We start from the raw sequence: 144,179 nt of genomic DNA on the forward strand, positions 1-144,179 counted from the left end.
TAACCCCATAATACACTAAAATTAAAAAAATTAAAAAAATTAAAAAGACCTTGAGGAAAATCTAATTAGCTTTAGAGACAATCTTAACTTTTGCTAAGACAAAGCTTGAACAATCTGGCTTCTGAATATCTTTCCAGCTTCCCCATCGTGTTCATTATCATTTAACCACAATGGCCTTTCTATTCCTTAAGAGCTATTAGCCCTTTGCACCCGTGAGCCTGTGCAGACATGCACAATGCCTGGCATGGTCTTTTTTAGTGCTTTCAGAACTGGCTCATGCATATCCCTCAATCATCACCTCTTCTGTTCGTCTGTGGCAACTTCCTATTTTATTTTATTATTTTTTATTTTGATGAGGTTATGATATTTACCAAATAAAAATATGGTGTAATCTGCAAATTGGAATTTCAGATAAAAATGCATATTTTAGTATAAGTATTGCTATGGTTTGGATGTCCCCACCAAATCATATATTAAAACATAACTATCATTGCTACAGTATTAAAATGTAGGGCCTTTAGGAGATGTTTAGGCCACCAAGGCTTCACCCTTAAGAATGGATTAAGGCCATTATCATGAGAGTGGGTTAGTTATGAAAGAAAAGAGTTTGACCCCCATTTTTTCTGTCTTGTGTGCTTGCTTCTGCCTCCTGCCCTTCTGTCATGGGATGACCTTCAGCAGATGCTCTTGGACTTCCTAGCTTCCAGAGCTGTAAGAAATAAACCTCTTTTCTTTATAAATGACACAGTCTGTGTGGTATTCTGTTATAGCACAGAAAACAGACTAAGACTAAAAATTAGGCCCAAGAAAGGGGGCTTTTGCTATAACAAACAACCTGAAAATGTGGAAGTGGCTTTTGAACTGGGCAATGGGCAGAGTCTGGAAGAATGTGGGGGAGCAGGCTAGGAAAAAGACCTATACTGCCAAGAATAAAGCACTAAAGAAGATTCTGGTGAGGGCTCAGAAGAGGAGAGCTGTAGGGAAAGCCTGAATCTTAGCGGTTTCTTAAGTGGTTAACCCAGAATGTTGGTAGGAAAATGGTCTCTGATGGAAATGAGGAACAATAAATACATTGAAAACTAGAGTAAAGACCATTCTTGTCATACAGTATCAAAGACCTTGGCTGAATTGTTTGTGCCCCACAACTTTAGGAAATGCAGAACTTAAAAGTGAAAAATGAATCTATCAGGTGGAAGAATATCTCACCAGCAAAGCATTCAGGCTGCTACTTGGCTTCTTTTAACTGCATATTGTGAACTGTGAGAGGAAAGAAATGACTTAAAGATAGAATTTATAATTAAAAGAGAAGCAGAGTAGAAAATTTTGGAAAATTTGCAGCCTGGCCAAGTAAAAATGGAAAAAAACCAAAAAAGCATGCTTAGGGTAGCAAACTAAGGGTGTGACCAAGAGACTCTTCGCTAAGGGGATTACGATGGATAGAAGGGAGCCAGGTGCTCATTCTATCAAGACATTGACAAAAAGACACAGAAGGCATTTCAAAGTTATTACAGGATGCTGCTCCTATTACAGGCTGGGAGATCTAGGAGGACAGAATGATTTTGGAAAGCAGGCCGCAGGTGCTCTCCACAGGCTCCCTGCTTAGTGCTGCCTCAGTACTCTGCTCCCTGCTTTCCAGCCCAGCACTCCTCAGCCATGCTAGCTGTGGCTCAAGAGGCTTTAGGTGCAGCTCAACACATCCATTGCTCCATAAGATACAAGCCGCCAGCCTTGGTGGTATCCATGTGGTATTAAGTCTTTAGGTATGCAGAATTCGAGATCTACGGGGACATAGCTTCCTCCCCTTACATTTCAAGGAATGTTATAGATAACTAGGGGCCTAGGAAGAGACTTATTGCAGGGGTGGAGCCACCACATAAAGTCCTCATTATGGTAATGCCTAGTGGTATGGCAGGAGCAGGACTGCCACTGAGAAGCACTGTGGAACTACCTGTGTCCAACGCTAACCCAAGAGGACTGAAGCATGGGAACAGGGCCACCCAGGCTTTGATGGCTCAATCTCCACAGCAGTGTGCTCGTGATACAGGATGTGTAGTGTAGTCAAAAGAGATTACTCTTCAGTTTCATTTTATTTATTTATTTTTGTTTTGTTTTTCAAACTTTATTTTGATACATGGATAAATAGCTTTGCTTTGATTCCTGGATAAATTAAATTTTTATTTATTTATTTATTTATTTATTTATTTATTTATTTATTTATTTTTAATTCAGGATATTATGGGGGTACAGACATTTTGGTTACAGGAAATGCATGCCACGCTCAAGCCAGGGCCACAAGCATGCCCTTCCTCCATACAGTGTGCCCAGTCTCCACTAGTTGCGGATTTAGCCACCCCACACCCTCTCCCCCCAAACCCCTCCACCTGAACAGCACCCAGTGAGTATTTTTACCATGTGAGCACCTTGGTGTTGGTCGGTTAGTACCAATTTGATGGTGAGTACATGTGGTACATGTTTTTCCATCCTTGTGATACCTCACTTTGAAGGATGGGTTCAGTCTCTATCCAGAATAACACAAGAGGTGCAGTCCTAGCACAGAGTTCTGGGGAATTCACAATGCCTCCCACTATCATCCTCACCACAGAGCCCAACGTCTCCTGTGCAATTTTGCACGGACCTCAGGCAGGTCCCTGTCTGAGTGGGTGTGGAGGTCAGTGGGGACGCAGGACATTCTCCTGTGGGTCTGATCCCACTGTACTCATTGGCAGGTGGGCACAGCCACCCTACACTCTATTCTCTTATTATTTATCTCGCACTCTCCAGACTTTGTGATCCTATCTTCCACTCCATTCACCTTTATTTTTTTTCCCAGTGTGTGTGTCCCAAGCTGTTTCTCCACAGTCTCACAACACTGTTCTTGTGGGGGAGTGATCCACCTGTGTGTAGCAGACTTAATTCTACACCTCTTTCTCCGGGAGCAGGAAGCCAGGAGGTCACTTTTACTCCGCCATTTTTTCTGCCTCCTACTTTCCAGTTTTAAGACTTAATATTTTTTTCCCTATTGGCTTTTGGATTTACTTGAGGCCTGTTACTCCTTTCTTCTTGCCTGTTTTGCTCTTTGCAATGGGAATGTTTATTCTATGTCTGTGTCATCACTTTATTTTGGACGTAGATAACTAGTTTTTATTTCACAGGCTCACAGCTGAAGAGAAATATGCCACAAGGTGAGTTGTGCCTTGAGCATCAGCTATATCTGATTGAGGTGAGACCTTGGACCAGGGGTGGGGAACCTGTGGCCTTAAGTCCACATGTGGCCTTCTAGGTCCTTAAATGTGGCCTTTCGACTGAATCCAAATTTTACGGAACAAATCCTTTTACTTTTACTAATACATATTTTTTGTCTTTTATATTTTCATTTTTAAAATGAATGATTTTGAAATATCAAAGAACAAAATAAGTTTCAACAAAAGTATCCTCCCTGATTTATTGGTACAATTAGAACATTAGTGAGCCCTAAGTGTTAAATTGATGGCTGCTACACTCGTGATTTAGTTCTTACTTCACCTGCCACTTCACTGGCACCACTACCACACAAGGCTGGTTGGAGAGAGTTTGTGGAGTATGCCAATCTGTTATCAGCTTTTGGCAATACTGTACTGTGTTTCTGTTTGAAGTGGAATCTGTGAATAGTTGCACAGCTTGAAAATATTTTTTAATTCTGTCTGCTTAACAGCCCATCATGTCAAAGGACACCAAGAAAAGGCTTAAAAAAAAGAAAACAGATTTTTTAATGAGGATTGGGAATTGAAGTATTATCTTGTTTGTGCTAAAGATAGACGATTTGCTTGCTTTGCGATACTGCAATATTAACATTAAATTCAATCAATGATCATTAGTATTGTAACACTCATAAGGACCACAAATATTTTAAAAGAAAGGGAGATGTGTGAAAGCTTGTATTGCAGAAATTAAAAAATGAAATGCAAAATAAACACAATTCTTTCAAGCAGCCATAAGTTCTGGAAAACATACCACTAAACAACTTATAAGGTAGCTTATATATCGAGTAAAAAAGGAAGCCATTCAGCCATTCAGCCATTCAGATGTAGAAATTGTGAAAAAAATGCATTATCCAAGTTATAAGATCCTTTGACCCTGATAACATTTCATAGTACAAACAACTGCCTCTTTAAAGAAGAACCATAACTGGTTGGTAGCAGCAATTAGCCTTCAACTTAACAGAACAACTTCATGCAATACTTCAAAAGGACAATATATATTAATCAATTACTTTTGGCGAATCAACTGATACTACTGACTTGGTGTAGGCTTTATACTTCATTTGGGTCATAACAGAAGATTTTCTTTGCTACGAAGAGTTAGTCACTTTAAGCACTCTTGCAAACAGAACACAAAGAATAGATACCTCCCGCAACTTTCAAGATAAATGTGAAGTTGGACTGACTTTGGTAAATTTAGCGAGTGTATGTACAGACAATGCAACTTCCATGATAGGAAAATATGAAGCGTTTACTGCGCAAATAAAAAAAGTATTAACAAATCCAGGTGCTCTCATTTCTTTTCGTTGTAATCTTGCATCAGCAAAATCTCTGTGCTAAACCTACTATTTTAAGTGACACTTTACAACAAGTTATAAGTATTGGTAATTATATCTGTGCAAATGCAACATGGCATCAGCAGTTTCCTAACATGCTATAGTTGAACAATGAGGTATTCAGTGTGAATTTGTCATATCATCCTAAAGTGTGTTGGCTATCACAGGGACAGGTGCTAGCCAAAATTTTATCTCTGCGAGAACAGATAGTTAAATTTTATGAGAATAGAATCAGCAATGTGAATTATTTGAAAGAAGTTTTTATGGGATTGCAGCATTTCTGTGTGATATCATGTCACAACGGTGACAAAGGTCTTTGATGAGCAGGACGATATATACAAATTATTTGAAGAATATGCAGCTATTATAGATTTATTAATTGAAGAATACAATGAAAGGTTCACCAACTTTGAGAATCATGACATCACACTCAAATTAGCATTTCAGCCTTACCTCCTTGATATCACCAAAGCACCTAAAGAACTGCTGATGGAATTGAATGAGTTTTTAGTAGATGACATTTTAAAGTCATTGTTTGAGGCTAAGAAAGAGCCAATTGAAATAAGGAATAATGCAGAGTAACCAAGCCTTTAGCAACATGCCCGAAAAATGCTTTCTTGATTTTCAACCCCTTTATTGCTTCGAATCTACATTCTCCCACCTGATCCAAATCAAGATCCACAGACAACTGATACCCATCTAGAGGATCAGCTGAACCTCCATGCTTCAATCAAATATTCAAATGCTTTTCAACAAATAGCAGACACAAGAAAGTCATTAAAATGTTAGTTAACTTTAAAGTTCACAAATAGTTTTCATTTTTTTGAAATTATTAAGTATATAGTAATTAGATTTTTACAAAGTAGTGTGAAATTTTAAGTACATCTAATTGAAGTTCCATGAACGCAGCCTTATTTGAGTACAGCTAAATTAATTCAGCCTTCCAACATGAAAAGTTTCCCCCACCACTGCTCTAGACTTTAGACCAGGCATCCTCAAACTACGGCCTGTGGGCCACATGCGGGCTGGTGTTGTTGCTGCCTGTCCTGCTTAGCAGCCAAATCTTTCCTGGCCCACAGTGCACACTCTCCAATGGTCTGAGGGACAGTGAACTGGTCCCCTGTTTAAAAAGTTTGAGGATTCTTAAACTTTTGAGTTGATATCAGAACAGGTTAAGAGTTTTGAAGCTACTGAGATGGAATAAATGTATTTCTTATGTAAGAAGGACATTAGTTTGGAGGGAAGAGGTGGAATGGTATGGTTTGAATATCCCTGCCAAAACTCACATTGAAATTTAATTGTCATTGTAATAGTGTTAACAGGTGGAGCTTTTAGAAGGGCATTAGGCCATAAGGGCTCTCCATCCTAAATGGATTAAGGCTGTTATCCCGAGAGACTAGGTTAATTATTGCGGAAGTGAGTTCAGCTGCTATTTCCTCTTTGTTTCACATGCTGACTTCTGCCTGTCTGCCATGCAATGACCTCAGCAGATGCCAACACCATACCCTTGGACTTTTCAGCCTCCAGAACTGTAAGAAATACATTTCCCTTCTTTACAATTTACCTAATCTCTGGTGTTCTGTTGTAAAAACATAAAATGGACTAAGACAAGTGTGTGCCATGCAAAACTTGGGTAATACTTACATGAAATGTTTTATAAAACATATTCAAAAAATTTAAAAACCAAAACCTATTCATTGTTTACCTGAAATTCAAAATTTAGTGGGTGACCTTTATTTATATGGCAACCCTATCTTTTGAAAAGAGCACTTTTTTCAATCTACAATGATATCATTTATTATATCAATATTTATGTATTGTGTATTTTTCCTACTAAGATGTAAATTTCCTAAAGACTTGATCAATATAACGTGGGCCTAGCACAAGATAAACTTAGTAAATATTTGTTGGATAAGTAAAATAAGGCTTCACCTATTTCCACCACTTTTTAACACTGCTCTGTAATTTTTAGTCAATATAATAAGACAATATAACAGAAGAAAATGAAAAAATATTGAAAGATGATATTCATATTCTGTAAGAAAAAATACAACTGAAGATGACATTATTTATATAGAAATCAAGGCCTTCAAAAATATCCAAAAGTTAGTATGCCATTTACATTGATCACTGGCAAAGGGACAGTTAACATTTATCTGATATTTAGTCATCTTTTGATTTACTTCAATGTACCTCCTTCCCAAGTTTCTTGATTTTCAAAATGCATTCAAATACTTCTATTAAGGATTTCAATAACATTTTCCCCTCAGTGTTTCTCCTCTATTTCCTATTTCTATTAGGTATTTTCTGTAGTAAGATGTCTAAAAGTATTTCTATAAAATTTGGTGAGGATTGTTTTGGGAAATTTTAATTATTTTATTTTATTTAAAATATCATTTATTTAAAATATCAGTTATTTAAAAATAATACTAACTGAATATTCTAAATGGAATAATATTAATGCATGGGTTAAATGAAGAAAATGATTTATTCCTCTTTTCAGGCTATTAAAAGAACCACCCTTATTAAATTCTATTTGAAATTATATGCGTCAATGAAAATTATACAGAGTTATCATCTGTTTATCTTTGCCAATGTTTATCTTTTCCATCATTTTATTTCAATTTACTTTATGTCAATACAATAAAGTTCAACTGAATAGAAAGCTACATTGTGGTCACGTTTTAGAAGAAAATTACCACAAAGATATACATTTATCTTAATTTTGTATATTAAGTTGATATAATTTCCCTAAAAATCCAAGTGACTCTTTATTCAACTTGAGCAAATATTTTAAAAATCCATCTGAAATAACAAACACATAACAATGGCAAAGTAATTTAAGCAGCAGAGTAATGAGAGTACCAGAACAGTAAGCTTTACCAAACATTTGTAAAGATACAATAATATGAAATTCTACAGGTTCAGAGTAAATAGATCAATGGAAAGAATAAAAATCTCAGGAAGCAATGTTAGCAATTATATAAAACAACTAAAATATGTTTTTATTGATGATGATTTTTAGAAAAAACATTTTTGAGAGCAAGTAATGATTTATATTTTCTAGTAGGCCCTCTGTGCTTCCCCTGACAAAAACAGAAGGAAGATGGAGTGTTTAGAAACGGTCATTAGGCAGATAAGTGATGTTCTAAAAAGAGGCAGAATGATGTGTATTGGGGATGAAGAGGAGAGAATGATGGGAAATATGAGAAAGTTACTTTAACATCTGCCTTGAGGGGAAACACTTAAGAATGAGAGAACTGAGTAAATAGGATGTTGAATGCAATTCCATGAGAAAAGTCTCTTTAAGGAGATTTAGAGTAAAGCTCTGCATTGTTCATTAAGCTTTCTAGTTTTGATTATAATATCTTTGAAACAACATAGAGATTTGATCATGAGGACCCCGAGATTCTATTTATATTACATGCATTTTAAATATTATTATTTAAAAAGGTGATATTTCAAATAATTGCATAAAACCAAATATTACTCAGGTGGCTCGACATTGGGAAAGTTTGCACTGGTTATATTAATAGAAGAAACATACCTTAACACAATAAAAGCCAGATATGATAGTCCCACAGCTGGTATTACAGTTAATGGTAAAAAAATAAACCAAGTAGACACTGAAAGTTCTTTTGAACATACGCTTTTGAAAGAGAAGACTATAATTTTTCCATCTAGTTTTCTAAAAAGATAATTCTCTAGATAAGGAAGTTCCTTAACTTGCACTTAAAAAATAGGAAAGCAACTGCTTACAATGTACCCTTTTGCTGCATACCAGTTATGCCTTAACAGCTATTTAATAACTTGAATCTTTTACCTCTTCTTTAAAAAGAACTCATGGGAAACCTCTGAGCCTCAGAGCACCAAATTGTTTTTACCTCAAGGCATTTTGTTGTAATGCTATTTCCATTTATACTCTTAATACCTCTCAATGTCACTACCTCAGGGTGTTCTTCCCTGATTATTATAAAAAAGACACCCAACTGTCACTTACTGTTCCTTTACCTTGCCTCTTTCCCTTCTACATCCCATCTAGCAGTATGATATGTATTTATGGATTTAGTGTCTGCCTTTCCTTCTAGAAGTGAGCTCCATGCTGAAAGCAGAGCCCAGCACTTTGTGGGAAAACATCTGTTCTGCAAATCAATAAGCTACGTACTCAGCAACTTCTTCATATCATTCACATGAGGGGATCGGCACATACTTACATGCAGTCTTATCTAAGGATCACAATAAACATAAATATTCTGCATTTCTCCGGGTTCAACATCAGTCTTAGAAAAGGAAAATATTTTTAGATTAGTATTCATGCACTAGGTAGCTACCCATAATCTTATAAGTCTTACGGAAAACCTTTTATTTCTTTTTTTTAGGGAGTAGATTTCTCTGGGTGTCCCAACCCATAATGGCAGATACAAGACAAAATCAAGACACACAATAAAGCCAACTCTAAGGAAACACTGATTTTTGTTTTCTCTGTAGTAGATTCAATGTTTGCTTGGTATTTTATGTTGTTTCAGGATGCAGATGTCTAATAGTATTATGTGCAGAGATATATAATAAAAGTAAATATTCTGGAAATATTATACAAAGTCATGAATTTTTTGAAAACTGAAACATCTATAAAGATTATCTCAATATTTTTTATCATATTTTCATTCATTTACTTTTATTTAGTAAGCAACTATCTTTACATACTACCTTTGATAAAGTAATCAGTTCTTATTGCCTTTTATTTACAAAGGTTTATAAGTTGCTATTTCATAAATCTTAAAGAAATCAAGTATGAATATTTTTTAGTATCAGATAGCTATGAAAGGTCAATGTTATTAGTTTAAAGTAATTCAATATTCACTTATAACTCTTATAGCTCTGTATGAGAAAATTATAATTTATTTTCAGTTCACATAAGAGTATTGCAAGCCCACGTCTCATCCTAGTTTTTGTATTACAGACAGATATGTATTATATAATATTTACTATATATAATATATATCAAACATTTGTTATTGATAATATATCTTATCAATAATATATATAACTTATCCATATAATAGAATTGTCATCTAATAGTATGTTAATGCAATAGAACTTGTCATACAAACTCTGAAATTTTATAGTATATCATTTGAGAAAAACAGACTTCATGCATTTCATTCATGTATGTAGTTTCTCAGATACCAAGAGGTTTGTGATTTTTTTATGGTAAGATTCCCTGACTCTCATTCAATGTAAAGAGTTCAGTGAACTGTGCCAAAAAACTGTCTCAAGTTGATAAAGAGAGAGCAATTGACTAGATTAGAAAAGGCCCCAGAAAGATTAGGACAATAGAAGTAGAACCAGCTAGTAAGGAATATGTTAAGAGCTATTCCAAAAGCTTTGTGCTAGCTTGCCATTTCTTTTATATTGCTGTCTTTTCATTAGTAGTCTAGTAAATACCCTGGAAGTTTATATATCTCTTAATTATAACAATGATCACTTGGCATGCAGTATTTTTAGTTGTATACATGACCTATATCTCCCATTATATTGTAATTTCTTGACAACAGGAAACACACAACATTATCATTTTCTTTTTACTTTGAACAGTGAGCAGAATATTGCCTTATAAATAATGGATGATCAATAAGTGTTTCTTTAGTTAGGCAAGTGTTATGTACAAATCTTAAAGACATGAGGTAAATTTATCTATTTTGATAATTGCTAAGTAATTTATATCTTTATAAATATCACTCAAAGTTCATATGGGTATTATAAAAAGCTCAGAAAGCTATGTTTTCCTTGGATAAAATGTGCCCCTGTCCCTTTCATTACTCTATGCTAGGTGACAATTCCTACTTCTTGTACATTCACCTGTACAAATGACTGGTCAAAGGAGATATTTATGAAAGATTAGCAAAGTAGGTATTGTGGTTGTTGCTTTAAAAAAATTATAGAATTTTCTAAATCAATGCTCTGTTGTTGCTACTGGATAAGGAATATAGCATTTGAAAAATTTGGGATTATCTTATTCACTTGATGTTTCTGAGAGCTTCATGGGGCATATAGGTATTTTTAACTCATTTATGTGACTATATTCCTTTCTAAATTCACTTTTTTTTCTTTTGCATAAACATGAAATGTGCCTTTCAATCCGTATTGTGTATCTTCTGCTTATACGAAGGCAATTGTCAGTGTGAGGAAAGACAGATAAGCTAGACAGTTATTTTTCAAAGAAAGAAGTGACAGTCTTTTGTTCTGGAATGCTTTTTTCATTTATGAGATATTTTCTGATGCGTCTATCAGAGCTGGTTAGCAGTACAGTGCTCAATATTTCAGAATATGCCTGCATTCCCCATCCCTGATGACCTTTTGACATGCCATTTAATATGACTTAACAGAAAGGCTCTCAACCTCTCTATCATCCAAGTGGCTGGTATTTATAAATATATGGAAACATAGAAGATATAAAAGTGAAAATTGAGCATTTGTGCATTGAATTTAGGAAGAGGAAGACAATATGAATGAATAAGATTTAATTGCTTTCAATTAAGAACTGAACGTTGATTAGGAAACTTGTAAAATGTTAACAATAACACAATAGTCGCCTGAAATATGGAGATTACCCACCTCCAAATTCACTAGATTTTTAACTTTTAACATTAAGTACACTATATAGATTGAGCAAGATTTAATTTCACTGCCTTTATTTGATTAGTGAATTTTTTTTTATGTTTCTAACATTTTTTCTTATGGTAAGTGATGCAATAAATAAATACACACACACACACAAAGAAAGAGAGAGAGATTTTCTTTTTCTCACTTTGGAAAACTATTTCCCACCAAGGTGATAGAAAAATACATAGACCTTTTTATTTTTTTATTTTTTTACTTTATAACCAAGTTTAACCTTTCAATTTTTGGTAGCTTTATTACTGGGAAAAAATTTTGCTTACTAATTCTTTGTTTTCAAGCAGACACACTTCAAAAAAGCCACAGGAGTAGTTTTCACCCTCTGTACATGATGTAGGTACTGTTTCTTTGGGGACTGCATGACTTGGAATATCCATATTTGGAATGGTTTCTTTATCTCCCATTTTTAGGAAAACTATATAATTCTAAGGGTTATTTTATACTGTACAATGTGGCTTTCCATTAGTTCATTTCCTGCTTTCATGAAGGATAAAGTTCTAATTCTCTTCTTCCAGGATAAAATTCACACATCCTAATTTCAAATCTAAGCATGTTTGTTTTACTACAAAAAATGATTTCAAATATTTAGGATAAAACTAATCATTACACAGTGAAGCGGAATGAGCCCTAGGTAGATTTTGAAGATTTGGGTCATGTCTTAGTTTAATATTTTTTTCCTCTAAGTATTTATTTTATTTCCAACAATCAATGGTCACACATCATCCACTAATATCATCCAGCCACCTTGCAAGTGCATTCCATTGTCCAAAACTAAGCTCAATATAATCAAACTAGTCAAAACATCTACATATTAAATCCACAGAGTTATCACTACAAATAAATAAAAGCACATACATATTGTATCTCCTCTAAATTGTATATAAACAACATATATCAGGGTTTGATAATTTTTAATTTGATTAAAAATTCCTACATTTATCTGCTCTTATTTGAAAAAACTAATTATGTGACATGTGACTAATGAACTCTACCCTTCATTATTACACATTACTTTAACAAAAGCAGTAAAGCCAATATAGCCAAAAGCCATCACAGTGTGCTTCACACCACCCTGTTTTAAATGTATAAATGGTTGAAGAGGGTCATCACATAAAACTGTATATATGATTGATGAGAAATATCATATAAAAGTTTTATTATATGGATATTTGAATTTCACCTTGGATTTCAGTCTCAAGTTATTTATTAAATTTATTTTATTATATATATTTAAATTATGCAACATGATGTTTTGAAATACATGTATACACACTCACTGACATGATTTTTAAAGTAAAGCAAGTTAACATAACATATTCATCAGATCATATAGTTCTTTTTTGTGTGTGGCAAAAGTACTTAAAATCTATTTTCTTGCTAAATTTCCAGTATCCAACACGCTACCATTAACTATATTCTTTATGCTGTACGTTAGATCTCTACATTTATTTATCCTACATAATGGAAACTTTGTACCATTTGACCTCTGAGGTCAGAATAGCACTTCAGACAAAGCAGTAAAATAGCCTGCAATTGCTTTTGCTACTAAAATTATCTATCTCTTTTTTAAACTCTCTTTTAAACTAAAAAAATTAACACATTGAAATATTTAAATGCACCATAAATAATTCCTAATTTTCATACTACTATGATTGAAAAGGAATATACCATTTTGTAAGAAACATTCTAAATTCCCAAGAGATCAAATTTTCCATGCTGTATAAATGCTATATATAATTGAAACTTTTCACATCATGGCACCTTTGTTTGTAATGCTGTTTTAAAAGAATGAAAGTTAGCCTGTGGAACATTGCTTATAAAATTAGCTTTTCACACTAATTATATATGACTCTACATATATCCATATTTTTTTACTTAGATAATACTTGAACAATAAAAAGACATTGTTTGGAAGGCTTATTACCAAGTATAGTTTATGAAGTTTGCCCTTTGATTAATGAATAGATAAAGCATTTTAAGTCTTGTTGATATTTGTGACTGCCCCTTCACTTATAAGCTGGTTGACACAGTTCAATTATAGCTACCTTATTTCTAATTGCTACATGTCACATTGATCGATTGTTGTCAATTACTAGCAGTCAGCAGCAATGCTTCATTGCTTTATGTCAGGAATATGTATATATTTATTTGATTTCTTCTGTCCACCATAAAGCAGCTGCTTGGAAATTTTGATATTATGGGCCACCCATTATCTAGTTCAATTGATCTGAGATTGAATAATAATCACTATTAGGTTAGTGTGCTGGCCTTGATCTAAAGTGAGGAGCTTTAGAATTCAGACTTTCAAAGCTAACTATGAAATGGATAGTTAGTAAACTTTTGTTGAATGGATAAAACATACTCTGACAAGAGTGTATTTCTGTGTCTTTATGTTGAGTCTCTTGCTCTTCCTGTGTACTTTTGCCAGGCTCTAGCTAGAGCTCAGCAGAGTCTTTGCACATCCGTGAGTGATAACTGTCCAGTGGATAGATGAAGGATTGTTTATACTACATAAACACAGGACTGAGTCATAGAAATAACATGTAATTTGAAAGCCTTAAGACTTGCGTTGCAATCTTTGCTCCATCATTTAGTAGCTGCATTCTTTTCCAATATTCCCTATGAGCTTCTACAGCCTCATTTATTACATATGTCTCTGTAGGAGTTTTCTTAAAATTTAATGAGATTGTAAATGCAATAGGCTTAACATATTGTTGCCATACATTGGGTTCTTAGTAATACCTATTTTCTTAGTTTCTTTCACCAGCTATCTGATAATGGGCAGGTTGAATAATTGCAAGACAGAAATTTGATATTGAAATTCAGTATCTAAAGCAAAGTTAGTTGTAGTAGTACCACAAAGCTGACTTAGAAGTTTATCATAACACCTTCTTTCAAAGAGAGTTATAGCACTTTCAAGAGCAAGAGGCCACTACTATTTATTTTAAAGAACACAAATTATTCAATATACCCAGTAAGCCATGAAACACATTGCTTACACATATTCGAATCCAACTCTGGGTGAAATGTAGTTTATAATTTCAAAAGAAGAAAATTTAAAATTAGGATGAACAATAAAATCAAATGCCATTGGGCCACTGGAAGACACATACAACTCTAATGCAGGAATTTTAGATCCCCTGCCACTGAAAAAAGCATATATATCAAAAGAAATATTAAGTGGAAAAACACCTGAAATGCTTCAACTATACTAAAAAAAAAATCCTACAAAACTGTAACTAAAAATAGTCCTACTTTATCAGTACATACAATTATTAGGTAATCACTGGAGTTATTGATTGGGAGAAACAAGACAGAGGAAGTGCTTTTTGCAACATGACACTTAGATATCCCATTAATTTGATTTTCAATGGCAATACTGAGTTGTGGGAAAGGGGATAATGCCTTTTCATTTTATTTTTCTCCCAGTTGATCAAGGTTCTCAACATTAACAAATGTCTAATGAGTAAATGTAGTTCTTCTCTTATTCATGTCCTAATACAAAATATCATTATTAGCTTTTGGTAATAAAGTCAGGAAGCATATATAGCAAGATTATTATTTTTTTGATTATGGTATCATCTATTAGAAAAAAATGATTTTTTTAAAAGCAAGTTGCCTTTAGTGCTCTTTTAAATGTAGAATTTCATAAATCATGTGTCTTAACTGTTTGGAAAGCATCCACTATACACATATTAGCTTAAACATTGTATGAATAAATGGAAAGATTATTTAGACTAGTGGAATGGGAACAGAAATGGATTCTGTCACATATGGGCCCAAATCCTGGTTCTGTCCCTGATTAGCTGTCTAATTTTGGAAATGTTTGTAATAACACAAAAGCCACAAAGTATTTGAGGATTAGAGAGAGAAATAAAATGTATTTTGCATAGTAGGTATCAATAAAGGCTTATTTCTTCATTACTTTAGAAGGTCAGGGGATTAGTGGTTGAAATTCTAGTTAGGTTTGCCTTAAAGTCCATTATAGAAAGAATGTAGGCTTGAACAAAGAACATATAATTCAGAGATAAAAATATAAAGAGCTATTGAGCTATTTTCAGGCAGAGAATTGTTGTGCGTTGATGGCTGATTGGAAGTTGCACAAAAGCAAGAACAAGGAAAGAAAAAGAACTGCAGGGTTTTGAACTCTTTTGACTTTAAGGATAGTGGTTTTAGATTAGCACAAATGAAAAGCAGGTTGGAATAAATAATGGTAATTAAAGTTTGGAAATTCTAGTTAAGAATGCTGTTTGAAACTCTGTCCCAGAATTTGACTTTCCTAATACTCAATGACAGCAGCTGAAGGTAGTAGGATCAAACTAAAACAATTTAAGTGGCAATCAAAGAAAGGTGAATACTCTAATGTCTTATACTTTCTAACACTGAATGTCGTTAGTTGGAAAAGATTCTTGAGTAGAGAAGTAGAAGCAGAGTATTCCACTACTTGGTCCCACACAGTTGAGTTCACAGCACCCTAAGAATCTTTATTAATATTCTCAAATCTGAGGAGAGGCATATCATGTTTTTCCACTTTTGGTTAAGAATTATTGGAAAGAGCTGCAGGGAATAAGTAGGTAGGCTGGGGAAAACAAATGAAGGAGATGATTCTGGCTGAACAAAATAAATCCTCCAGGGCTATTTTTAAACAGGTTAAATAATTGGGATCACATAAAAGTTGTTCTTTCTTCTCTGCCCTTGATACTTATGGGAATTAAATTCTGTATAGATATTTTTAAAACTCTCAGAAGAAAAAGCATAGCCCATTTATTCTAAAATAGACTGTAGTTTTATGTACTCAGCTAAGATTTTCACCTCCTCTCATCATCCGTTCCAGGGCATACTCAGCCCTAAAACTATAGCTTAGAGGAGAAAACAAATGTTCTCAGATACAGTGGGAAGGATGACAAGAATTCTCACACAGTCATCAAAGCAAATTCCAGTGTCAGACAGAATTTGAAATTTATAGTTAGAACAAGAAAGAAAAGATAAACCACTAAAAATCAAATCACTGTCACAGTGGAAAGGCTTGAGATGATCAGAGTTGTTGCAAATAACATTTAAAACAAAACATTTAGAGCAAACAAAGAGATATCATATTTCTAGAATGCAGAGATCCAAAATGGAAAATAAAATTTATTTTCTTAAAGTGAAGAAAGAACTGAATCTAAATATCAAAGTTTCCTGTGTTCTAAGGAATTTAATAAAACTGAGGCATATTCCAGTACAGCAATAGTTTTCAAAGATGGAAGAAAGAAAAAAAGGGGGGAGAATTATTTGTTAATCCAGGAAATAAAGCAAATTGTTACACAGGAGAAAATTATCAGGTTAAGTCTCAAATCTCTTTTAAAAAACAGATAGACAAATAGACATTCTGACATTCAAAGTCTACAAAGTCGGAGGGAGAAAATACCTTGAGAAGTTTAGAATCAGCATATGAGATATTCAGGAACAGAATCCATTGAAATACTTGATCAAACATGACAAAATTAATAAATATAGCACCTTTAAGCTCTTCTACTGAATGGAATGGGAGATTATCTAACTGACCACTATATATATTCAGATAAAAAATGAATTTAAATATTGAACTTGGCAACACTGTGGCTGATTTGGGTCACCAATGTTCCTAATTTGGGTCAGGAGATTTGGTCTGATATTTCACCTTAAGTATGGGTACTTTTTGAAATATTTGAAATTTTTATAATAGGAATATACCATTTTTACAAAATAATTAAGTAATTTTGTTTGAACTTAAAAGAAATGGTAGCAACTATACCACAATATTTATAGAATGAAATAGGTGATGGGAAAACGGGTACTAAACTTTTCCTGTATTTTATTTTTAAGAACATCTAAAAATTAAGAAAAACTTTCAAAAATTAGTGAAAAATATGTTAAGATTGAGGTCACTTTAGGATACTTTGGTATAGATGCTTATAACTCAATTGGGAAGGTAAACTGAAGATCAAGGTTTGAGAAACATATTTGATAAACATTTAACCAAAAGTAATAAATGGAACTGAGGGGGCAGACATTGTTTCAGAAAGCATCAGCAAATGACAATACAAATTTTGAGGACAAAGACCTGAGGCCATGACTACATTTAAGAAGCAGATGATGCAATAAAATCAGAAAATATCAGATTCATTGCTCACTTATCCCTTTTAATTTGTGGAGAGGCTGAAAAATCATGAACGAAAAAGGCAGCAGAATTAAGTTTCTTTTTCTGATTGTGTTGCATTTCCTACACCAACGAAATGTATTTCTTCTTTATTAATTAACAATGTCTTACTGATGATTAGTTTAATCTATTAAGGTTCAATAGGTCTACTTCCCTTTTCTGCAAATGTTTTACTGTTTAGTATCAGTTTTAATTCATTAGATATAATTTCTTTCTGGATGTCATTATTTGCTAAAATAATTATTAGAGTATTAAATTTAACCCACAGAGCTTCTATAGATTTCTGATTCCTCAAATTAGGGATTTCAGTTTCTGTCCTTCAATTTAATCCTAATCTGTCATACTGGGTGCTCAGCAAATTTATTCAGCTCCCTCTCAATCCAGTTCCTAGGAGAAATTTGATAGAACACAAAGAAGGATCGATTTCTCAGGGTTTTTTTCCCCCAAAACAAATATAATTGCTATTTTCATTGACTATATTATAAAAATGAAGATGAAACAGATTGTTTTATATAAATTCAGTTCATATTTTATAGCTCATTTAAACTTTAGTCAACATCCTCTATTTTAGTTATCTAAACATTATAATATGCCACAATTTTACTATAATTTTATTTTAAAAATGATACCTTTAAATACTCACTTTGGTTTTTTAGATGAAAGGCCTCATTAGATTTGAATACATCTAGGATTATATTTGTAATTATATACTCTGTCACATTCACTTTGAAATAAAGCCATTTTATTATTGAAATAATCTGTTTCCTTATCCAAGTTCTTATATAACAGGTAAATGTTTGTAACTGACCATTATGTTGGGATCAATTTGTTTTATTGTTTTGCAAATCAGACTATCTTATTTCATTTAGCTTTTATTGGAAAACTAGCACTAAACTATGGGCTTCACTTACGAAGAATGAGTTTTAAACTCATATTGTTACCCAGGTGATTAGCATTAAAATCAGATAATTAAAAGAAAGAAAAATATCTCTCTTATTTTAATATAAAAAACTCTTAAATTATAATTTGAATCTTATATTTAAGTTTCTAGTAACTTTTACATTATTGAAATTATTTATCAACGAAAGACATGTAATGGCTCAAATAGAAAAAGTAGTTGTTTTCTTTCAATGTAACATTTAAATTAAAAATTGAGAAAATTATCTCTTTTACATTGTTAAGTAAATACTACCTTTTTATATAAAATTCAATTTGACAACTTTAATAAAAAACACAATCCTTAAACCATCAATGACCTAGTCCTAGCCAGAATAAATACTAAAATTTTTAATGGGGAAAAATTGCAAATTGGAATTTTCATTCAATGATGATTTTTAAAAAACTAAACAGAAGTAAGACTGGTGTGACATAAATTCAGTAAGAGACATATAAATGCATCTGACAACAAAGTATCCCTTAGGACCTGTTTAATTGGCATAGAAAGTAGCACCAAATCTTGAGGAGGACAGTAATTCAAAGTGTCAGATAAAGATCCAGATACTTAATCTGGAGATTCAAGAAATATTCAAAAAGACTGTGATAGGTAAGGATGTTGATTCTACTCCAATCTTTGCAGAACCAGACATTGAGACTTGGCCTTGTGGCCTCATGGTCACAGATACTGAATTCAAGATTCTCACATTTGTGCCCAGGGGGCATACCTAATTCAACCCCCAAATACACCAACTTGGTTGTAGAAGGAAAAATTTAGTATTTGTTGGAAATAACCTAAATTATACATGGGAGAATGTGACGATATGATATTTGTAGATAGCTCGATGATATGAGGCTGAACATATGGGACTGTCACATTATTCTCTCTCTTTTTCTCTTGCTCTCTCTCCTGTATGTGTGCATATGTATGTAGAAAGTACAATGATAATTTTTTTTATTATTTACTTATTAAATAATATAAGGCCTACAAATATCAAATATTTTCAACATTTGGGGCTTTATGTTGAGGAATCTACTCAAATGCCACCAAATCCTAGTGGCCTGAAAATAATCTATTTCCTGAGGTGCTGGACCCTGCAACCCCAGAGGATGTGTGTTTTGCTCAATGTGCATTTAAAATAAGTAATAGCTCTATATGTGGGTACATGTACATGGGTGTGTGAATTAACATTATAATGCAACAGCTTTTTAGAGTAGCAAATAAGTGTCTTTATCAATCTAGCTGTTAATTTTAAACCCTGTGATTTTTCTGATTTTGAGGGGGAGCAGTACCCAAGATTTAGTTCTTTTATTGATGTATATATTAAAGGCACATTTTGTATATGATTGTTAGAATGACATTAGATATGTATTCACATATTTAAAAGCAATATTTATATTTGAATTTTAATAAAATATTTTGGCTGCTGATATATCAACATGGCTAATTTTTTTTTTTTGCTTCATGTAATAATAATCTATTTAATTGATTAACTTCCACTACAAACAACAACATCCCTATGTAGCTTCTTAAACCAGACCACAATTTATAGCAAAATGTACATCCAGGAATTTTGAATGTAAACTTCCACAAAGACTAGAATACATATTATCATTTTAAGAGGAGAAAGTTGCTAATTTTTGAAGGAAAAATGTATAAAAGCACAAGCAAGCAAGTTACTACATAAAATGAGATGGAGTATCTAGGTTCAATATAGAACTTTTGGTTTTTCCATCAAGGTTTCTTTTTTTCTTTTGTAAGTATTTTCCCTTTATGTAGGAAAAATATACAATCTGAATCTGAATATTTTATAATTGTGCAATATTTATTTCAAAATCTCTATTTTTTGCTTAGAGATATATTTTAACACTTTAGGGTTAATACAGGTTGTACCCTTTAGTCTTCCTACTACTATGTCCTGTGTGCACAGAAGATTAATACATGAACAGATGACCTGTGTGGTCTTCAATAACATATATTATGATATTATAGTAGGGATGACACAATATGAATTATTTGGAACACTTTTAATGCTTTGCACTCTTGAGAAAGAGAAAAGCAACTGGCCTAGTAGTTATCCATGAGGCACTGGTCTTGCTGGGAGATGGCTTGGTGCTCACAGCTGGGTCTTTGTAGTCTCCTATTGAATATATGAAATTTTACAAAATGCCAGACTCTGACCAGGCCACTCTGCGAACATGATAGATCAAGGTAAGAGCAGAGTTCTCCACACTTATGACTGCACTTACATAAGGGAAAGAACATTGTCCAAATCACAAACATAACCAAACATCATCTTTTTCTGGAAGAGTGACTGCTGCCTGTGTATTGTGGAAGTCAAACAAAATGTAGAGACACTTCTCTAAATTTAAAATATTTTATTTGCGAAGCAAAAATTGCAGTTTGGGGTATACACCATACACTGTGTGGTCTTCAGTACATCTAAAAAAACAAGGAGAGGGTTAGAGATTTTTATAAAAAGGAGAAATGTCACATATTGTTTACAGGAAAGTTCATTGGCACTAGTAAAGTTTTGGGAAGCTGGTAAGTTCTGGTTGGTAAATGATGGTGAGGGGTAAAACTAGTTTTAGAGTCTCAGCAGGTTGTTTCAGTAGCTATTAGATGAAACTGATTTCAAGTTATAGCAGGCAGTTTCAGCAGCCAGGCTTGCAGAGAATTACATTCCTAGCAATATTATGTGCCCTGAGTGTTTTCGTCCCCCCACCCCCAGCCTCTTCACACAGTTTTAATTGGGTATAGCAAGACTGACCCAATTCATACCATCAACTTTCACAGTACTTACTACAGCTTTGGCTTCACTATACTCCCTCCCACAATTTCAATAAGATGTAGTAACATAGCCAATCATAGAATTACCTCTGATTTCTGATGGCCTCCAATTCAGAGCAAATTATCACTTCTTTAAACTCTCTCCATAAATTACATAGAGTAAGACCAAATCATAGAAGTAGGTTTGAACACTTTTTACTGAGATATTCTATGATTCCCATTAATATGTGCTCTCCCTCAATGTTGGCAACAAGCCAACAAATCCAACATTTTTCAATTGCAGGTCTATGTCTGGTAGTCTTTGGCTAGAGATCATTGATATCTCTTTTGAAACTTTTTGGGTTTTTTTTTTTTAAAGAACTATCAAATTTTAAAAATGCTCACATCTGAGATTTCTTCCAAATCTTCTTCTTAGGCATTAAAAATTTTTTTTTCATATTAAATGTTTAAAACAATGTTGGCCAGGCTTTCTTCACATGTCAAATGATGTTACAATGGATTCTCTCTCACTCTCTCTCCCTCTGTCTCTTCACTTTTGAATTGGTATGCTAGTTTGCAAAACTTATCTGTATTGATTGATAGTGAGGTTAAGTATTTACTGGCACTCAGAAATTCTACTCCAAGATACAATATCAACCAAAGTACATGTATTTATATATGTACTAGACTACACGTAAAAGAATGGCCCAAGCACTATTCAAAACATTCCAGATTCAAACATTACTATCAGTGTTTGAATTAATTAAATGGCCATCAAGGTTAGAATGGATTAAAAATGTGATCTATTCAGTCAGAGTGCAGCAATGAAAATTCACAAAATTCTGCTATTAATACAACTAGATGACTGTATCTTCCAAACATAATAAACGTTAAGAGAAGGAAACAAAACATAAAAGAGGACACTCTATATGACATCATTTAAATAATATTTCTTAAAAATATAAAGACTAAAACTAGTCTCTTGTAATAGAAGTCAGAGAAGTGAATATATTTAGGGGAGCACAGTGAGGACGACAGGGCATATGGGTGATTTCTGAGTACTTGGTGATGTTTGATGTATTGATTGGGATGATGCTTGCTAGGTATATTTGCAGGGTACCAATTCATTAATCTGTAAGTGTAAGATTTGTGCACTTTTCTTCTTTATATTTTGATATAAAAATTTACATAAAAATAAACTGGTGTAATATTGTGAGTAAACCACTCATCTTAATATGCCTCACTTAAATGTTTTATAAAAATAAGACATTATTCTCTCACCCTTCTTGTAACATCCTTCCTCACAACCTGAAAGACACTATTCTTTTGAAAATATTTGAATAATCGGAAATAATTATGTTAGGCCAATGTATAAAAAATAATGTGAAAGAAAAGAAGAACATGTCTATTTCTACTTTAAAAGTCATTAAAATTATGTTAGTTTGTATTCAGGAAACTTATGCATTAAATGTAGCTCTTCTTTTAAATTTCTGTGTGATATTGTGTAATATTGGGAAACCAATCACTGTCACTTGCCTTTAATCTGTAAGATTCAGAATGTTACTATAAAATCACTCAGTTCCCCTCCTGCTCTAAAACATGTAACAACTTACATGTAATTATGTGGTAATACTTGTTTAAAAGGCATATAATATGCCAAATTTCATAAACAGATACTGGAGAATTCAAGCAGATATTTCACCGAAGGAAAAATAGTGTCACTACCTAGAGATTAATAACTCATCATTAATAAGAACTATTGCATTTATATAGTATACCTTAATTATGAGGAGTTTAAACCATTTTAGGAAAAAAACATGCTATAAAACAACAAACTATAATCATATCGTTTTGAGACACAAGTAATTTACTTTGTAAAATTTTCTTGAACCATTTTGCGCCAGTCTGCATTTAAGTTGATGAATCATATTACGACACACAAGAGACAGCCACATTCTTTTAAAAGCAGATGGTAATTGTCAATTACTAATAGAGAACTTTCCAGTCCACTGAAGCAAAGTAGGGAATACACTTTTCAAATGGAAGATAGAAGTTAAGGAAGTAAAGAACAAAGAGACAGCCCTCTGTGAATTCTAATGCCAACAGATGCAATCCAGCTGCAGATAAATCAAAATGTAAAACATTAGCAATAAGGGAAAATTTATTTTTTTCCTATTTATTTGAAAATCTTGGTCAAATAATATGTATATATATATATATATATATATATATATATATTTAATTTAGCTATTTAAATGTTGCCCTAGATTGTCACTAACTCCTATCATGACTTTCTACTATCATAAAAATACCATTTAGAAAATTACATTTTAAATCAGTTAATTTCTCATTAATCAAATAGGCAATAGGCAGCCTATACAGCCATGAAAATGGGGTGTTCTATACAACAGATCTGAAAAAATATAAAATTCAACTGAGATCATTGTCGAATTGTTCCTTGACTTTCCAAGGTAAGTTGAAGCATCTTTGACAGGAACTGTGCAAAGTCTTGAATTTTAACCTACTTGCAAACTAACAAGTCAGACTGTCACTGTGTCATGGGTGCTGGCAGAGGGCAGGGTTGGAGACAGAGGACTTTATTACTCATATTAAAGAGTAAGTAGCATAAGCATCATGTTGTTGGCACCATCTTCCTTAGGCCTTCTAAGTCCCCACAGGGCAACACAAGTTGGAGTAGATTAATACCATACATGCAGTGGGCTGTATTATAGGATGCAGACATTGAGCTTAGAGTGTTTTATGGAGAGCTAAAGCAAACCTGCTTTTATTTGTAGGAGAGTCATTATTTCATCCCTGATCTTTGCTAGCTGCAAACCCTATCCTAGAAAATGCACTTCTGGCATATGCAGCAAGAATGTGAAGAAATGCTCAGGGCCTATTGCCTCTCATTGCAATCCTCTGGGCTTTCCATAGTATAATGTGTTTATTTCTGTTGTTGAACTGTTTACATGGTATTATCATTTCTGATAGATTTAGTCTATTCCTTTCAACTAGATTGTGAAAATGTTGGTTGTAAAAGCCATTTATATTTGTAGCCTTAGCATCTATGAACACTGACAAATTAGTGTTTCGCCTGTTTCTTTGTATGATGAATCACCCCAAATTTAGTAGCTTAAAACAACAAGGATTATATTAACTCTCATAGTTTCTATGGTCAGGACATCAAAAGGGGCTTGTCTGCGCAGTTCTGGCTCAGGCTCTCTTGCGTGGTTCCAGTCACTTGGTTGCTACAGCTAGAACTCTGGGAGCTTGGAGAAGACAGGAGCTGCCTGCGTATTTTTCTCATTCCATGTAGCATCACGGCTTTCTCATGAGCAAGCGTGTGGTTTTGGCTGCCTAGACTGCAGAGGTGATTGCCACAGAGAGTAAGACTGAGTAATGCTTTTTCTCTGTTAGGTAGGTTTAAAAATCATTTCCTTCACGGTAGCAACCTCCTCAGACACAAGAGGGAGAATTCAGGACTCCTCTGTCAAGATTACATTTTAAATGAGAGCATGGAATGAGAGATATTGTCATGGTTCTGTTTTGAGAATGCAAATGCCACATTGTTTTATAGATTGTTAGGAATGGAAGATAGAAGAAAGGAAGAGTAGAAGCAAGGAAGAAAAAAAGAGAGAAAGAGGGAAACAAGGAAAACAGAACAATAGTAACAACCAAAATAACAAATATAATTATAGGAACAAGGTAAAACTATAATATAAAACATACAGAGATCTTACTGTGAATACATATATTTAATTATATTATTCAAATTTGGATTACAATTGTCAAATATGTTTATGTCAAAGGAAGGAACTAATAGATGAATAGAAGATTAGAAAACTATTGAAATCTGTTTGGGTAGTTTAAACATAAAAATAAGATATGAACTTCTTCATTCTAAAATAAATTTATACATCTTAATATTGTTACTATGTTTTCTTTCCATTGTTAGTAGTATTATTTTGTTCTTAACATTGATTGATACCAAATAGCTAGAGTAAAACAAAAATTGCTGCTTTATTATGAGCACGAATAGAAATAAATAGTCCCACATATTCTTAAATTTCGGTTGGTCAACAGGTTAGGCTTTTTCTCCTACACTAGAGAGATTTAAGTGACTCCAATTGCCTTTCATTCTGAACAAAGGGGTTTGTGGATTTTCTAATACATTTTTGAGTACTTGAAAAACATCAAAGAGCTATAACTTAAAGTAGATACTATGTCTTGTAGCATAGTCAGTCAGTGGGCTTTTTATTACTTTTCTTTTGACCTTTTCATCATTTCTTGAAGGGTTTCTACTGTTGCAGACTGATGGGCAATTTACTTACATGTAATGTGACTCTTCCACTTGGCCCTATAATTGTAAACTTCTTTGAACACTACTCGGCACCTTCCTGAGTGGGTGTGAATGACAGGTCTGCAGATAATGGAGGTCACGACATGTGGAGATGATGGGTTCCTTCTTTGCTGTCCTTGAGGCACCTTCTGCCTATTAATTGTTCTTCCTGTCTTTATTTCTGAGTGTGGAACCCTTTGTATATGAGCAGATAATCCACTAATGCTACAATTATACATTTATTTTTCAAATAGAGTATGTTCCCTTTCCTCGGCAAGTATTTTTAATCCATTTAATTAGTTTTCAGCCATCACCATTATCTTTTTAAAAATCTAATCAGGGAAAACCTTCTTTTATAGAAATAACATTTACTTAATTCTATAAAAATGCCATTTCCCCTTCTTCTTCAAGTGAGTTTCATATTCGCTATATTCACAGATATGATAATAATAGGAAATATTATTCTAATTCAGATATTCTTTCTTAAGGTGGAGTTTTGCTTTAAAGTGCATCTCGGTGTCACTATGTGATTCTTAAGGCAGTATTCTTCATGCAGTACCACAATATTAAATTTGACATTCTTGACAGCAATGACTCTCTATTTCTTGCTCCACTATGTGTTTTCCAGCTAAACTCAACTTTATTCTTGGAAGGTGGCATTTTCTCTTCTGCATCAGGACATTCAAGAAAGTCTTTCCTTTATTGTAGAAAAATTTTAATCCCCCCACCCTCAGTGGTACCTGAATAAACTCTTGTATTCTAGATCTCCCTCAAAACATACTCTGTGAAGGCTGACACTAATTACCTAGTTATAAATTAGGATCCTATTCTATGATCCCATAGAAATTCAAAGTCTCTCTCAAAGTCTCTTTCTCTCTCTCTTTTTCATCTGCCTCTCATCCACTCATTCTCCCTCTGTATACATGCATATATGTGTGCATGTGTGCACTTCTTTAATTGACTGTCTTGCATGGTAGACCTCAAGCTAAATGAGGACAGAAAGCAAGTTTGCCTCATCACCATGTGATCACGAGGACCTTACACAGTACCTGGTCCATCCATTATAACTGCACAATAAATATTGAATAAATACAATTTGAACTCTGAAGTATCACATTAATCTCTATTCCTAAAATGTGTTTTCCAGGAAAGGAAAGAAAAAGAGAAGCTGAGTAAATACAAAGGAAAGTGAAGAAAGAAAGGAGATGTCAGTGTCAGCCATGGAAAGGGACAGTAGAAATGAGAAGCGTTAAGGGGGAGTACACAGTGGTCCATTCCCAAAATAAAGAAAACGAGCTATAATCCAGGTGACTGAAAGGAATGTTCAGTGCCTAATATCCAGGTATTTAACTGTTTCCTCTCTAAAATTGTATGAGATAAATACATTTTAATGTTTTCATAACAAAAGGATGGATATTAACTGCACTATAAAAGGCAAAGTGGAAATTTTATTTTAAGAAGTCTAAGCTTTAATAAGATTAATAGCAAAAATATTTATACATTTTTAATTCTGTAAAGTGCTTTGACACATCTTAAATAAATTGTCATACCACAAAAGTTTGAATGAGATGCACATTTTTAAACCTGTGTGATCATTGTAAAAAGAGTCTCTGAACATGTCCCCAGTGTGTGCTTTGAAGGGCCACTCCGGGTGCTCTCCAGAATCCATTCTCTCCTTATCACCATTTCCTCCTGCTTACCTCAGCTATTTACCCTGTTCAAACAGACATTTAAAATAGCTTCCACATATCCCTCCACTTGCTTCTTGCCACTCCATGTCCTCCAAAGTGCTTCCAAAGTGTTCTTCTGAAATTTATCATAACACCCAGATTTAAATCTTTCTGTGGCTTACCGTCACACTTAGCGAAAGGTTGAGTATAATTTGTTGCCTGTCTTATTTATATTCCTTTTTCCATTATGCCACCCTCTTCTCGCTCCACTTTTGATTATTTATAGATGCTTGAAAATGACCTTCTCTCTCACTCCTCTGGGACTTTATACAGGTTTCTACTGTCTAGCATGACTTTTTCCCACATTTTGCACTTGGTTAAATGCCAGTTATGTTCAAACACACAGTTTAAGCATCAGCTCTGGACTTTTTTTTGTAATCCCTTTTAGCTGAATGTGTTTCCTCTGTTTCTTAAATTTTTCAAAATATGTTTACTATATCCTGCATTATAATACAAACATATATTGCTTAATGAAGGGAATATATTCTGAGAAATGCTTATTAGGTGATTTTGTCATTGTGGAAACATCATGAAGTGGACTTATTCAAACATGGATGGTATAGCCCAGTACACACCTAAGCTGTATGGGATATCTTATTCCTCCTAGGCTACACACCTGTACAGCATGTTAATGTGCTGGATACCATGGGAAATTAGAATACATGATAAGTATTCGTGTATCTAAACATAGAAATGGTGCGGTAAAAATATGGCATAAAAGATGAAAAATTGCATACCTCTACAGGGCACTTACTATATAAATGGAGCTTGTAGGGCTGGAAGTTGTTCTCGGTGAGTCAGTGAGTGTTGAGTGAATGTGAACACCTACGACATTACTGCACACTACTGTAGACTTGACAAACATTGTACACTTAGGCTACACTTAATTTATATAAAAAATATCTTTCTTCAGTAATAAATTAATATTTTCTTATAGTAACTGATTTGTATACATTGATTTTTGTAACTGGAGACTTTGTTGAATTTATTTATTAATTCCAGGAGTCTTTTGTTGGAGTCTTTAGAATTTTCTAGATATAAGATCATATCATCAGCAAACAGGACTTTAACTATTCTTTCTTCTTTTCTAATGAACATAATCAATGTATATATTTTTTTCTTCTAAGTACAGATTTCACTGTGTCACCATTTTATATGAAATGGTAATTTTTATTACTTCTTGCATAACTTGGTATTTCATTTTTTATTTTCTTTTTGTTTATCCTTGTTCCATAATTCCCAGTTACAATTTTCTGGTTATCTTTTGTTAATATTATTAAATACTATAGAAATTTGGATTATAAAATCTTTGATTTAAGGCCAGGTACAGTAGCTCATGTCTGTAATCCTAGCAGTTTGAGAGGCTGAGACTGGAAGATTGCTTGGGGCCAGGAGTTCAAGAACAGCCTGAGTAACATAGCAAGATCCTGTCTACACAAAAAAATAAAACAAATTAGCCAGGTATGGTTGTGTGCACCTGTAGTCCCAGCTACTCAAGATGCCAAGGCAGGAGGATAACTTAAATCCAGGTGTTTGAGGTTGCAGTGAGCTATGATGATGCCAATCAAGCCTGGGTGACACAGTGAGATTCTGTCTCCAAAAAAATCCTTGATTTAAAATTTATATCAAGATTTTCTTTGTGGTCAATATATTAGTCAAGGTTCACCAGAGAAACAGAACAAATAGGGTATGTGTATGTGCGTTGGATGCTTTTGTCTTCTCCAATATTCATATTGAAATTTAATCCCAATGAAAAATGATTGATAGTTGTACTCTTTGGGAGATGATTGAGTCCTGAGGACTCTGCTCTAATGAATGGGATTCAGTGCCTAGGGCTTGACAGAAGGAGTTCCCCCTTCCCCTTTTTTCCCATGTGAGGAAACAGCATTTCTGCTCTTGAAGGATGCAGCATTCAAGGCACCATCTTGGAAGCAGAAACCAGACTCTCATCAGACAACTGAATCTACTGGTACTTTGATTTTAGACTTCTAGAAGTGTGAGAAAAAAAAAATTCTATTCTTCACAAATTATCCAGTCACAGGTATTTTGTTGTGCCAGCATAAATGGACTAAGTCTCTCTCTCTCTCTCACTCTCATTCTCTGTGTGTGTGTGTGTGTGTGTGTATACACATATATATATATATGTACACACACATATATGTATGTGTGTGTATATATATATTTATATGTAGTTAGCCTTCCATATCCTTGTGTTCCTCATTCATGGATTCAACCAACTGTGGATCAGAAATATTTGAGAAATAAAATTACAGTTGTACTGAATATGTGCAGACTTTTTTTACTCATTATTCACTAATCACCACAGTATAACAATTCTTTACATAGCATCTATATTATATTAGGCATTATAATGTAATATAATTACATTAAGAAATGATTTAAAGTTCAGAAAGATGTGCATAGTTTATATGTAAATACTAGGCAATTATATCAAGGTCTTGAACATCTGTGAATTTTGTTACCTGAGGGAAGTCCTGGAACCGCCATGGATATAAATACACAAACACATACACACACGTACACAAGGTCTGTCTGGAAAGTATCCAGCCATTGTTAATATAATGAAAACTGTCTGTGTGACATCAATGTAACCGGGCAAACAAGGAGAGTGGATTGAGATGCGCATGCGTGAGCAATGAATGACGCCTTCACTGTACTAGTGAGTGGAGCTGCTAGATGCCATTGAGGGATCATGTGTACTGTGTGGCCATCACATTCAAAGTGGGTGAACAGAACAACAAATCTGCATCAAATTTTGCTTGAAGTCTGAACATTCCTCCGTGGAAACTATTTGGATGATTCAGAAGGCTTTCAGGGATGATGCAATGAGTGCAGTGCAAATAAAATGTGGCACCAACACTTCAAAGGTGGTTGAGAATCTGTTGAAAGCGTTCCGTGTTCTGGAAGGCCTGCAACAAGCAGAACACCTAAGAAGGTTTAACATGTAAAGGTTAGGTTAAGAGATGCTTGGAGAACTGTCTGGGATACCAAGGTGCCTACTTTGAAAGGGACTGAGGTTTCATTGTCATATGTACGTTTCTTTTACTTTTTCAATAAATGCCTCTACTTTTCAGTTACATATCTGGATACTTTTTGAACAGACCTCCTGTATGTGGGGTGTGTGTGTGTGTGTGTGTGTGTGTGTGTATGAAGAGAGAGAGAGGGACAGAGATTTATTTTATTTCAAAGAATTGGATTCTACAAGGCTGCACGGCTGCAGACCCAGGGAAGGGATAATGTTGCAGTCGCAAGTCCCAAGGCAGTCTGGAGGCAGAATTCCTTCTTTCTTGGGTGACCCTGGTCTTCTTTTATAAGGCTTTTGACTGGATGAGGCCCATCCACATTGTAGAGGATAAACTGCTTTACTCAAATTCTAGGGATTTAAATGGTAACCACATCTAAAAAATACCTTCCTAATAACATCTAGACTGATGTTTGACCAAAACTGGGTATTATGGCCTAGCCAAGTTGACATAAAAATATAATCATCACAATCAAATATTTGTTGTTAATAAATATATATAACATGTAAATAAATGAGACATGAGGTTCTCTTTATCTACACATATATATCATTTTCAATGCATTGATTATATTACTTTGTTCCTCTATGGTTTCACTACAGTGTTTCAAATCTAAAAGAATTACATAAAAACTTTGCACTATATTTATTTTTTAATTCTCATATTTAAAAAATATTCTTATTTGCATATTGTTTCTATGTTCATATTGTTTATACCTTTTTATATTTTTCTTATAACATGATCCTATTTGTTCTTTTATTTTTAAATTTTACTTTATCTGTTGTTCATATTCTAGTATATTTTGCTTTATTTTCTTTCATTCTTTCACTGGCTAGGTTTCATTTCTTATTCTAATTTGGAAGTAAGCTTTTATGGGAGAATTCAGTAATTTCACATTTAGTATTAAAACTATTAAATATAATTTTTCTTCCATCTTTATTATGTTTAAATTTTCATTTTTTTCTTATTCTTACTTTGTGTTTTAATCAGAATGTATTCAATAAATTTGATGATCTTATCTTTGCATTCTGTTCCAAATAGAAGCAATGACTATACTTTTAAACCCATGGTGCCTCTAATTTTTACCTGGCATTTTATAGAAACATTTCCATTATTTCCTTTAATTAAACCAGCTTGAAATAAATTCCAACTTAATATTTTATTATCTATGAATAAAAGTGTTTATTAAGCAAATTAATAAGGTAAATATAATATTAGGATTCTTATATGAGTAAGAAAATATTAAAATATTAATCATAGTTTCCTAGCTTTGGAAGGATCCTTATAGAACGAGTATCTACTTACTTTATTTTATAGATGAAGAAACAATGGTAAAATGATCTTTCCAAAATTGTTTTCCTATATCATTCTTATGTATTTATGAATTTTGTATGACTGTAGGTAAATCTCTTTAGCTCTCTGAGATAGAAAGGGAAAAAAAGTTAAATTAAAGACTGTGTTGAGGATCAAAAAATGACACAATATTTGAATATGCTTTAAAAAATTTAAGCTGTAAAATGAATATGTTATTATCAATATATAATATGTTTCCCTACTAGGTAAATTCTCCACTTAGTTTAGTAGGCTAAGCTACTTACTTAGACTTGAAAGAAGCATTGCTGAATCTTTGCCAATGCTCTATATACCCACTATATAAATAGGTTAAAAATGGCTCCTATACATTTGCCCTATATAATTGTCCCCTGTATGTTGGCGGATCATAGGAAAAGTCCAACGATGACAGTGTAAAAAAAGGAGGCAATCTCCTACTCAAACTTCTAAATAAAGCCTACATTTTTTGAGTTTCAGAAAGAATCAGACTAAAAAAGAAGTTGTATAAATTTCTTCTTATTGCATAAGTCTCATCACACATGTTACTTCCCTCAGAAATCTTCCTTGATTCACTTTCTTACCCCTTAGCCTTAATTAAGTTCCTTTCTTATGTCTTCCATTGATTATAGCAGTTATTAAATTTTTAAAATAACCTATTTCATGCTTTTATTTCTCACTAATTGTTAAATTCAACAAAGTCTTTTATCTCTTTATTCCTCTGATCTGTTACATTTCCGTTTATTGTTTCTGGTATAAAGTACTCCACTTTTCTCTTTCTCTCATTCTTTCTTTTTGCTTTCTTTTTTAGTGTATGCATTAATGAACTAGTTTCCTTCACTTTTCCCTTTTCCAAATTAATTTTAGTTCCTTTCATTAGAGTAATTCTATATGAATATTCAATTATCAGGTAATTGGGAAAGTGCACTATGCATCATAGTGAGGGTGAGTAGAAATAATTTCAGACATTCTAATTTTTTAAGAAAATTAAACTTAAATAGAAATTGCAAAGCTTGATCAATCATGGCTTTCAGTAGAGATTTTTGATACCAAGCTATGAGTTAATAATGATAATATTGATTATGATACAATAGGAGGAATGAGTTAGCTAAGGAATATATCTAAAGAAACAACAGGATAGGAATAATATGACTTTAAAGAGTAATGGAATCATTATCTAAAAAATGTAAAAGCAGGAAAACATAAAGAAGATTATGTTCTTTCTTCTGGATTTTTATAGCTATCTTTTGACAAGTCTTTTTCCTATCGAATTATTTAAAAGCCTCCTCAACATTTTCTCTAAAGTTAACTTTTCAAAACATAGGTCACATAATATTCCTTCCCAGTAGCCTTTTATGACTCACCAGTGATTACAGAATAAAGTCCTCTAAAAACTTTCTATAACCTGTCTTTCTGGTTTTAACTTATTATGTCTTTTACCCAAGTGTTATCGTCCTTTTTCAGTACTTTGCCAATAAGGAAGTCCAATTCATTCTAGAAACATTTATCCCACTTTGTTTTCAAGATGTGTGTTTGTATATAAAGAACACATAGTTATTTAAATATTTTAAATATAAATTTATATGCAAATCCAAGCCTTTTCCATTTAAAAAAAAGTCAACATTTCATAAAGAGAAAGCATCTTTGGAATCTGGGATATTTCAGTTTTATTGGTCTGTTACAAAATAATTAACCATATATACAGCAAATAATTGAAAATTTTAATATTAATACACCTATTATTTTTTTTCCTTTATTTTTAATTTTTTTTTTATTTCAGCATAGCATGGGGTGACAAATGTTTAGGTTATGTATATTGCCTTTGCCTCACCTGAGTCAGAGTTTCAAGGGTGTCCAGCCCCCAGATGGTGCTCACTGCACCCATTAGGTGTAAATATACCCATCCCCACCACTCCCCTGCCATCTCCCCGACACCGGATGAATGTTACACCTATTATTTTAAAATTTTATTTTAGGATGTTTATCACTTGTTTTGTGATATAGTCGGGGATATTTCAAACGCGTAACCAAATCCATTTCAGGATTTCAAATCTTGGACTATTTTTTTTTAAAGAAAAAACTTTATTTGCCATAGAGATATATTTTTAAATTGAAGTGTGTACATCTCTGTAAGTTGGAAATATCTTTTTTAATATGTAAAGAGAAGTGTTCCAGAATATGATATTATTTGCATTTGATTTTCACTAACGACCTCATTTTTCACTCCTGCAGGTAAACTCTAAAATAGTCCTGTCAGTGTGATTCATTGATAGAGACCTACTTAATCACATGGTTGTATTATTAATTTTTGTTACACTTTATACTTTAGTGATTTTAAGAGGTCAACATTTATCATTCTGTATCTTGTTGGGGCAGCACTTCTCTGAGAAAAGCTCAAAATTGAATTGATTTCTCAACTTTATCAAGACATGAGCACACTGGTGATGTGTAATTGGTCATGCCTGTCCCCAATTTGCATTTACCTCTCAGTGTTTTCTTCTATGCAGTAGACATTTGCTGTAGATATTTTGTGTAGTAGATATTTTACAATTTGCTTTAGATATTAGATATTAGAAATCATGTAAAATAAAATGGCTGAGGTTTGAAGATGTCTGGAAAACATTGTGTTTAATATAAGAGAAGTGGTTGAAGGCACTAAAGAATTTTGAGCAGAGAAGATAATTATTAAAGGGACATGATAAGATTTTCAAATATTTGAGAAGGAGGAATTTAGAGCAGGTGGCATATCTTTGGTGTGTGATCACAGATACTGTAACCAGGTAGAGTTTAACAGACCTGGGAGAGGTGCTAACTGATACTGAGTTTCAGATAATCATACTATTACTTCAAAGATTAGAGATTTCTAAACTTAAATGTGTATATGAACCACTTGGGTGTCTTATAAAAGTGAGGATTCTGATTTAGGTGTTGGGTGGGACCAGAGATTCTTAATTTTTAACAAGCTCTTAGATTGTACCAATACTGCTGCTCCAGAGAGAACACTGAGATGACTGCCAAAGAGTTTATATCATTAAATTATCTGGAAATCCTATAACATGAGAACTAGATCACTTAAAACCTCAACAAAAATGTTTAACTGATTGTTTGAATTTTTCCATAATTGGTTGTTAAACTATATTTCTTACATAAGTGATGTCCAGATTAGAAAACCAAACCAATCTCTCTTCCATTGAGTTAGAGCTTTGCTAACTGCCTAGACATTATTATTACCTGTGGAACTTTTTAAACATTGTAATTTTGAGGTTATGCATCCAGATATTCTGATTTAGTTGTTCTGGATGTATCATGAACATTAGTATTTTTTGAAAATGTCCTAGCTGATTCTTATAGTCAGCCAAAGTAAAAACCTCTGCTCTATAAATGGATTTTTAGTTCTATACGTTCTTTGTAAGCTCAGTTAAGGTAGCAACTTATAACATCATTGCATCATTTTATTTACCTTAAAGATCATTTGGCTTCATCATATCTTAAGTAAAAAAAAATGTATTTTGCAAAAAATCATGCGGAGATTTGGGGACTATTGAATGACATAAAAATTATTATTTTTTTTAACTATGGAGCTAATGATAGTGTTTGCAAATTTATGTGCAGAGGTCTGGGGAGTTTAGAGATACATTGGGACAAGAGGGATGGCATTACTTAGTATTTGCAGGTACAATAAAATTATTCAGGTGACATTAGATTTGTATGAGCTGAATCATATTTGAAATAAATTAAAATGGAGCTTTTGAGGAATGGAGTATTTTTAATTCTGTAAAATGAAAAAAAAAGCTAGTCTTGGTACAAATGTTGACATATTCTGAGTTAAAGCACAGGTTGAATGAAACATATACAATTTTGTGTATAACCTGAAATCACACGGGAATTGAAAGGATACTCTATTTTTAGCTATGATAGAAACCTTACCATATACTTATTTGGGACAGGATTTATGGCCTTGTTTCATATTTTATCCACATATATAGAGAATAAATGACACTATTGTAGTTCCACCAATCAATCTGAATACTCAAATGACTGAAAGCTGCCACAAAAGAGGTTACTGCTGCTTTTCCTTTTCCCGACTTGATTGGTTGTTAATTCCCAGAGCTGTATAAAAAGAAAAATCTGCCTATAATAAGAAATTGACAGTTTTGGGCTTTGTGAGAGTATTTTCTTTTTATTGAAAAAAGATGGAGAAGATTCAGTTTCTCTATACAATTTTCAATTTTTCCTATTCAAGTAAAATACTCATGACATCTTCAAATAAACCCAAGGCTTCTTACAAAAATACAAAGTCTTTCATCAATCAGAAATTGTGATGTTTGGAAGCAGAATTTGGGACAAATTTATCAAATGCAAAAGAAAAATTCCTGGCCTGAACTGTGTTAATTTCTTAAATGAAAAATCAAAGTAGGATCAAATCCAAGTAATCTTTGATATTAAGTTTGTTGTGTAATGCATTACTTCAAAATGTAAATACTGATTATCACACAGAAGAGGCACAGTATTACACAGTTAAGTTAAATACTTTCGTATATTTATACCTGGATAACTCAATTTTTGGAATCCAAAATATATTAATAAAGAAGAATATTAAATTATAGTTAGCAACTTTACTAATTATTAAATAAAATCTGTTACAAAATTACTTATGCAGGTTTTTAGATTTGCAAAATATAGACATTCCCAAGCTGATCCAATATGTCAGATGTTCTTAGATTTTTATTGTTTCCTTCCAATAATTTTGATTTTGGCAGGAAATACATATTTTCCTTAGAAGACAAAAGATTGATTAAAGGAAATGTATAACTAAAAGTAATATTTTATGTCTTCATTTTGGTTATAAATAAACTTCCACTTAAGGCTCTATCATATGTTTATTCCTTCCTTAGATGATTGCTTGATATAATTTAGATATCCCTCAGAGAAAATATCCTCCAGAGAATAATTTGAACTGTAATTTGCTGGTCTGACATTATAAGTAGTGTCACATTTGGCTTTGTTTTGAAATAAACATTTACCTTTTATTGATCACCAAATGGCATGAGATGTTTGAGCAAGGTGCCTAGCACTGTACAATCTAGAGTAAAATTTGGTATGTTTGAAGGTGCATTTGGAAATAGTAAAAACTATTTTCTTTTTTCCTCAGCAATTTTATGAAAACAGAATAAGTACATGTGCATCTAGGCTGCATTATCATATTCATGCCTTCAGTACAAACACTGTATTATCTTCCAAATATGACACTTTCAGGTGTGGTTAGCAAATGTCTGAAATCAACTTTTCCATTTATAGAAGTGATACAAACAAAAGATAAGGGTTTGGGTTAATCAAATCTTAAATTTATATAAAGGAAATGATGTGCTATTTAGTTTATGAATTTAAATGGGTGTGTCCTGAATACTTAAAAGTTTTGTATTTATAAAAATTCAATTTTCAGAAAAGGTGCAGCTTCTGTTCTTAATTCAATCAGAATGAATTTGTATTTAAAAGGAAGAGATGGACTGTAATTATAAAGTTGTTTGATGCTCTCAACCCAATTCATGTGCTGATGCTTGGAGTTACAGCCACATTATTAAAATGTAGTGTCTGGTTCTTGAATTTTCCAAAGCAATAAAGGAGATCTCTGAAGGACAACAAAGGAATGGGAAAGGAGCGAGTTTGCTGCTGCTGCAATGAATGCAAATGGCATCTCCATTCATTTCATTCACAGCAATCTGTCACCTTTTAGTTTCTCTTTCCAGACAGAAATAGGGGATAATACTGGAAATAGTAATGCATAAGTGGACAGGGCCTGACCATTAAAATGTTTACCATTTCCAGAATGATGCCTGCAGATGTTACAAAATTGAAACTGGATAGGTGTTAGAATTGCTGCCGGTTTCTATTCATTTGAATGGCAGCAACCCAGAACTCTGTTTTACGGTTTCTTGCGGAGGGGCAATCCATTATCTTTTTTCCCCTCCCTAGGATCAAATAGTATTTTTGTGAGGATTACATCCCTGTAGTAAGCAGCAGTGGAACCAATGCTATGAGGTTTGAATGTCAAGCTTATTTCTAAATTCAACTCCTTTACAATTGCAGAGTCGACTTAGAAATTGAAATCCCAGTTATGTAATTGATTTTTAAAAGTTTTGAATAGAAAATTCTTCTTTCAAAATAAGCATTAAAAAGACTCATGGGAAATAAAAAGTAGCAGAAGAAAAAATATGCTTTTTTTATCATCAGGAATTCTTGAAAGATTGTATAGATGCCAAATAACCCATATTTACATACTAGTTTTGTGCAAGTAATTTTGTCAACAGTTTTTAGTAAATGAGGAAAATGAAGCATAGAAAGGTTAAGTATGTTTTTTTCCAAAATTCTCACACTTACCCTGCGGTTATAAAGCTTAGGGATTTTTGGAGGCAATAGTCTATCTGGCTTTGAATGATGCACTTAGAATAAAACCTGTATAAAACAGTCATATTTGTTTTAGAAAGAAATCATTTTTTCTATAATAAAGGACACAGTGAGTTCTATCATAAAAACATTGCAGAATATTCTTCCCAGATATGTTTAAAAATATTATATAATATTAAGTCTAGGAAACAATTCTTATTAACTCTCATTTGCAGAGTAAAATCAGATTGTGTATAAATGGCTTCCCTGATGTTCCCAACCCCTCTTTTAGCATAACATTCTGGAAAGAATTGTCTAGACTTGCTGGCTTCAAGTTTCTCTTTCTTCTTTCCAAACTTCACTTTAATCAGGCTTTTATTCCTAGGCATATATAAATATTCTCCTCAAGGTTATCAAAAAGCTCCATATTGTGAACTCCCATGATCAGTTCTCAGTTCTCACCTTCCTTGACTTAGCAGTATTTGACACAGATCTTCTTTTTTCCTGACACAAATTCTTCACTTGGCTTTAACGACATCATAATCTCCTGGTAGTTGATATTCCTATCACTATAACCATTTTTTAAATCATTCTCCTTGTGCTAGTTTCTCTTTATTTCTTCACCCTCTAAACAGGTAGTCTGACCACCATTTCTGTCTGCATTCTCTCCTTAGTGGTCCTCTTTCATAACTAAATGCCATCCATATATTCATAAGACCTCACTAACTTTAGGTTACCTAAAACCTGGACATCGCCTATTAGATTTGTCATATAGCTAACTGCTTGACAATTCCATTTGCAATCCTAAATAGTAACTCATATGTTTAATATGTTTAAAATCCAACCCAAAGTTTAATTTCTCCCTCTTTGCCACCAATCTTTATGCTGTTTTCTCTGTCACAGATCATAGTTAAAGTAAAAAAATTACAGAATATTACTCCCAAGTATATTTTAAAATATTATATCCAGAAAGGTATTAACTTCTATTTGCAGAGGAAAATCAGATTGTGTATAAATCAGCAAATCATATTAATGTTATGCTTGTTGATAAATTTCTGTAATCAGTATTACACTATATTTAATAAAATGTTTCTGGTGCTATTACCTTGACACTAGGCAAATATATTTAAAGTTAAAGGCAAGTCCCCTAGCCTTCTGTCCAAGGAAATTGCTATTTTTAAATTTCCTTATACATAAGCATGGGACATGTAAGACTGCTGTAAGTATTAAGAGTCTCAGACTTTAATGAATATCTATTTTTTTCCAGATCTTAAAGAAGAATCAGAAATGAATAACATCATTTAAAATAATTAAATGCATTTCTGAACCTCTTCCTGTCAGACAGAAACTGAACAAGAAGTAGGTCTAGCTATTGTTTGTTGTCAGGATTTGTGATGGCAAAATGAATGTAGTAAGTCCAAAATAGTTTCTCAGGAAAAGATGCAAAAAAAAAAAACAAAAAAAAAAAACCCACAAAAAAAGACAGAAAGAAAGAAAAGAAAAAAAAAAAAACATCAAATGGAGATAAAAGAAGTCATAAAGTTGGAAAAGTTAAGAGGAAAATGTAACACAAGTATTCAGTGGATGGTAGTGTGAATAAGATGGAGCACCAAAACCTTTTATAATGTAAGTCGATTTAGTATACAGTTATGTTTTGTCCTCTTCTGTGTCTGTTGGTCTAAGAAGGATGCTGACACTTGACAGCCATTCAAGCTTTTGCTGAATGAATGAAATGTTGCCGTGACCTATTCCAATCCTGAGCGTGCATTTGCACATTCATTCTAGCTGAATCAGGAACCAGAATCCAAAACTGATTTATGAGCATATTATGTAAAAGGAGAAAATATTTTTGGAAAGTCAGATTTTCTCTTTCTTTTCTTCCTTTTCTTTTTCTTTCTTTCTTTCTTTGTTGTTGATTGATCTGCAAAAAGTAAAATATGGCAAAAATGATTTCATTTGGAGTTTGTAAGTTATTTCAAAGACATAGCAGCTTGAGAATAAAAATTGTTTTTTTTCTTTCTCAAGTCTGATGTTCAGCTGTTTAGTGGATATAACATGAGTTTCTTTGAGTTGCCTTCTTTCATATAATCTTTGAATCTTAAAAAGTATGTCAAGAATATCTAAGATTCTAATTTTAAATTGTCTTCAAACATCATACACAAACTGAATTTAAGCACTTTTTTGACTAATAGGAAACATTTGCCAAGGTGTTTTTTTTTTTTTTTTTTCTTAGTAACTGCTTATGTAGACTTAGGCAGGTAATCAAATTCTGATGAGCATTTTCTCCTCAACCAAAAATAATAAAACAATTACAACACACATTACTTGCCTCCAGATTGCTACCATTGAACAGGATGAGGTGATTTTTCCACCATCTGATGTTTTAAGCATCCATGGATAATTGCTCCATATTCTTATATTTAAATGATCTTTAGAAGATAACACTTTCTAAGTCTTCTTCCCAGAATGTTATGCAAGTAGCATTTTTACATAATCTGCATAAGAATATAGAGCTTCACTAAAAGTTGTTGGATACCAAATGTGATTTAAAATGTGTTATTAAAAATGTAAGCTCAATTTGACAATAATATATTTCATTATCCTTTCTATTGACTTGGAATTTATTACTTTTGTTTCTAAAATCCTGTTTTCCTTAAGGCTAAGCAGCATCCCTACTTAGGGATATAATGAAGTGTTTGAAATGTTTACCAAAGGCACATTAATATCTCATGGGACATATTGCCAATATTTTTGTATAGTTGATAAGGACATTATTTTGGCAGATGGTAGACATTTTCTCCTCATTCACTTAATTTTATGATTTAATAGTAAACCATTGGAAATATACAATACCCAAAATGAGGTTTATTATATTATCTGAAAATGACATTAAGTATACATTGTGTAGAAAGAATGAATGGGCTTCCAATATTTTTCATGAATGTTTTTTTCACTGTAGTTTGACACTTCCACTTACTCATCCTCATGTCATTAAAGTTCAAAATTTAAGCCTGTGTTGCTCTTAAGGCATAAGTGGTGATCCATCAAAACAAAATAAAACTAATAATTTCACACTTCCACACATTAATAAAATCCATATTGTGCCCCATCATCATCATTGTGAGTTACCTCACATTGCCTATCTGTTTATCCTTCAATCTAGCCACTTTCATCTTGTAACTTATTCTGAAGATACCAAACAGTTTTTTCAAATTATTTTGTTGTATTTGCTACATAGAAGGGCAATAAAATAAAGAAAAAGGGAATAGCACATGTACTTACTCAAAAGATGCATTGAGTGCTTATATTTTGCCATGAAAAGCTTTAGGATCTCAGGACAAAATAACAAACAAAGCTGACAAAATCCTCGGCCCCCTGAAGCTTATATTCTCATGGGGCTGACTAATCATAACCATTGAAAAGTAATGTCAGTTAGAGATCAATGACATTGAAGAAAAATAAGCAGAGTAAAAAGACAGAGTGACTAGCTAGAAGTGTTGTTTTGGGCAGGATGATCTAGAAAGAGTTCTCTATAGATAAGGGGCAACTTTTGATCAGAGTCCTGACTGAAGTTTAAAAGCTGGCCAAGGGTGTATATGGGAAAAGAAAATTTCTCCTAGAGGAAACAGCAGATGGAAAACCTTGAGATAGGGTTGTGCTTAGGTGTTTTAAGAAAGAGCAGGGAAGCCAAGGTGGCTGAAGGAGAAATAGCAATGGAAGAGGGTGGACAAGGCGACAATCATACAATACTTTGGGCTCAGGATCTGAATGCTATTACTAGCTTTGGAGGTTTTTCTGAAGTGGAGGAATAAGATCTCCACACTCAAATTCATTAATTTGCTGCTCCACAAATACATCAGGTTGATAATTTCAATACAGTTGTTCATCGCACTATGCCAAAAGTAGTATTTTTTTCATCTGGTATTCTCTGTGCATAAAACAGAGAAAGGCAAGAGATGACAACGGTGATGATTTACTGAACATGTCATAAACAAGATAAAGCAACTAAGATAAAATTAATATTGAAGGGTTAATTTATGCAAAGTGAAAATTTAACAAGATGAAAAACTACTCCCAGGCTTAGCAGTTGACAATTTGGATATCAAAGTTATTTTAGGCAAAGTATGCAATGTGTGAACACTATCAGTAGGTATACAAAAATATGGATTGGAGTTTTTCTATTTAATATTCTCTTTGCTATCTGAATATCATTTTGTTTTTATGTTATTTGTGCAGAGAAGAATATAGCATGACCATAGAAATAAATACATATGTACAAATGTAAATATGCATTTGTCTGTATGCAGATAACAGGTCATTTATGACTATTTAAAATTTCCTTTTAATCTATAGCCATGATATAACATTAGTGTGAATATTTCACTTTTTAAGATTGCACTTTGGCAAATATTTTTGAGAGATAATAGAGACTTAAGTCTGTTATACATTCAGAACAATATCATCAGATGGAAGACATCTGGAGTATATTATCAAGCTCTATATTACAGATCTCTCTTAAAATCAGAAGGTAATTAGGCAAAGGAGACAGAGAAGTAAAAACATGTTTATTGGAATAAGTTTACCAAGAATATGGACAAATTTGCAAGAACAATCTGCTCTGGATAAAAGTGTTACCTTGAAATAACAAACTATAAGAGGTTGTGAATTTTAATGGACTTTTCTTAAATAATCTTTGTTGGTAATTCTCATGCAAACTGCTAACTTAGTTTTTTATATATAATTAAATAAATTGTTTTACCTAGCAATTTTTTAAAGCAGGTTAGCAATTTTTGTGTCCAGGAAATAAAAGAACCTACAGAAGAAAAATTATAGTGCTTTGTTTTCTCATAAGCAATTTATATTTCAAATTTTCCTATTAAGAATAACAGAATAATTTACCTTGTTGAATATTACTTCAAGATCTGCCAGTTTAATTTGGAGGTAACATTATTTTAAAAGAAAAATGCTGCCTTTAATATAATTCTATTAATAGCAATTTATTTGTTAAATGTCTCGCATGTATTTTTCAGATATCTAAACATATTTTTCAGTTACTTGGCAAATGGAAAAATCTGTTATTATAAGCATAAATCAGACTTATATAATCCATAGGCTAAGAAAACTATAATGTTATGTCTTTATATCTTAAAAAAACTTTGTTTTTAAACTAATTTAAAACCATCACTTCAATAGAAGTGCTCTATACCCTCAATTGCTATGTTCTATTACTTTTAATTTTAAATGAATTTATTGCTCAAAAAATGACACAAAATAGATGATTACAACTATAGTATCTTTATAGAGCAAGGCAAAAAACAAGAAAATAAGCAAAATATTTAAAATGTTCAATAAACAGAGTTTTGATATCAAAACGTGTTTTATATTCTGTAAGTTTTGGTCTATATGTTTTTTTTTTTGTTGTTTTCTTTTTAGACAGAGTCTCACTCTGTTGCCCTGGCTAGAGTGCCGAGGCATCAGCCTAGCTCACAGCAACCTCAAACTCATGGGCTCAAGCAATCCTTCCACCTCAGCCTCCCGAGTATCTGGGACTACAGGCATGTGCCACCATGCCCGGCTAGTTTTTTATGTATTTTTAGTTGGCCAATTAATTTTATTCCTATTCTTAGTAGAGATGGGGTCTCAGTCTTGCTCAGATTGATCTTGAACTCCTGACCTTGAGCGATCCGCCCGCCTCGGCCTCCCAGAGTACTAGGATTACAGGCGTGAGCCACAGCTCCTGGAATGGTCTATGTGTTTTATAACACCAAATCCCCTTTCACTGCATGGAGTAGGGCAGGTGTGAGTGATGGGATAACTCAGGGGTTGAGGATGACTTTTAATCAAAATATGAAAAAAATAAGTAACACAGATATGGAAAAAAGGAGAGCATATATTTATAATGGTTCCTCAAGTTGATAACATCTTAACGTTTGCTATTTTATAACTTATGTTTCCCAAAATTAATTACCAATAAAATCATCAAAATTAAAACAACTTTTGCACTTCTCTCTGCAGAGAAAAAGAAGCTTTTCTTTAGAGATGGATTTACAACACATACCATGCATGGTCGCTGATTTAAGAAAGAAAGGAAAACAGTTTAAATCCCTGGACTATGCAGTAAGAAATTTAAAAAAATAAATATGTATTATAAATATATAACTATATATTATGTTATAAAATATAAACATAAAAATATTGTCTGAGAACTACTTCTGAGGTTTTCAGAATATCAGGGATTAATAAATCTTTCACAGAGAAGAACAATAGAAACAGGAAAAAAAATTAGACCCAAATGATTATCTGATATAAAAAACATTTCTAATGGAAAGAAAAATAACAACTCCCTTCCAAAGTGAACCAAGCATTTTGGCATTGGAATCAATCAAACTTACTTGGTGAGCAAAAGCTTATTTGAATTTCCTATGACACTGATGGTAGTCTCATAAATTATTAGAAATGATGGGTCCTAGTCTTTGATGTCTTAATATCTCACTGGAAAGACTACAAAATACAAATAAACAATGAAAGAATAACAATTGGAAAGAACCATGTCAAATGTAGAAATGAATTCTACAAACAACTCTTTGGTCCAAGGGAAAAAACAGACTAAAATATCCAAATAATGAAAATAATGGAATTTATGGGATTTAAAACTGTGATCACAGCGTAATGTATAGCTGTAAGTACTTTTGTCATTATAACTGAAAGAATGAAAATGAATCCATTACATTCTGACCTCAAAAAACTAAAAGTAAGACAAAAGAGTAAGTTGGAAGAAAACACAAGGAAGGAATAATAAAGAAAAATCAGAAATTAATCTTAGAGAACAGAAAAAGACCAAATCTATAATATCAAAATCCTGTTTATAAAAATCAAACCACTAGTTAATTTAATCAAGAAAAAAAAGAGAGAGAGAGAGAGAAAGAGAGAGTTACAGAGAAATTACCCTACAAAAATGACAAGGCAAGATATTTTCACAGGAAGATTTTTTAAAAGCTTCCAAAGAACAGAAAGTACCAATGTTCCATAAAATATTCCAAAGCATGGGAAATGAAGCAAACCTCTTAATTCTTTCTATAAAGCAAGTATGCTCTTAATACCTAAACCTCATAAAGACAGCACCCAAAAGTAAGGCAAGATGATTATCACTTTGATGTAAAAGCGCTACATATTAATAGCATATTAGCAAACTGAATCCAATGCTATTTAAAAAGTATTAATGATATTCAATAACTCACTGGCATTTATTCCATAAATTCAAGGCTGATTTGATATTAGAAAAACCATTAATATGATGCACCAGATTATTATTAGGTATAATCCTGTCACTATTTCTACATATGCTAAAAAGCCTTCAGCAAAATTTAACATACAATTCTGATTTAAAAAAAACTCAAGAATTGATTAATCTTTTCTTGACTTGCCAATGCATGTATGTCTATCTACATCTACTTATCTATCATTTATCAATCTAATTAGATTAGGACTCAAGACAGTGTATTCGTTAATAGGGAAACACTAGGTGCGTTTCCATTAAATTCAGGAACCATACAAGCATGCCCACTGTTTCCTCTACTATTTCACACTGTATTATTATACTGGAGGTATTAAGTCAATGTAATAAGAAAAGACATGTTATAGCAATTTGAGGTGCAATAATGTATCTCAATTTGCAGATGAGATGATAGTAGAGATGAAAACTCCTAAATAATAAATCATAAAATTATTACAAACACTTAAAGATTTCATAAGTTATAAAGTTATAAAATAAACATATGGAAATCAAATGACCTTCATAAACAGAAACAATAACTTAGTAGAATACAGGGAAAGTCACTTATAATGGCAATTAAAGTTAAGTAGTTGGGAATATGTTTAAAAATGTATATTTAGGTCAAATTATATTCATAATGACCTCAGTCTCTCCTATGTTAATTTATAATCTTAAAACAATACCCAAAATACCAACACACTTTTTTTTATATAGCACTATACAATTTAATGCCAAAACTTATATAAAAAAATAAACATGGAAATTATCAGAAAAATTTAGAAGTGAAATCTGTTAGATATTAAAACATATAATAAAGCCTCTACAATAGATGAAGAGATTACAGAAATACAATAGAAAATCCAGAAACAGACCCAAATGAATGTGGAAATATGCTACATGATGGTGACATATCAAATCATCATTGCACATATGTGTATTTTAATGAATGGTACTAAGACTTTGGTTAGACATTTGAAAAATATATAAAAGCAAATCCTTATTTCAACTACATAAAAATGGATTAATAAAATGTGATATATGTATACCATGAAATACTATTCAGCTTTAAGAAACAATGGCGATATAGCACGTCTTGTATTTTCCTGGATAGAGCTGGAACTCATTGTACTAAGTGAAGTATCTCAAGAATGGAAAAACAAGCACCACATGTACTCACCAGCAAATTGGTATTAATGGATCAACACCTAAGTGGATATATAGGAATAACCCACCGGTGTCGGGTGGGTGGGAGGTGGGAGGAGAGGATGGGTATATACAAACATAATGAGTGAGATGTGCAACGTTTGGAGGATGGTCACGCTTGAAGCTCTGACTCGAGGGGAGAGGGGGGCATGGGCAATATACATAACCTTAACATTTGTACCCCCATAATATGCTGAAATAAAAATAAATGGAAAAATAAAAGAATGGGCAATATAGGTAACCTTAACACTTGTACACCCATAATACACTAAAATAAAAAAATAAAGATCATGTCATCTGCAAAAAAAAAAAAAAAAAAGAAATTCCAAATGGATTGGGGACATAAATGTTAAAAAACAAATGAAACTATAAAAGTAGTAGAAGATAACATGTATGGATTCTTCTTTAACCTGAGTATACAATCAAAAGACACCAAACAATTAAGGAGATGATTTATTCGGGCAATTGTATTATATTAGGGAGAACATTCAATAATGAAGAATAACTCAAAGAAATGGAAAGGGGTTCTGAATTTTATAGAGGCAAGTAAGCAAGACAGTCATTCAAGAGTCTTATGGGGGTCATGAGGAAGGACAGGGATGGATATTAATTTTATCTTAGTCATTAATGAAAGGTGGAGGTGGGTCTTATCTCTGAATATGTGAAATATGAAAATCCTTTGTGGTTATCAGGTTCTGAGGAAAAAAAGGTGTGAAGAATTCTCATGCATCTCTCTTTTCTGGTTGCACAGCACACAGTTAATTTTAATATTGTCATGACTCTAAGGATACAGTAGTTCCCCTTTATCTGTGGGGAATGTGTTCCAAGACCCACAGAGGACACATAAAACTGTAAATAGTTCCAAACCCTACATAGCCGTCCCTTGGTGTACACTGGGGATTGCTTATAGGACTCCCAAGTATACAAACTCTGAGCATACTCAAGTCCTGAAGTCAGCCCTGTGGAACCCACTTATATGAAAAGTTGACCCTCTGTATACCTGGGTTTTCCATCCCATGAATTGTATTTTTGATCTGCATTTGGTTGGAAAAAATGCATATAAATTGGCCCATGCAGTTCACACTTGTACTGTTCAGGGGTCAATTGTATATACTATGTGGTTTTTTTTGCTATTCTTACATACTTATGATAAAGTGTAACTTATAAATTAGGCACAGTAACAGATTAATAGCAATAACGAATAAAATAAAACTATTATAACAATACAAGCACTGTCCAGAAAGTATCCGGCCATATAACCATATCATTATGTTAACAATGGTTGGATACTTTCCAGAAAACTGTCACATACTGTAATAAAAGTATGTGAATGTGATTTCTATCTTTCAAAATATTTTATTGTACTGTAAGAGGGGTAACTGAAAACACTGAAAGCCAAACCATGTATAAGGGGAGACTACTGTAGTTTTGTTTTTGTTTTTTTAACTATGACTTAAAATCCAGAAGCAAAAAAGCAGAGATTACTGAATCTGATTAAAAATTGCATGGAATAATCACCATAAACAAATTTATAAGATAAATAAAAAAGAAAATTTTGCAATGTATGTCACATTGAGAGGGCTGCTATCTCTGATAAGTAAAATATTCTTCAAAAAGTAGTAAAGCTACTCTGTATGGTACTATAATGGTGGATACAAGTCATTATACATTTCTCTAAACCCACAGAATGTAAAACACGAATAGTGAACCCTATTGTAAACTATGAACTTTGGACAATAATGTTGATTCAATGTAGGCTCATCCATTGTAACAAATGTACTATTCTGGTGAGGGATAGTGATAATGGGGTAGTTTATTGGTAGTGTGTGTATGGGAAATCTCTGTAGTCTGCTTAATTTTGCTTTAAATAATAAAGACTGAAAGAAGAACTCTTAAAATTGAGAGAATAAATAGTCTAAAATATAATGGAAAATGAATAATAAAAAGTCACAATACATTCACAAAAATTGCTTAGTAAAACATGAATTTAGTCACTATATGCAATAAAATATTCTTCCAATCAGCAGTTGCTGAACTTACTTTTTCTTTGTTACTACAAAATTTAATTATACAAAAATGCTGACTTATTTTCTTTTCCTCATCTTTTAAAGCAAGATGATAGACAAAAATTGCTAAAATCCCCTATACACATTATTTCAACTCTCCCCAAATAACAGAAATTATTTTTAGGAATATTTTTCTGCATTTGTCTGTAAGCCACTGAAGGTTAGGGACTAATTCTATTTGTTTTATTGTTTACCAACCATATGTAATAAATATTTGTAGAAGTAATGAATGATTATTGTCTCTGTGCTACTATAACAAAATACCTGAGACTGAAATTTATAAAGAACAGAAATTTATTTCCTCACAGTTCTGGAGCCTGGGAAGCCCAAGATGAAGGTACAGGCAGGATCAGTGTCTAGTGAGGGCCCCAGTCCTTATTTCTAAGAAAGTGCCTTGAATACTGTGTGTTCACATGGCAGAATAAAGCAAATTTACAGCCTCATGCCCTTTTATAAGGGCCCTAATCCCATTCGTGAGAACTCCACCTTCAAGACTTAATCCGGGAAGCTGAGGCAGGAGGGTTGCTTGAGCTCAGGAGTTTGAGGTTGCTGTGAGCTAGGCTGATTCCATGGCACTCTAGCCCAGACAACAGAGTGAGACTCTGCCAAAAAAAAAAAAAAAAAAAAAAAAAAGACTTAATCACTTTCTAAAGACACCATCTTTTAGTTCTATCACATTGGCAATTTAATTCCAACACATGAATTTTGGGGGACACATTCAGACAATCCCACTGATGTTGAAAGGACAAATGGGTAATAAGGGAATCTATACCATGGAAAAACTTTGTTATTTATTTAATTCCAAATTTAACTAGAAAGTCCTGACAGGAAGAAAACCTTTCCTCTACCAGCTTTGATCCCAGTGGTAAAGTCACGTTGGAGACATCTTAATGGCGATGCCTGGTGTTCAGGAAGATGTTGGGACTGGAGATATAAATTTCTGCAAATTTGGAAGCAGTCTGCCAGTGATTTTAGAGCTATGCAGTTAGATGAGATCACCTAAGAAGTGAGTATAGCTGGAGAAGAGCTCTTAGAACTAAACCCCCAACATTCTAATTTGTAGGAAACAGGACAATGATGAAGATACAACAAAGGAGACAAAAGGGAAGACTCACAAGATAAGAGAAGCGATAGAAATGTGTCAGAGAGGAAGAGATCTGAGCTCTTAGGTGGTGAGGTGGGCAATTAAGACAAGAAGCCAAACTGAAAAGAACAGTCTAGCTGTTACCCACTTATTGAGGTAGTATAATCAAAAAGCAAAGCAGAAAAAGATGCCAGCTCCCCTAAAGTTCTATTTTTCCACATGGAATGATATTGACCTTAAATCAGATGGAACAAAATAGAGGGGAGAATTGTCTCACTGTCAAGGGGCCCCGTTCTAAAGACTTCTGAAGCTTTATGGTCCCAGGGGCCAGGAAGAAGGAAGAGGGGTGAAGGCTAGGTAGGAGAGGGACAGTATTGAAAATGTAGAGGAGTGTGTTCAAGGTTCCTCATTAGGAGGCCTCTGAATGGAGGCACCTGAGTTGGGAATGCAGCTATTTATAGAACTGTGGCCAGTCCAGGTGGACTTGCGTCTTTGACTGAGACTCCCTGCAGACACTGCAGTGCACTGGCTGTGCAGTACCAGCTTTTTCCTGTGAGGTCTGCCATGGAAAAGCTTTCAGACCGAAGGCTGGGCCTAAAAGATTGCACATAGGATTTTGACCTGGAGCAGTACTCCACAAAATGCTGTCCCAGAAGCCAAGGAGTAAATGATCAAAGGAGTCAAATCCAAGAACTCAGTAAAAAAAAAAAAAAAAAAAAAAAAAAGGCCTGAGAACTAATATAGGACTTTTGAGCCTTGCTCTACAAAATCCTAGGATTTATGGAGATGCACAGTAGGTCCCTGGGGCAGTGGGCTGGGGCAAGTGTGGTATGGGGTTAGCACAAGGTTTGGCCAAAACCATTCTGGCACACTCTCCCTGTTTCAACGAAATCTGCTCTACTTTTATCTTTTGGCTTCCATGTGAGATTTCCTTGGAAGAAAGGGTTCCACCTCTTTAAATACAAAAGTTTGAAAATTGTTGAGTATATTCTACCCCTGGAAAGGGAATGAGTATAGAGAGAGATCATTCTTGTGGTGTAGGCTCCCAAGGAAAGTTTAAATTTGAAAATAAAAGCTATTGAGTAGATAAAGCATTCATTTGACCAAAGTGCTGCCTTTAGGGGAGTAGTAGTGCAAGCCATGGGGTAGGAAGGATATCTGCAGAGCAGAACAGAGGACTCAGATCTGGATTATACAGGGTAGGTTTGCAAATAAATAAAGAGTAGACATACAACTCAAGAAGGGAAACAAGCATCTACTTTCCAAAATTTTCCAGAAAATAAAATTTAAAAACAAAGGAAAATCCTCAATTCTCACATTATCAGGAAAATGACAGAGACAACCTCAACGAAATATGACTATTTATTCAAAGATTCAAGAAACTTTTTAAAAGACCAATAATACTTTAGCCAGTTTGTGGAGATTTAGGAAACATCTCTATTGTTAGAAGTATAAATTATTACAATGACTTGGAAGTAATCTTTCACATAAGTTTTAGAGTTGAACGTATTTATTACACTCTATCACACAGAAATTCCATACCTAGTTATGTATTTAACAGAAAAGCAAACATTCCTGCACAAAAAGAAATGTACATGAAAGCTCAAAGCACAATTATTCACAAAAGTCCTAAACTGAAAACAACCCATATGCATATCCAAAGTAGAATCGACAAATAGCTGTGGTATATGCATACAACAGAATGGTATACTGCAATGAAAATGAATATATGAAACAACATTGTTGACTCGCACAAACATAACATTGAATGAAAGGATTCAAATGTAAAACAGTATGCCACATGGTCTCATCTCCATAAAGTTAAACAAAAAAGCAAAAACAACATATGGTGTTGAAGTAAGAATAGTGGATTCTTCTGGGAGGAGAGAAGGATAGAGACTGAGAAGGGGCACAGAGTTCTACAGCATCTCTTGATTTACTCATTTTTTATGTAGTGTGTATTTCCTTTGAGATAATTAAGCAGCGTGTACACTTGGGATCTGTGACTTCATGTGTGTATATTGTGTATATTTATACATATATAATATATAATCTATAATATATAACATACATGTATACATAGAGTATACATGTATATATAACTTACATACAGTTTGGGTTCAAGCATCCTGGGAAAAACTTGCAGTTGGCTGGGTCACAGAGTGTTCAAAGCACCTTGTGATTTTTTGGTCAGGACACAGAACCAAAGCAGGGGAAGTTGGGGGACCTTACTTATAAAATCACAATACTACTCTACTCCCACCTGCTTGGTAGAAAAATGTAAAAATGTATAAAACACAAATAAATTTTTAAAAATCTGAATAAAATGACATACAGTTCTGATTCCCATTAGAGTCCCTAATGATGCTCATTACAATCCTAACTGCATTTTAATGCTGAAATATAATGCCTCCATTCATCATCAGAATAGAACGTGGATGCTGACAATTGACAAAACTTAAGAATAATAGAAGAGTTCACAAAATTCAAAACTCCCTGTGTATATTTTCAGCTTGAAAGAAAATGCATGATGGATGTTGATCGGTCAAAGAAATGTGAAATGACACTTTCTGAAAGAGGACATAAAGTGATCTAAAAAGGTTCAGCTGCATCATTCACTTTAGTAAGAAAGCATAAGATGAAAGAACTTTCTGACAAAATTTAAAAGAAATAAGAGAATTTCTTATTAAATTATTTTTCAATGTAAGAAAGTAATTATAAACAAAGTTTTAATGGCCATCTTCTAGCCTCTTCTAGAAGCTTTGCTTGCTTTGTTTGTAGTTCTGTGTCCATGCGTGTGTGTATGTGTGATTGTTTTCTTATTTTGAAAAAAAAATTTCATTTGTTTCTTTACAGGATTTGTGGTATAAAGACAGGATTCAGACGTGTAGACCTGTATTAGTCTCCGGCCCAGAGAAATCAAAAGGTTAGTAAAGGTCAGCTACTCCATGGGGATAATTTGTTTGTATTCTCTCTTCTAATAGTTGAAGAATTGTCTTATCCTATTACTAGGGTGAAATCTATCACATGTTGATTCTGTCAATGTATTAAAACACTACATTTTCAAAGTTTTTAAAATATTTTATAATTGATACAATTGTTTTATAATTGATATAAATGTTTATTCTAGACAGTTGGTTAAAAATTTAAAAGCTATGAGGAACAAAGTAAACATCGTCCATGATCTCGCCAGCTGAGATTCGTAATCCTTGTGAGACCAGGAGTATTTCTTCCTATTGTCTTTTGGCTTATAATAGTTTCATCTCTCTATTCTGTTCTGTAGTGTTTTTTCCTCAGTATTACATCATTAACATATTTTTCCTGTTAATAATTTCAAAAAAGTATTACATATTATTTAATAAGATTATACTGAAACCAATATTATCCTTCAAAATGTAAAATAGTCTATCCCCAAATTTGCCTTTGTTAGGACAATGTAACTAATAAATCACCCAGCTAGAGGCCAGCTGAGACTGTGTGACCCATGCTAGAGTAACTTTGAAACCCTCTCTCTTGACTGTAGAAGAACTCACACAACTATCCTTCCACCTTACAGTGTGGCAATGGGAAACAGTGGCAGAATTAAACTGACTGAACTTGTGTCTCTCATTTCAATTTTCATTCATTCATTCAGCAAATATTTATTGAGAATCTAATGTTTGGGGAAAAAATTCCTAACCTCACATACCTGCTTTCATGAAATAAACAGTCTGGGTGGTTTATATTGAATCTCTGAATTGGAAGATGAGATTGGACCCGCTCTTTATCTTTTACTTTTCCTTTGAAATTTTAAGTTATAAACTTGAACCTATACTTCTTATACAATAAGTTTGACTGCCAACTTTACCAATTGAGGACTGGATTGTATTTTAAACATACTAGGGCATTGTTTCCCAAACAGTGGTCAGAGCATCTTGCAAAAAATGTTGCCAAGAGAGATGGATCCTGATAGATTCCCATATTTATCTCAGGTATATTTTTTAATGTGATATTTTGGCCCATGAATGTACTGGACCAATGTGAGCAGACATCAAGCAGAGACATTCCTGAAGGCAGGTTTCTGCGACTATCTCTAGCCAGATACCTAATATGCAATAATCTGCATTTATTCTGTCTATAAAGGTGAAAGCTAGGAAAGATTGCAGTGGCTCAAGTGTAATTGTATTTTGGCTAGTATTAATGCACACAGAATAAATAGTCCAAATTGTGCTAAAAAGCATTCAAATTTCTTTTCTAATTTTATCAATGTACCCATGTAAAATTTGATTTTTGGCAATAAGCCTAAAAACATAGATCAGAATAAGACTGACATTCTACACTATTTTATGTTGTCAGGCAAATATATGTTTCCAAATTGAAAAACTTATCTCAAGAGAATAAGTATCTGTGATAAGTTGTAAAATTAAAATATTATGTGTGTGTAATATGTCTCTAATTTTATTCATGCACATTTGTTAAAGTTTCATGGGGAAAAGGGTTATTGTTATTTCTTAAACTATGTTTTTATTTAAAATGGCTTATTTATGAAATTATAAGCACACTAGAATTAATTTTGTGTAGGATGTTGCTTTTCTCATTTTAATGTCATCACTTGACATGTGCAGCAAGGATTTTTCTCTATTGGTTTCCTAGTTTATTTGATTTGACCTTTTTATTTTAAGTACTCTGGGCACTGGAATCACAATGCTTAAAATTATATAGCAAACTGAGGTTTCTTTAAATTTAATTTAGAAAACAAATTATCTCAGAAGCAAAATTGTATGAAATTTGTCCTAAAAGGAGATGGACCTACTAAATATGTTCAGGCTTCCAATTATTTACATCCTAAGGGGGTGGGGGGATAAGAGATGGGAAGGGAAGAAAAAAAGAAGTCTCAGAATTAAAAAATAGAGAGAGAACAACCCTGAAGTAACACTCTCTACCATCCCATTCTTTCAACACTTGTTCCTTTTATTCAATATCTTTGACCCCCTTATTCTTATTAAACACACAGTACAGTGTTTTCATAAACTTTATAAACTTTTAGTAGTTCATCAGGCACTATAAAGGTATAGGATTACTAGAAAGAAACTAACCCCAGACCTGAACCACATTTCTTAAACCTCCATATGATCTTCACTCCACGACCCCTTCACAGTGGATGTATTTAGGTAGAACATTTTCTCTCTGTGTCCGTCTCTGTCTCTCTCTTTTCTCTCTCTGTCCGTCACGAGGATTGCTGCAGCCCACTCTGTATGTTAAGTTCCCCTACTAACTGCTTTAGACTGATCACCCTGGCGTGTAGTGCTTCTTTCTTTGGAATCCGACCTGGTCCCATCTTCGCCGGCGTGGGGCGCTCTCTTGTGGAAACGGTCCTGCTGCCACTTTGGGGGAAACTCCAGTCGTGGGTTCGGCGGGATGAAAACACCATTCCCACACGTCTGTTCATAAAACGTCTGTTTCAGATTCTCTGTAGTTTGCTAAGTCTTAAAAACAAAACTTCAATAATCCTTCCTAACACCTTTTTTTGCTTTCAAGTTTTTGTTATAAATTAAGTTGAGCCTTTATTGAATGTACATTTTGAAATAAATATTGGGCATCTATATGCTAACATTTGAATATGTTAAATTATCTATAAAAAAATGAGAAGATTCTTTTTGAAATCAGACTCATAAAATGAGGAGTCCCTTGATTTTTGCCTTAGAGTTTAGCATACATATATCTGTTTGCACAAGTTATGGAGGAGATAAATACTATAACATTTGTCAATGTGACAGATTGTGTGTTAGTGACCACCAGCATCCTTGTGGAAGCTTCTTAGTGTGCTTTAATGATCCTTAGTCCTATATAGGTTAAACATAGACTACTATTCATTATTAACAAAATCATTTTCAATGTATTATATCTTTTTGACTTCTACATATTGATTCAACAATTCTTAAAAGAAAAAAATAACATCATATTTTATCTTTATTTCTTTATTGTGTCACTTCCTACAAGCTTTTATGTAAATATAATTTTGAAGTTTTCTGTGATATATAATAATGATGTTTTATTAATCAAAAAGAGTGGTGATTCCTTCCTATTTCATAAGCCAAGTTAACTATCACTGTACCTTTCACTCTGAAATTAAAGCATTAAGGATCTTAGACTTACTTTGAAGAATTAACTCTAGTCTGCTGGAAAATAGATTTTTGTGGCAATGAAAGAATATAAGAACTCCCAAATGAAATAGCAAACACAACTCAGACATTCCAAGGCTTACTGCTGCATTGGGAAGAGAAGTGAAAATCAATGCCTGATAAAATGCCAAATGCAAATTACTATTGAAAGAGAAACATTGCTCTGGGTATAATAGCAAAACTGTATAAGGTAACATTTGAGAGGTGACAGAATCATGAAGGACACTTCTTAGACTTGCTTTTGAGGCATGGCATTGGAAAATGTAGTTAAGATAGAAATAAGAGGATCAAACCTTGATTTCTAACTCAAGCTGCTAATTCAAAATAGATGCAAATTTAAGGACAATGAACACTTTTCAAAATATTCTGAAATTCTATATTGAACCACATATATATTTTTCATAGTTGAAGATATTATTTCCAGCAATATTCAGTAGGAAATCATCTTATTATAATAGTTGAATAGTTGAAGCAAGCATGTCTGTAGGTTAAAAACAACTTATAATGAAAAAATAAATAAAAAGAAAAAATTTCAAAAAAAACTAACACCAGATTTTATACTCAAATTATCAATTATATCTTTCTGGTCATTTCAATTTTCAAAATAATTTTTCTGTATAGTTTATTGAAAACCTGTCACTGGTATAGCACAAATAAAAAAGCATTTTATGAAAACTGTCTGATACTAGATTTTAGAATTACTATGATTTTCCATGGACCTTAGCTGTTATCACATCCAGGAAGTCAATAGAATGATATTTTATCTCTATTTCTATGAATTAGAGGGGAAATGTCTCTCACACACAGGCACACACACACACACACACACACACACACACACACACACATTCATGCATTCTTAGAACTTTTAAAGATGAAAAAATTTTTAAAATGCTACAAAACTTATTTTTATGTAATAAATTCAGCTTACTAATTCTAGGACTAAAACGGGTATTTTCCTGTCACTGGAGTATATTTTATCAGACTTTAACAACTATAAATAATCTGTTTTCCAGGGGATTGACCAACATTATCCCACCATGCCATTCTTTCCAATATTTCTTTTCTTTCTTTTGTTCTTTTTTTAATGCTGAGCAATAGAGCAGGCTCATCTTTTAGTAACAGTAGTTTTAGTTTCACTTCCTGTTTGGATAACCACTTTCTTTTTAGATCCTTTTAAATACACAGTGTGTGACACATACACAGGTGATATTAACCAGAAAAGAAAGCAGCCCACATCTGTTATTTTTATATACATGCTTTGGGTGCTCATTATTCCATTTATGGAAAAATTCAGGGAATATGTTATGCATTGATTTGAAAAGTAGGATACATGAACATGGTTGAACTAATTCAAATAATTTCTGTGCTTGGTGTGAATGTAGAGATATATTTATGTAAGCTTTTACTTTAGAATTACTTAAAGTAGGAAGTGTCATTTTAAATTAGTTATCACCTGCCTTAAATCATTGCATTTCAAACAGTTTGTTTTAGGTAATTAGTATCAAGCTCACCCTTTTCTATATATTTTTAGTCTTGAAAGTATGAATCTCTGCGGGGTTGTTTTCGGGGGGGGGTGTTGTTTTTTCCCATAGACATTTACCTAGATACTGATGTTCTGTGCAATTTAGTTAAAGACTTAATGGATTGCCAAAGTGTGATCAAATTCCACATGTTCCATAATTCTAAACATGCTGAAAGTAACTTGAAAACTATTTGAAAATAGACTGATATTTTACATTAGAAACAATCTTCAAGGAAATGATCTGGTATGAGAATCTGGTATGAGAATAACTGAAATAGAGAGAATTAAAGAGGGAGACAGTAGAACACAAGGAGGCCAGATGTAGACCAAAAAATAATTTTTTTAGAAAAGTAGTATTTATTATTATCCTTAGGAGAGACTTTCTAGGTTGGAGGTGAAAACATGCATAATACTTCCAAAGACACCACATATGACTTCCATTTTACTGCTAATCTACTAACTCCAAAAAGATATCTTGTTTCTCTCACCCACTCCATGATGTTAACCCACATAATGCAGGTCAAAAATTCTATGTTTATTTGATTTGCATAATGTAGTTAAACTTCATTTTCCCTTTTGTATAACTCTAATGCATGGAATGAATCAGTGGTTATTTTGACAGTAGCAAAGATCACAAATGCTTTTTTTAGGCTTACATAAAATATCTTACTACAGAGGAGAAAAAGTAGATTGTGTGTCCAAGATTGCCTACATTTATGGCTGCATTGGACATATTAATGTAAAGAAAGCAATGTTCAACAAATGGAACAAAGTATTCATACCCTTCCCCAAAGAAGCTTGCCATCATGTGAAATAATAAACATGTATACAGTAAAATGTAATATAACTATTAGTGCTATAAAAATGTTACAAAGGGCAATTGTAGCACAGAAGTAGAAATATTTGATGATAGATATAGATATGACAGGTAATCTCTTTCATTATCATAAATATAAATGCCATTTGGATGATGACAACATGCTTCCAAAGTGTATACATATACACGCATACATATATAAATTCAGATGTATATATGAAAGTATATATATGTATATATGGGTATACATAAATACACACACACACACACACACACACACTTATATCAGGTGTCTTCTCTAAGCTCCAGACCCACATGATCAATTGTTTACATGAGAAATCTTAGATATCTTACAGACATCTTAAATTTAACATATCCAAATCTAAGCCTTTGATTTATTACTTTCCCCAGAAGATTCCTGCCATCAGTTTTATCTTCTTACGTAATGGTACCACTAGTTATTCATCTACTCAAGTCAGAACCCATATATCCTCAACTTCTTTCTTTTTTCCAACACTATGTATAAGCCAACAGCAAGCACTACTGATTCTCTCTCCAACATATGTACCCATTCTCTCCACAGTGAAGATGTTCACTGCTGGCCCTACCTCTGCTTATCAATTCATTCAGTACTCTCCAAGGAATGTGATTGTAAAGAGTGAATCAAAATCAAATCATATCAGTTGTTAAAGCACCTCACCTCATTCCTATCTTAGGTTTAATAATAATCCAAACTGCCTTATCTTAACCCAGCCTATCTCCTGAACTCATCTGTTGCCATTTCAATCATAAGAGATTTTTCAGATCCTTGTTCTTCAAGGTTTTATGGAGTTTCATAACTCTGATTTCCACTTTTTAAATGTACTTAACTTCATATTTCAATTAGGTCATCTTCTAGGAAAAGTATTTACTAAAATTTGACTAAAATTAAATATCCAGGTTACTGCCTACAAAAACAGCACCTCCTATTTTTTTTCTATCTCCTATCATAAGTAATGATTGTTCTGCTCATTTGTTTATTTACTTTACTTGTGTCTTGGGAAATATCTCTCCTGTTAACCAAATTAGCCTTACCTTTATTGTTGAGGAATTGAATGTTATAGATAATCAATATGTATTTTATTTTTTTTATTTTAAATTACGGGTACATAATAGTTGTATAACTTTATAGAATACATGTGATGTTTTGATACAGGCATACGATGTGAATTAATCAAATCAAGGTTACTGTGGTATCCATCTGGTCAGAAATTTATCATTTCTTTATGTTAGAGACATTCCAGTTCCATTTTTTAGTTATTTTAAAATATCCCCAACCTACTGTTGATTATAGTCACTTTGTTTTGCAATCAAATATTGTCCATTCTATCTAATAATCTAACTATAATTTTTTCAACCACTAATCATCCCCACTTAATCCTCCCCCAAACTTACCCTTCCCAGCCTCTAATAACCATGATTCTACTCTCTGTCTCCATAAAATCAATTGTTTTTAATATTTAACTCCCACATATGAGTGAGAGGAGGTGAGATTTGTCTTTCTGTGCTTGGCTTATTTCACTTAACATAATGGTTCTCCAGTTCCATCCATGTTGTTGCAAATGGCAGGATTTCATTCTTTTTAATGGCTGTATAATATTCTACTGTGTGTATGTACCACAATTACTTTATCAATTCATCAATGATGGACACTTAGGTTGATTTCAAGTCTTGACTATGGTGAATAGTACTGCAAGAAACTTGGGAGGGTGAATATCTTTTAAATATATTAAATTTCCTTCTTTTGGATATATACCTAGCAGTGGGATTGATGGGTCATATGGTAGTTCTGTTTTTAGTTTTTTCAGGAAACTTCACACTGTTCTCCGTAGTAATTGCATAATTTACATTCTTATGAACAGTGTAAGAGGTTCCCCTTTCTCTATGTTCTTGTCAGCATTCATTATTGCCTGTCTTTTTAATAAAAGCCATTTTAACTGGGATGAGATGATATCTCATTGTAGTTTTCATTTGCATTTCTCTGATGACTAATGATGTTGAGCATTTTTTTTCATATAACTGTTGGCCATTTGTATGCCTTCTTTTGAGCAATGTCTATTCAGATCCTTTGACCATTTTTAAATTAGATTATTTGATTTTTTTCTATTGAGTTATTGGAGCTCCTTACATATTCTCGTTATTAATCCCTTGCCAGATGGGTAGTTTGTAAATATTTCTCCCATTCTGTGGGTTGTCTCTTCCCTTTGTTTATTGTTTCCTTTGCTGTGCAAAAGCTTTTTAGCTTTATATGGTCCTATTTGTCCAATTTTGCTTTGATTGCCTGTGCTTTCGGGGTATTGCCAAAGAAGTCCTTGCCAAGACCAGTGTCCTAAAGCATGACACTGGTCCTAAAGTGACCTCAACATCTTCCTTTAGTTGTTTCATAATTTCAGGTGTTATGTTTAAGTCTTTAATCCATTTTTATTTGACTTTTGTATATGGCAAGAAATAAAGGTCCAGTTGCAATTTTCTGCATATGGATATCCAATTTTACCAGCACAATATATTGAAGAAACTGTCCTTTCCTCATTGTATGTTCTTGGCAACTTTTTTGAAGATAAATTCACTATACATGTGTGGATTTATTTTGTGTTCTCTATTCTGTTCCATGGATCAATGTGTCTGTTTTTATGTCAATATCAATCTGTTTTGCTTACTACACCTCTATCATGTAATTTAAAGTCAGGCAATATGATTCTTCCAGTTTTGTTCTTTGGCTCAGGATGGCTTTAGCTATTCTGGGTCCTTTATGGTTTCATGTTAATTTTAGTATTATTTTTTTCTATTTCTGTGAATAATGTCATTGGTATTTTGATGGGGATTGTGTTGAATCCATAGATTGCTTGGGTAGTGTGGACATTTTAACAATATTGATTCCTCCAATCCATTAGCATGTACTATCATTCCAATTTTTGTGTGTCATCTTCAATTTCTTTCATCAATGTTTTATAGTTTTCATTATAGTCATCTTTCACTTCTTTGCTAACTTTTAATTCTAGGCATTTTATTTTATTCGTAGTAATTATAAATGGGATTAATTTCTTGGTTTCTTTTTAAGATTATTTACTGTTGGTGTACAGAAATTTACTGATTTTTGTATGTTGATTTCATATCCTGCAATTTTGCTGAATTTATCAGTTATAATAGATTTCTCTAGATATAAAATCATATAATCTGCAAACAAGTATAATTTCACTTCTTCCTTTCCAATTTAGATGCCCTTTATTTCTTTCTCTTGTCAGATTGCTTCAGCTAGAACTTTTAGTACTATGTTGAATAACAGTGGTGAAAGTGGGCATTCTTGTCTTGTTCCAGACCTTAGAGGAAAGGCTTTCAGTTTTTCCCCATTTAGTATGATACTAGCTGTGGGTCTGTCATATGTGGCTTTTTATCATGTTGGGGGAAGTTCCTTTTGTATAATTTTTGAGATTTTTTATCACAGAGATGTTGAATTTTACTGAATGCTTTTTTAGGATCAATTGGAACGATTATATAGTTTTTCTTTCTTTCTTTTGATATGATTTATTATATTGATTTGTATATGTTGATCCATCCTTGCATCCCTGGGATGAATCCTATTTGATAATGATGAATAATTTTTTTAATGTGATGTTGAATTCAGTTATTAGTACTTTTCTGAGGATTTTTGTATCTATATTCATAAAAGATATTGATTCAAAGTTTGTTGTTGTTGTTGTGTGTCTGGTTTGTTATCAGGGTGGTATAGGCCTTTAAGAATGAGTTTGAGAGTATTCCTTCCTCCTTGATTGTTTGTAATAGTTTAAGAAGTATTGATATTAGTTCTTTGAATGGTTGGTAGAATTGAGCAGTGAAGCCATTAGGTCTTGGGCTTTTCACTGATGGAAGACTTTTTATTTACTGCTTCTTAATATTTAGTTACTTGCTGTTGGTTTGTTCAGGTTTTGAATTTTTTCCTGGATTAATCCTGATAGGTTGTATGTGTCTAGGAATTTATCCATTTCCTCTAGTTTTTCCAATTTATTGACATATCTTCAACAGTTGCTTATAGTAGTCTCTAATGATTCTTTGAATTTCTGCAGTTTCAGTTGTAATGTCTCCTTCTTCATCTCTCATTTTATTTATTTGGGTCTTCTCTTTTTTTCTTAGTTATTCTGGCTAAAAGTTTGTCAATTTTGTTTATCTTTCCAAAAAGATAGCTTTTAATTTCATTGACCTTTTGTATTTTTTATTTCAATTTCTTTTATTTCTGCCCTGATATTTATTATTTCTTTTCTTCTATTAATTTTGGGATTGGTTGGCTCTTAAGATGCATTGCTTATCTAGTTCTTCAAGATGCATTGCTAGTTGGTTTATTTGACACTTTCCTACTTATTCAACATAGCACTTTTTGCCGTAAAATTTTCTCTTATTACTGCTTTTACTGTATCCCATAGGTTTTGATATTTTGTGTTTTCATTTTAATTGTTTACAAGGTATTTTTTAATTTCCTTCTTAATCTCTCTTCATTGACCAACTGGCAATTCATGGGCATATTGTTTCATTTCCATGTGTTTGTATATTTTCCAATGTTCTTCTTGTTATTGATTACTATTTTTTTCCATTGTAGTCAGGGAAAATACTTGGTATGATTTTTTTCAAATTTTTGAAGACTTACTTTGTGGCTTAACACATGGTCTACCCTTGAGAATGATCCATGAGCTGAGGAAAAGAACCTATATTCTGCAGTTGTTAGATAAAATGTTCTATAAATATATATTGGTCTGTTTGGTCTATAGTGCAGCTTAAATCTAATGTTTTTTTGTTGGTTTTCTGTCTGGATAATCTGTCCAATGCTAAAGATGGAATATTGGGGTCTCCAGATATTATTATATTGAGGTCTATCTATCTCTTTAGCTCTGTGAATATTTGCTTTATATATCTGGGTGCTCCAATGTTGGGTGCATATATATTTAGAATTATTATATCTTCTTGATGAATTTACTCCTTTATCATTATATAATGACCTTCTTTGGCTCTTTGTACAGTTTCTGTCTTGAAATCTATTTCATCTAATAGAAATGTAGCCACACCTGTGCTTTTCTGGTTTCCATTTACATAGAATATTTCTTACATCTCTTTATTTTCAGTCTATGTGTGTATTTATAGGTGAAATGTATTTCTTGCACATGACATGAGCTGGTATCTCACTGGGTCACGCTCACCCCAAGTACACTGGTTCTGAGCCAGCACAACCACAAGAATTGCTCAAGGACTGCAGCCTTTATGGCCAGACTGTCTCATGGATTTAGTCCAGACCCCAGGCTACTTTTTGTCAGCTGGTGGTTCTGCTAGCTGGAACTCAGGTTTCAGGGTGGAGGATTTCCTTCATGTCAGGGATGGTCTAAATGTTCCCTTTGTGGACACCAGCAAAATTCTGCCCTTTGCCGTGTTCCCCTGTGCCAGGGCAGCCCTGAATTTCAATGGAAAGTCCCACAGTCACTTCATTCTCTCTCTCTCTGGGCACACATGTTCTCTCTCCACTTGGCTTGCTGATGCTACACTGCCAGGGGATGGAAGAAGGGTGGCATAGGCAATGCAATGTTGTCTTTTCTGCCCTCTTCTGTATGTCTTTCCTTGCTATAATATTAAAACAAAGTACGATTACTCATCTGATTTTCTTGTTCTTCTGAAGGTGATTTTTTGTTCAGATAGTTGAAAATTTGGTGTTCATGCCAAAAGATGATTGCTGGAGGCTTCTATTTAGCCCTCTTGCTCTGCCCCTCCTATCTAAATAGTACAACATATATTTTTGAATGAATGGATAAATGCTTGCAGAGGCATATTCCAGGAATACCAGAAGGACAAGATAAGAAGATGTTGTAAAATAGATAAAATTTTACGTGGCCCAGAGAGAATAAGAAATGGGTAATGGATGTTTAATAAGGAGATAGTAAAGGGAAAATATAATAATGAAAAATTATGGAAATGGAAAATTAAATTGGAATTAGATTGTGAAAGGCATTGAGTTTTATTTTTTGGGAATAGGAAGTCATCTTATAAGAAAGCACATTAAGAAAATAGCTAATGCCAGCTTGGGGAATATTTTGGAAAAAGCTAAAAGTCTAAACACAGTCAATTTAGAAGGCAATTAGAATTGTTCAGATAATTAATGATACTTGTTACTCAATAAGTGAAAAAGTAAATTGATTTAGCAGATATAACTTCAGTTGAAGTTTCCAAATGCATTATTCATTCATTCATTTATGTATTCACTTAATGAAGATATTGGCTAAGACATTTTTAATCTTAAAAACTGCTATAAGTCTGGGTAGATTCAAGACATGGATGACCCATTGAAACCCTGGCCTCTCAACTCTTTGACCTGCTTATCCTCAATGAATTTTCTTTTATTCAACATCTGTCATCAACTCCCACATTCACAACCTCTAAATTGACACCAGATACTCTCAAATCCCAATAGACTATCTGCTCAAAACCCCCAACATCTCCTGTCTTTGACTTGTTAGGAACTTCCAGTCTATTAAATTCTTTGTGCTTTTCCTGTTCATTAAACACTTGTTTTCAATTCAATTATAGGACAACCCTAAAGCAATACCTACATTAGGTTTATTATCACTTGACATAGACATGGAATATATTTTCTCCTTCTTTGGAGATTAACCAATTATGATTGTCAAATATTTTTAGCAAAGTTAACTGAGCTATATAGGTTTCTTTGCTAAAAAAAATCTATGAGAACCATATAAATCCCTAAACCTCTGTGTCTAAACTATTGCTTTTACAAATTGTGCTTTTTCACTTTTCAAGTTGTTATAAAATATAAAGAAAACAAATGTTAGTGTTCGAGGAAAGTCAAAAAACATTTGACAAGATGTCCCCATGAAGCCATATTTTATGCCCTGGGCAAAACTATAAAATGGAGGCGAACACTTAAGCTGCTTCTAGCTCTAGGTCTAATAGCTTATGAAGAATTAGCTGAAGAGCTCAGTAAGAGCTGCCAGGCGACCCATTGTTGATAGACTCACACTAACTAAGGGGCCTAGAAAAAGTTAGATACAGAGACAATCCTATCTTTATGGAGAGCACTGGAACCAAGAGGAATAACGCTTTGGTATTATGGGACAATGCATTTGATAGGAAGAAAAGGAACCGTGAAGACATTTGCAATTTATGATGTTAGTTGCCGTACAATAAAAGAAATCAAACCCAATTTTTTCCAGACATCCTAATTTTGCAGGTCTTAGAACAATGCTCTGTGGAATTATACTCATATTCATTTGTATGTAATTTCATGTATTCTTTAATCAATATGTTAAATTCTCACATTCAGTTGTCCATTCATCATTTCTGTCTATACGGCTAAAACCTACAATCCAGAGGAATCCTTATTTCTACTTTGTCTACGCTTGAGTCTGGCCTGCCAAGGATTACTAAAGATCATCACTCAACCAGGGAACTATAAAGGTATCCTCATTAAACTTAACAGGGCTCATTAAAATATTCAGAAATTCCACAAGATTTCTCTAACTTGACTCGCTCTCTGGTTCTCTGAACTGTTTTAAAATATTTACTTTCTTCAAATATCTGACTCAGCCACCTTGTCCTTATTCTTTGCAAATCATCATGCTTACTAATTTGCAGAGAAAGTAAAAGCCCCTCATTTTAAACTACTCAGCCTCATGCCTTATATATGTGTGACAATCAGCCTCCACTACACGATAGAAATTATCTCAAATATTGTTATAACAGCCTGTCTCAGAAGGCACAAAGCAGTGTGACAAGCACAAGGATCAATCATTGGAATCTAGTTAGAGTAGTACAAACAACAAAGGATTTGAATAATAACTGGTGTGGAGGGGTGAGAAGGGGAGCAGTGATGAAAGTTGTCAAACTGTCCCAAGGCCAATTAGCATAACTTGGCCAAAACAAGTGTTTCTGCAGGGTCCTGAATGATATCCCATCCTGAGAGAAGTGAGAGGCAGGCTTTATCTTTTTAGAGAGGCCATGTTTAAATGATCTGTCATATTCCCCCTAGAGCAACTCTAACCCACCAGGCCAGTTACATCTCTATTTATCAATGAATACCAACCAAGTGGTCCTCACCTTAATTTTTTGCTTTCCCTTTTTATTATAGTATGTAGATATGTCTAATTATATTTTAGAAATTAAGACTTAATAATAAAGTATCCTGAGATTCTTTGTAAACACTAATCTCAAATTTCATAAATCCTACTTTGGAAGTTGATTGACTTAATTTCTTTTTGGCCTCCTATTCATCTGGTTTCCCCCTCAAGTCTTTAACTGGAAATAAGGCCAATTTCTAATTTGGATAAGTCAATACACATTGGATTTAGATATTATCCCTCTCAAAATCTGTATCACATATTCTAAATATTTATAAAATATCTAATTATTGTAGAGAATAAGTTTTACTTGCTCATTATTTTTGCCACACATGTATTTTGTTTTGGAATAAGATAAAAATCTAGTGAATCAGTGCTTTGAATCAATGATTGCCACCATAAATGTTTTTAGGGATAATTTTTAGGTTTGTACTTAGATATGGATTTATAATATCCTGATTAATTTCTTCAGCCTTAAGAAAATATCTATCACAAGTTGATTTATAAGCAGATCAGTATAAGGAAAAGATTGTCAAAGAAACTTTTATTTCATATCTAATAGTAAGAATAATAAAAATTTTCTTTATTAGAAGTAAAGATAAATATCCATTTACTTTGTCTTTTTCTTGTTATGATATTTATATTTATTAACTAGAAAAATAGGATTTTACACTCATTTTAAATCTGAAACGATATTAAGACTTAATACAAAGTATTTAAAAATTAGCATATAGTTTTCTTTTCTTAGTTAAAAGAAATGTATGAAGAACATTCTTACTATTTATCTGTAACTTTGACATTTTTGGGATCTCTTTTGTGACACAGCATATGGTCGATATTGACGAGTGTTTCATATTATTGTTGGCATATGTTTTAAATCTTGTTATTTAAGTTCTCGTTATACTATTTTTTACGAGTAGGTATTAATTTAGATTACCTATGTATTTATCTTCCCATTGCCCTTCACATATGGTGTCCTGGGTTGCCCTATCTTGCTGCTGTCTTTTATGTTGACAGCACTATATTAAGAAATTAAAAAGAAAGCTGAGTGTTCAAGAGGAGAGGAGATTTAAGAGAGAGCTATTAATAATGAAACTTTTTCTTGCCAGGCCCTGGAATCTAAATTTTGTCCCCTCAAACAAGCAAGTCTATTAAAAGCTCTGCTTAGCTTCTTGGAATTTCTCACAAAACTTTCCTTTCACTATGGGAACAGACAAATGCCTGTAGTTAAAAAGTCATCCCAAATGGGAGCTTAACCTCTCTGGACTTTTCTCACTTCATGGAGCTTGATGTGACAATTTCTCACAGTCTTGGTTGCCCTGTAACACCTTCAAACACAGTCTTCAGGAAGATATGTCACAATACTTTGTCCAGCTTGTGTAATTGTTCAATGAGAGAAGATTGATTTGAACCACCTACTCTGCTATAGCCAGAAGTAGAAACCAAATAAATAACTTTTAAACATGAAGCATTAACATTGTGTTGCAAATGCACTCCACCTCCCTTTTTCCCCCCAGATAAGTTGCATATCATCTGTGAATGAATATTACTTTGGGTAGAATGGTCCACGCTTTATTATGAATTTTATTCCTACCTTTTGTTTTTATTGATGAAAGTTTTAAGAACCTTTTTCACATCTAAATGTAAGTAGTACTGATCAGAATTTTTTTCACAGTGATGTCACTCAATTATTTTTATAATATAGAGTTTTAATAGTCAAAATAGCATACTAAAATGTCATAAAAATAGATTTCCTTATCTACCATCTGTCAACTTAATTAAGTTTTAATCAATTTTGTCAAAATCTAAAAATGGAAGCCCTCTTGAATTGTAATAAGATTTGTTATCCTGCCATTCACTTTCACACTAGCAGCATCAACGTTTGTAATTGTCTTTTTGTTTAGTGTCTTGAAGTTTTTTACACTCTACCCCCATGCTCCATAGTAACAATTTGGGATAAATAAGGGATTTGTCTTTCCTTTATAAAGACAGAAGAAAGATTGTGGCAGGACAGTTGGGACAGTAAAACTAATATTGCAACCTTTTCAATCAGGTCAATTTAGGAAAAAGTAAATATGATAATTGAGGATCTAGAATGAAATACCTGAAAACTTTGGAGGCCTGAGAGTCCCATTGAAAATCATCATGCACTCCCCTCATTAGTGATCACCTGAATGTGAAGAAAGCTGACATACTTCAAAACCCTGGAAATCCTCAGCTCTAATGCAAGTTAGTAATTTTTTGCCTCAGAAAAAAACTATATATAAAAAAACTATATACTATATATGCTAATATATATAGTTATATATATATATTTGTAATTGGTTCCAGCTAGGCCTAAAAGCCTTTGAAACAGGAAGAATTACTATAATTTTTTTCTATTTCATGTACTTCCTATCTTAAGCCATAAAACTCATAAAGATATTCATATAATATCCTATTGGATTTAAGATGACTTTTTCTGGCTTTTGTTTAAATTTATATGTTTATTGTTTATCCTCAATGCACAACTATCATATTCAATATGTTTAATCATTTGTTTAAAAGTGTTTACAAATTCTTTTCTCTTATTACCTTGATTCCTTCCTTTTTCCTTTCTTTCTTTGTTCCTTTCTATGTTTCAGTATTTTAGGGATTTTGTATTTAACAATAATCAATAAGACATACATACTTGTGTTTCACTCCTGTTTCAAATCTCTGTTAACTAAATCACATTTTTCTCTTTTTCTTGAATCCTCTCTCCCTTGAAGGATACAGGGAAGATAATTTTTTTATCTCCAATATCTGTGTGTGTGCGCATGTGTGCGTCTATTATGTTAAAGATTGGTGCCATTCTGATTCTTGATTCTTCATACAAGACATTTTCTTTTCTTTTTCTTTCTGTCAGTCTTTCCTTCTTTATCTCTGTCTCTCTTTAAAAATTTTTATATTATGTAATCTTTTAGGATCTTCTCTTTATTGCAGGATTTTGGTTTCACAATGTTATATAAGATACCTTAGTGTGACCTTTTTCTTTTTAGCATTCATTCTTTTTGGCTGATTCTGTGTAGCGTTTAGTATAAGAATGCAACTTGGAGTCCTGGGAAATTTTCTTAAATATTTCTTTGATCATTTCTTCTATTTGTGTGTGTGTGTTTAAGACTCCTATCAAAGATTGAAACTTTTAAAAAATTTTTATTTTCCTATCTTTTCTTTTGTTCATCGCCTTGTCCATTTGTTCACGTTTCAGGTGACTTCCTAAATTTTACCTTCCAACTGTCCTACTAACCTTTTTTTTAACATTTTCTCATTATATTTTAAAATTTTCATAAGTTTTTTCTAGTTCTGATTATTCTTAATTTTGTGATATCTTTTTCATATTTCATGAGTGCAATATGTTCTATTATCTCTCTGAGGATAATAATGTGCATATAGATGTATATAAATGTATATAATTATTCTCTTTATGAAGAGAATAGAAAATAATTAAATTATATGTACTATATACACAAATAATATGATTATATATGTGTGTATGTGTATATATGTGTGTGTATATATAAACTATATATATAATATATATAGTATTTCATTTCTTATATTCATAATCAACTTATGACAAAAACAGCACTTTCTAATATAAGTTGAGATGATGAACAAACTTAGGATCCAAATATCTACTGAGAAGTGGAAACATAATTATGTTGGAAACATAATTATATATACATTATGTAATGTATAATAAGTGGAAACATAATTTTATATACATATATATATAGTTTCTGCCCTCTGCTCTGTTGTATCTTTTCTGATTATTTTTGTTCTCTTTCTCTGTTTTCTTTCATCCCTGACTTTTATGATAAATGATTTTACTCAACTTTCTGGAGAGTCTTTAAATATAATTTGGAGATTTATGTGCATGATGAGGCTAAATGAAAAGGGGCTTCATATTAGGCAATCTGATGGGAATGGATAATTTTTGGAGTAAATCATAAAATATCATTCTCCTAGATTGGGGAGTGTTCAGTACCTGGATTTGGAGGAGTAGAATAAGAATTCTAGAATTTTTACTGTGCTTATATAGACTTTTAACTAAGTATCCTGTTTTTCAGCTCTATCATTTACTCCTGTCTCTTGAGATATTGTTCACTCCAACAAATAAAACTTTCTTAAATATCACATTACAGTCCAACTTGATTCTTTGTGGTGTGGCTTTTCCTTAAGCATTTAGGTTTCAATGTTCACTGTTCTTCTAAATCAGTTACCACTCTAAACTAATTTATTCTTCCTTAATTTCACTGACATCTCCCATCTGCTGTCACCTTCTCCCCTGTTCTCTTTGTCTTTGTTGGTTTATAAAATTATATGCCTTTACTGGCAATAAGCTGAAGTTTCATGAAGGAGAAATAGTAAACATGTCTTTCAATGTGCTTATCTTGAGAATTAAAGTTGATTTCAAGACCAAGGGTATTTTTCTGCTATTGATGTGAAGAGTAAACATATCATTTTACAGAATTAAAGAAGTAAACAAGTCTAAATGAATGAATCTATCTTGCCTTCACACTCAGGATGTCATATTAACAAACTACAAAAATGATGCACTGTAATATAAGGAGCCTGAGAAATAAGATATATGCTTATTTCCATGTTGTTGCAGTAATTCAAACGTGTATGTATGTGTGTGTATGTATGTGTGTGTGTGTGTTGGGGAGGGGGGTTCCTCTTTGTAACATCTTTAAAGCCTGAGGCAACTTTTTTAAATATACCAAAAAATGACAAATATTGTCCTTGGAAGAACAGATCCTAATTTATCATCAAAAATACTTATTAATTTTTAGTTTCCATTTGTAAAACTATGTTTAAAAAATACTCTAAGAGTAAAAGAATGGGATTTTCTATTTTTGTATGGATTTTAGAAAAACACAAAATCTATTTTTCTTACTTTTCTTTCTCGATTTATTTTACTATAGTCTGTCTTCAAAATTTTGTATTTTTATTTTTTCTCTCTACATATTCTTTTAGTAATCTTGATCATTCCCACCATTGACTAATTACTAATATTCAAATAGATTTAAAGTTGATATTTCCAGCCCTGGTCCATTCTCTTAGCAACATAATTATGTTTCCACTTCTCAGTAGATACTTGGATCCTAAGTTTGTTCATCATCTCAACTTATATTAGGAAGTGCTGTTTTTGTCATAAGTTGATTATGAATATAAGAAATGAAATACTATTTCTCTGTGCCTCCTAAAAGATCTTTTAATTTACTCCCTACAAAGGAAATCCAGTTCTTTTACTTTTAGGAAGATGGAGTAGACATGCTCTCCCCTATCCTTCCCAATAAATATAACTAACATCCTTGAACATTATATTTAAAACAAATATTAGAAGACTCTAAAAAGTAGAGAGAAGACCAATGGGCTACAGACCTCAGGAGACAAAGAACAATGTGGTAGTGAGTTCCCTAGGTTTTCTTTTTGCTTCATATATCTCAGGCTTGGTACTAAAAATGCCACTAATCCTAAAATGTGAACAAGTACAGAAAAAAATTAAAAGACTCTGCAAAAGCCTCTTTTAAGCCAAAGTACCATGAAAGGGCCATTCTAGCAAGACAACTTTTGGATAATAATTACCATACTTCAGAAACTATTATAGAAGAGACCATGGCCCATGCCAACTGCAAAGGCCAAATGGGCAGCATGGATTTCCACTGTTGATAGGTTGTAACATGCCATCCAATGCTCCCTTTAGGGTGGTGTCAGAAAAGGCTGAGTTAAGACTTTCTACAAGAGAAAACACAATATTCTGAAATTTGAGTCCTCTATTCCAGTGATCAATACTGAATACGCTTGTAAAAAATATCTAGTCTCTGGTTTCACTTAATATATCTACCAATGCCCTCATAAGATCTAGGCTATAATATATACACAAATCATAATTTGAAACAATATGCATATCCTTAAGAAAAGGATGGTGGGGTGTGTATAAATACAATTTAAATATATTTTGGGGAAAATGTTGGGAACTGGATTAATTTATTATGTTGTGTGTGTGTGTGTGTGTGTGTGTGTGTGTGTGTTTAACCACAAGATTTTTAAACATTTTAGGTGGTAGACTGAATTTGCCAGATAATTACCTCTATTCTCTACAGAGTAGTTGCTCTGGACTTTGTCATGCATTTCTCTATTTAACCTGCCGTGCTTTGCATGCCTGTAGAGAAGTCGTTGCATCCACTGAAGCATTTATGGCCCATGGGCTATGTTGCCCAGTGAGAAGACACTGCTCTATGCCAGCAAACAAGGGTGCCCGTCCACAGTCAGCAGCACTTGGCAACTTTAGTAATCAAAGCAATAGCTTGCAATTGCACATCTAAAACAATTTAAAAATGTACCAAGTTAATTTCTGGAAACTGTTACGGATCAAGGCTGATTAAATTGTATTTTTATTTCCACCACTGTCTTTAGGAAAGAAATTTGTTGAAGTTGAACTAAGTGAGAAACACAATTGCTCTTATTTAGTGTGGTCAAGCTCTAATTTGCAACTAGGATTTCAAGAATATAAAGTCCTAATTTGTGAGTCTGTAATATGTGTTATTTAGCCCCTTCAAACTATGATAGTAGATAGTTGAGGGAACATAATTTTTTAAAGAAAAGAAAGTTATCATGCCATGCTTCTAATGAAAAAATAAAGAATTTTAAAATGCCTAATTACTATGTGTCTGCTAAGTTTTTATAGTAGAACACCAAAAATAAATTATTTTTGAGCAAAAGTTATGAAAGAAAAATATAAAAATTAAAATGAAATATAGTTTTCTTTCTCTTCATGAAACACCAAGAACTCTTGCATTTGGATTATATAATGCAAATCTTATTGAATTCATTTTTGTGATTACTGTATCCTTTACTACTCATGCATACTAAATGTATTTTTTTGTCAAAATTTTTTTAAGTTGCAGATGCCAATATATGGACTTTCTTATTATGAGTCATTTCTCATAGGATTGCTCCATTTCATGTACCAGGAGAAATTAACCGACCACAGATTACTTGCATAGCAAACCTTGACACATATAATGGAACCCATGATGATCTCCTCTTTTTAATGATACTTTTATAAAGAAAATTCAAAAACTAAAGATTGATTTATTAAAATAGTTAATATTAACTAGAACAACTTGATAAAACCAGATCAACTGAAAGTATCACATTGCTTTCTAAATATAAAGGGTAAAAAATAAAAATACAACTTTGCTGCACATACATTCAAACCTTGTATAAATTTGAATAAACTACAAAGAATTAAATGGTTTAATGGGAAATTAAACTTTAAATTTAGAATATTCTGAGAGTTACTATGTTGTTATGACTCATATATATATATTTATATATATATTATATATATTATATATATATATTATATATATATATATATATTTGTGGCAAAACAGCCTATTTTGAAATTAACCTAGGGAGATGATGTTTCCTATGGGCCTCAAAATGTCTAGGCCCAATGTCTGCAGTGGACTTTCCAGTAGATTCTTTTTGTAATCAGCTGATATCCAATCTCCATGCTGTCACAACCAAACAGCCTAGCAAAGGATAACAATGACTCTATTGCTTCTCCTTTTTCTATAGAAATATCTCTCCTATTTTTATCTAAAATAATTTAGATAAGATAAAAGGAAAAACTAGTACTATTTAATTTATATCCAATCCTGCAATCCATTTTTACTGACTCAGGTTATGGACATATATAACATCCAAAGACATATATAAACATTAAGCATTTTCTTAGGTTCATTAAAAGTCAGAAAAATAGTTTACATCAGCTAAGAAAATTAAATTATAACTTCACATTAAAAGGTGATCTTTCCTTTGTTCCAGAGAGGCAATAAAAGTCTATAGCATAGTGACAATCAATCTAAACTTCAGACATGGAATTTTGCTGCTTCAGTTCTTTTCAGGCTGTGTCATTACTTGAAATAACTCCCCAAGGCTTATTTACACTTTAAAGATTTTTTCAATGCTTAAAAAGAACATTTTCAAATAAAATTCCTTACCCTGAAAGCTAAAGTAATCAGTGTATCTAAATTTGTTTTGACTGCATCCATTATTTAAAGCACTATTACCCAGAATGCCCTGCTGGCAGTGAAAGTTCTTCCCATTGCAAACTGACTCAATCTTGGAATTAAAACCTACTATGGCATCACTCATATTTTGGTTACAGTGTCAACTAAAGGATTCTGAAAACTCTTTGCAATATTATTTTGACAGCGTCTTTCCCTATCTGTGATCAAAACAATTGTAGCTTAAGTTTAAACGGTCAGGAGTTGTGTCAAGAGGCCAAAAACTATTAAGGCTCCAATTATTTTAGTTTTATTGACATTTTGAAATAATCTTTGTCCTACTTTTCACCTTGTCACTGCCTCTCCTATTCTACCCATATATAAAAGATACCTTATTATGAAAATTGAACACAGAATTTTCAAATTGGTTTGATAACATGTTATTTCATGTGCAATCTTTTATTATTTTATATAGTTTACTGTAATTGAGAGTGGGAGTTAACAAAAACATAAAGTATGGACTTTGCCATTCTCATTACATTTCATAATATTTAATTACTAATTTTTAAATATTAGATATTTTATCATGTTAGCTAGAAGAACAAAATGGGTTAAATGCAATAAAACAATTTATTCAAATATATCCCAAAATACAACACATAGCATGAGGTGAAGAAGAATTTTTACTCTCCTAAAAACTCTTTTCCAACTATGGCCACATAGAGGGGGAAAAAAAAAAAACAGACCCATATAGCTGTTCAGACGGTATCATCAGGCCACAACTGTGATTTTTCTGCCCATAGTTTATATTTGAATAAGACTCTCATCTTTGAACATTTTTATTATGTAGTTATGAAATTGTTTTACTTATGTATATCCTTACATGTTGTCTTTCACTTCTTCTGTAGGATGTGCAGCATCCCTTGGTGCTCTAAATATGGCAGGGATTAATTGATGTGTCATGATATTATTTCATCATCATCATAAGAAACAATAAGGCACAATTTCAGCTAAGGTCCACGATTATGCCAAGTTGCTCAATATTCACATTAAGGAATATCTTAGAGCATTCCTGAGATCTCTTAATTAAATGACCTCCCAACCCATCCCTTGCTTTCTCTATTTAATGAACAAACCCCATGATGTTGAAAAAAAGATTTAAAACAGTGTTATTTAATTTCTAACCTTTTTCTTAATCTTCTCTGCTTATTAAATAATTTTAGCACTATACTTCATCTATTCTTAAGAGTGCACATCAGTTAATCACAACACATCAAACTCTTTAATTCAATTTGTCTACAAGACACATAAGTCTGATCCCACTGGTGAACAGAGTTCAAAATGCTGACATCTTATGACTGCACTAATTTTCAGAATACTAGGGTGCCTTCTCTGTAGTTATGAGATGAAGTTCATTGTATTTTACCATTTTGTTAAATTGTCATAGGCAGAAAGAACTAAATTAGACATATTTACCATTTTTAGTTCAGATAACTGAATATCAGATAATCCAGATGATGGGATAATATGGTGACAAAGTTACTTGCAAACTTCCTTAAACAAAGTCATTAAAAAAGTAATGTCAAACATCCTAAATGGAATGCACAACCCTTATCATGGAATATAAAGTAAAATATTTCCATAAGTAACAAATAACCCTGCAGCGTAGCCAACTTCATGATAGCTATTTTCAACAGTTACATGCTGAATTGCCTATTACTGTGAAGGCTGTTCTTTAAGTGTTAAAATTTACAAAGTTGTCCATGTAATTTTCGCTATAATCCTATAATATTTATTAGTATGTTTTGTCACAGTAAGGAGACAATTCAGCATAAGTAATAAAATAGGAAATACCCACTTATTATGTTGGCCTATAGCCAGACTTTTCCTCAATTGTCTGCTTTACAAGAATAAAAAAAAAAATGCATTTGCTTTCTTGCTGACATAATATCTATTTATCTGATCTAAAGAAAAGAGGCATCTCTATTTCTGAAACTGTTGATAATTTTGTTTCACTAAGTTACCAATATTGGTGTGACCTTCTGAATAATTTATAGTCATTCAAAGTCCCTTAAAAAAAGTAGCTTTGGTTCAATGTAGATTTGATGCAAAGTTATTTGCTTTTATTTGAAAGTATTAGTTGTTCAACTCTTAGAGCATTTGTTAATATCTTGTCAAAATGGGTAATTGGAGAGTTTGGGATCATATACCAGTGGGTACTTAGTTATTATAATTTCTTCATATAGACCTGAATCATGACTTCAATTCTTTCTGTTATAGTTGAAATATTTGATGATGGGACTATGTCCCAGAAGCCCTAAATGATATAATTTACACTTGACTGTAGAATGTGTCATTCTTTTTACACAATTACTTCCATATAGGAAAAAGATAGAATCAGAAAGACTTTAAAATTTAGGAATTTGATAAATAAGAAGTTTATCAATTCTTCAAGGGGAAGATTCTCCTGCCCTGTGTAATAGTTTATAGTCCTAACTCAGCCTTAAATAATTCAGTGGGAATATCACATAATTAAAGAGTTGATGATAACATTGATATACATTATTGGTTTTCATTTAATCATATTGAAAATGAGTCAAGATTAAAGGTAAATAAAAACAGGACAGTATGATTTGCATGATAGATTCAGCATTACCATTTTATTTACAAGCAAGAGAGAAGAAAAAGCAGGAAATAGATAAACAACCCTAAGTATAATAATTATATTTTTAAAAGTGGTGTATAATTGACACACAAAGCAATTACATAAATGTGATATACTGTAATGTTTCTTCTATGGTCACCTGTGAAGAATAATTGCGAACACATGAGCTCAGTAATTGCTTTAATTAACAAAGATTCTCCAGCTTATGCAGGTTGAAATAAAATACATAATAAGTCCATCCTTCATGATACCATATCTCAGTTAAACATCTTTATATGGTCTAGATATATTACTGCATTTCATGTTGAAAGAATGTTTCACCTGAGATGTATTTTCACAAGGGTTACGATTCCACTGGGCAAAAAAAAATACGTGGGCTATTCTTAAACTTTAACCCCAGATTTCAGTGATTAGAAAGAAGTCTCTTTGGAATATCTTTTAGTTTATTTTACATTAAACACATATAAATATTAAATGCATAATGAATACATATAAATATTAAAAAGACATATATTATATATATTCAAGTTTCTAAAATCTTATGAAATTAGCTTTTAAAGAAAGTGCCTTGAAAGGCAATTTTTTTCCTCCTTTAATTTCAGGAAGCCCTTTAAACAAAACAGTTCCTGATTTCTTAATAAAATGAAACTTTTGGAAAAAAACATTTTATAATGTCTTTTGAAATCTTTTTTTTTTTTTTTTTTTTTTTTTTGAGACAGAGTCTCACTTTGTTGCCCAGGATAGAGTGAGTGCCGTGGCGTCAGCCTAGCTCACAGCAACCTCAATCTCGTGGGCTCAAGCTATCCTTCTGCCTCCGCCTCCTGAGTAGCTGGGACTACAGGCATGCGCCACCATGCCCGGCTAATTTTTTTCTGTATATATTAGTTGGCCAATTAATTTCTTTCTATTTATAGTAGAGATGGGGTCTCCCTCTTGCTCAGGTTGGTTTCGGACTCCTGAACTCAAACGATCCGCCCAGCTCGGCCTCCCAGAGAGCTAGGATTACAGGCGTGAGCCACCGCGCTGGCCTCTTTTGAAATCTTATTCCAACGTTTAACCATCTTTGCTACCAAATAATTTCTAAATGAATGTAGCAATTTTGCAGCATAGTAAAGATTACAGATCAACTTTCCTTCTCTGACCCCCTTTAAAATACAGAAGGAAATGTTTCAAATGTCCTGACACATCATAAGCATGATCATATCAGAAACAAACGCAGGTGGAACTGCAGGGAAAAAAATTAGAGTTGCTTTTAGACTCATTGCAGGCTGCCTACCTTAGGTAGGCACTGCGCTTCTCTCACAACCCTCAGGAGGTCAGCCTCCACTGTGAACTCCTTTGTACACAATCCTTTCTTACTCAGCCATGTTTGATATTTTTTTCAATTTCCCAAAGCAAAACTGACATTTTTTTTCCCATTTATTTGCAAAGCCCTGAGAGCAGCGACTCCTTAATTTGATAAAGTAAACTGTGACAGTGTGTTAATGAGGGCTGAACCATTTGTATATTTTAATAGTAATTTTCTGGAGATAATTATTTCACCTCAATTCAAAGAAGCACCTCTAGCTATGGGAATTTTATTCCAGATGTAAACAGAGCAGGGCCCCATGATATTCTGGAACATTCACAGTTTCTATCATCGTTTTCTGTGTTACTTGCACCCCGTGGTCTTTGTTCAGGGCTGGAGATGAGTAGGTTTGGGGATTGGGAAGGGATCCGATCTATTTCAAAGTCCTTTCAACCTTGTGGGGAAGATGGTTACATTGAACCAAGGATTCTAGTAGTGACCAATTCTTTCTTTCCCAAACCACTGCTGCAACATGAAAGAAACTAAAAGTTAAAGCTTAATCTAACCTTTCAATGACTTACCAACCCCTTCTTTCTCACTGAAGAGGGTGCATGGCTATGCTTTCAGCTGAGTTCAATTTTAAACAGTAAATGACGGTAACAGGAAGGAAGGTATGCTTGTAAACATAGACTCTACCTTTAATTCTGTCACAGACTGTCACGTAATTATAAGTGAGTCAATGTGATTTTTAATTTGTAAGAACTAAAAATAACAAAGATTTATAAAATTTAGTGAAAACAGTATGGAGAAATTTGAATGCTACATTAATGTTTTTTATACAGAATTATTTTATAATGAACAGGTTAGAGAACATAGCAATGAAATTATGTGACACCGTGGTCTCTCAGCAAAGAATAATAAAAAAAATCTACATCTGTGGTCCCCAAGCACCCGGGCCATGGACCAGTACTGTTCTGTGGCCTGTTAGGAACCAGGTGGCACAGCAGGAGGTGAGCTGCGCATGAGCAAGTGAAGCTCCATCTGTATTTACAGCCACTCCCCATCATTTGCGTCCCCAACTGAGTTCCACCCCATCAGGTCAGCGATGGCATGAGATTCTACATTATGGTGAGTTGCATAATTATTTCATTATATATTACAATGCAATAAGAATAGAAATAAAGTGTATAATAAATGGTAATGCATGTGAATCATCCAAAAACCATACCCCCCAAACTTCCATGTGTGGAAAAATTGTCTTCTATGAAATTGATCCCTGGTGCCAAAGAGGTTTGGGATGGCTGATCTGCATAATAGCAGTGCCAACCACCCAGCATTCTTGAATTGAAGGGGAAAGCTATTGGAGAAGAGGGGAGTTAAGTTCAAAAAGATACAGAGAAGAGTAATTAAAATGGCAGAGGCAAGATTATGGGATAATGAACTGTTATAAAAGGAAATAGATTTTGGAAACCTACCTAGTGGAAAGAAGTTGGAAGTAGGTCCCACATTGCTGGCTATAAGACAAACCAACCCTATGTAAGCTCTCCCTCAGAAAAAAAAAATCTGTTTCATACTGAAGTTTCCCTAGAGTTCTATGTACTTCCCCTCATGGTTTAAATACAGGCAATATTTGGACACTTTCAATTCTCATAATGTTATGGTAATAAGTGCAAAAGAAAGGAGAGCATTGATATTCTAATTTTCTCAGCAAAATATCCCTGAGTTACTCCCTACACATTCCCAAACTAATCTCCAGGGCCAGGAGATATTGCTACTTCCACTTTACAGTTGATAAAAATAAGAATGAAAAGACAATGAATAAAGTGTTCATGTTTTCTAATCAACTAAGAAAGTTATTCTACATAGGAAAACTAAATTTTCCTTCAGGATTATGATTCAAAAATATTTCACTGATAATTTTAAAATCATGTACTTTTGTGCAACTTACCAATTTTAGGTTTGGTATTTCAGAGAATGATTATACCAAAAAATTCATAGTGTTGATAACAGAGTGTAACATTCACATGCACTATAGCTTTATACCTTTTTAAACCTTTTTAAACCTTATACCTTTGATTTATTTTCCTCTTGTGATCAAAGAATAACATAAAACTTTGTCCTTGTAGTAAAATTACTAATAGTGTTCTCTTCACTCTCAAATTGTACTGATTTGGAAAATAAATTCTATGGTCACTTCAGCTATTGTCTCTATATAAAAGTTTTATTTCTTTTTTCAACTAATTGTTTTGAAAAAGAAGCAAAATTATATGTTGTTAATACATATATTAGTAATTATAATTACTTTCTTGGGAAGTTTTAATATGCCTCTGATACTGTGTCAATCACTTTATATTATCATATAAATACTTCAAAAATTTTTGAAATAGGTAGTACTTTCCAAATTTCATGGTGAAAAAAAGTTTAAAAAAAATTAAAAATATATATTCTAGTCACACAGGTGGTTGGTTGATAAAATGGAAATTTAAACCTAGATATGTCTGATTCTAGTAGTTGAAATTATAACCCTAAAATCACCCTTAAGCTAGTTCATATAAAGAAAAAGAGATTCTTTGGATTAGCCTATCTTCCATATCATAATCAATCTACTAAGATTTCTTGAAGCTTCTTGCCTTGACTGTACTTACGATTACTTTTTTAAAAACCCAGTGTTATGAATATGTATGAACCTTGATATACATCAGGGTTGACCCTGATTCTGTAGGGTTTATTGACAGATTACGAATACATTTCATTTATTCATGCAGTTAAAATAAAATTGATTTTTTAAAAATAAGGCACAGTAAATCGGAAAAGTAAAAGTTTGGTTAGTATCAGAATGTTCAAGAATGTTGTTATATAAAATTATACTAGTTCTCAAATATTCTCATTTATTGACTTTTAGAAAGCACCTTGAGGGACTTTTATTATCAATTTGCAGCCTATTCATATTATTCAAAGCCCAAGTATTTACAGATGATGTGCATTCAACAAATATTCTTGAATGATTAAATAAATTATGGTAGAGGAGGTCATTTCTCAAGGAACTTAAATTTAGGTTTAAGAGGTTAGTCTAAAAAAATTGTATGTAACTATATATTTATAGTCTGAAGATTAAATGTGTAAAAAATAAAAGATATAATGACAAAAGGAAATCTGCTACATGGACAAGGTTTTTCTAATTCTGTGTGATTTTTTTTAAAATCCTGGGTAAAGCTAAAGAACTTAGACCCTGTGAGACAAGTAGTTAGTACATACTGGTCATTTGTTCATAGATGCAGTTGTAATTTACAGCTATTAAATGGGTTTTAGTGACCCAACTTCATACACAGAAGTATGTTAACTGAGAGATTGAGTTAATGAAGATAATTACAGTATTATGGTATTAAGAGAGCAGTATAATTTAAACAAGACCACTTTTAGGAAATGAGAAAAACAAACAACTGGGAAATATATTAGAGGAGAAGATATAAAATCAGGCAGATGAATGAAGGTACATTAGGGCATGATATCTATTACGCAGACATCATTGATCATTTTAACCATCATATCGCAGCATTGTAATGAAGTCAAGTTAGTAAGTGAGCCTTTCTCCCTGAAGTATCATATCCAGAAAATGACTAAGTACTGATGACTGTTCCTCCATGTGGTTGTATAATATCTTCTTATGACTACTAGAAACACACTGGGAAGTTAGAAAGCTTCTTAGTTTATTGAAGCCAATGACTAAGAAGGAATTCAATCAAAAATAAAAATAGTGCCCTTATTCTCCTCTCTGCAATGTCACATAGCATAGATTATCATAGAATTTCAAACATGAAGCATTTCTATTTCATGTAATGCAAATGTAAACAAACGGATTTATAATTTTCATAATTTAGTAAAAGAAAATTATTTTAATTTGTTATAGTGTAATAACCAAAGCACCACTACAAATTTTTCTTAATGTTCAAGATTTTCTTAATGTTCAAGATGATTACATGCCTATTTAAAATATAATATACATATATATCTCAGAAATACTGCAGGTTCAGTTCCAGGATTATCACAGTAAAGTGAATGAGTCACACAAAATTTTTGAACAAGTGAATTTAAACGTTTTGTTTACATTATACTCTAATTTATTAATTTTCAATAGCATAATATCTAAAAATAGGTTCAGACCTTAATTCAAAAATACTATATTTTTAAAAATGCTAACCATAATTTAAGCCATTAGAGAATCATAATCTTTTTACTCATGGAGATTGTTGCTTTGATGTCAATAGTTGCTGACTGATCAGGGTGTTGGTTACTGAGGGTTGGAATAACTGTGGCAATTTTGTAAAATAAGACAACAATGACATTTGCCACATTAATCGACTCTTTCTATTACAAAAGACTTCTCTGTAGCATGCAATGCTGTTTGACAGCATTTTACCCACATTAGGATATCTTTTAAAATTGGAGTCATCTTCTCAAACCTTGCCACTGCTTTATCAACTAGGAATATGTAATATTTTAAATTCGTCCTTGACATTTCAACATGTTCACAGCATCTTCTCCAGGAGTAGATTTTATCTCAAGAAACCAATTTCTTTGTTCATCATGAGAAGCAACTCCTCATTTTTCAACATTTTTCATGAGATTGCAGCAATTCCATCACATCTTTAATCTCCACTTCTAATTCTAGTTCTCTTGCTCTTTGCAGCACATCCATGATGATTGGAATCACTGTCTTCTAATTCCTATGAATCTTGCTATTTTGACCTCCTGTCATGACTCACAAATATTCTTAGTGGCATCTAAAATGATGAATTATTTCTAGAATAATTTCAATTTACTTTGCCCAGGTCCAGCAGAGAAATCATACTCTATGGTAGCTATGGGCTTATGAAATTCATTTCTTAAAAAAAAGGACTTAAAAGTCAAAATTAATTACTGATTCCTGGGCTGCAGAATGGGTATTGTGTGAGAAGGGAAGGGAACAACATTTATCTCCTTGTACATCTCCATCAGAGCTTTTGGGTGAACAGGTGCATTGACAATGAGCAGTAATAATTTGAAAGGTATTTTTTGTTCTGAGCAGTAGGTCTCAACAGCAGGCTTAAAATATTCAGTAAACCATGCTGTAAAAAGATGTTCTATCATCCAGGCTTTGTTATTTCATTTCTAGAGCACAGGCAGAGTAGATTTAGCATAATTCTTAAGGGCCCTAGGATTTGGGGTATGGTAAATGAGCATTAGCTTCACCTTAAAGTCATCAGGTGCATTAGCCTCTATCAGGATAGTCAGCCTGGCCCTTAAAGTTTTCAAGTCAGGCATTGACTTCTCTCTAGCTATGAAAATCTTAGATGGCATCTTCTTCCAATATAAGGCTGTTTTATCCACAGGTAAAACATCAATGATCTTAGCTAGAGTCTCTGAAAAACTTGTTGCCACTTCTCTGTCAGAATGTGCTGTTTCACTTTTTGCTTTTGTTATGGAGGTGGCTTCTTTTCTTAAACCTCGTGAATCAACATCTACTGGATTACAACTTTTCTTCTGCATTGTCCTCATCTCTCTTGGCCTTCATAGAACTGAATAGAGTTAGAATATTTCTCTGGATTAGGGTTTGGCTTTAAGGGAATGTTGTGGCTTTAAGGGAATGTTTGGCTTTAAGGGAATCTTCTATCCAGATCACAAAAAATTTTCTCCGTATCAGCAAAACAGCTTTAGTTTTTCTTTGTAGGTGGAGTAGCACTTTTACTATCCTTCAAGAACTTTTCCTTTGCATTCAGAACTTGACTAACTGGTGCAAGAGGTTTTGCTTTAAGCTTATCTCAGCTTTCAGCAAATCTTCACTAAGCTTAATCATTTCTAGATTTTCATTTAAAGTGAGAGAAGTGTGACTCTTCCTTTCACTTTAACATTTAGATGCCATTGTAGGGTCCTTAACTTACTCAATTTCGATCTTTTTGTGTTTTGGGGAATAGGGAGGCCTGAGGAGAGGTGAAAGATGGAGCAGTCAGAACACACACTACATTTTTCAGTTAAGTGTGCTGTCTTAAGTGGGTGCAGTTTGTGGCACCCCAAAACAATTGCAAGTGTAATGTCAAAGATCACTGATCATATATCATCATAATAGATACAATAATATTGAAAAAGTTGGAAATATTGTTAGAATTACCAAAATGTGACACACAGACATGAAGTGAGCATATACTTTTGGAAAAATTGTGCAAGATAAACTTGCTTACTGCAGTCTTGCCTCTATCCTTCAATTAAAAAAAAATATCTGCAAAGCACAATAAAGTGAAGAGCAATAAAAGGAGGTATGTCTATATTTAATTAGAAGTCAATGAAATAATTTTCTAAGCAGTTAGTATTGATTCATTTGTTTGTTCATTCACAAAAATGTTCACAGGCAGTAAGGGTCAAAGCATAAATCTTTAAAGTTTAGAATCTTATAATAAAATAAAATATTATCTTTGATCTAAATATTCAGACTACTTACTGTTTTCTAGGAAAAAATATAGGAATTTTAAATATTGCCACTTGATTTTTCTTCTCATTTTGGATGTCAGAATGGAGTTCATGGAAAACTCTCACAGGAGGTACTCTAAATTATAACAGATAAAAACAGACAGTGAAGGTTTGGGCCACGTGGTGACCCAGGAAAACTTAGTTTAAACCTTCTTCTTATGAAATTAGACATTTGAAATATTCAGGGTTTTCAAAAAGCATTACAAATGAATTCTAAGCAACTTTTTAAAAGCCGTATAGCACTCTCTTAAGTAAATGTATCTATATGAAACATTAACAATTCTTTAACCTTTCAGAGATAACAGAAGCTCTTATAATAAATGAGTGTAATGTTTAGGTTACTAGAAAGACTGTTGCTTGCTTCAAATAAAAAAAATAATGATGACTATTTAGGCTTACAAACATTTAGATTCATTACTATTCATATTACAGAGGTACTAGAGCAGTGTATTTATATTATCAATCTCTTCCATTTTAATTTGATATCTTCAGCTTTCTACCCTTAGGACTTATGCAAATGTATATGAGAAATGTTATTATAAACACATTTATTTTTGTCCACTGAGAATATGCTGGAAGAAAGATGTTTGTTCATTACCCTAGATTTGTCCAGCAAAATGTCAAGAATTATTATAAAACTATAGAATTAAGACAATGTGGTATTGGTGCAAGGATAAATACATAGAATAAAGAGATAAGGAGATATTGCTTACATGCACACATAGCAAACTAATAAATATTAGACCTGGTTTTTATAGGTCATTGCAGAAAAAGTGGATTGATATGTATTTTCTGTAAGATGGTGTATCTATGTAGAGAAAATTTAAAATGGATCACAAACTGATAATACTCATACACTGCTAGTGGGACTGCAAACAGGTACAACCTCTATGGAAAATAATATAGAGATTCCTCAAAGAACTAAAAGTAGACCTACCATTTGATCTAGCAATCCCACTACTGGGTGTTTACCCAAAGGAGAAAAAGTCATTTTATCAAAAAGACACTTGCACTAGAATGTTTATTGCAGCACAATTCACAATCATAAAGATGTGGAATCAATCCAAGTATCCATCAATTTGTAAGTGGATTAATAAAATGCTGTTTATGTATACCATGGAATTTTACTCAGCCATGAAAAAATAAATTAATACCTTTTGTAACAATGTGGATGGTACTAGAGACCATTCCCCTCAGTGAATTATCACATGTATGGTAAAATAAACACCACACGTACTCACTATTAAATTGGAACTAACCAAACAGCACTCATGTGCACAATAGGAAGTAAAACTCCATGAAAGTCAAACAGGTGGAAAGGATGGAGGAGGAAGATTGCTGAAATTATACCTAATGGGTAAAGTGTACATTATCTGAGAGATGGGCACACTTGTAACTTTGTCTCAAGTAGTAAAAAAGCTGTGCATGTAGCAAAAACATTTGTACCCCTCTAATATTCTGAAATAAATAATGAAACATAAAAACACCTGGAGGTATAAGAAGAAATTGCCAAAGTATTTTTGAATATATGCATCATCTATTTCAGCCATTCTTATATTAACTTTGATCACTTATTTATTATTTTTAAAATAAGAGACTAATATTTACTGATCAATTATAAAGTATCAATCATAAAATAAAACAGTTTAGTGACTAAGATGATCAAAACAAAAGATCTATTGTTTCTACATTAACAGGAAAGAAAAGCTTTACTCTATAAAAAAATTACCACTGGTATTATCAGCTATTAATAATGGACATATAATAAAGAATGAAATGTATTACTTTTAATTGCATACAACTGTGGTTTAAAATATTCCCTTTCCTTCATTCTGAAATATCATGCACTCCTTTAATTTTCTTTCAAATGCAGGTAGAAAATTATTGTTAGAGTAATAAATAAATTACTAAAAATGTTCTATCTTATCCTTGGCAATACTTCAATCTCATAGTTATCATGATGTAGTAAAATTTATGAATATATTATACTACTTAATTACATTTTTGTTTCCAATAACTTCAAATTATTTAAAAAGAGATTTTCCACTGAAAATTCAAAAATTTTACTTAGACAACCAAATGTTTTCAAACATTTATTTTAGTATGGTTCACATGATAAAGTGAGAATTTAATAATTTTCCTTAAGGAAAGAAATATGTGAAATGTGATTTTCATATGCATATTACTAAAAATAATTTTGCTTTTGCTCGTATTTATAGTCACATGACTCAACTAAATTTAATGTGTTATAGATACTATTTGCTCATCATCTACCATACCCAGCTCCTGAACTAGTGTACAAAAATAGGTATATCCCCAGCTTTTTGGAGTGAATTTTCTAGTAGGAAAACAAATATTAAAAAGCTAATTTTGACAATATATGTTTAAGAAGTTATCAAATTCAATATTTGTTTTTTAATTGACAGGTTTTTTAAAAGAAATATAATTAATAATACTAGCTTAAAAAACCCTAAACAAATAAACAGACATGCAATTTCAATTGGGAATGAATTCAAAATGTATAAAAAATACTATGAAATATTTTAGTTTAAGAAGATATATAGAATAGAGCAAATATATCTTCAGAATTATTTAGTCTAGATAAGACTCAAGGGAAGGCCACTTTTATTATAGTTTTTAAGATCATGATCTACTATAAAGAAAGTGATACTGAGAAGATTCTGGGAATATGGTAGAGTAGGATATAACAGGAAACTCTCTCCACACTTACACTGAAGAAATTTGTCTGATGAAACTATTTTGGAACTTTGGAGTCCATTGAAGGTTTGTAATTTCCAAGGGAAGGCTTAGGCAGTAAACTAAAATTAATTTTGGTCAATTTCAGATCTTAGGGTGGAGCAGCTACCAATCCCCTGTGCCTTTGTCCTGTGTCAGATGGATGTACATGTCTTCTCAGAGCAGCCTGCATGCAGCTTACAGGAGACTGAGTGGCCAATAATGGTCCAGTCCTTCAGATAGTGAGATCTGTGTTCTGATTGCTGATTGCTGCTTCTGATCACAGAGGTACAGACACAGATGTGGGTGATCATTGTTATAAAGCCTCCCCCCAATTGTTGCAAGTCCCTCTATTTCTGGCTAAAGCAATTTTCAGGAAATGTTAGAAGCTTGAACTCTCTTACCTTGCTCATTTTTCTTACCCTCCACCTTTGGAAGCCTGACATTAAAGACTAAGATATTAGAAAAGAACTACATGTATTGGGAAAATTAGAAAGTCACTGTCATGCCCAGAGAAAGGTACAGACTCAGAGACATGAGAAGACCTTAAGTTAACTTCTCAGGCTAATCCTCAGCCTGGAGAAGGTCTACAATCACCAAAACCAAACAAAAAAGAAATGAACCCTATGGAAAATCTGATTTTCAGAGATACTATATTATTAGATTTATGTGTCTAAGTTGTAACAACAACAAATCACAAGGAATTCAAAGAAACAGGGAAGTGTAGCCTATTCAAAGGAAAAAAAATCAAGAGAAACTGTTCCTGAGAAAGACCAAATGGCAGATCTATTAGGCAAAGATTTTTAAATAACTGTCTAAAGATGCTCAAAGAACTAAAAGAGGATGTTGATAAGTCAAGAAAATAATGTATAAATATCAATTTTTTTCTTACAAAAAACAAATTTCAGAGCTGAAAAGTACAATAAATGAAAAGAAAATTTACTAGAGGAATTCAAAGGCAAATTTGGGCAGTCAGATGAATCAGCAAACTAGAAAATAAGGCAAGTGAAAGTGTAAGGAACATAAAGAAAAAAATTAAAGATAAATGAACAGAGCCTAGGGGAACTGTGAACACATAAGTGGACCAACATATGAACTGTGGAAATCTCAGAAAAAGGGAAAGAAAGGGGCAGAGAGATTATTTGAGGAAATAATGATTAGAACTTCCCAAATTTGATGACATACATGAATACAAATATCCAAGAAACTGATGAATTCAAAGTAGGATGAATTCAGAGACCCCCACCAACACATATTAATCAAAGTCTTAAAAAATAAAGACAAAGACAAGATCTTTAAAACAGCAATAAAGAAGTGACTCATCACATATAAGTGATTCTTAGTAATGTTACCAGCAGATTTCTCATCAGAGACTTTGTGTCAGATTGCAGGCAGTTGACATATTTAAAATATTAAAAGAAAAAAAAACTATCAACAAAGAATCTATATTTAAAAGTGAGGAAGCAATGAAGAGATTCACAGATTAAAAAAAAAACTCAGGTAAACTGTTGCCAATAGACCTGCCCTCATGAAATCTTAAAAGGAGTCCTGCAGGTTGAAATGAAAGGACACTAGAGAGTAAATCGAAGTCATATGAAGAAACAAAGACCTCAGTAAATGTAAATACATGGCCAATTAAAACAACTAGTATTATTGTAACAAGAGTTTATAAATCCATTTATTTTTCACATGATTTAAGATACTAATACATTTTAAAAAGAATTGGTCTAAAAGGTAGTATTATTGGGCCTTTAGTTGGTAACTCCATATTTTATATTCTATATAATTTAAGAGAATAATATACACAATATACAAGGGTGGAATTTTATGGCATCAGTAACTGAAAGGGTTGGGTGTAGAGTTGTATATGAGCAAGTTTTTGTCTGCTATTGAAATCAATATAATATAAATTCAAATTAGAGTGCTATAACTTCAGGGTGTTAAATACAATGCCCATGATAACTACAAAAAATAGATTTAGAATACAAACAAAAGGAAATAAGAAGGAAAATAAAATGTGTCACTACCAAAAATCAACTATTAATAAATACAAAAGAGACAGTAATGGAAGAAATGAGGGATAATAAAAGCTATAAAGTATATAGCAAACAAATAGCAAAATGACATATGGAAGTCTTTCCTTGTCAGTAATTACTTTAAATGTAAATAAATTAAACTCTCCAATCAAGAGAGATTGACAACATGGATTTTTAAAAATGATTCAACTATATGGGCTATTTATCAGAGACTTACTTTAAGTCTGAAACCACAAATATGTTGAAAGAAAAAGAATAGAAAAGATATTTCATGCAAATAGTAAACAAAATATAATAGGGGTAACTATACTAATGTCAGACAAAATAAATTTCAAATCAAAAAAGTTACAAGAGACATAGAGTGATATTAAATATTAATAAAGGTTTCAATACAGCAAGAAGATATAACAATTGTAAACATATACACTTAACAGTGAACCATCAAAATATATGAAACAAAAATTAACAGAATTGATGGGAGAAATAGACAATTCTACAATAATTAGAGACATTGATAGAAAAGCAATAAAGATCAAAGAAACCAAAAGTTAGTTTTTTTAAAGATCTACAAATTTGACAAACTTTTAGCTAAATTCATCAACAAAACCCAAGAACTTGCACATCCAGATTTCAAGTAACCACAAAGCTACAGAAATAATATTTTTTAAAAAGCAGGGGCTCTGGAGACAGTGCTAGGGTTTGCATTATAGCTTTATGGTTTGCTAGGTTTGTGGCCTTAGCCAAATTACTTAGCCCATATGTGTCTTAAGTTTCATTATTTTTAAAATGGAGAAACTAGTACTTTCTACCTCAAAATATTATTGTGGGTAAGAAAAGAAGTAGTATAAGCAATGTGATTATAAGACTAGCTGGTATGTAATGGTTACTCAGTAAATATTAGATAGTATTGTTATTTCTCACATCTATCTAGAAGGTAAACAATGGTTCAGTTTTGCTTTCAATTTCCCTAGTTAACTTCTTTATCATCTCATTCTATTGTTTTATCATCTTCATTGTGAGCTAATGTATAATGGAATTATTATTAGCAGTAAATTCTTCAAAACACTCGAAATCAATTTCAACCCATTGAAAAATGTTCTCTGTCAACCTGAATTCTTCATCTGCCTTTTGAATGCTATTCATCTTCTTTTGTTTCTTCTTCTATTGTATTTGCATAATTTCCAGGCCATTTATTTCATTTTAATTGAGTTTAATATGGCTAGTGTTGTTCAGGTATTATATTTACTTTTGAATGATGTAGAAAAATCCATTCTGATATTTTCCCCACTTGACTAGGTTCAGTTTGTATTGAGTCAGGGAGTTTGACTGGGACTGGAGAAACCAAGAGAGCTTCACTGTCTTCTGGGGTGGGTAAAATGCCTAGGGGATGGTGGGAACTCATCTCCCCTTTTAGTCTCTTATTTTTCAGGGCTTCTCTGTATCCACCTGCCTTCTCTCTCCAGCATGGTGGTGAGCTTTCTGAAACAACAGCTTATAGGTTTCCAATAATTTATGTACTATAAAATTATAAACTGCCTCAGCCAGAAAACAGATAGTGCCATTTTGAATTTATTCTCTGGGTATAATAAGTCACAAGGCCAGCTCAATCATAGTTAATATAGTCAGAGGCTATCTTGTGATGAGAGGAAAACCATAGTTCTACAGAGATGAAAATTGTTTTTAATTCTCCTGGGTTGATAACAGTGCTAGCACATTGTAGCTGGCATACATGTAGCTGTTGAATGGATGAATGAAAGTCACTTGCATCATTGCATATGACTTAAAACTATATTTTAGAAAAGAAATGCTCACTTATTAGAATATATTATTATGATTCATATTTTACTATAGACCATCTATTATTATAATAAATAATATTGGGATTTCTTATATACAGCATAGAAAAAGTCCTTTATATTATTATTGTAATAAAATATATTGGATTTTAAATAATGAGATGTAGCATAGCATTAAAAACAGAGCTTAATAACAAGAAAGTAAGCAAATGTTCTGATCTTTGTGTTCTTCCATGCTTAAAAAATAATAGATATTTTATAGTTATGAGGCTTGTGGATTCAGATGTTTAATTGGGAAAATCAAAGAGACTGATTTTTTTTTTTCTTTGAGAGACTCTAGAAGCTCAAGGTTTGTTCTAGTTTTCTTCAGTCCCTTATCATATGTTGACTCAAAAACAAGGTCCTCACTGTACCATAGCTCTTGCAATGTGGACTGGTTTTTCCCTTTGGAATTTGTTCCTTGGGATTTCTTCTTTCCTTCACATGAGGCTGGATGCATAAGTGAACTTATTTGCTGCTTCTTTAGAGGAGCTGCTGGCCCATTCACACTTTCTTTCTTACCCTTTCATTTCCTGTCTTTGGATGTCATTTTACCATGAGATAAAGAAGTAAGAAACAGAGCTTCCATACCATCTATTTCTACCTCTTAATATATCTTCTATTCTTTCTTTTGTTCTCTTCTTACTGACAGGTGAATTAGGTCTGTCCTAGTGCCATTTGCTGGTCACCCCACCAAGAGAGTGGTGGTATCTTATTGTTTGTATCCTGAATGGACTGCTTCCTTCGGGAAATGGCCCTCCTCTGAGAAATCTGCACTTGAGATATCTTGCCTTCACATAATGTAAGCATTGTAGAAAACATCTTTCTCTTTGCACAACTTATTCTTGCTTATTACCAAAGTAATAAAATATAATGACTTAAATTTCAGGGGTTTCTTTTGGAGTTCCTGAGGGATCCCGGAGGTATCTATGTTTCACAAGAAATCTGGGATGAAGTGGGAGGTATCAGTCCCCAGAATCAATGTGAAATTCCAGTAATTTAGGATTAAATATATGAAAAAATGCTAGATAATAGATGTTACTATGCAATCATTTGCAATTTATTATTAAGGCATCCCTGAAATTCATGTGTATGTATTAAACAATGTTTAATTTAATAAGTGAAAGTTTTCTCTTTGTATTTTCTGTTAGTCAAAGTACTCCTGAGAAAAATAACCAGTAGGTGATATCTATATCATCTACATCTATATATAAAATGTATTATAAGAGAGAGTGTGTGCTTTACTTTAAGGCATTGGCTCATGGAATTATAGGGGCTGGCAAGACTAAAATTTATTGGGCTGGCTAGTTGGCAGACTAGAAATTCAGGAAAAAGTTGTAGTCTTGAGTGTGAAATCTGGAAACTTAGGTAAATTTCTATTTTTGAGTATGGAAGCAGAATTTCATCTTTAGGAAGCCTCCTTCTTTGCTCTTATGATCTAATTAAGCATACACTAATTAAATATATTTGTGTATTGAGTATATGAACATTATATCTATTAGGAAATTGGATCCTAAGGCAATGTCAGTATCATACTGGTAGGTAAAAATTTGAAAGACAGTGATTAAGATAAATCAAGTTTGTGATGAGGTAGATAGATACCTAAGGTAAAAAATCCTGGTTAGCACCATTGGTAATCTGACAACAGCAACCTATCGAAAGGATGTTGATGGTTCTTTCCTAGACTTAGAAAATGTTTTATTTAACACACAACTATAAATTTTCTGCTCCTGTGTTGCATTTAAAAAACATATGTCCAATTCTCTATTAAGTTTGATATAGTTTTCTGTTAATATTGTGGAGAATAAAGATAGATAGGGAAAGGAAGTCCAGTTTATTTTACATCAAACTCCTCACTTGGACTAAAGGAGCAGCATCTAATGAGGACATGGTGTCCAGAAGTACCAGCAAGAGCATTAATGAAGGCAAAGGCAGAAAAAAAGTCTAAAACCAGAAAATTTAAAATAGATAAATAATATCTGAATGGATCATTCAAAATAAGTGTAATATGGTGCCCCATTTTAAAATATGTGCTGGAAGAATCTCACATTAGGAAATTCGAAGGAGGAGTGAGAGAGCTGACTTTCTGGCTTTTAATAGCTAATACTAACTGTGGCCCTTAACTGGATACCTCCATGTCCTGCCTCAGATCACTTCAAACCACATTTCACATCAATCATTTTTGAGGATTCCAGCTCGAAACAGATGTCAACTGACTGAAGATCCTCTCAAAAGCACTACTTTAGGTTTACTTTTTGCCCTAGGATTATTCTGATAGAGACAGTATGGAAACCTGCTCTAAAACCTGCAAGTGCAAGCTACTAACACATTACAAGGCAACTGTTGACCAATGAAGGATGGGATTTGGTGAATTTCCCTCCATGCATCTCTCAGGAGACAGTCTGTGCATATTCTACCCAGGTCCTCCTGGGATCTAGTGCAATAGAGTCCCAGTTCTCTTTGGCTGGTAAGGTCAATAATTGTTTTTTCCATTTGCCCAACCTTCTACTTTTCTTTCTTGAGATTACTTCCTCAGATAAAGTACTTGCATATTTGCTCATGATGCATGATGTTGATTATATGTCAAACTCTGTTTTGTTTTGTTTTTCTTGTGAGAAAGAGCATTGAGACTTAAGCCAGAGGTACAATTTATTTAGCAATAACTGTATGCTGGGAGATATAAGCCTCAGGCTGCCACAGTTGCTATATTCCCAGTTCAACTCACTCAAAGAATAAGCTTATGACTTTATTTTATGAATTCTTGTGTACCCAAACCAGCTAGTTTGGAAGCACTGGTGAGGAAATCTGAAATTACAGCAGCATAATAGACTGAATACACTCATCAGAGAACAGTAATATCTTAAGGAGTTCTCAATTATACATACCTATGTTTACATATACATACCTATACCTATATTTACAAACATTTTTCTTTGGCCTATCTTTAAATTACACAACCAGGTTTCCACCAGTATCTCTCTGGGGTGTTCTATTTGGCTTCATGCATAGTTCCAGAATTGCATATCCCCCTACTTGTATTACCATGGCATTATAATACAAGGGCAGGTTGGTGTTGTAGGCAACATAGTTTGAAGCCTGTTGTGGTAGTAGCTAGAATTTATTCAAGGAATATTTTATCTCTTAATCTCAGAAATACATAGTGCATTTATATGTTCTGGCCTCTTTAGAGGGGGATGAAGTGAGAGAAAGACATGAAATTAGTTCTGGCTGTTTGTCGTCTATAAGTCAAACACTTAATTGCAAATGTGACACCTTCCAGATCTCTGTTTTACCCTGGTACAGCAATTGCCAACCTCAATATCTCTTTCATCAGCCTTAAGTCCCGAGTGACATAATAAGCAGGAACTCCCTATAGATCTGAATATCTGTGTACACATGTAGATTTAATATTTGTTGTTTAAAACTACTGAGATTGTCTGTTAGCATAACACAGAGGAGACTGACTGATATACTTGTGTAGTTGTTTCTTAGTATCTATCTGTATTTTTTCATGTTGTGTGTAATTATTAATAGGCTTTTAGAAGTAAAACTATGAGAATAATCAGGTATTTATTTTCTGTTATAACTTATAGATACTAGTTATCATTTAAGTGACTTTTCAGGTTTTTTTTTCTAATAGTGCTCTACTAATTTGTTGCTAATTTAATTCTCCAAATTAAGTATTTAATTTCAAATTACTTATTTGATTGAAATGAGCTTACTGTTTATTTCCCAAACAAGTAGGAAGTTCTAGAGAGTCATTTTTACATTTTCTAAAATATGAATAAACTGAAAAAGAAGCACCAAAATATTTTCTGGAATTCAGCTATTCCAGCTATTCATGTGCTTATTTATGTTGTCAATTTATTGATATTATTTGCAAAAATATAAATGCTTTCAATTCATCTGTTGGTTATTTACTAACACAAATCCAGTGAATGCTAATGCCTGGTATTGAAATTGTGAGTTGGGCTGACAAACAGATTTCTTCTCTCATTCTTTATTCAACTTCATTCATATGGCAATAATTATTCCCCAAGCCATATTTCTCTAATTTTTATTTAAATGTTGTTTCAGTGGAAGGACACTTGCATTTACATCATTTATGCATATTATTCAAATCAAATCATTTCCAACCCAAGTGATTACATTTCTTTATAGCACCAGAAACAAATCACACTTGGAAGAGAAATAACACAAAAAATATTAGAAGAGAATCAACATTTCATAAAATATTGAGAGGAGGAGAATACCAATGATCTATTCATTTACTCAGAATTCACTAAAGAAATTAAACTAGAGTTACTTTAAGAAATAACTTCAAAGCCATCTGTGGTTTCATTCACAGTTTCTCACTTTTTTACTCAAAAAAATCAATTGCTAAGTTAACTACATTTTAATTTATATTGGAGAACATTTTCAGAAAACTGAAAATTGTTTTATATTATTGCCAATACAAAAGCATTTTAAATAAAATTTTAATGACAATAAAAGATGAGTCTTGAGTAAACCATTAGAATAACCTGGCAAAAAAGAAAGAATATCTCCAAGAATAAATATATCCACAGATATTCTACTAAAATATATACAAATATTTAGAAGTGTGAGAGTATATATTAATAATTAATAATTATAGAAAATATAAATAAATATTAAATAAAATGAAGATTAGAAAAAGAGAACATTAAGATGACTTTTTCTCAACAAGTAATTTGTTATTTTTTCTGTATTTAGTTTAAAACACTTGATATTTACAAAATGTTTCAATAACATATTCTTGGAATTTTTTAGCATAATATAGCCATGTAACACCAGCATGCTCATTATTTTACTTTCTGTGATTTTCAAATGAAACTTAGAATGTATTGTTAGCTAATTTCCTGATGGTAGCCATCAATAAAAATTAGCATTAGGTCTCTTGGAGACTGATGCTACTTATTTTGGGAATCAGTGTAAAGGGATTTGGGGAATTTCTAATATGAATTGATGATGCTTTTTCTATGCATCTCATTAGAGTCATAAAGTGAGTTGAAATTTAAATCAAGGGTAAATAACGCATTAGAACAAAATATACAAAGCTCATTTAAATTTAAAATTTAAGAACCATTCAAAGAAACACATTATTTAGTATTTGAAAGAATGGCTTTTTTCCCACAAATTTAAGTGACAAAAAGTAGAAAAATAGAAGTTCACAATTAATTTGGTTACACCATAAATAAATTACTGTTCTTCAAACTTGGTTATATGCCTTTTAATTTTCTCGTGTATACTATAAAAGGGCTGCCTAAATAGATAATGTATGTGACAGAGATTTCTCACAAATTTCATTTTTTTTCATCTTGGGCATCTGGGAAAACAGTATTTCAAATAATTGCCATCTTCATCTGATTCCTCACTTCCTATGTGACTTAGCCAAAGGACTGTGGGTAAAAGGGATTTGCACACTCATAGACTTGGTTGTGACATGTTCTTTACTCTCCATCATAGGCTGTCATTGGCAGCTGTATTCAGAGGATCCAGTGGAGAATTCTGACTCAGTCCTAGGGATGATACAGACACAAGATGCAGCTATCTTGGATCCCTGAATCCTTATTATAGGAGAGGCCCCTTTACCTTACCGTGATGCATTATGATGTAAGTGAGAAATAAATTTATGTTGTATTTAATCCACTAAGATTTTGTAACTGTTCTTAACAGCAGCTAGGAATTATTTATCCCACCTAATAAAATATGAAGCCATATTAGGAAGCTTTTGTGGCTGAGTTAAGATGTCAAAAATAAAAATACCAGGTATTTAATAATTATTGTACTTAATCTATTCCATTTTAATTGATCAACTAATAAGAAAACCTGTATTTATTTATAAAAGTTTTGTTTTTTAGATTTCATATGTGTAAAGGAATACCTAAAACCATTAAAAATAAAAATTGTAGAGAGTTTTAAATTTGGTTGCCAGTTATAAATAATATAAAATAGAAGTAGGAAATGTAATTATTACAGTTTTAATATTTTGACTTAAGTGTTATCACATTCTTGGCATGCACTTGCCTATAGAAAATGAAGCTTAATAACAGAAGAATGTGACCATCATTAATACAATTCAGAAACCCATACATAGTGATTAAAGTAACCCAAATCACCCTTGATAATATTTCTGACCACTTATCAGAGCTGTCTTTATACTGTCATTAGCTGAGCTTCTCTTTTATGGTTTTCTATGTCCTTGTCAAGTAATTGCTTCAGAACCAGATCAATGAGAATCTATTAAAAAGAATTAAGATCAAACTCAGCCCAAGTACCCTTTTCAATGTGGAACTGTCCTCTTTGACATTAGTATAGAATAATTAATATACATATATGTTCACTGCTGTCCCCAAATTCCCTCTACTGGGCAAAAGAATTGCAAAGATTGAGGATTTTTTGCAGAACTTGACATAGCATTCAGATAAAGAAACATGCTATTATGGCATCTCAAACTGTACCAGTTCAACTGATTTCCTCAGAAAGATTATAAGTGTTTTATAGTTTATATGCCTGAAGGAAATGTTCTGCATGTTGGGAATGAAATAATTAAACCTAGTAGCATTCCTTTTGCAAGCTTTCAAGGTGTGTGAACTAAAAATAAAATCCTAAGCTCTCTGCTAACTGAATGGACCCTTCTTGGCCAAAGAGACCCCAGAAACACCTTAAAACTGAGTTCCCACCCATGACGGGATGGGAGAGAAAGCACAATTACACATGCATATGATTTCCCTTCATAAATATTCATGACTCATCCTATAGCTTGTTGAATATGTATATTTAGCCACCCTGCTCAGTATGAAATCTTCCTTTTGTCTGTCCTTTTAAGTACTTGTGCCTAGCTTCTGGCTGGGGCTTGGCTTCCTGACCTGTTAGAATGGCTGCCCAACAGACTGCTACCTTTTTTGAAAAATAAAGCTCTCCTTTTTCCAAAGTATAAACCTCATTAATTTTTTTTTTCAGTTAACAAGTAAAGACCAAGAAGTGTTTTTTTTTGGGGGGGTACCTAGTCAGAGTCATCTGGCCCATAAGGTTTTTGAAGATGCTTGTGATTTGGCCCTAGAAGGGGATGCCCTCATGAAGGTAATTGCAGTTACAAAAACCTTAGTTCTAAGGAAATGGTTTCTGATCCACCACTATCAGAGACACTTGTGACTAATATGCTTAAAAAACTATAAAAAATTCTTGCAAATGTTTGAATATAGCCTGAAATGATTTAAAGCTTTTGCGGCCCACAATAAAATCTTAGGTTACAAGGATCATTTTTGTAATCCTTAAGTCCTGGCTATAGGTGTGCCAATCACCCAAATAGTGTTTATTGTACCCATTAAGTTGATTTATTCCTTTCCCCCAATCCCCCCTTGCTTTCCACTGAGTTTTACTTCCCTCTATGTATATGTGTGCTCATCGGTTAGTTCCAATTTAATAGTGAGTACACGTGGTATTTGTTTTTCCATTCTTGAGATACTTAGGAGAATGGTCTCCAGTTCCATCAAAATTGTTGCAAAAGGTATTGATTCATCTTTTTAATGGCTGAGTAGTACTCCATGATGTACTTATAAGACATTTTATTAACCCACTCGTGAATTGATGGGCACTTGGGTTGATGACATCTTTACAATTGTGAATTGTGCTGTAATAAACTTCGAGTGCAGGTGTTTTTCTGATTTTCAAGCCATAAATGACCTTTGATTTCGTGTCTTCTTCCACCTATGAGAGGCACATAAGGCTCTTTGTATATAAAAGAGCTCAAGTGTGAAAAAATGCATATATTATATATTGACTTGTTTCATTCTCAATGACAAACTTACATTTAGAGTTTTGAGCCTCTAGGTTCTAGTGTCTGGATAGGTACCCATGATAAAGCCTAGAGATATAGTCTCAGGGCCTAGACCAGGCATCCTCAAACTATGGCCAGCAGGCCACATGTGAGCCGCCTAGCAAATGTATCCAGCCCTCTGGGTGTTTTTGCCGCTGCTTCCTGTCCTGCTTAGCAGCTGACTTGTCCTGGGCCCACAGTGCACACTCTCCAATGGCCTGAGGGACAGTGAACTGGCTCCCTGTTTAAAAAGTTTGAGGACCCTGGCCCTAGACCAACAACTATAAGATATTATACAACCAAGGCTGATAACGGTCCTTTTTTCCCTACCCCAGCTTTGCCTCTTGGCTATTCTAGGGGGGGATAGATTCTCCAGGCATCTTGTATTTTGTTCTCAACAGTACCTCTGGCATGTAAATTAAGGGCACAGATAGGCTCTGCCCTTCATAGCATTCTTGGATGCCATGTGGCTGGTTAAGACCTAAAAGTGACTGTAGAAGACATTGGCAATGATAGTCATGTTATGATTTCAAAATTCTTTTCAGTAATTTAAAATCTTCAAGTCATATTGTGTTAAAGAAGATGATCATAAAACTTTTGAATTATTTATAAGTTAGAATAATAAAACATTAATTGTTAAACATAGGTTTAAGTTTATATACTTTAACAATTTATTCTTATATGACATAGAAAACTAAAGAAATTTAGACATGCTAATAAAAATTGGGAACTGATAACAGCTCAAAGTTATTTTAACTTACTAAAAATTTTCATCAAAATAAAGGTTACTGAGAGTTAACATTAAAATTAATGTATGCAATTAAAGCTACTAGATATAAGAGAAATAATTCTATGTTTACAACATGAAAAAATTAGATATATGCCCATTCCCATCTGGCTCAAAATGTTTAATTGGCTTAAGCTTTTATGTCTTGAAACCTCTCCTGGACCATAGGGGTCCCACTGAAGTTCTAGACAGACCTAGGGCAAATAGCCACTCCAGCCCCGCCAATGACGGAACAAAATAAAGTTTGGCCATGCTATGGCCTCTGGCATATGTTGACCAAAAGAGGGGACTGTAAACTAAAATTAAAATCCTAAACCCTCTGCTTAACTGAATGGACCCCTCTTTGCCAAGGGGACCACAAAAACATCTTAAAACTGAATTCCCAGCCGTGAGGGGATGGGAGAGAGAATGCACAATTACGCATATTTGATTTTCCTTCATAAATATTCATGATTCTTCCTATTGCTTGTTAAATATGTATATTTGACCACACTGTTGCCTTTTGTCTCTTCTTTAAAGCCTGGTTCTTCCTGGGGCTCAGCTTCCCAACCTGTTTGAATGGCCACCCAGCAGATTGCTACCCTTTATGAGAAATAAAATTCTCCTTTTCCAAAGGCTTACAAAAAATTAAACTTTTTTTTTTTTTTTGGTTGACAGATGAAAGGCTAGAACTTGCAGAAAGGTGAATAAGTGCCAATCAATTCATCTCTAATTTTCAATTTAACTGTTATTTGCCAAGAACATAATGTGATCAGATACATTGTTGAGGCCATGCTGTCACTATGCTATTCATGTTTATAGTCTAATATGCATAGTCCATAATAGTCTACAAATAAGGGAAACATAAATAAAATGAGTAAATGTTATGAGAAATATTCAAATCTATACTGTGACCAATCAAAGAATGTCAATAATTCATTGAAAATATTCCTTTGGGTTTTTAAAAATTTAGTTGCTCCTGTATTTCTTTAGTTAAAAAAAATTGCTTTGTGTGTGTGTGTGTGTGTGTATTTTTATGAATTAATTAAAACAAGTTCTTATTTTTATGTTTTACTTCAGAGGTACTTTTTTTTTTTTTTTTTTTTTTATTTATTTTATTTTTTTTGAGACAGAGTCTCACTTTGTTGTCCAGGCTAGAGTGAGTGCCGTGGCGTCAGCCTAGCTCACAGCAACCTCAAACTCCTGGGCTCAAGCAATCCTTCTGCCTCAGCCTCCCGAGTAGCTGGGACTACAGGCATGCGCCACCATGCCCGGCTAATATATATATATATATCAGTTGGCCAATTAATTTCTTTCTATTTATAGTAGAGACGGGGTCTCGCTCTTGCTCAGGCTGGTTTTGAACTCCTGACCTTGAGCAATCCGCCCGCCTCGGCCTCCCAAGAGCTAGGATTACAGGCGTGAGCCACAGCGCCCGGCCCAGAGGTACTTTATTTTCCTTTATAATTTCTTATGGACGCACTTCTTTGAACACATTGCGGTACATTAGGTAACTTACTGAGACTACAGTCAAATTTTCCACGTTGGTGGGCAATGCTGTATCGAGACACCTATAATCCACCTATGCAGGCTAAGACAGAGCACAGAATGTTTCAGGAAACTGCCAATTGTGCTTTGAAAAATTCAAATATTTGAATAAATCAATATTTGGAAAATCACATCAAAATTGTTTTGAAAACATGAATTTTACTACTGTATATGCATAGTTTTAAAAATATTAAAAGTTATTCTAAAGTATCAAGATTTTATTTGAAACAAAATAAGCCACTTCTACTCCTTCATCAAGTTTATGAGAACTATTTCTGGTTTCAAAGTGTAGAAACACATAGCTAAACTACATGATCCTTGGAAGTTCTCTAACTTTATGCCATCCCTTAAGGATGTTTATCAGAATTGTAACCAGATAACAGATTCCATTATAGTTCATACATTTCAGAGTATGAAAATTTCTGTAATTTCAGAATGTTTGCACTATTCTATTTTTCAGGGCATTTTTAGTCAATTTATTAAGTTAGAAACTGTGAGTACATTATTTAGGCTAACTTTACTAAACTTCTGTGGTCTTTCCTAGCTTTGCAGTTTTTAGAAGTGCTCAAATAATAATAGACTCCTTTCATTCTCTATAGATGATCTTATTCACCAAGCTGTACCCAGAAGAAAATACAATGTGGGGAGAAAAAAGAATTAGTTTAAAATCAGAGAGTCCATGTTCTCATTCCAGCTGCTCCACTTTTTGCAAGGTAGCATCTTCTCTGAGCCATGATTTCTCTTGTATAATTGTACTAATAATTCATGCCTGCCTCAGACCAGCTATTGTGAGAATCCAAAGAAGTCATGCATTTTAAACTCATTAGTCAATTTTAAAGTAGTAAACAAATGTAAGGTGATACGTTTAAGGGACCAGGACTAAACTCTATTCAAGGAAAAGAGATAATATAAAGTTTCTAAAATAGTTAGTAATCTAACCCTATATATGTAAAAAAAAAAAATGACAATTAAAAAACCTTTATCTATAGAAGATTTATTTTAGCTTATTTGAGTTAAGATTATTCATTTAAATTCAGTATATATGTATATCATTTTTGGTCTTGTATTAGCACTTATTTTACATTGCAAATATGTGACTATTACTTTCATTAAAATGGAAGATACTTGAAGGTAAAAACAATCTCATGTTTTTATTTCTCCACAAAAATAGTCACATAATAACTTCTACATAAGGATATTATAAGTCAACTATACCATTGTGTGTTAAATTTAGTAAAATATAGATACCATGAAATTTCCCCTAGAAAACAATAAAAGAAAGAATGAATGCCATCTTTGGGAATGTTTCAATATTTATCAGATTCAAATTATTCTTTCTAGCTTTCCAATGATTACAATAATTAGGCAATACATATCTTCTATTCTTTTTTTTTTTTTTTTTTTGAGACAGAGTCTCACTCTGTTGCCTGGGCTAGAGTACAGTGTCATCAGCCTAGCTCACAGCCAGCTCAAACTCCTGATCTCCAGCAATCCTCCTGCCTCAGCCTCCCAAGTAGCTGGGACTATAGGCAGGCACCACCATGCCCAGCTAATTTTTTCTATTTTTAGTAGAGACAGGGTCTCACTCTTGCTCAGGCTGGTCTGGAACTCCTGAGCTCAAAAAATCCTCCTTCCTCAGTCTCCCAGAGTGCTAGGATTACAGTTATGAGCTACCGCACCCAGCCATATTTTTAAAAATGTTATTATGATCCAAAGAGGCCACACTTTAGCTAATAGAGATAATCTTTGAAGATATACTGGAACAGCAATATTTTATTATCTGGAAATTTGAAATTCAGTTTCCAGGTAGATGCATATTGTTTAATCAATATTTCATTGCCATTTTATTTTTCAAGAATCGTGAAATTTCAAACCTATTCATTTGATTCCAAAATCATTAACTCTACTCTGAATCCATGAAAACCACTAAATTCCTATAATTCTGTCTTCTTGATCTGTTTTTATAAAACTTTGTCAAGCAGAGTGAAAGCATATGGTTACTATAGATGTGATTTATAATTTTTTGTTATGTTATTACTATGTGAGAACTAAGTGGCATAATAGTTTAAAATACCATTCTTTCTTATTATATGCATATTTATTATGTTTTTTCTTCATTTATGAAAATGATGCTGTAGTTTGCATCTGGTACCTGGGATCTTATTTTCCTATATTATTAGAAAGGTCACATTGACCATCCTGAACTATAGTGATCTATAGAATCAATCCTAACTTCCTTCATTCTCACAAGTAGTGAAGGCTAATCCTTTTCCAAAGAAGGTTATTTCTATTAATATAGAAAGTATATATTTATTAAAGTCCTTAGATTTATAAATATGTTTGATGATAAAATGTTTCCCCAGGCAACTTATTGAGATTGAGGTAAATATTATCTGACCAGCTACAGCAAAATGAAGTGGTCATATCCATTTAATTAGCCCCTTCTTCCTTTAAGCATTGTAAGAGAGTGTACTACCCTTCCACCCTGGCCTCAATTTGCTATACTCACTAGCATATGTATGCTCTAATTGGATGATGACTTTGCTCATATTGTCTCTTCTAGGTAGAATACATACTCCCATTTTTCAACTTGTAAATATCTTGTCATGCTTAAACTTGGTAGTGTAGAAGTTAAATACTCAGATAGTAGACAGAAACTGATTGATTTGGAATACAAATTTTGCTGCTAATTTGGTATGTGCTGTTAAGAAGGTTACCTAACCTCTCTATGGCCAGAACCAATAGGATATATATATATATATATGTATATATATATATATATATATATATATATACATCTCCACAATGATTTTTATCCTCATTAACTGAAAAGTTTGCTCGGTTTTAAGTTTTCAGTCAGAATTGTGTAAACTGAAACAAATGAGGTGTCTATGGTATTGGCTATTGTTTCTACTATTAAGCATCAGTCCTCTTCAGTTAGGGCACAAACAAGATTAATTTATTCCTCACAAATTTATGTGGATAATCTGCTGCTGCAAGCTTCATCTTCAACATCATCTTGCTCCTTCTTAAAACAAGTTATCCATTTGTAAACTGCTGATTTGTTTGGGATACTGTCCCTATAAAATTTTCATAAAGCATCAATGATTTCACTATTCTTCTACCCAAGCTTTACCATAAATGTGGCTTGTGTTCTTGCTTCAATTTTAGCAGAATTTACTTTGCTTTGACAGAGGCTCCTTTCAAATGATGACTTATCTTTCTTAGTAAAAGTAGATCCTGTTCAGACATGTTATAACAAGTTAGTATGAGTTCATTTTGGTGCATAAAAATTTTGCAATCCATGCATACTTTTTTTCATAATATGTATTTTCTATGAACTTTTTGAAGACCCTTCATATAAAAGTGATTTACTATAAGGTATTGGCTCATGCCATTTTGGAGGCCTAGAACATGTTCTATCAGAAAGCTGGAGACCCAGCAGAGCCAGTGGTGTAGCTTAAAGACTTGGGAGTGAGGGAGCTGATGGTATAGATTCCAGTTCCGGTCTGAAGGCCTAAGAACTAGGAGCATTGAGAGCTAAAGAAGATCAATGTTCCAGATTACCAGTTAGGCACAGAGAAGATAAATCCTCCCTTTGTCCACCTTTTTGTTCTAGTCAGGTCCTCAATGGATTGGATATTGCCCACTAATCCAATGAATAAAGTGGAGAAGGGCAATTCACTTTACTCAGTCTACTAATCCAAATGCTAACCTTTTCTGGTAACACCCTCAAAGAAACACCCAGAAAAAATGTTAGCCAGTTATCTTGGCATGCTGTGATCCAGTTAAGTTGACACTTAAAATTAACTATCACAGATGTTAAAAGGGTAAGATTAAAGCTGACTTTGTAGGTAAGATTAAATCTAACTCCTTATGTTGTGAGGATGAAGCCACTCAGCAAATACAAAACACTTAAAATGTTATCTGATAAAGAGTAAGTACCATATAACTGTTTGCTATTATTTTAAATTCCTGGCTGTTATAGCCTTTCCTTCCCTTAACTTTACATTTAAGTATTAGTTCAAATATTATGTTTTTTGTTAATCATTTTACAACATCCCCTACAAGAATTGTTAGTTTTTGTATCTACTTTTTTACAGTACTTATGTTGTGCCCTTATGATAATATGATGAGTCAGAGTAAGTTGTACATGAATTTTTTATTCCCACTAACCTGTGAGCTCATTCAGGAAATGAAGTCTTCATTTCCACTTTCTTGTGGTTACTATTGTAAAAATTTTAGATTGCCTGAAAATATTTCTATGTAAACACATGCAAATCTTCTAGAAGATAAGCAAAAATATCAGATGCATCATAGATCTGTGCTTTTTAATATATATAACTTCTAAGCCAATTTAGAGAAAAAGATTTTTACATTGCACTCAAACTGAAAAGCACATGCATATTCCTTTGTATAAAGGAAAATATCAATTTCAATATTTTTTTGAAATCAATCTAAACACTTTGCTGTTTTATTTATATAATATTTTTCTTTCATTTCTGAGCATATTTGTAATTTAATTGGAAAATGTAACTAATTTTTATTAAAAAGAAATAAAAAATTGAATTCTCTCTCCTCAAACCACCAAACATATTTATAATTTTCAATATAACATAGTAAGAATCATTTATTTTCCTATAGTCCTGTTGAAATATTTTTTCCTGATATTCTTGCACTAAAAATAAGCCGATAGGAAATAAGCACTATCAGTAAATTAGATATATCTTATAAAACGTATATCCTTGTTAAATAAAAAATGTGTTGTCTTATCTAGTACAATAATAGCTCAAGTATTTGTGAAATCCACTGATAAAATTTACACTAAGGAAATATTATAAAATATAAACTTTGTGTTACTGATGAATTTGCAAGAACTAGAAAATCAACAAGACCAAAAAAAGTAAACAAATAAAAGCAACAACAACAAAAAAGAATAGCCATGGTTGTAGTGGAGTCAAATACCAATATTAGCATTAAGCTTGATGTCAGTCAGTTTTTGCGCCTATAGGTGTTAAAAAGAAATATCTTTCTTTACCATCACTGGGTTCATGGATGAGGCCCCTATAAGAAAAGACAAATTTACCAGAGAAAAATAAATTTATAACAGAAGTTTTTACATGACACAGGAGCTTTGAGAAATGAAGACCCAAAGAAACAAGAAACCCTGTGTATATTTGTGCTGTTTGATGAAGAAATGGATAGTTGTGGAGAAGTATGATTGGACAAAGGGGCATGATCTAATGATAAACTGGAGAAAACTTAAGAAAGTCTGTATGTTCAGATTCTTCCCTGTATTTCTGTGTCTTCAGAGATGAGGACATTCTTCTCCTCTGGATATAGGGGGGCACATCTCACATGAGGGTTCACTGACCTACTTTAAGAGAAGGTAAGAAAATTCTTTTCTAGCTTTATGACCTGTTTCAGGGAAGAAGGGCCTGGGGAGGTCAGAGAGTCTTTCTTGCTTCTGTAGTTTTATCAAATGCCAAGGTGCCATAATTTGGGGTAGCGTGGCCTAAACCCCATGATTTCTGATATGAGTATGTGCATTTCTATTGAATGAACTCTTCTGCAGACAACAACTACAAATTCAAGACAAATAAGCAAAAACAAAAAATCTCATATATCTGAAGATATCAAAAAGTGACCCAAAGCAAGTACTTAGTGGAAATTTCTCGAGCTAAATTCTCTGCTAGCCTGAGTAAAGCCCTGGTCAACATTGTAGATGACCTTGTTCTCTGAGAGATAACCACTATTTTGGGGACCTAAAGAATCACATGCCTATTGAGGGCAATCAGATCCACTGGGAAGTGTGTTTGTGTTGTGAGGTGCCCATAAGGGAAAGAGGCACAGAAGGGAACTACATATTCTGAGAATAATGTCTACCCAAATCTCTGACTTACCACTAAATCATGTATATACAGGGCAGATGCCACCTAGAACAACTAAGAATAAAAGAATTGAGTCCAGTGTGGTCTGCCATCAAAATACAGAGATTACAGTTTGCGTCAACCAAGTTAACTGTCTTATAAGACAAAACAAAACAAAATTAAAAAAAAAAATACTCTGTAGAGGACTATAATAAAATCCACATTCTCTATGTAAAGATCCTAATGTTCTGAGTTATTCATTTTGGAGAAGTCAAAATATATATTTTTAAAATAGTTAATTGTAAATAGAAATGTAGAGTCAAAGCATTTTCTTGGGATGTGACATTTCTTGTCTGAGAAGAGTTTGGACTTCGCTTACTAGGAGAACAAATATTCCCAGATATTACATGTGAGAAAATGGTTATTTGTATACTGGACTTGAATTTACAGTATTTACTTATTACATCTTTGGATAATTTTATATTTTTTAAATCAGCATTGCGGCTTATCACTAGCTTCTGCATTTATACAACATATCCTCTTAACAGTGTATTAAGTATGATCCATCCATGATAAGTAACAAGACAATGTAATATGAACTTCATTGGTATTTTGTTAAAAACCAACCCAAACTCATAACAGAACAACATAACTATTCCCTCAGTTGTTAGATGAGTTGCATTGGTAGCTCGAACAAGTTTTTATAGTGGAATATTATCAAGAATTGAAAGTCTCCTGACCAAAGTACCATACAATCACAAAGTGAATTATGAGAACACATCTAATAGGCAGTCCTGAGAAATTTATTATTTTTTTGGTTTTCCTATTTTTCCAAGTTGTTAATTTATGATTGTATTATGCTGAGGTTTTGCAAATCATTTTCAGTAGAGATATATAAACTTAGATTATAATGCTGTTTCTATATGTTTAGGCCAATAACTAGCACATTGTATACAACCATAACATTTCATTTCTCTTATTTTTTCTCATTGCCATTAAGCATTTGTTGTGGATAGGGAGAAAAAAATACAAACAAATCATTTGTATGTTTTAAATGCCAAAATAGTTTTCTTTCCTAGCTTGCAATGTGAAGTCATCAATGTCTTTCATTTTATTTAATTTAAATATCTTGTGTTTTGCTTTAATTTAAATATCTGTGTTTCATTTGTTCTCCATTTTTTGCTATCTCAATGAGGGAACAATAGTTTAAAAGTATTCAGGTGGATAATTTTGAAAGAAGAGACATAAAAGAATGTAGTTTAAGTTATTAATAGGAAAGCTGAATAGTAAGAAATAAGCTTTTATTATTACCAGAGAAGCACTATAATACCTGCCATCTTGAGATATTGACATCCAAAGTTTTAATTATCAAAACTTGGAGGTGTTTGTGCTTGGGAAATAGGTGTTTCTCTGTAGCAATACAATTAATGAGATTTTGAGCTATGCCTAATAAACATTTAATAACGATTATATTAGACTTTATTTTCCTTTGTGTGTTCTCTTGATGTGTACAGTATAAAAATAGGTGCCATAATATTCCACAGATACAGAGTTTAATAGTATTTGCTCTTGATATTATTCATCTAGAATCAAGTCACTTACATTGTTATTGCTTTGGAAAACTTATCAGGAGTTAGGGAATTTAAAGCAAAAGTAATATGATACACTCATGATGAGAAATTATTTAGTCGTATTATGTTGAAATATGAATATTTTAAATGTTTTGTGATTTAAAAATAATTTGTTATAACAGAGAGAGGTAGAGATGACAAAACAAAAATAAAAACAAACTCTAAATACTTCTGCCTCAAGCAGTTTTACTACTTGACAGCTCAGTCTTCTGTTTTGCCTATTAAAATCATTATAATAGCAATTATATCTGTTAGGTTATCAACAAAATGCTTCTGAGACCACAAAAACTTGAGTTCTTTTTTCTTCAGCCTTGAACATGTTATTTTTTCTCTAATATTATTACCTTAGGAATATGAGACACGTCTGTATTTTGATTTTTCTCAAATTTTTGAGAAAATTTTTCTCAAATTTTTCTAAGCACAGATACATTTGGAGTTGTAACCAGAAAATTTTTTTATATTGGGGTCATTCTTTTTCCTGCTTGTGGTCCAATCTGTATAGCATCCCCAAAGTGCATCTCTTATTGACTATGAAGCAGGGAACTGCTTGTAATGAAATAGGCACTTCTGAATGAAGCCTGTCCATCTTTTACCCTATGACTAGAGTGCTCTTTATTTCAAACCTGATGTTTCAACACTGTTGCGGGGCCTGTGCTTGTGATGACCGTAGAGGATCGCTGCAAAACATTTCTCCTGGCCATTGCCAGGTTTACCTCAGAAATACAGGCAAAATTGCGTCTTCTGAGACTCGACCCATGATTATTCCAGAGTCACTTTATTGAAGGTTTTGTCAGGTTGTTCATTTGTCTTTCATTTTAAATTCATAACTCTATACCAATAAACATTTTCTTCTATGAAAGTAGTGGTAGTGCTGATAAGGAAACTTGGACGCAGCCTCCATTGTCTTTTCTTCCGGTGGCAGAAAAGATGGCGGCTGCTCGGACCGAGCGCCAACCAGAAGCAGCGGCCATCTTTCCCAACAAGACGAGGGTGCTGCCGGGAGAAAGCGGCAAGGAGAAGCTCCTTTGATACCTGAAGAACATCGGTGTGAGCTTCAGGACTCCCAGAGAGGCCATGTAGGGCCCCTACATTGACAAGAAATGCCTCTCCACTGATAACGTCTCCATCCGAGGACGGAAGCTGTCTGGTGTTGTGACCAAGATGAAGATGCAGAGGGCCATTGTCATCTGCCGAGACTATCCCCACCACATCGGCAAGTACAGTCGCTTTGAGAAGCGCCACAAGGACATAACTGTGCACCCGTCCCCCTGCTTCAGGGATGTCCAGACTGGCAACATTGTCACAGTGGGCTAGTGCCAGCCCCTGAGCAAGACGGTGCGCTTCAACATGCTCAAGGTCACCAAAGCTGCTGCAGCAAGGAGCAGTTCCAGAAGTTCTGACACTGGATGTCTGCCCACTCTCCCAAATAAAAGTTATTTTTTCATTCACAGCCAAAAAAAAAAAAAAAAAAAGTGGTAGATAATCCATTCAGCTAACGGTGGCCATTATTCTTTTTTTCTTTTCTTTTCCCCTTAGCCCTTAGTCCAGTCTAAGTAACGTGTTCTGGCCCTTTAAATTATTTCTCTATACCTGGATTAGTTCTGATCATTGTCTACTATTTGACTCCTTCAAGTTCATTTTTCTATTATGAGAAACTCCTTGCAACTCCTGTTGCAAGAAGGAGAAACTTAGAAGTGTGTCTCCAATTTACCCTATAACACATTTTTGTTTATTTGCTGTCCGTGGGGGTCTAAAAAGAAGACCACTCATTTGCATGATCCTTTTCTCCCCAAAGAAATGAAATCTCCTGTCATGCCCGATAGACCCAGGTAATCTGCAAAGCTGCCCTGAGAAAACATGTTTCAATGAATCATTAATATCCTGACTTTCACAGATTGCAGAGAGGATGTAAATATATCCGTGCTCTAGTTACAATGTATTCTACCTATATAAATAATGACATACAAATATATTAGATCACTAATAATGCCTGGCTGGTGGTGAGCAGTCAGTTGTACTTAAAGTGAAAAAAATGCCTTTTTGAATTTGCATTTTTTCTTCAACTCATCACCTTTGACAATATTTTATTTTGCAATGAATAGACAACTAAAATTAAGACTGTATTTTTAAAAATTATGCATCTCATCCAAATTCCAAAGCTGTCTCTCTTCCAATACTATAAAAGATACTGCTTTTACCACCTTGTAATTACTTCCCCCTACACAAATCTAGTGTTTTAATTTAACAAATCTTTAGGAATTATTTTAAAAGTCTATAATTATCTTTCATAGATTATTTATGAATACAAATGTTCTTTGCCATATCTAAAGAAATTACAAGTATTGGTTGGTGTAATTGAAAATATGGCTTGTTTAAGCATATTTTTAAAGCAATAAGGTGTGAATTCTTTACCTAATACTTCATTTTCAGCAGGTCAGTGTTTTAGCATTAAATTAAACATATAGTTTACCTCTATTAATTTCTTTGTATACTTTGAATGTGAAAGATTATAGAAAATATTATAATGGAGACTATGATTAGTCAATATTTCAAATATATTTATATTTTGAAAACATCCTTAAATCATCCAAGAAATTGTTAATATGTTAATTTTGGGGGGAATTCAGAAAATGCATCAATATTGATAAAATAAATTATCAGTATTTCACGAATTACACTTTTTGAGGAAAATAATGTTCCAATAAACCTATAGATTCAACAAGGCTAAATTGGTTCTGTTTTAAAATATAACAGAAAATATTCCAAGTTTATGCATTTATATCCACTTAGCAATCTGAAAGAAGGAATGAGATTTTTTAAAAATCTGATCCAAATTAATTTCAATTAATTCAATTGAGCATGTACTAGGTATGAGACATTTTACATATGGCCTTGCACATAGATGTTATTATTTTCATGTTGAGAAAGTTAATGATGTTAATTCTCAAAGAGGCTAAGTCTCCTGCCCAAGGTAAATCAAGTAGGCAATGTAGATACAGTTCAAACATACTTTTGTATGACTCCAACTCATGGACCTTTTCCAATTTGCACCCAAACTAGTTTTTTATAGAAAATTAAGTTTGAGATTTAACATAATAAGAACCAACACCCTCATTTACTTTAGCAATACAGCAAATTTCTTTGAGTAGAAGGTTTTATTTATTTATTTTTTTGAAATGTGTTGACAAATACATTATGACTTGGTGTAAGAAAGCATTTCTGGAATATGTATAACTTAAGAAAAGATGATGAGTCTATTGGTCCATGAAGCATAGCAAAATTATGTTAGAGAGGGTTATACTTTAAAACGTCCACATTATAACTCTAGGAATAGAATATATTTAAATGAATATAAATATATTGTACTATGAAAAAGAGTTGGTTATATGTTAATTGTTTGAAAAAACTATAGTGTTCCCATGCTGTTCTGAAAGCTAAAAGTGACTTAAGAGTGATTGTTTTTATGTACTTTGAATTACATAAGAATTAATTTTACTGAATGAAGCAAGGATTACAAATTAGTATTAAATAAAATAGTTAATATTTTGCTGGCTTGTGGATTGATGAGGAAAAAAATAAGAGGAGGGGATGGGAGATTATGAGTTGCTTTTTGTGTTCCAAAATGTTCATAATCAACAAAATAAATATTTGAAACATCTCACTGTTCTATATTAAACATTTTCTTTAAAATGACACTACATTTCTTACACAATGAGTTTGACAAGTATGCATATTCAGCCATTTTAGAACAATGATTTCACCACAAATGCATGAGAGGCTCAATTAGATTTCAAGTAAGCAACTATTTCTTAAGTTTTCCTTGGTGCATACTTTTTCCTGGACTATTGAAGAATTGTCAAAAGATTTACATAAAATGTTGGAAGAATTAAAACAGCATCAGTCACTTTCTTACTAAAGATTTAGGATTCTTATTTATGTCATAATGTATATGCTTAAATTTATATAAATTTGTGTAAAGCTATTAAGAAAATAAACTACCTCTGTTTATCTGCTCTATTTGCTTCAAAAATATCTTAACTAATCTTAAAGAAAGATTTGTTTTTGACTTTCTATTATATTTTTATGGGAAAATAGTTCAGAAGTAAAGAGGTTTCTATGTTATCATGAAGTTTTTGGTGTCAAGGCAAAATTAATTTCCTCAATATAATTAGTATCTCTCCTATTAAAGAGGGCATTAAATCATGTTCATGAACTTCCTTATTTATATCTCTATGCAGTCATTGTATTCAATATACATAAATGTGCAGCCAATACAACATATGTTGATTTGAAATGTAATTGTTTTTATATTTTTCCAAGTCAGTCAAAGATAATAATTGCATAAGAAAAAACACCATGTTCCTTATTTACTTTTTTGGAATATCCAAACGGATGGTGTTATTAGTATTTCAGTAAATGGAAACTAATAAGTAGTCACAGGACATTGACAAAAAGTATCAATTTGAAAAATATACATGTGAATTATATCTTCTCATTGACATTAGTGTTCATTTTTGAGTTTTAAACATCAAGCAATACACATTATTTCTCTTTGCCTCTATAATTATTTTCCAGCTTCAAATTATGCTAAAAATAATTGATTGAGTGCCATTATAATCTAAAAGAAACAATAAGTCAAATGTTCAACAGACCGAGCTATCACAATTAAAAGACTATTTTTTCCCTGTAGGCTAAAGTGCTGATTCTGCTAAATAACTACTTAGAATTAAAATCTGATGTTGAATTACATTAGTAATGTAATTTTCATTAAGTACATCCATTTTTCAATAGAATTATTTTCAGTATTTTATTATACAGGTTAAAAAAGACTAAAACCAGACATATTGTCAATCAATATCAAGTATAAATTTGTATTTTATCTTTGAACATAGTTTCTTCTTTATTGATTCCAAGGTATAATTTGCACAGTTCAGAACTAAGTCATGCTGAATTAATTGCTTAAAAGTCTTCACTAACATACCTACCAACACATATGTTAGTTTACAGCACAACATGGTGGCTCTTGATAACATTTGTTACTATTTTTGGTGGTTTTTAATGAGGCAAGAGCAACAGAAGGGCTATGTACAGATTAAATAAGTATATCAAAGGATATTTGGAGGTTAGCTACATTTCTAAGATGATTATAACTTTTAAAGTTAGTAAGATACTTTGTAAGAGTGGACAATTCCATGACAAATTCCTCAAATTTTCTGTTAACTACTTCAAGTTTAGATTAACCTAGAGGAAGGAATATCCTGTTTCCATGATTCTTTCAAGTCATTTCAATGTCTCATAAAGCTGGATGACCGGCCGGGCGCGGTGGCTCACGCCTGTAATCCTAGCACTCTGGGAGGCCGAGGCGGGCGGATTGCTCAAGGTCAGGAGTTCAAAACCAGCCTGAGCGAGACCCCGTCTCTACCATAAAAATAGAAAGAAATTAATTGGCCAACTAATATATATAATATAAAAATCAGCTGGGCATGGTGGCTCGTGCCTGTAGTCCCAGCTACTCGGGAGGCTGAGGCAGCAGGATCGCTTGAGCCCAGGAGTTTGAGGTTGCTGTGAGCTAGGCTGACACCACGGCACTCACTCTAGCCTAGGCAAGAAAGCGAGACTCTGTCTCAAAAAAAAAAAAAAAAAAAAAAAAAAAAAAGCTGGATGACCAAAATGTTCAGTAAATATAGCTACTAGGACAAGCTAGAAGATACAATTAACTGGCTAGAGGCTTTCTCTCTCTCTTTCTCCACCCCCCACCCCAGCACATGTGTGTGTATGCGCGTGCGCATGCGTGTGTGTGTGTGTGTGTGTGTGTGTGTGTGTGTGTACTTTATTCAAATTTTGGTGTATTGGTATCCTACCATGTTTTATGGATTCAAGTTGATACCTAGTACATGTTCATTTTCATTTCTACTAGAGAAAGAAGCAAGATTCTGGTTAATACAAGTTATAAAGAAACTACAAACCAGAGTTCCTAAATCAAGTAATCACCTGGCCTTAGATTCTAGGGGTAATTGGAAATTTGATTATACAGTGTCATCTCAGGCTGAAAAAGACAATTTAAAGCTGCAGTCCCCAAACCCTGGGCTGCAGACCAGTACGGATCTGTGGCCTATTAGAGGCCACAGAGCTCCACCGCTCCTCTACCCTGTCTGTGGAAAATTGTCTTCCATGAAACTGGTCCCTGGTGCCACTGATTTAAAGGACAATGGTCTATACTCAAGAAAAAAATAATAAAATAATAAGCACACTCTGGAGAAATCTCCAGCAATAGTTTATAAACTTCAAGCAGTAGGTTGGTTCAAAGACAACATCTTTCTAAGGTAGTTTGTTATATAGTTTGGCTAATTTTATTACAACTAGCCATATACATACAGGCAGCTCTTTTTAAAACTAATTATAAAGGGAATTTTGTCAATTTTACATAAGGGTTAAAATCTAAGCTTGACATTTAAAGAGCCTAGATTCCTGTTCCTGCAGCATAATTGAGCAATTGTTAAACAAAAGCAATTTGCCTACTGAGTATAAGACATTCTGTAGGTACTGACTACAACAGAAAGACAAATTATAAAAGATATATATTTGCAAATATTTCACAAGTTTCAAGGAGGTAGGATGAAGAAGGCAGCAATAGTAACGCCTGTACCTAGTAAGCTATGATAGGCGCTATAAAATATAATAATCCACATAGGAAACAACAAATATTCTCTTTCCAAACTAAATTAAAAAATCAAACAGAACTTCTGGAAATGAAAAAAATTATTCACGAAATTAAAAAACACAGTGGAAAGCCTCAAGAATAGCTTAGAACTTACAGTTTTTATTGCTGCTATAACTGCATCTTTTCAACTTACATGTGTGTTTGCTGTTGGTTTATAAGGTCATAATTGATAAATTGTCTTGTTAATTATATTTTTAGATGTTCAATGTTTTTCTGTATAGAAATTTTACTATCTGTAAAGAATGATAAACTTGTTTCTTTCTTTGTAATCCCTACACATGTTATTTCTTAATTTCTCTTATTGACTTAACTGAAGCTTCTAGTACAATAAAAAATGGAAGTGGTGATAGCTTATTTTTCTCATTTCCAACAGCATGCTACCGTCATAAGAATATGTCTTAGAAAGTTAAGAAAATACCTATTTCTAATTTCCAAAGAGTTTTATTGACTTTGTTTGTTGGGAGCATGGATGAATGTCACCTTTTACCTGAGCTTTTCCTACTATTATCTATTCTTCATATAAGCAGCTAAAGTGATCCTGTTAAAATATAAATTAAACCATGACAACAAATTTTTAAACAGCTTCCAGGGCCCCGTTTCCCATTATACTCAAAATAGAAACCACAGTCTTACCCAGGATGCCAAGACCCCATTGTACATGGTTCTTTTGTAACCCCTTGATCTTTCTCTGCCTTGCTGACACCCCTGAAGCTGCACTACCTCCTGTGATCTCCCTCTCTGTCCAAAAGCCTTTCCTTCTCAGGCCCATTGTTCTTATTTTTTAAGAGTGGTTTGGTAATTCTGGGTTCCTTGCATTCTTATATTTATTTCTAGATTAGCTCAGTTCTCCTGAGTATATATAATACTGGATATGTGAACATCTCTGTGAATGTATATAACATTCTATATTTCCAGGAACTTCTTAAAGATTTTCAGGGCTACTTATGGACATTTTATTCTCCAGTTTTCCTTTTTAATTGCTTTAGTTAGCCTCTTATCCCTGTTAGTGCTGACTGATGAAATTTTAATATTAAAAAATTGCAGCTGATTGCTTTTGACAAATGTGTTGTATATGGGTTGTTAGCACAGAGTGAAGTCTAAGCTCAGTCAAATACAGACAAACCCTAAGAATGATGCTTCTTAGCAAACTTACAGATGTTCCAATAGTAACAATTCTCTGTGATATGACATTGTAAGATCTCTAAACCCATAGTGTCTCTTCCAGTGGTTGATATGGTACTGGTTTTCAGAGCTATGACAGTTGTGAGGCTGTTGGTTTTCAAGAACACTGCAGAGCCATGGCAAGGGTAATGGGGTTTAGTCATTTAAAGGGAGCCACAGAACTCAATAGTTTTTACTAAGATTTAGTTGTTATTGAATGAATCTTCCTTCAGTTGTTGCAAATATTTACTTATTTTCCAGAGCTCTCAAAAAGTTTTGTTGGTAATTCTTCTGCTAATGTTCTTGTTGCTGTTACGGGAAATTAGATTTTTGGAAGTCCTTACCTTGCCATTCCAGGAGTGTTCCCATTAGTTTATATAATTGCCATGATGTTTTTCTTGTTCTTTCTTATGAGAGCCTCTTTGGCTAGTAGGTTCTGGGTCTGAATTCCTGCTCCATTTCATAAACCAATAGGAAATCAACACATTTTGTTGGGATAGATGGTATCAACCTCTATCATCTATTCTTGCTTTATTTTGGTTGTATATATAGCAGTAAGATTTTTAGCTGCCTATGTATCTTGCCCCTAGGGAAATTGTATTCTATTAACTATCTTTGTGGCTTTGTCAGTGTCAGGCCATTCTGACCTTATCAGTAATTATGCTAATAGCACTCAGCATGCTCTGACAGCTAAGTTATGCCAGCTCACTTCTATATTTGGGATCCTATTAACCCCATTACTACTAAGGCAACCAGTTTTGTATAATATCTCTTACTGTCAGCCCTGGACTACACAAGATAGCCAACAATGAGCTTCTTTATGAGGCTACAGCCCTTAAACCCAGTGTATACTTATCACACAGGTAAGGTCAGAGTCCTCTGTGCTCTCTCTTGGGATGCAGCCAGCAGATGCATTTACATAGTATGCTCACTCTACCATACTCACTTATTTGAATCTTTTGATCTTTTTTTCCCCTGGTTTGCCTTGACCTGTCCATGAAAGTCACTTCTTGAATGGCTTGAGATAAAATTATATAGAATCAAGGTCAAAATCACTGTATCTTTACCTAGGTTTAACCTAGAAACAGAATTCATCATTTCTCTAGCATCATAAGTTTCCCTTTATGCCATATACAGTATAGGTTTATTCTTTTATTTTCCTGTTAGAAAGAAAACCTCAAAGTATCTATTTAGTAAATTATGTATTTGCTACAGTGCCTTCTTATCCATGACCATGGTTTATTTGCATGGCTGAATTCCCTTCAATTCACAGCTGGAGCCACTTCAAGCTCATTGTAAATCAAATCTTTCTCAATCTCCAGGTTCAATTTTGTCACTACTGATAGTGAACTTTAAACTACTGACTTCTGATCAGTAGCTGTGTTACTCAGCCTCAAGATGTCCTGGAGAATGGATTATCTCCGACATGTCCTCCATTCTTTTCTTATTTCCTGTCCAAGAACTGGAGATCAATTACATTATCAATAAGCATGTCTACTGAGGTGTGAGGAGAAGGATTTTTCCCAAACTGTTGCCTCTGGTTTCCACAAAGTGAAAATATTCTAAACACTTTTAGTCTCTAGGCTATTAGCATATGCACAGCTTTCCAAGAGAAGTTGAAATAACTTTTAATATTGGTGAATCTGGAAGCCTGAAGCCCAAAGAAAACACATTTTTCTGGTCTACTTCACTATGCTGTAATTCTTACATGGATTGATCCCTTATGTAGAAAGCCTATAATTACTCCTGTGATTAAATGGATGAGACTCTCTAATTTTGGGCTTCACTATATATTAAATTGCCTATTATTGCCCTAACATCCAAGCTAGGTTCTATCGGTGACGAAATAATCTGTTACACTCTGTTCTATTGTCCCACTTTATACTAAACATAGCCACAGAAAAAGGGGCATTATATTGGGACATCCCAAATTCTAAACAGGTACTCATCATAGTCCTTAAGTCTAAACTCTTAACTTTCATATTCTTGCTTTGTCTTTAAAATTGTTTAGCATCATATTCCTCACTTTGCCTGAGTCCTAATACCATATTCAGAACCTTTGTGATACTCTGAAAGTAAGACAGAGCCTACCTCCTTATAATTCTACCAACATCCTCATGCTAGCCTTTGAATCTTTGGATGCTGCTGCCTTGCTGCATTCTTTTCCCTTGACATATATGACCCAATATTTTCCTGATCCTCTAGCAATTCTTGTTCAATCTCCTTGTCTAGATCCTCTTCTCCCATTCAACTTCCAAATATTTAACTTCCTCATTACTCTATTCCAAGATTTCTCATTTCTCATTCTCTTGTTAAGTTATTTAAGCGACATCTTTAAGAGACTAAAACACTAAGTATGTATCTCCAGAGCAGATCACTTCTTTGAGTTCCATACTCATATGTTTCCCTTTCTAATTTACATCTAGAGTGGAATGTCTTTCAAGAATTTTAATCTTAACACATCCAAAACTAAACTTTTGATATTATTTTACACAAATTGTTTCTATCTGTGTTTTCCTCATCTACTCAAATATCATTATCATTTCACCTTTAGAGGAAGTTTGGGGGTCATTTTTGGCACTTCCCTTCCCTTTATATCTTAATTACATCCATCTCCAAATCCCGTCACTTGTCTCATCTAATTTCTCAAATTCAGTCACTTGTTTCCACTGCTACTGCCATCACCTTAGAGATCACTGTTCTCTCACTGGAACACTAATATAACCTTCAAACTGGTCTGCATTGCTAACATGTTTTTGAATCCATTTCAATAACTTTGCATTGCATTGATAATCATACCTAAATTTTAAGTATGGCCTACAAAGTACTACATAATCTATCACATCTACCTTCTATTTCATTTTGAATCAATTTCATTGCTCAGTCTACTCTAAACACATTTTTTTTTCCAGTTTCCCCCAAAAAGATAAGCTCTTTCTTGGGTCTAGTCATTTAATTTATAGTTCAGTCATCTTGTAAATACTTCCCCAAATATTCACATTTCTGGCTCCTTCTTATCCCCAAGTCTCATTTAAAATGTCAGCTACTCAAGAGACTTTCCCATAGTATTTATCTAAAATAGACAATCCATAGTGTTCTGTCATTGGGGCCTTTTATTTTCTTTCATTGTTATTATCACTATTTCTAATGACACATTTTTATTCTTTTATTAGTTTATTTCTTCATTTGTTAGATTGTCAATTCTGCAACCTTGAAATTGTGTCTGCCTTGCTGATGACTGTCTGCTCCGGCACAGCACAGGGTCTGGCATAAAGGAAGTTCTCAAAAAAATTTGTTAAATGAATAAACAAATGTATTCAGGAATGAAGCCTATTTAACTGTCCTGGCATACACATTTATTTAATATATATTTTATGTAACACGAGAACCTTCAGAAACGAATACTCACAGAAACAGGGAAACATATATTTAGGCTACGTTTGATAAAGAAGTGTATAGTTGTGGAGAAGAATGATTGGACAAATGGAGTATGATCTAAGGGAACTTATCAAGCCCTGTTTTGTTTAGATTTTTCCCTGTGTCCTTATTTTCAGAGACAAGGTTGTTCCTTTCCTCCTGGCATAGGGTAGGCACCTCTCACATGAGGGGTTTATGACCTCCTTTAGGGGAGAAGGGTGAGAGAAGGTCACAGAGTGACTTTCCTGCTTCTGCTATTTTCTCAAATGCCAAGGTATCATATTTTGGGATAATTTATCCTGAACCCTACCAATAGATAAATGAAAGAAGAAAAGGCAGCATCACCTGGGGAAGAGAAACATAGGTAAACTTGAACCTTCACTGCTACACTCTCCCTTTGCTTTTTGTCATGGTTTTCACTGTATCCTCTTCCCTATGATTACTTTAGTAGGTTTTCCAAAATATAACTCTTTTAAGGAAAAATAAAGTTGTTTACAAGACATATACTAACCATGATTATATTCTTAAAATAGTGCCCCTCATTTATGAAAATGTGATTCCAAAAAGTATCCTTAAAAGTGTTTTTATTTCTAATAATAGAATCAAAGAGTTTTCTGCAAAATTAATTTAAATTTGTTTTTCAAGCATTCTGTTCAATTAATGAGAAAAACCCTTGTGATTTGAACATTGAAATCCCACATGATGTTTTTAATAAGGCTATTTGATTCAACAGGACTTCAAAGACAAGTGGGTAAAGATGCAAATTAATTTAATAGATAAGCCACCAAAGGGCTGATTAGGAGCCATTTATTGATTCTTCTTCAGCTGATTGCAAAATACATCCAATAACCAGGGGTTAACTGGAAACATTGAGACAACAGGTTTATTTTGCCAGACTCTTGAGAATGAAAAGGATGTAAATAGTCACATTTATCTTAATATAGTTATTTTGAATAGTGCGTTAATAATTAAACCTTTGTGTCCTAAAAATACAAGCGTAATGCCAATGCTAAGGCACTGCTAATCAAACATGCATCACAGAAACTGGCAGCAATTCTTTTGATGAGCTCTTGCTGGTACTATAAAAGGCAAAAGGCATCCTCTTGATATTGTTGCATTTAATTGCCTTTTACAAAAGGTAATTGTTCTCTGTCATTTGCATGGAATTAAGACTTAATTTCATAATTTAAATTTATTAAAAACTGTGGACTATAGATGTATGAAATAGAGGTACATGTAAAATGTATTCATGTATTCAAATTGTATTTAAATATATAAAAGAGATCTCTGCTAATAATTGAAGTAAAAGTTTCAGAATGTGTTTAATCTCAAATACCTGTGATCCAAACCAATTGGTGTACTATTTGATCAGTATTTGAAAATTTAATAGCAGTGTATTTTTTAATTATTATGAATTATTATGAGTATAATGTTGGCATACTAATTTTAGTGCATATGATTTTTTTTCTATTGAGTATGAAGCAACATTTTAAAGGGGAAAAAAACCAACTTTTGTTTTTCTTAAAACCAGTGTCCTAAACCTTTCTTTTCAATGTTTAAAGTATTATTAAATGACTTCTTATTTTTAAATAATATGTAATGTATAGGCAGAAACAAATTTGTGAGCTTGTAGATTTAATTTTTGATGCTATTCCATCGTCTCTTTATCTTTCTCATTTTTCTTCACTGACTTGCATGGTCAATTTTTTTTTCATGCTTCCATGTTAATATCACTTAATTACACAGTGATACTAATCTTTTCAATGTGTATGCTTGTAATTGGAACAAAAATTACCCTAGTATGCATTGTTGAGCAGAGAAAACACAAATGAGCAAGGGAAATTTGAATCTGACAGAATTTGATCGTGCTGTTGGCCTTATGCTCCATTCTATTCTCGCCTATTCACATTCGCCATCTTTCTCTCCTGTGGGGAACAATAGGATTAACTATCTCTCACACATGTACTTCCTTGATTTATATTTTCTCAAAGCTAAGTAAAACTTACTTCTTTGCAAAATAATATATATATGCAGTGTATATATATTTCACCAAAATCCTGTTTATACAATTTAGAAAAACAAAACAAAAGTAATAATAAATGAAAACTTGTACACTAACCACCCCCCCACCAAAAAACAAAAACAAAAATACAAAAACCAAAACAATAAATATGTCTTAGGATTCTCTGTGTCTTCTTCCTTTATTTCTTCCCACCTCTACCAGCTCTGAGTTAAAAACTATCCTGCAGTTGGTAAACAATTCCTTGATATTGTTTTCATATATCATTTATATGTTTCCTTAAAGTATATGCTATTCAATATTGTATATTTTTAATTTTATATAAATGTAAATGTATGGTAAATATTCTTCTGTGAGTTACTTCTTTCACTACCATTACAATGCTGTAATGCAACTACTATGTTAGTGTCTGTAGCCATGATGGCTTTCTTTTCACTGGCATTACATTTAATGGTTCATCCCACTAATTCTCCCCCTCTGTCCATCCTGACCCTTGCTAAGGCCTTATCTTGAACAAGTATATTTCTTTATCCCTTGAACTTGGTCTTGGCCATGGGATTTGTTTCAACCCTGAATTTAACAAAATCTTACAATATGTGGCATTGGCTTTGTAGAACTCTTAGGAGGTTGGTTAAATGGTGATCTGTCCCAGGCAGTAGTGAAACGCTTGGTAAAATTGTTGGTTAAAAAAATAGAATGTACCTAATGATCATTAAAATTGCAGAGGAAAGGCTGGGATGGTAATGGGATGACCCAAGCACACCATATTCATTCTGCAGTCGAACCTGTCTCCCAATGACAATCTGCACATGCAGCCGCTTCCCAGAACCAGCACCACCACCCCAGAGCCACCCCTGATCACCGGGCACCAGATGTTCTCACAAGGAGCTGGCCACCTAGATCCCTGTCATGTGCAGTCCACAGTAGGGTTCCAGCTCCTATGAGGATACAATATCCCTGCTCATCTGACAGGAGCCCAAGCAGTGATGCAAGCAATTGGGAACAGCTGCAAACACAGATGAAGCCTTGCTACCCACCACCCACTTCCCCGAGCAGGGCCCGCCCACAACAGGCCACAGACAGGCACTGGTCTGCGGCCAGGGGGTTGGGGACTGCAGTTTTAGATCACAAGTCTTGGGATCAAGAAGCAACTTAATCAGACCCAAGAGCCTAATATGGATAATAAGATCTTGGTGTCAGAATTAGATAAGGCTTTCAAAGTCCTAAAATGAAGGTGCGGGATTTATTCATGTGGAAGAGATATAAATAATTGTGACCAAGGGGGAAGACTATGGTAAATTGAATTATTACTCACTGTCTTTATTTCTCTTGTGCCTGCACGTTTAGCATTATCTCTGGATGGGAAAGGTGGTGGGATATGCTTCCTGGCTTCTTGACTTTGGGTTGGGTTATGTGATTTGCTTTGGCAAATTAGATGTGGGCAGAATTAAAAGTGCCATTTTCAAGACTAGGTCTTTAAAAACGTTCTCTTTCCTGCTTGTCTTCTTGTACTTCTGTCATCATTAATATGGCTGCTGTTCCTCTAGTCTGAGTTCCAAAGTGGAACAGATCAAGACAGCCATACTTGAAGTGAGACCACCTCAGCCAAGCCCAGACTAGATCAGCCAATTCTTAGCCCACCCGCAGGTAAAGAATCCTCCAGCTGACCTGTGAAAAATAAATGCTTTTCTTATATTCCACTGAGAAAGTTGTTTTATAAATTAGCTAACTGATGTTAGTACCATAATTGTTTACAGAATGATGTAAGTTTAGATTATTTCCAGTTTGGGTATTACCAGGGTATTGATCTCAGCTCCAAATCTAAAATTCTAATCCTTCTTTTGTGATTCTGTTACTAGGACTTTGAAAACCACCTTTTCACTTTGCCAGCTGACTCTGTTTAGATCCATTAATATGGATCATTATGGGGATACTGCAAGGTTAGCGTAAAAGGAATGGACTGTTGTTTCCTGTTGTTCCTTTGATAATCATCCCAGCAAATATCTTCATCTCAGCAATAAAAATTTCTTTCCTTAGCAATTGTGGCATCTACTTTGTAGTTTTACCAAAACTCTGAAAACCATCCTTTTGGGTCCCCTCTGAGACACCAACACCAGATGAACGGTGCCTCTTACTCAGACGCCTAGAGCCAAGCCTACCACTTCTTCAGATGTCTCAGCTATATGTCAGGTATGCAGGGCCTCTGCCTTAAGCTTTTGAATTTTAATAATTTAAATCTCTTTTAAATCTCTTCTATTTTTCCCCCTTAGTCTTAGAGGTGTTAGCTGCTTTCTGCAATTTCTTTGTGTAAACTTTCTGCTCTTTCTGCCTTCTCTGACTCCCAGTTAACAAAATTACATCTAGTAAACAGCTCTTTATATTTAATTCTTTCTGTTAAAATGACTGGGATGATTTTCATATCCTGATTAAGTCCTCATGATTTTTTTTAAAGATTTCTGCAAACATTTTGAATATTATTATCAGTGCACATATTTAGACTTCTCTAGTGTATTCCTAAGAGTAGGATCTGATCCTAGGCTAGATTTAGGTTTAACTACAAGGTCATTACCACCGTTCTGCAACACAGCTGTTTCAGTTTACACTTCACACAAATGCAGCCAGTGTAGGTTCAAGGCTACTGTAAAAAGGAATGTAAAAAGGGATGATAAAATAAGAGAAGCAATGGCAGAAAAGAAGACTCTAAGGTGGATTGAATGAATTGAGTAAGAAGTTTAAAAAGGGATGACTCCACACATTTTCTTCAAATGTAAGAGTATAAGAGGACTTTTGAAAGGCAGGGAATAAGCCTGGCTAATGACAGTCATAATGTACCCCCTGCCCCCATTTAAAACCCATTGGCAGCATCTCCAGAGCCAACGTCTTTTAGAAAATTGAGACAATCATGTTACTTTTGTCTGCATTAACTAAACATCTCCCCTCAGAGAGAAATATCTCTCCAGAAAATACTGGAGAAATAGCCAGTATTTTTAGAGAAAACATGTATGTATGCCTTAGATGTGCATGTGACCACTATTAAAGAAAATTCTTAAATGAGTTAGCAGTGAAATCAAGTCCTATAAATATGGAGATTATAGAGCCAATATCATGATATCAACACCTTAACATCTAGTTTACATGATTAGATTTTGTCCTAATCCTAAAAAAGTTAAAATATTTTATCATTGTCCAAATCAGTGCACTTTACTTACATATACACATCATCAACACTGGGGTTGTAGACATCACATCACAAATAAAATTTCTATATCTCCTCTACCCATAAAAATCCTCTGTGGTACATATGGAGAATATGGTCCATATACACACAAGACCAAAGCTTTCCTGTTCAGAAAATTTTAACATAATTTTCAAAAGGGTACTAGAAACAAAATGCACAGAGCTTTTGGATATTTACTACATATTCAAGCTTCAACATTTTAGTAAACTATTCACAAATCCTTTTTGAAATGAAAGCCATACTTTAGGAATTCAGAAACATTTATTTTTGACTAAACTACCTAGAAGAGATGTTAACTTTCTTCAGTGACAAGAAATCTTACAATGAAAAAGAAAAATATTTCCACCTATGGAGCTTGAATACTGAAAAAGTAAAATCAAATCAGGCTCTTGTTATTATGATAAAGAAAGTTTAATAATGGCATAGTTTCTCAGTTTCCAAGGTTTATGCTCTGTAACTGATGCTAATGTTGAGGCAGTCAGCATTGCTTTCAAGAGTCATTTGATCTCCAGAACACAGCAATTATCTTTTCATCATTCTAGACTGATGTCTTGGTGTCCGGTTGTGTGCCTGTCTCCTCTTTTTACATTTAACCCACACCTTCAGGAAGCTCACCCTGTATCATGGCCACTCTGTGGTTGACCATGCATACCTTTTTTCCTTTACTGACAAACAGATGTAACAATATGTCCCCTATTCTGGGGAAATCTGTGCCAGAAATGTTACAATTGGGCAGAAAGTATCAGCATAGCTTATAGAAAATTGGCAACTCTCTATTTAACACAAATGATATTAACTTATTATATCTTTCCTCTTGTAGTGTGGCATAAGTGCTGGGTGATCTCAGGATTTCCCATTGCTGAGATTCCCTTTCAATAAGCAGGAATTTTGGAATTTTGACCTTGTTAGAAAACCGATAAACAAAATTCAGAGCACCTTCTGCCAATTATAGTTTATAGATTTTTTAAGTCAGCCTAATGTTAAACATGAACTAAAAAGCGTATTTTATTTTTCTCTTTGTTGGCGTAACTATATGATGACCAATTTGAAGAGCCCTAAAACTATTACACAAATTGAATTTGTAATTTTAAAAAACAACTCCCATTCCTCATCCCCCGGAAAATCTCCAGACTTAGTTGGTTTTACTGAACAAACATCTAAACAGGAACTAACACTAAGACTCCACAATATCTTTCAGAACATAGATGAGGGAACACTTTCCAATTTATTTTAGGAAGCTAGTATTGCACCAAACCAAAAATAGTATAGATTAAAAACCTATAGATCAATATCTTTGATGTACATAAATATATAAATTTTTAGCAAAATATTAGCAAACACAATTTAAAAAATTTAAAAAGAAGAATGCTCCATGACCAAGTGGGTTTATTCAAGAGTTGCAAGGCTATTTCAATATTCAGTAATAAATCAATATAATCCATCATATCAATGTGATAAAGAGGAAGAATTTCTTTGTAAGATAAACTTGTAAAGAAAAGTTCAACACTTACTATAATAGAACTCTTAAAAAAATAGGAATAGAAGAAAAATTCCATAACTCAATAGGGGAAATCTAAAACACCTTACAATTAACATTACACTTTATGATGAAAGATTGAATGCTTACTTCCTATAATCTGGAACAAGGCAGGGATGTCCTTTCCTACAACTCTTCATAAATGTAATTCTGGAAGTTCTATCCTGAGCAGTAAGGCAGGAAAGGAAAAGTATAAAGATGAGAAAGGTAAAAATAAACTTGTCCCTATTTGCAGATGGCAAGATAGTCTCTGTAGAAAGGATTCTACAAAAAATTCCTAAAACTATTAAGAGGGATCAGCAAATTTGCAAGTCAGGAGATGAACATACAAAAATCTATTATTTTTCTATATACTAGCAATGCACACTGAGACATCAAATTAAAAATATAGTATAATTTATAATCACTCAAAAATAAAATACTGCGTAAGTCTAATAAAATGTGTGCATTACTTATATATTGTAAATTACACAACACTGTTGAATGAAATCAAAGATGATCTAAATAAATGAAGAGACATCACTATGTTCTTGGTTTGGAAGGCTCAACATAGCAAAGATGTCAATTTCCAAAAAATAATATAGAAGTTTGATGCTACCTCTATCACAATTTCTGCATTATTTTTGAGTACATAGGTTGGTTATCTAAAATTTATTAGGAAAGGGAAAAGAAAATGGCTACAATAATTTTAGAAAAAAATATGTCTAAAATAAAAAATACCGACAACAGCAAATGTTGATGAGGATGCAGAGAAATTGGGTCACTCATACTTTTCTACTTGCAATATAAAATAGTATAGCCACTCTGTAAAACCGTTTGACAGTTTCTTTAAAAATTTAACCGTATAACTACCATATAATTCAATAATTGCATTCATGTGCATTTATGCACTTAATCTCCTATTATACCAAGAGTTAGTCCTGGTGAACAGATCAAAGATTGTTCCCAGCCACTAGCACTTCAATTTTTCTCCCTACATGCTTACTGAGCTTTCATTTTTTTTTTCCTCAAGGTGATTCCCTATTGAGTTTAAACAATAAAATTCATTATTTTAATGACTCTCTTGTTAATACACTCAAGCATTTCTCTTCCCCCGCCATATTAATATGTGAACTATAAAAATTAGTATAATATAAAATAAATATAATATATAATATTTAATATTAACTAATACTAAGTATAAATATAACAAAAATATAATATTGATGCAATAAAGAACAAAATATTTACTAAAATCTTTCTATTTTTGATAGTTTCATACTTTCCAATATGGTAAGTCAAGATACACACTTAAGTTCTGGTTTAGCAATAAAGAACACAAGAATAAATTCATATTTAAAATAACTTTGATAGTTAATTTCTTGTCTATCATGTCAGAGCTGATTAGATCAGAGAATTTTACTTTCTGATATTTTTATGTTGTATTTTTGGTCTTATGTTATTAGTTGTATCTTCAGTTTAGGGTTTTTTGGCAAAAAAAATTTTAGGCCATTTATCTGTTCGTGTGACTCTTAGCTAAACCTAGATAATATTATCTAAATATACTTTGCTGAACATACAGGAATCTCTAAATGATGTTATTCATCAAGCAAAAAGAGCAAATATGAAAATTTCCAGCTTTCTATTCTACTCTACAGAACATCCTCTCCTCTTTTAAGATGTTTTGCTTAATGTCCACTGTTCTTGACCACCATAGATTAGAGACCATCGATGATTTCCTTTTTTAAACATCCCTGACAATATTAGAATACATTTTGAATTATATGAATATAATGGATATGGAATATTGTCTCAATTGCATATGATTTTGTATTTACCTGATTACTAATTAAATCAAGTTACTTATCATGTTTATTGATAAGCTCATCAACTAATTCTACTACTTCACAGAATATAGGAACAAGATCACATATCTTTTATACATGGATGTGTTAAAATCCCAATTTCTATTCTTAAAGCCTATATCATGGGCTGCCATGCTGTCAGCTCCTAATTGCTACTCTGGATTGGGGTTCTGAGTTCCTTCTTAGTTTCTGGTAGCTTCTTGAAGAAGCCTTTCCTCATTTTTTCTTCTGATTTGGCCAGCTTGTTTTTCCCTTCATCTTCTACTTCTTTTCTTTGTTCCCTCAAAACCACACTGAATGCATACTTTGTGCCTGACACTGTTTGTCCTGCTTCCTCACAGCTCACTGAGAAAAACCACATTCAAAAATATCATTACAGAGAGCAGCTTATCATCTTCTTGAATTTCTTGTTTATGTTTTTGTGTTTCCCATTAGACTTCAGGACTTCAAGGTATGGTCACTGTCTTTTAGATATTTAAAATTTCAATGATCTAATGACTATTCATAAGTAAAATAATTAGCCAAAAAAATAAAAAATAAAGGAAATTGGAATGTATATGCATGTGGTATTTGGTGTAGTTAAGAATGCTTCTGTTTCCAACTATGCAAATATTATTTCATGTGGCACTCAACGCAACATCAAATTGTTTTAATTACCTTCTTTTCATCCCATTGTTAAGGGAGGATTCCTGCCCATGAGTATGACCAGATATATGACACCTAACACTGGACAAATGAGATAGCAGATGATTATTAGTCACACATATTCACAGCCTAGGGGACGAACACACCACAAACTATGCAGTAGCCACACAGGGTTGCACTCAGGAAAGAGTAAACAAGGGGCTGTGGGAGGTGACAGGCTTTATAATATCAACAGGGTGATGTGCCTTTATTTCCCATGGTAGGATGTGATTAGCTTATTTGAATGATTCTGTAGGCTGGCAGATAATTGAAACCCATCTTGCAAGGTGAAGCAGGAATTGCATCTGGTCCTCTGGAGAAGGAGGGCTGTTTGACTAGGGAAACTTACTGTGGTGGGGCTGGGGTGATACTTGAGTCACGCCATTTGATGCCCTCTCAATTTTACCAGGTGTCAAGGCAGCACACATTTTCAGGCCTTAACTTTAGTTCTTACACCACACAAATCCGGATATATAAATTGAATTCATTCTCATTAGTATTATTTTCATACAGAGATGAGTACATTTTGAGGTCTTATTTTCATTAAGCTTTTCAGTGATCACAAACTAGAAGCATTAAATAGAATTGTATTGAAATTTTGCTCCTGTAGAGCAAGTGTGTTCTCACATATTAAAATAATTTATAAATAATGTTTTCTTGCTCTTAGTTAATCTTTACAAATGAGAATGAAGCATTCCTGAGTGTAGAGAAAATTGCTGTCTGACAGCTATTGAAAACTGACTGGCAACGTGAAGCAAAAAAAAAAAAAAAATTTACACAAGCCAAAAAATAAAAAATTCTCAGGCACACATTTGTTATCAAAAGGAATTCTATACAAGCATTGAAGGAGAAGTTCCCAATATTCACAACTGCTCTCTGAACACCATTCAATGAATAAAAGTACCTGTGAAATTGCTGAATCTCTAGAGGAATTGGATATAAATAAAAGATTTATGCCATTTTCAGTGCACTACAGAAACACAGTAGGAAGAAAAGTTTGCATAATTCAAATTTGGATGATACAATGAATAGTCAAGGGAAAATAGTAAGGTTTCTACATACTTGTAAATTGATAAAACAATGTCATAAACAATGAAATGAGTACTGGAAATTCATGAGTAAAATCCAATGGGAATAGTAATGAAATGTTCGGTTCATTTTTATTTTTGTCATACTCAAATGGCAAATGTTATTTAGACTAAATTGATTGCTATTTTGATGGATTAAATCTTACAAAGTTAACCAATATACAAAATGAGCAACAAAAATACACTATATTCTTTAAGGAAATTAATTTAAGAATCTAGAGTAACATATAGTAATATTAAAAAAATCTCAATTATGGTAGAAACGCAAAACACATATAGATTATAGTCCATAATCACAAGGCCATACACTGAATCAGAATTGAACAATTATTATCTATAGAAATGCTAGATATGTAATTAGCTTCAAATCATTCATCTTGATTTTTCAGTCATTCAAACAACCATTCCTCCTATCACTCATTTATGAGTGGTCTACTATGCATAGTCATTCTGCTAAAAAAAAAAAAAAATGAAACATTTACAAACATAACAGATGGTTACTACTGTCAGGAAATCTACAATATAATGTGGAATTTCTGGCTGTAGTTCTAAAGTCAGACACCCAGTGCTTAAAGGCTGTTATTGCATATTGCTTCTATCTCATAGATCTGTCCAATAGATCTTTTAGAGATGTTGGGAATTTTCTATATCTATTCTGTCCACCAATATTGAGTATTCAAAATGTGACTAATGAGTCTAAAATTTTATTTTCTTAGTTTTAATAAATTTAATTTAAACTTAAATAGCCACATATGGCTAGTGGTTACCACATTGACCTGAGCAGCAGAACTATTGTAAATATCAAATGTACATAAAGCAGTTAATATAGTGCTTAGCATCTGGTTAAGTATGATAAGAATGATAATGTAGATTTCTTTGGAAAGATATCTGTCATGTTTGTGGGGTTCAGTTGACCCTAATTGATTAACTTCCCCAGGGACAACTTTTTTTCTTCAGTCTGATTCAAGTCAAGGATGAATCTTAGACATTGTCTGTTGTTCAGACAACTTTCTTACAAGAAAGTTGTAATTTTGGCAACTTTCTTACAAGACAAATAGCAGAAGCAGGCTGGTGGTCTAAACTAACACAGTCAGGGGCCAGATGCTTGGCAGGGTCTCCATTCAGAGATCATTCTCAGAGTTTGGTCCGAGACTATAGGTTATACCTATAGTCAGTCCAGGTCAGTTACCAGAGTTTAAGCTATTCCTGTGAAAGTAAGCTTCATTTAATAGTTTGTGAGAGTTGCATGTGTGCTGAGGTGGTCTTGTCTCCTGGAAATCCCTGGGCCAGCAGTGTAAATCTCCAGGTTAGATTTCATCATACTGCTAAGTGACACAATATAGTATGTGTTCTGAGTTCACAGTATCAACTGTGTATGGTTCAAGTTAAGATGGGGCATCAATTAGTCCTGGAATTTCTGCTTTTTCATGTATTGCTAGTCATAGCTAGAAAAACTACATGATTAACTTTTATTCTCTGTACAGCTATGGATCATAAGATCATAAAATACAGGTTTATTTACAATAAAAAAATCCTGACAAACAAGCATAACCTGCTAAAAATATTTTTTAGGTAATAATTAGTTCACAGTAAAACTTGGAAGACCTCCTCTCTAATTTCATTACTAGATATATATATCTAACAGAAATCTTTGCACATTTTCACTGAGACATTAAAATATATGAAAAACAGCATTATTCAAAATAGCCCCAAACTTACAATAAATCAAATATCTACCAATAATTGAATGGATAAATGAGATATAGCATATTCTTTTAACAGAATGATATGTAGTATGAAAAATGAGTAAACTATAGTAATATATGTCTTCAGTGGATGAATCTCAAAAAATATGAACTAAATAATTAGGGGACAAAAGCATACTTACTATATGAATCCATTCATTAAAAAATGTAGAAAGAGGAAAAATGAAACTCTAAGGTATAGAGATACATGTTTGAGTGTATTCTTACATAGAAGGATATGATTACTATAAGCCTACATAGTGGTTTTCTTAAAAATAGTGATAGAGTTATGTTTGGTGGGAGGTAGTAGAATGTTTCTGGGGTTATTAAAATGTTTTATTTATCTTAGATGATGATTATATTGGAGATTTTCTTTTCTTTTTGGAAGGAGTTTTTTTAAAAATAACTTGTTACACTGAACTCTCCCATTTTATCCAATTTTATCTATGTGAACTTTACTTCTCAATAAAAGAATCATAGAAGTAATAGACTAAGTTTGTAAGTAATAAGAGAGGGTACGTTTCTTTGTTCTTCACAAAAATGAATATGTATTGTGCACTCCGCTAGATATAATGTTTTGTTAAATATCTCTGGTTTGGAAGTTGTTTATAAATTAATGTTTGATTAGATAGAATGAAGGTTTGCATTGAATGTGAAGATTTTTTGTCTGCATGTGTGTGGTTTGTTTTGTTACAATGGCCATTTATTGCTTTTGCAATTTGAAAATAATCTGCAATAAAAGTTTTGGTGGCTATTACTTCTGACTTTTACAACTACTTATCTTTAGTATAATATCTGTACATCCTAGGAATGCAGTGAACATTGTTGACTGCCTCACCATATATTCCTACATCATTGTTTCACAGCAGGTAGTATGAGTGGGTTTGATTCCATCTTTTATGTCCAAGAATGGGTCATGATTGGCACTTCCTCTTACAGAATTTGTTGCTTCAAAATCTGAATCTAAATTGTTTCAAATGGAATCAAGCTCAAAGTGTAGGGTAATGGTTGGAAGAAATAATTTTTTCTCTTCTGAATAGTGTGCTGAATGTATGTGAGATCTTAAACTGTAGCATCAATTTTACTACTTCTAGAAAAGCCAGCCTGTGGATGCAGTGGCAGAGCTGAGAATATTTCAATGATATTGAGTGGTCACTTGATCTAAATTAATCTAGGCTCTTTAGTTACTTGAAGATGGAAAAGACCATCTTGATGGACCCTGTTCTTTGTGTGGATGTTTGCAAATGATCACATTTTACCTGATATAATAAAGACCTGGATAGTGAACAGAGAATTGTCTGTTATGCTTCGTTATATTTTATATTTGTGGACCTTTCAATTGTTTGGAGGATAATGAAATTTTCAATAAACAAACTAGCTTTTATTCGCATTGGAACAAAACCAAAATGATGTAGGATACATAGTAAGTAAGCAAATGCCAATCTAAAAACTGCTCTAAGGGAAATTCAATTCTATAATCTGCAGATTTTGACTTATTTTGTCTTTAAAATATATTGCTAATTTGAAAAAACATCTCTGAAAAGTAAATATAAAATCCCTGACAATTCCAAATGATCATGAAAGGTTTTTTATGCAACTAAATTATTTCTGGAATGTATGCAGTTGTTTATCACAGTGTTATAAAATGATATTTGTATTATGTGAAACAGAAGTGCCGTTATTTATTACAGCCAGCCCTGCTATCCCAGATACTACTGTTTTATAAATGTAACCATATTTTCCAGCCCTAAGTTTCTTTCCCACTTTGTTTCATGGCTCCATCATCATCCATATGATGTAATGGAAGACCAGTTCATTTGAGCTTACAATGATTTTCCTACAAAGAATCCAATGATCAGCAAATATCAGAGATTGCATTCAGAGACAGAGCTTAACAAAAATGTTTTGCAATTGTAGTCATTAAAGTTGTGTTCTTAAAATTGGACATTGAGGGAGGCCAGAGAAGCAGCTCTTGAAGTCAAGAAGAAATGAAGTAACTATAGAAATAACCTTGTTCCAAAATCTAGGTAAATATTGGAAACAAAACTATTAAAAAAAGACAGTAATATATTTCAGCAAAAAATATGTGCCTCAATCTGAATTGAAAAATTAATTCTAGGATTTGTTAGATATGTTAATTGGTTCAAATCAAAATTAACATATGAAAAGAAAAGGAAGAGACACTGAAAGTAGGCTGTGAATTAAAGCAGCAAAAGGGGTAATAGAAATAAACCTTACATGTGACAGCCTGTCACTTCAATAAAATAGGGTTGTGTGGCAAAAAGGCAGCCATTGCAAAAAACTTTGACACTGATATTCAAGAGCAGCCCCAATGTTGGTCACATAGACACTTTCTTTACAAATATTCATGTCATTAATCTTCTTTCAAAAATCTCTGAGGTATAAACACAAGCCAGACTTGCATTAACAAAGAATGCACAAAAAATGCACTGAGTGCCCTACAGTCTCTGTTGCTATCTGTTTCTGTTTACACGTATTATAATAAGTATATGTCATGTGAGAGAGAGGCCAGATGTTCTGAATGCTTGGTTTATCTGCCGTATTTGAAAGTTCAAGATGTACCTTAATAAGTTTAGAAACTCATGTTTCTACATATATTATATATTTTGTTTGTTTTGTAAAGTCTTTCCTAGAATAGGGCCAAAATGAGATTTACATTGTAGTAATCCTATTTATTTCTATATTATCATATAATAAACCATTCTTCATCTACCGACACACATTCTCTTATGTATAGCCAGAGATAGATAGGCAGAGAGACAGAGAGAATTTCTTTATATACAATTAAAAAATCATTGCATAGGATATAAAACACCATAAGTATTCATTGATGCTGTAATGTTAGCAACTGTCTATGTTCAAATTACTATACAAAAGACTAAAGAAAAAAGATAAATCCCTACAAAGATGCTCATCATCTAAGAGTCCAAACAAAAATAAACAATAAAATGGAATCCTGTTGGTGCTCTTTTGGAGGTGTAAGCAAAGCATTATGGAGGTAGGGAGCAGAGAATCTGTCTTAAGGAATGGCAAAATGCTTTGTTGAAATTTTTAAGAGAGAAAGAAAGTGCAATCAGGGTAGCGAAAACAGCATATGTAATAGATCACATGCACAAGCCACTGCAAATAGTTTGTTCTGGGTATAATATTAATAAAATAATACTTTGCTTAGGGAAGTACAGAAAGATGATTCTGGACAGGTTTGCTGGACTCAATCACAAAGAATGTTTATGTATCCAGGAAAGTCTGAAAGATCAAAATAGTCAAAAGTGACTCTAAACTCTTACCTGAGTAGCAATGCTAAAGACTAAATGCAGTAGTGCAGAGAGGTAGCAGAGAAACCATAGGGAAATAGTGTTATTGTAGGTGAAATTTAATGAGGACTTGCAGTAGGCCAGTGGTAGTGAGGATGAAATAAATAGAAATGTTTGCAGAAGGTCTTTAGAGTTTAACACACACAGGATTTCAATAAGTTATATTTTGGAGTCAAGGGAGGAAAAAGTACTCTTGGGATTTTTTTCAAGGTTCTGCCTTGAGTCAGAAGGTTCTGACTTGAGTGCCCGGAGGAAGATGGTAAGGAACGCTGAATATGAAATACTTTTTGAGATGAATTAAAATGAATTTAGACTTTGGGCACATTAATGTTGAAATTGTTATGAGACATATATGGTGTGTCAGGTTTTCAGTTAGTAATTCCTGAAATTCAAGGAACAGATTTGACTATCATGTAGGAACGTTAAAGTTGTTACTATATAAAAAAGAAAGAAGTTGTCAAATAAATCTAAGATTCAGAACTATAACTTATGTACAGTTTTAATGATCATAAAACAAATTTAGAGACTTATGTAAAGAAAGAGAATTGAATACTGTTATACAGACATCCAATGTACGGAAATGTCATTCAATGAAGAGGGGGGGAAAGAATGATATAGAAGGTCGTGAGTTAGACAATTACTATAGTATTTTAGATTTTGCCCACCATCAGGTAACATAGTTGGAGAAGTAATCAACAATGTTTTATTTCTATTTTTAAAAATAACAACATCTTTTCTTAAAAAAAATTAACATCCAAATCTATTTTCCCCCTTTTTACTTTGGTAAGAGCTTTTACATGCTAACAGACTCACAAAACCATTTACCAACATTGAGAGTAATGTAAGAGGAAAGCCCTAGAAGTCATGAATAGATGTACTTCATGGAAGACTTACCCTAAATCCTTTAAAAGTATTAGAATATAAGCTCTTTTAGTCAAAAGTTTGTTATCCTCTTTTATATTTTTTTGTGTTTTGTTTGGTTTTTATTTGTTATCCCAAATTTTGTATCTGGCACATAGCATGTACGCAATTAACTCAATAACCATGACTTAAACTCTGCAAACTACCAATATTACATTAACTTTGCTTTGTATATAATATTGTAATATATACAGAAATTCTATATATTGTGCTGTATGATTGTTAGATAAACCAATTGAAATGGAGCACGTATGCTATTATCTTTAATTTCCTAAGCCACATCATGTAAAGTTAAACTAATTGGGCATTGTTACTTGCTCAATTATATCCTAAAATTGATATTTAGGCATCCTGAACATATTACTTCATATAACAGCAGTCATAGTACACTATAGTGTTTTTCTTCCTTTAAAATAGCAAATACTTAGAATATGCAATAGAAACAAAGATGTTATTAACACTTATAATACCATAAAATGATATAAAATATCATCAAATGATTAATAGAACATACATAAAAATTATGAGTTTTTTAAAGTTTTATTAAAACATGAAGACAGACCATGTACAAATGGATAGATTTTGTCATGTTTGTGAATGGGTGAGTCTATATAATGATGACCACCTCCTTACAATTTGTCTATTATTTCAAAGGAATTCTAGTAAAAATTCTAATGGAGAGGTGTGTCTCTATGGTTGTGAGTATGTGAAATTTGGAATCTAATTTTAAAATTCTTATAAAAGAATAAACAGAAAATGTCAACACAAATTAAAAGAAGAATTATATTTTAAAAGATTTCTCTAAGAGATAGAAAGCAATTTATATATTATAATACTATCACAGGGATTATAAAAAGAACAAAGAAACAGATGAGAAAATGAAGAAATAGTTCCATAAATATATGAAAATAGATATGTTAATAATTATAGCATTACATTGAAGAAACTCATTACCTATAAGGAAGATAAAATACAGATACCTCCTTCCCACCATATCTAGATATAAATTCTGTGTGGATTATAGACATAAATGTAAAACTCTAAGTACCACAAAGTGCCACATTTTCTATGTGTGATTCTATTTCCCAGATACTCTTATAATTTCCCAATAAGTTCACGAACAAGTATTCATGCTGGCAGAGGTGACAATTATGCATGGACTGAGAAGCATGTACCTCTACTGACCAAGGCCAAACGCTACATTCTGTTCTCAGTGACTGACCAATCTTCTAATAGTAGATACCAACCTCTGAGCTTCCTGATATAGCACCTTTCCCCAAAGGGATCAGCCACAGATTTGGTGGCAGTTGATTATTTTATACAACTTCCATCGTGGAAAGAGCATATTTTGTTCTTAAATTGACATTTATTTTATATATGAATTTGTCTTCCTTGTCTGCAAATGCATCTGCCTAAACTAACATCAGTGGACTTAAAGAACATCTTATCCTCTGTTATGGTATTCCATATAACATCACTTTGTCTGATTATCTCATTTCACAGCAAAAGCAGAGTGGCAATGGGCTCATATTTATGAAACTCACTGGTCTTTTTGTGTTTCCCATCACCCTGAAGCAGCTGGCTTAAATAATAGAATGGCCTTTTAAAGACTTAGTTACAATGCCAGCGAGGTGGTCCTTTAGGTGCAGAATGTACTTTAAATCATCATTGAATACATGTTGCTATTTCTCCTGTAACTAAGACTGATGGACGTAGCAACCCAAGAGTGAACATGGGAGCAGCTACTTTTACTATTAACTGTGGTGAACCATTGCCAGTTTTGTTTTGTTTGTTTTTCACTTTTCTAATCCATTATTTTTAGTTCCAAAGGGTAGAATGCTTCCATCGGTGGATAGAGCAATCACTCCATTGACCTAGAACTTGAGATTGCCACCTAATACTCTATGTACCAACACATGTGATGTATCAATGAGCAAAGATGGAGGTTATGGTACTGCCAGAGTGTTTGATCCCAACTACCAAGAGGAAACCTGGTTGCTGGTATATAATAGTGTAAAAGAGTATTCTGGAATGCTGTATATCCTCTAGAGTGCCTTTTATTGCTTTCATGTTCTGAAAATGAAGACAATGGAAAGCTACAAACCCCATTCAAACAGAGCTGATAACAGTTTCCCCCCTTCAGGAATGAAGGTTTGGGTCACCCCAGCAGACAAGTGACCACATATAACAGAGGTGCTTGTTAAATGGAAAGGACTCAAGTTTCAGCACAGGACATGAAGACAACAGCTTTACAGAGACTACTTAACCAGCTCCCATAATTGCATCAGAATGAGTCCCTTAATATATATCTCCTAGTGGTTCTGGTTCTCTGTTCTAATTCTGGGTGATTAAATAAAATAGAAAGAGGTCACATTTTTAAAATTGTAATTGTAATAATTTTTAGTCATCCCAATTATAATATTGGAAGCTGAAAGAGAAAGAAATAATGTTCTATAGGAAAATAATTTCTAGTTTAAAATGTCATAGCTAACCAAAATATATGAAGATCTTAAATAAATTCTCATATATTTTTTCTGAGGAAGCTAGGTGAGAATGTGCTCTAGTCCTCTCCCCACCAAAAACAAGAGTAAACCAAAGAGAAGGAATTTATAGAATATAAAAAACAGGAGATCCAATGAATACAGTGGCAAGGCAAATCCCTAGCTGGAGGCTGGAGAATGGTGATTCCAGAGTGACTGCCCTGCAGCAGACCCAGGCTGTCCAGGTTGGAGGAGGCGCAAACATTATGACCATCAGTAGATTAGAGCCCCTCGTCCATGGTCTTCCAGAGTATACAAAAAGTCATTAAAGTGTCACTTTGTTAAGATTTGCATAGATGATGGTGTTTGAGGCTGAATTTTAAGATAATAAAAACATATATTCGTAATATAAATGGTTACACAGAAATCTCATTATTAAACAACATTTTGGCAAGAGCTTTCTAACTTCAGTTCTTATAATGCAAAAGAAACATACATAATCTGTCCAAATGAGAATTTTTTTCATATGTCCAAACTTAGATGCATATGGAGCTGCTACATACGGCTGCCACAGGAGAAAATTACTGCCTCACAGGGTAGTTACATGAGGCAAATCTACTTTTCCCTATTAACCTTTTGTACCTCTTGTTTTGAACATGTATATATATGTCTTTCCAAAATACAAAATGATTCCAAAATAATGTGTTTTACTATTGAATCCACTGCGTACACACAAAGCAAACAAATCAAACAAAAAAGCTTGAAGTCACGCTTTGGCAAGAGAAGTTAAGGAGGTATTAGAGATCTCAAGCATTGATTCTCTGATATAAACTTGTAAATTGTTCCAACATCTATAAGGAGATATTTCTCATTGCCTATTTAAATTATGAATATACTCACCCTTTGAACCAGAAATAGATTTCTAAATATCTCTTTTACTGGTAAACTTGTACACATGGAAAATAATTTTTATATGAGATTGTTCTTTGCAGAATTACCTGAAGTGTCATACATGAGAATTAATCTAATTTGATCATCTCTAGAAACACTATTATATAACTATGGTAAAATCGAACGATGGTAGACTATGTATCTGTATAGAAAAAGAAGTGTTTTATATTTTGAAGTGAAAATTTCTTTAATATAAATTACAAAGTAAAAAAAATACATGCAGTGTGGTACAACATTCTTATGTACTATTGGGGTAATATCCTAAAAAATCTGTATTTCCTTGTATAAATAATAAATTATTTTAATAGAATTCTCAAGGAGCTACTTATATTGATGTCCTTCTGGGGAGAAGAAATGGGAGGCTGAAGAAAATATTCACAATGGAAATTTAAACTTTTAAAGTATTTTAAAGGTTGCCCTCTAACAATATATTATCCAATAAAAAAATAAGTTAAATAAAAAGTATTCATGGGGGGCAGAGAAAAGATGAAAGACAATAAAGCCAGTCTTCAAGAAGAAAATGGATAATATATAGTCTATTACCAGGCAATCCTTCTCAGGATATATATCTGAGAACACTGGTCACAAGTCTCTAAGGGAATATGCAGGAAGGGAATTTATCAAGAATGCATATTTTGAAATGCCCTTCTGCATTTAGAGAAAAACAATACATTCAAAAAAATTGGTAGGCATTTAAAACATGTCATAAAAAAAGAAACAAGATGGCATCTATATAGCACAAAGGCATTTTTGTAAATTGAAAATGTATGCACAAAAAGCAACATTATATATCTTTCAAGGATATGTACTTACCAAAGAATAGATATAAAAAATACTAGCGTAACTACCTAAGGTGAAAAGGGGAGTATTAGTGATATATTTACCCTAATCTTTTGCAACTTAAAACAATAAACATTTATTACCTTATAGCTTAGCTGCATAGCTGGTTCAGGTTTTTTTTTTTTTTTTTTTTTTTTTTAGGTTTCAGTCAAAATATGGGCTGGTGCTATAGGCAGCTAAAAGCTTAACTGGGATTGAAGGACCAACTTCCAAGAATGGTTTGGATAACAGAGAGCTGTCTGCTAGTGATCTCAGTTCCTTGCCCTGGGAGCTTCCTCACTGGGTTGCCTGAATGTCCTCACAAGTTGGCATAAGGCTGCCTTCAGTGTGAGTCAAATCAGAGAAAAAGAGAGCAAGCAAGGCATAAATGATAATGTCTTTTATAACATAACCTCACAAGTGATATCACATTATTTTGGCAATGTTCTATTGGTAGCACAGCCCAGTCCTGGTTCCCTGGAAGGTGACTACACACAACAGCATGGTGAGCATAATCAGCAGCCATCTTCAAGACTGGCTATCACGGTAAAAGTGAGGACAGAAACAAAGAAAAAATTAATATACAATAAAATATCAATAAATCAAGAATTTAATCTTATGCAGCTTGATGCTGATAGTGGCATAAAATGATATAATAATGAGCTTGATTTTATGTACCTAGGCACAAAAGAAAACACACATACAGATGTGTTATTCATATATATTCACATAGCTATTTATCTATTCTTTTGTTGATAAACATATTTCAATATGCTTTTCTATTATAAATAAGGACGTGCTGAAAATATTTGTATAGATCTCTTTGTGTCTACATGCAAGTGTTTTAGTACTAGATATATACTCATAACTGGAAATGTCAACTTTTGTGTGCACATCTCCAGCTGTACTTGGTGTTAAATTTCTCCCCAAAGTGGATATAATAAAGTACAGTCCCACTAGCAGTAAATGAGACATCAAATATTTATTATCCTTACTGAATTTTAGTCTATCCAAACTTGGAATTTTTTGGTAAATCTGGTAGCTATGAAATGAATTATATTGTTGTTTCCAATTAGTTTTATCCTGATTACTCAAGTTTTTGAGCACCTTTTCACACTTACTTTACATTCATATTTCTACTTCTGTGAATGGTCTTTTCAATTTGTTGATTGGGGCTATTTGTTCTTTTGAAATTCCTTTTATAATCTGATTTAAAATATTTGACTCCACACTACCTTGCAAATATTGTCTCCAAGTCTGTGACACATATTTTTTGTTTTGTTTGTTTAGTATATCATTTGATGGACAAAAATATTCATTGCTTGGTAGTCCAATTTATACTGTTTTCACTTTATTGTTTGTGCTTGTAATTTGCTTAAGAAATCCTTCCTAACTGAGATTATACAGACTTTCTCCGTATTTTTAATGTAAGTCAAGAATTTATTTTCAGTTCAAGTTTTTAATATGTCTGAAACTTAAATTTAAATATGATGTTATAATAGAATAGAATTATATTTTACTTTTTACAGTGATAGAATTGCCCTACAGTGATTTTTTAAAGAACATAGTTTTCCTACTGATATTTATTGCATCCTCTTACATACTAAGTTTCAATATACACATACTCCATTCTGGGCTCTCTACCTACGTTCCATTGGTATATTTGTCTATAAAACTTGCAATAGCAAACTGTTCAAATACTGACTTCATAATGATTCTTTATATCTTGTTTTATCTACCACTTTAATATTATTTAAATTTTTATGACTATTTTTAGCTATTTACTCTTATATCAACTTGGTAAGTTTCAATTAAAAATTTTTTTAATTAATTAATTAATTATTTCCCAAATTCTGTGGGTACAAATATTGTTAGGGTTACATATCTTGTCCCTGCCCCCCTCCCCACTCCACTCTGCCAGAGCTTCAAGGGTGTCCAGTCCTCAAGTGGTGCGCCCTGCACCCACCATGACAGTGCATACCCTTCCCCTTCTCCCCCCTTCCACCTGTTCACCTCCCATTAACAAATTTTTTTTTTTTTTTAGACATTTTGGTTACAGTGTGTTTCTTTGCCTCTCCCTAAAAAGGGATAGAAGTAATCCTTTTACACAAGACCTGGAAAATGGGCTACACATCTACTCGCCATCAAATTGGTACTAACAGCCTAAAACTATGGTGTTCAAATAATTGTAGTGTTCAACAGGGTTCCGAGGTGGGGGGGCGGAGACCCACATCTTAAGGATATAATGAGCATTGTAGGGGGGAAAGGATTACCTCAATTAAAATTTTTTTAATTTAAATTTCTCTGATTTGTAGATCAACTATTGGAGGACAAAAATTAAAAATTATATAAGATTTTCAGCTAGGGAAGGGTTACATTTCTGGTTGTCTAGGTTTTTTAATACCCTTCAGTAATTTTCTCTATAAATGTCTTAAATATCTTTTATTAAGTTTATTACCAGGCGACTTACAATTCTTGCTGTTATTGCAGAACGGTATTTTTTATTATTACATTTTAAAATTGGTTATTGCCAGTATATAAAAATGGTATTGATTTCTGGATCTTGATCTTGTATCTGGCAATGTTGCTGAAATTTCTGATTAATTTTTATTGCCTCTAGACTTCATTAGATTATATATGTTGGCAATCATATCATCTTTAAATGACTAACTTTACAGTTGTTATATTTCATTTATTTTTATTGTTTTTTTATATTATCTAAGATCAGTAATGTATTCAATAATGGGGGTGACACTAGGTATAATATTTCCTGTTCTTAACTTTAATATACTTATAAAGTTTTACTTTAATAATGATGTATGCTCTAAACTCCATGGTGATAAGGCAGTTCTCTTCTAATTTACTAAGCTTTTTTTTACTAGTTTACAAGGGTTTTTTATAATGAGCAGATGTCAATATATATTAATACATTTTTTGAATCCACTTAATTATATTGCTTTTTAATAATCTACTATATTGGCATGTTTTCAGATGACAAACTGTATGTTTATTTTTCAAATTCTACAGTTTGTTTATATAATTTAATTAGGAGCTATTTATGTACACTTTTGTAAATAAGCTCAATGTAATACAATACATTGGCTTTAATGTCAGTGCTATACTAGCTTCATAAAAATGAACTAAGTATATAATCCTCTTCTGGTTTCTAAAAAACTGAAGTAGGAGTTTTATGTTTCTGTAATTTTGGTAAAATAGTTTTTAA

This window comes from Microcebus murinus, chromosome 15, assembly GCF_040939455.1.
Source record: "Microcebus murinus isolate Inina chromosome 15, M.murinus_Inina_mat1.0, whole genome shotgun sequence".
Classification (NCBI taxonomy): domain Eukaryota; kingdom Metazoa; phylum Chordata; class Mammalia; order Primates; family Cheirogaleidae; genus Microcebus; species Microcebus murinus.